General features: G+C 38.5%; 3 protein-coding genes across 10 annotated transcripts; 2 read left to right on the forward strand and 1 right to left on the reverse strand.

Annotated features, from left to right (window-relative positions):
- Positions 1-13,940: 13,940 nt before the first annotated feature.
- On the reverse strand, positions 13,941-101,862 carry prima1 (proline rich membrane anchor 1). Of its 3 annotated transcripts, none has more exons than XM_084090789.1 (4): positions 101,060-101,634; positions 99,990-100,140; positions 82,073-82,205; positions 13,941-14,298 (listed from the first exon to the last, which is right to left on the reverse strand). In XM_084090789.1, the coding sequence occupies exons 1-4, from the start codon at positions 101,150-101,152 to the stop codon at positions 14,280-14,282; spliced, it is 396 nt and encodes a 131-aa protein (XP_083946915.1). In that variant the 5' UTR covers positions 101,153-101,634; the 3' UTR covers positions 13,941-14,279. The 3 variants fall into 3 exon arrangements, with proteins under 3 accessions (XP_083946915.1, XP_083946913.1, XP_083946914.1); XM_084090787.1 differs by lacking the exon at positions 13,941-14,298 and adding an exon at positions 57,530-59,880 and having other exon boundaries at positions 101,060-101,862; XM_084090788.1 differs by lacking the exon at positions 13,941-14,298 and adding an exon at positions 57,536-59,880 and having other exon boundaries at positions 101,241-101,453.
- Positions 15,333-20,596, forward strand: asb2a.2 (ankyrin repeat and SOCS box containing 2a, tandem duplicate 2). Of its 2 annotated transcripts, XM_084090786.1 has the most exons (11): positions 15,379-15,437; positions 15,707-15,768; positions 15,855-15,937; positions 16,059-16,163; positions 16,591-16,760; positions 16,844-16,999; positions 17,086-17,331; positions 17,425-17,596; positions 18,184-18,754; positions 18,959-19,112; positions 19,215-20,363. In XM_084090786.1, exons 5-11 carry the CDS (start codon positions 16,634-16,636, stop codon positions 19,340-19,342), a joined length of 1,554 nt encoding a protein of 517 aa, XP_083946912.1. In that variant the 5' UTR covers positions 15,379-15,437; positions 15,707-15,768; positions 15,855-15,937; positions 16,059-16,163; positions 16,591-16,633; the 3' UTR covers positions 19,343-20,363. The 2 variants fall into 2 exon arrangements, with proteins under 2 accessions (XP_083946911.1, XP_083946912.1); XM_084090785.1 differs by having other exon boundaries at positions 15,333-15,437; positions 15,707-15,937; positions 19,215-20,596.
- On the forward strand, positions 27,913-46,697 carry asb2a.1 (ankyrin repeat and SOCS box containing 2a, tandem duplicate 1). 5 transcript variants are annotated; one of them, XM_084090780.1, is made up of 12 exons: positions 27,939-28,084; positions 35,057-35,336; positions 37,237-37,356; positions 39,630-39,761; positions 40,703-40,872; positions 40,970-41,125; positions 41,399-41,644; positions 41,726-41,897; positions 42,067-42,108; positions 45,081-45,642; positions 45,726-45,879; positions 45,969-46,697. In XM_084090780.1, exons 2-12 carry the CDS (start codon positions 35,065-35,067, stop codon positions 46,112-46,114), a joined length of 2,172 nt encoding a protein of 723 aa, XP_083946906.1. In that variant the 5' UTR covers positions 27,939-28,084; positions 35,057-35,064; the 3' UTR covers positions 46,115-46,697. The 5 variants fall into 5 exon arrangements, with proteins under 5 accessions (XP_083946909.1, XP_083946910.1, XP_083946906.1 ...); XM_084090781.1 differs by lacking the exon at positions 42,067-42,108; XM_084090782.1 differs by lacking the exon at positions 39,630-39,761.
- Positions 101,863-123,358: the final 21,496 nt, after the last annotated feature.

Consider the following 123,358-nt stretch of genomic DNA (forward strand, 5'->3'; position numbering starts at 1 on the left):
CTATAAAATGTTGTGTCCTAATTTTTTTACAGTTACACTACAGTGGACTTAAAGTACGCTTTATTGAAATAGATGCAATGCATACAACATTAGAACTACAGTACCAAAGCATTTTAGCAATTTTTTATTGTGTAGCATCATATTTACGTTGGCCCAATAGTGCATAACACAACGAAATTTATAAAGCAAACATAAGTTCACAACACAACAAAATTAAGCCACAACACAACGAAATCAAGAAATCAAGCCACAACACGAGTTACTATAGGTGAAATTTTGCCAATACCTGCCTTAATGTATGTACAGTAAACAATTATTTTTATAAAAAATAACTTTCACCAAAACGGTTTCAAAGGTTGTAGTATGCTCCTAGTGACCAGCCTGATTTATTACAGATGAATAATGCAAAATCTCACCTGTACTCAGTCAGTCTGTCTGGTCACTAGGAATGTACTACAACCATTTGAACATGGAAAAAACCCTTTAGGTGAATTACTGTATTTTTTCTAAAAATAATTCTGTACTATACATACATTATTATTTTATTGTTTCAAAATTTGAACAATTTCACCAGTAGTAAGTCAGTCTTACCAGAGGGTCTTACCCATAGAAACCTACTACAGGCTTTGAGGATGAAAAATTACGGTAATTTTGTTTTAAAAAAATTCTAATAATAATATCAAATAATTGTTTACTGTACATACATTAAGGCAGGTATTGGCAAAATTCCAGCTGTAGTAAGTCAGTCTGGTCACTAGGAATGTATACAACCTTAGGAACATGGAAAAACTTTTGGTGAATATATGTCGAACGTCCCATGACCAAACTGGAACTCTGGTCTCATCGCATCCGCAATTAAAGTGTTAACATCAGTATGAACTGATGCCGATATCTATTGACTTTTAAGGTAATCAGCTAACCTACCTAGTTCACTTTGTTATTGGTGTTTCATTCTATTTAAATATCTAAACGTTAGTGTGAAGAAGAAAAATTTAAAAAATGTTTAGATATCAATCTGCATATGCGAGGGACATTGGTTATGCTCATTTGTCCTCGCTCCTTTTAAATTATCTTGAGTAAAACAGCAATTTTTTTCACAAAGGACATACAAAGACCTGAACCGGAAGCGATGTGATCTGTTTTGCAGAATACGGAAGTTAAAGCTGCAGTTTGTAGTTTTTCCTCTTTGTCGCCATCTCTGTTCGAAATCTGCAATTGCAGTTATTTGCGGAATTATCAACTTTACATGGGTTGTGCCTCAGCACGGCACAGTGCGGATAAATCCAATGCTTTGAGTGTTCTGAGGAGAATGTGCGGCTGTCAGTAACCACGCCGTGTGGATACTGTCATTCAGAATCACAGATTCTACTTTTTGGAATATGACCAACATAAGAATTTTCACTGGAAAATGTAATCTGAACAAGTAAGTAACATCCACTTTTGTTCTGACCAACTAAGGGGAAAAAAGCATTGCAGTAAATCATTAAATCTAACGATCGCTTATCATATCACGTCTAACCTTGCAAATTATACTTTGTTCTCAAATTGTTAATGTTAACAACATCAGAAGTGCGTGACTACATTTAAAGGGACAATGTGTAGGTTTTTAGGTATTTTATTATCTAAAATCAATATTTTTATTCATAAATATGTCCTCAATGGTATACAAATATCTCTGCTAATTGTCTGACTTATCCTCGTAAATGAAGAATTTATTATCTTTATATACATGGGACGGGTAGGTCCACAGAGGCTTCCATGTAGTTCCGCCATCTTGAAAAACTATAATAGCAGAGAGGGACAAAAAGTACTAAGCCAACGCGTTTCCACAACGCGTTTTCGTTCAGAGCCAGCGTCACGTGACTGAAGCCAGCAGAAGTGGAGGAGCAGAGCAGTGAGAGGCGCTTGTCACTGCACCGGCAAGTTTAAAAGGCTGCACTGCACGGTTATTTATAATGGAGGACCATACATATGCTGAGTCACAGGATAAGGAGTCCTCGTCGTCGAAAAAGTCCAAAATAGACCGTAAAAGGAAACGTGACCGGAGATTACAAAAAACAAGGGTTAATGTCGGGATAGCTAATGCAGGAGAAAGCTTTCAAAAGAGATGCTGAAGTTGCCAGCTTTCTTCTCGACAGGTAAGTCAATGTTACGGTCTTAACACTAGAAGTGCCAGAATTCCATAACTACTAGAACTGCCGCAAGCGGTCACATAGATTCCAAACTCTATATCTTTAATGATAAATACCCAATTGAGAGATTAATGCATTTATTGTATTAGGATATATTTTAAAAACAAAACAACACCAAACTGTACATTTAAACAAGTTTAATTATACATTTATAAATAAATAATATCCGTAGATGTCCTGAACAAAATGACAGAGTAGCCTATGTTTTCATGTTTCCACTGTTCGATCGCGCCCGCGCCCGCCTACACACACACACACACACACACACACACACACCATATAGCATTGCAATCTTGACATTGCAGCCTGTTCATTATAGCCATAATAAAATAGTCAACCTAACATATAAAAATTCCACTGCTCTGTTTATATAGTCAGTAGCCTAGTACAATTCGTACATTTTTGGGCGTGTGAAGAGGATGATTTTTTCCGTCGATATTGGAACGTGAGTAAAGTACAAAGCCTATAATAAAGAATAGTTTACCATCCAAATACATCGCAAAGTTGAAACATTTTGATTCTAATTAGAGAGCTACGTGAGCCTAACGCCGCTTAGGCTACTTTCGCTTATAAAGTATTTCATTTTGGCTTGTTTATAGTTACTTTTTCATTCTTGTTCTGTTCTGAATATCATTACATTTAAATGATTTGTTGTTGAATATGTTTTGTGTATTTCTTACCACATTTTATTCTTGTGTATTGATATAGCCTATAATGATACCGCGAAATTCAGTGTGGTCAATATGACCGTCTATGGCCGAAATAGGTAAATATGTTCATTTGTTTTTTTGCCTTATGTGTAATTTATATGAAAAACATTTTAAATGAAAATACAGACACTTTTAGGAAAAGTCAGGTACTGGCAGGATTTTATTTATTTTTTCAACAAAGTTATTGCAGATATAAAATTCAAAACGGTCAAAATGACCGCCATGGCACTTCCAGTGTTAATTGCAAGCTTTTTTCATTGCTTGGTTTTGAACTTTATTATATAGACAGTAGAACATTTATAGTTAAAAGTTAAACAGGCTCTTTGATGAATAGCAACTATTGAGTAAAGTAGAGAAGGCCCTAAAAACAAGGTTGTAAGTTTTGTTTGTTCAAACCTGTAACATTCGTTTGTTCGTTGTGTCAAGTTGCAGTTCGTTTGAAATAACAAACCAGTTCACCCGAAGGAAAACTCGATGAAGTGCTATTATAAGACATCCTGTCATAGCTTTTTGGTACATAAGGGCTACCCTAGATGCAACATGCATTTGAAAATGCGAGGCGCTGGAGAGCACTATTTGTTTGAATGCAAAATACAATTTCACCGCTAGATGGGAGAAATTCCTACACAATGTCCCTTTAATGTGTATTAGGGCTACCTGTAGTTCAGTTTCCATTTCTGTGCAGTCTAATTTCTAATTGTCATACCAACAAACTAATGTTCCTTAGAACTGGTTCTTACCATTTTGAACCCCTTCAAAACACGGAATTCACGCCACCTTTCAAAAGCCATTCCGATATTTATAACCCAATAAATATATTTAATATATATAAATATAAATATATAACCCAAAAAAGTTATGGACTGCAGCTTTAAGTTGCACATAGCTTCCCTTACAGTATTTTTCAAATAACTGTTTATTGTACAAACATTAAGGGTGGTATTGGCACAATTTAAACTGTAGGAAGTCATTTTGGTCAGTATTACAACCTTTGGAACATGAAAAAAAAGAAAGAAAAAAAAGCATGTATTATAGTATTTTTTTCCTGAAAATAGTTGTTTACTGTAAATACATGAAGGGAGGTATTGGCAAAATGTCACCAGTAGTAAGTCAGTCTTACCAATACAATCAAGTTTTGGAATTAGAACATGTCCATTTTTAAAATTTTAAAAGTCATTTGAATTAATACAAATTATACCTTGTATTATATTCCACTTGGTGGAATTTGCAGACGTTCCCTTAGGCATCATGCGCCTTTAGAAACTCTATAGAAAAGTGGCACGGAAACTAACTTTACAGCTCTCCGAGAGGCCCCTAGTGGTCGGGAGCATTTATGTGTTGTGTTGTGGCTTGATTTCATTGTGTTGAGGCTTGATTTCATTGTGTTGTGGCTTGTTTTCGTTGTGTTGTGAACTTGTGAACTGTTTGCTTTGCTACTGGGCCACCGTACATATTACGACACAAAACGTCTCGGTTATGTATGTAACCCTTGTTCCCTGAGGAGGGAACAGAGACGTTACGTCAGTGAATGACGAAATGGGGGTTACGCTTAGAAGTAGGGTTGGGTATCGTTTGAATTTGAACGATTCCGATTCCGATTCCAATTCCTTGTTTCGATTCCGGTTCTTAACGATTCTCGATTCCGATTCTTTTAAGAGGTAGGGTCAAAAAAGTTTAGATCAATTTTAATTCTATGAATTTTTTACTTTTTATGAACTTTACTATGAATTTCTCACAGGGCTGTTTTCAACTACAGTACAATATAAATATCAAATCTATTTTAAACAATTTTTTTAGGATATTTTAAATGAGCTAGCTAACCAACGGTCTTTCTGAAGGAAATAGTCTGACCTAAATGGGCTATCAGGTAAAATAGGCTAAATAAGGTTGTTTACACTCATGTGTAAATGTGTTTTCATCATTTATTTATTTATTTATTTTACGTTCGCCGGCATCGCGCGCAGTTTTCAAACGAACGAGCAGAGGACGAGAGAATATGGTTGTAACTTGCAAGATACCAAAGAATAAGAAAACATCATATAAGTACGTTTTTAAAGTTTAACGTCAGGGTTGTTTGCTCTGAATACATTTTATGAGGCACTGTGAGTTAATAGGGGAACGTGAGTAAAATGAATCCGATCGCTCAAACCACTTCAGGAGGTGGCCTGGGCCGCATTCCAGACGAAACTGGACAAGTGTAAATGCATCTGGTTGTTGAAACCACATATGTAAATTGTCCTCCTCCCAAAAATGCAAAAAAAATAAATAAATAAACGTGTGAGAGCGTGTTATAGGCTATGTAATGTAATAGCCAGATACGACGATACTGGAACACGCGCGTCACCGCAGATGAGAAGCTGAGCATCTGTTCATTAAGCCAACGTGCAAACTATCGCAAAGTAAAGTGAAAGTAAGTCGCAGACGCTTAACACATAATCATCATCATTAAAAGTAAAGAAAGAAATGATCTTACCAGGGCTGTTGTCACTCTCTCTTATTGCGGTCTTTGATTTTGAAATTAGCTGATGATCAATAAAATGCAGCTCATATCTGTTGCTTTCAGTGACGTGCACAATCTGCATATAGCGCGGGAATTGAAGATCGGATTTAAATCCGTTTTGCAAAAACACATTTATGTGACCAGGTGTAAATGGAATCGTTTTGATTAATCAGATAGCTATCCAATCTGAGAAAACGCATGAAGTGACCAGGTGTAAACAGCCCCTAACAGCGGTGTCTTCTTCCGGTCGGCAGACTGGGAATCGAAACTAGGAATCGAAATTTAAACTTTTGAACGATTCCGGGAAAATCGCAAAGCTAGTCCCGGTTCCAATCGATACTCGATACTCGATACCCAAGCCTACTTAGAAGCCTATCACCTTCGAGAATGGCAATTGGCTTCGAAAACGAGCCAATGGCATGAAAATGCCTTGGGTCTGCGGAATTTGCATGCCGCGATTCCGCCCCACCGCGTGGGTATAAAAGGAGGAGCGGTGGCAATCTTGCATTATGTTTCCTCGCTGTGGAGCTGAGACTGAACTCCAGGCAATTCCAGCGGTACAGCGGTTGTGGCAGAGGGACGTAATCGAGACTTTCCCTTTCGTTCAGTCACTACGAGTTACATCAGTGAATGACGAAATGGGGTCCCAATTCAATCATGCCACATCGGCTGTCTTCCAGTGCCCTGCGCAAGACTGAGCTCCCTGTCGTGAGACTAGCATGGACGAAGGGCTAGGCTTAACGCAAGGTACACTGGGTAACATATCCGGGAGGAACGTGTAACACAATGCCTACCCGTAGGAAGGACTTAGAAAACACATATGACCCGTGTACGGGATGCATATGGAAGACTCAGAGGTATCCAGCCCGCAGGGTGGAATGTTTCAACCTCGAGAGAGAGGGAAAACACGAGCTCAAAGGAGACTTAGCGTGGAATGTGTGGGTCACCCAACGGGGGAACCATGCACATGGAACACCTAGCCAATCACGAGGGCTGAGCAACCGGGCAGCACTCTGGTGACGGCATCATAAGTGTAGGAGGAACTCAGGGTCTTGGAGGAAGAACTCATCTGAGTGAAATAGCGCACGCATCCAGTCCATGGAGTGGAATGGCGCAGCAAGCGATGACACCGAGCGGGTCCTATTACCGGCCACTAGTGGCGAGTACATGAGAGGACACTGGCTCCACTCAAAGATTATAGAATCTCGCGGTTGGGTGTCACCCAGCCTGCAGCTCTGCAGATGTCTGTCTGCGAGGCGCCATGTGCGAGAGCCCAAGAGGAAGCCACACTCCTAGTGGAGTGAGCCTTCACACCAAGGGGGCATGGTCGACCTTGCGCCTGGTAAGCCAAGACAATGGCGTCCACTATCCAGTGAGACAACCTTTGCTTGGAGAGAGTCTTTCCCTTCAGCTTCCCACCATAACAGACAAAGAGCTGGTCTGAGGTCCTGAAACACTGCATTCTGTCTACGTAAGCACGGAGGGAGCAGTGCCAAGGCTGGGTCTGCCTCCTCCGAGGGCAGCGCTTGCAGGTTCACCACCTGATCTCTGAACGGAGTGGTGGGAACCTTGGGTACGTATCCAGGCCGGGGTCTCAGGATCACGTGAGAGTTGGCCGGCCCGAATTCCAGGCACGCTTCATCAACTGAAAATGCCTGCAGGTCCCCTACCCTCTTGATCGAGGCCAAAGCGGTCATGAGTGCTGTCTTCATGGACAGGAACTTAAGCTCCACTGACGCAAAGGCTCAAAGGGAGCTCTCTGCAGGGCAGATAAGACCACTGCGAGGTCCCAAGAGGGTACAAGAGGAGAGCGAGGAGGATTTAGTCTCCTCACTCCTCTAAGGAACCTGATGACCAGGTCATGCTTCCCCAAGGACTTACCTTCAAATGCATCGTGATGTGTGGCGATAGCGGCAACATACACTTTGAGGGTGGAGGGAGACAGCCTTCGCTCCAACCCCTCTTACAGGAAGGAAAGCACCACATTGATCGGGCATTTTCTGGGGTCTTCTCAGCGAGAAGAGCACCAGGTGACGAAGAGGTTTCACTTCAACGCATAGGCATGTCTCGTGGACAAGGCTCTAGCGGAAGTGATGGTAGCCATCACTGGAGGTGGTAGGGTACTCAAACCTGCCTCGTCCCGTCCAGAAGCCACACATGTAGGTTCCATAGATCGGGATGAGGGTGCCATAGGGTGCCCCATCTCTGGGAAAGGAGGTCCTTCCTCAGAGGAATTGGCCAGGGAGGTGCTGTCGCGAGGAGTACTAGTTTGGAGAACCAGGTCCGGGTGGGCCAATGAGGCGCAACCAATATGACCTGCTCCTCGTCCTCCCTGATCTTGCACAGAGTCCATGCAAGAAGGCTCACTGGGTGAAACGCATACTTGTGGATGCCCCGTGGCCAGTGCATCCGTGCCGAGCGTGCCCTTGGTCAGGGAGTAAAACAGGCTGCATTGGGAAGAGTCATGGGAGGCAAACAGATCTACCTGTGCGTCGCCGAACTGTTCCCAAATCAGCTGAACTGACTAGGGATGGAGTTTCCATTCCCCAGGAAGTGGCTGAAACCGTGAGAGCTCGTCGGTTGCACGGTTCAACTCTCCTGGGATGTGAATGGCTTGAAGTGACCTCAGATGCTTCTGACTCCATAGGAGGAGGTGGCGGGCAAGTTGCGACATACGGCGAGTGCGTAGACCACCTTGTCGGTTGATGTACGCTACTGTCGGGGTATTGTCTGAGCGGACTAGTATGTGTTGGTCCTTGAGCAACGCACAGAAGTGGTACAGAGCCAAATGTACCGCCAGCAATTCGAGGCAATTGACATGCCAAAGGTGCTGGGGTCCTGTCCAGGAGGACAGTTTGCGAAGCCAGTGCTGAAGCGGTCTCATATGAAGCAATCTGAGCTGCGTGGCTACAGCTGCGGATGCCATATGCCCCAGGAGCCTCTGAAATAACAGTGGAATCGCACTCTTGCCCTTGAACTGTCTCAGGCAGGTCAGCAGAGACTGCGCGAGTTCGCTCGTAAGCCGCGCACACATGGCGACCGAGTTGATTTCCATACTGAGAAAAGAGATCCTCTGCACTGGGGAAAGTTTGCTCTTTTCCCAGTTGACCCGAAGGCCCAGACGGGCAAGGTGCCGGAGCATCAGGTCCCTGTGTTCGCAAACCTGGTCTCGAGAGAGAGACAGAATCAGCTAGTCGTCGAGATAGTTCAGGATGTAAACCCTGTGTTGCCAGAGTGGCACAAGGGCTGCCTTAACGAGTTTTGTGAAGACGCGAGGAGACAGGGCTAACCCGAATGGGAGAACCGTGTACTGGTATGCCTGCCCCTCGAAAGCAAACCGTAGAAACGGTCTGTGTCGAGGAAGAATGGAGACATGAAAGTACGCATCCTTCAGGTCGATCGCTGCAAACCAATCCAGTGGACGAATGCATTCGAAAATGCGTTTCGCTGTCAACATCTTGAATGGAAGCCTGTGAAGGGATCGGTTCAAGATGCGCAGGTCCAGGATTGGCCTTAACCCACTGGTCTTCTTGGGTACAATGAAGTAGGGGCTGTAGAAGCCGGACTTCATTTCAGCTGGAGGGACAGTCTCGATCGCACCCTTCGCCAGTAGGTTGGCGACCTCCGCACGCATGACAGGGGCATTGCCACCGACCATGGTGTAACGGACTCCCCAGAAGCGGGGAGGAGACCGTGCGAATTGGATCACATAGCCGAGCTTGATGGTTCTCATGACCCAGTGGGACAGGTTGGGAAGCTCTAACCAAGCTCCCAAGAACTGAACCAGCGGGGTCATGCAAACCACAGAGGTACCCTCGATGGGGCAGCGAAGCGGAATGACCAGCCCAGATGTGGGAGGCATAGCGTCCCAGTGTGGGGGTGCGGTCATTTGCCGCGTCCTGACAGAGGAGGCCAGGGAACGACCAGCGTTCCACGGGGGCCTGCTCTGCCAGGGGTCTGGCGTCAGAGGAGGACAAGAGTGGTGAGTCATCCGAAACCTCTGGGGGCTCAGAGATGGGTGTGTCAGTTCTTTCTTTAACCACAATAAGGTGCTGCCCGCTGAGGGGCAAGCAGCGGGGGGTGGAGAACAAAAGATTCTCCCCCAGCCCTCCACCGGGGGAAGGAGTGGTCCTGCTACCATCTCCTGAAAAGAACTGATTGTCATCACTGAGCAGCCCGTCTCAGGAGCGTCGTTTGGCCTGGCGTTTGGCAGGCTGCGGGGCTGGAGTGGGCTGGGGAGCCTTCCTGTGGTCACCTCCATGGCGCGGCCCGGGGCGCCTTCCTGCATGTCCCTGAGCATCTGTGCCTGATAAACCTGCAGGATGGCGAAGGCGGCAGAGGGAAAACTCTGCAGAGTGCTGAAGCGCCCAGGGAGAAACACACGACTGGAAGATCACTGCACAGATCAGCAGGCAGTGTGAAATCGCTGGAATTCGCCATCACACCAACACCTGGAGAGTAGCTCGTCTTGAAGAGTGAAGAACTCAGAATGGCTTGTAGGAGTGAAGAGAACTCTTGGCTCTGAAGCAAAAACATAATGTGAGATTGCCACCGATCCTCCTTCTATACCCACTCGGTGGGGCGGAGTCGCGGCATGCTCGTTTTCTAAAACTCGAAGGTGATAGGCTTCTAAGCGAAACCCCCATTTCGTCATTCACTGATGTAACTCGTAGTGACTGAACGAAAGGGAACTACACATTTAACCGTATGGATTAAAGTAATGCAAAATCATTTCAATTCGTTGTTGCAAAGGATGGAAAGTTTGCTGTTAGGCTCAAAATTGAGTCTGTAAAATGTCTACTGAATTATCATTGTAGAACTCATGCAGGAGTCTGGTTATTTAAAGTCTCCCTGTAGTCAATAATTTTATCCTTATCTTTGATCACCAAAATTACATATTTAAACGTTTTTTTGTTTTTTTCTGTAAAAAAAAGAAAATAATTATTCATGCCTTAAATTAGCTTTAATGTAACTCTACACCCTTGCTTCCTTTTGTAAATGCAGATTTATTAATATGCAAATTAGCCCCGCCTCCACTCATTCACTCCAGCTCAGAGATCCACTCGTCAACAAACGGTGGTGGAAACACATTGGTATTTCTAATAATTAATATGATTAGCCTTTTGCTTAGCTACATTATCAAACAGCTAATAATGTGTTACAAACCATGTTCCTATTCGTCATCTCATAGTCAGACAGCTGCCTTCTAAAAAATCTGCATCTTAGAAACGATTTGAACAACTCAGAACATCAGTGGAGAAAGGCATAGTTCCTCATAACGTCGTAATATACATCATATACAAATTCAGTTGCTAACTGTACCCGATTTTTCATACAAACAAAAATATATAACCATGGGGTCTTCCCCTGCTTCGCAGTTAATGCACGTTGACATGAGTTCCAAGGTAGTTTGTGACATCAGAAACACCAGTGATTTCAAACCGTGTTTTTGAGACTGTCTGTAGTTCATTGCAGTTTTAAGAAGAAAATACTCAGCAGTGGCGTTGACTTATGAATTTGCACATGGTTTGTCTTAAAGTATATAAAAAACACTATAGACATGTAAAGTACTTGATTTTCACCACAGGGGGCCTTTAACAGACCTATTTATAAGCACATGTTGCTGCAAGCAAATGTGAAGGAAATAAATGTTACTTTGACCTCCAGTGATCTTCACTATCCTTAATATCCCTCTTGGATAACAGGTCATATCAGGCCAGCTGGAAAGGGTAAGTCTCCCTACCTTTGGGATCCCAAAGAATCCAGGCATCCCTCCCCCTGACCTAAGTTTCTCATATCACTGCTAGACTGGCAAGTCAACTGTACATAATCCTCTCAACATGTGCTGTCTCAGATATCTGAATGTCTCTCTGAATATATCAAATTAAATGTCCAGTCATGACTTCACGATATGTCTGGGCTTCTCTTACGTCTAGCAAAGGAAGGTCCTCACTGATAATCAGTGACTCGAATTATTCATCCAAGATTAATAAAATGTTATTGTAAATGAAAAATGCATGACAAACATTATTTTACTGCATAACCTATATTGTAAATAGTGTAAATGTGGAGTTGTTGTTAAGGAGCTATTTCTACCTGAATTACTTTAGTCGGTTGATTCTCTCAGGTTGATTTTGTCTTTTTAAATATATTTTTGACTTCAATAAATCCAATATTTAGTTTAGTTTAGTTATATATGAAAAAGCTTGCTTATTATACGAGGAGTTCTGTAATGATTTGTACTGCTAGTTATTTTTTAATTTATAATCAGAATAATGAGGGTGAATAAAAAATAAAATATCTTAAAGGTATAGTTCACCCAAAAAATTTAAATTCTGTCATAATTTACTCACCCATAGTTCGAATTACAGGGGGTACTGGGGGGTACTATACCCCCCAAAGGGACAGAAATATCAGTTTTGGGGGGGGTCAGATAATTTTTCTGATATTGTGAAAAAATATATAATTACAGTTACAATACAAGTCAACTCCTATTTTCACTGTAGGAACATTTTAATGTAAAGCAATTTCAGACACCCCTATTGTGGACCGTACCATTTTTAACCACCGTGGCTAGAAGCAACGAAGATAGAGAACGACTTCAACTTCTCAAGCAAGTGTCAATGTTGAATGACAAAACGCTAGTTTCATAAAGTATCATTCTTTTCAACATTCCTTATTTGTATATTCAAAAATATTTAAAATAATCTAATTTAATACAGTTATAATTTTTCAATGTAAATTATTTAATTTTATTGGTAACAGCCTAGTGTCTAATTATTTTAATTGAATATATTTATCAAATTTAAGAATTTGAAATGAAAGATGGAGCATACATTTAATAAAATTAGGGGAAAATGCCCTTTATAAAGGTACAAAAAATTATTCTGAGTGTTTTCAAACAGTGATGTAATGAAACATTGTCAATTTAAGCTTGAAGGGAGTAAAGCCTCTGTTTAGGCTATTAAGGAAATGTAATTTTGCCAAAAGAAGAACTATTATTTTAAATAAATGTTCATTTTAAATCAGCCTACTTCAGTGTGATATGTTACCATATGCTTAATACTGAGAATTTGAATAATTGTAATGTGATGATCAGATGCAGATAGCTAAATCAAAGAATATAGGCGGTTTGTGGGTGGATTATTTATTTTTAATAGTGGATTCGGGTGACTCAAAGTGCACCAGATTAATGAATTTATTTTTAAAATTTACAAAATTTTCTTCCCCCGGACCCCCCTAGAGATACCGAGCTCCACCAACAAAAAAATGTGGGCATTAGGCTTTATGATGATCTACAAAAAAATACACATTTAATTATCTTATTATTAAAATACATTATTATGATTTTACCACCTCCGCCTCATTTTGAGCCAGGAAAAACCCTGAAATAGGCAATAGGCTGTAAAGGTATTACTTTTACTAGTAATTAGAATGGTATTTCAGTGCACTTAACTTCTAACTTTTGGGAGTTGATCAAAACAGTTTTCTTTTGGATATATAATAACAATGAGATATTCTGTAGCCTACTGATTATCAGTTTGTCGCATGTTTAGACCTTGTATGTGTGTTACACAACACATGTTGCACTTGACGATCACGGTGGGGATTGATATGGTAGTGAACCATGATGGTCATAGAAGAAGTGAAGGAGCAGTACCCCCCAATTATGGTGGGGTAATTCGCACTCTGTACTCACCCTCATGTTGTTCCACACCTGTATGAGTTTCTTTAAATCTGTTGAACACAAAAGAAGATATTTTGAAGAATGTTGATAACCAAACATTTGACGGTAGCCATTGACTTCCATAGTAGGAAAAAATGTATATGGCTACCGTCAACTGTCTGGTTACCAAAAATTTTCAGAATATCTTCTTTCGTGTTCAACAGAAGAAAGAAACTTATAGAGGTTTTGAACAACATGAGTGTGTAAATGATGACAGCATTTTGGGTGAACTATCACTTTAAAGATTTGGATGTTAGACATATTTTAACCACATGGTGGTGCCAATGTACTGATTTTATTCATTAGAAACCAGCAGGAGTCTGTACAATTAAAGGTATAGCGGAGGATTTTTTTACTTCCGGGTGGAATGCCTATACTATTGGTCCTCCTAATTGTCAATCATTCTGGTGAATCAATCAAACTTTTCAAAAAGTGGAGAGGTCTTATCTAAAATTCGGAAAGATCCTCCGCTATACCTTTAATTTCATGCATTGAAGCTTAAATTGTGTAACATGTTTACTATCATTTCAACCTGCAAATCAAACAACAACAACAAGCTGATGCTAAAATGCTGGGTTGTTTCAACCCATGTTTGGGTCAAATATGGACAAATCCAAACTTTGGTTTAAATTTTTAAATTACATTTTTAAACCAAACGATTGGGTTTGTCCAAATAATGGGTTGAAACAACCCAGCATTTTTTAGAGTGAATACATTTATTTCAATAATTTATAAATTCAAAATAGTCATCCTATTTTGAACGAATAAATTAATTATCGAATTAATAATAATGCGCTTTTCACAATACATATCGTTTCAAAGCAGCTTTAAAGAAAATGCATCTGTCTACATTACAATTTAGAGTGATATGTTACAAGAGGTGGCTGTAATTTCAGAAATGTATAGGCCTACATATACAAATCAGCTAACAATGTATAATTTAAGGCAGAAACAATGAGCTCTTTGAAGGAATTATTACGAGTTGTGGACATTATGATTACAAATAAGGAAAATTTAGCATTGGTGCATGTTGATTCAGAGTTTGCGTCATCTAAAGTTCTCGCAAGAGTTGGCGCCGTCTCTTCACGGGTGTTGGGTCATCTGAAGTTTTCGTAAGAGGCTGGATCCAAACAAGCTGACGCACACTCTAGTTACCTCGGGATGGGCATCCTGAGATAAAAAAGAAAAGCAAATGGAAAATAATTAGCATATAGCTGCTGTTCATAACATTAAGCAAAGATAATCATGTGCATTTGAAACTGGAGTACTAGGTTACACAGTAAACAAATACTGAATGTGTTAACCTCACAGGTCTACTGAGTTAAAAGATAAAACTTTGAGACATAATACATTGAAAAGCACTTGCATACATGCAGACTATTCTTGCTGCCTTAAGTAATGGCTTAACATCAATAATTTTTAATTCCACCAATATACAGACAGAACTGCATGTTTGGGTCAAAAGATGATCAGAAATATGGTTTAGAAGCATTCTATCTACCTTGAGATTTCATTACTTGCACTGTTTTGAAGCTGATCCCTTCATTGCCACACCACTACAGATTAAAACGCATGAGTCATGTAATAAAACAGGAGGTGAGTGTCCATCTGAGATGTTTACAGAGTCACAGAGAGGTTTCCTGCACATTCAAGCGTTCAGAGACAGCTGTCTCTGAAAATAGGGTCACTCAAGCATAGAGCACATACTGATATCTACGCATGAAGAAATGTGACAGTACATTTGTAATTAATGCATGTAGAAAGCTGTATAGTGGTCATCATAGGACACAATGTAAATCTTTACAGCACAGTTTACTATAGATTATAATGTTCAAATACAATGTACAAATAAAAACAGCCATTATTTCACATAAGCAGGAAACACATTTATATATAATTAGTCATATTATATTCCTGTTTTTGCACATTTAACTAGGCTACTAAATGAAGTCCAGTGCTGCAAAGTTTGATTTAAAGCAAATTTATTCAATTTGTGGTTAAATGTTATTTTCTAGTTCAGGGAAAAGGTGATTTTACCAGTTTCAAATCAAAGTAAACCAATCCGATACTAGTTCTTCTGCTCTTCCTGTTTCTTGGCCCATAAGCAAAGAAGATCATGTCACATCTAGGCCAGATATGATATAATGAATCACATGCAAGCCAGGCAGATATATTTATAAGATTTTCAGTTTTGTTTACATCGTGACGTAAAATCGGACTCTTCATAAAGCAAGCAGCAGCAACTGCCGTACAGAAGAAGGAGGAGAACCACATGCACACATTAATAATTGTTGATATTCTGCAGAAAGGTAGGTGGACTTCTTAATGATAATAGTAATGAATTATAATGTTGATGTTAGGACTTATGAAACCTAAGATGTAAGGGAACTTGTGTGCATTTTTTTAATGTTTATTATAATTTTTTATGTTTATGAGAATTTAAAAAAAAAAAAAATAATTTTTTATTAACCAGGTATTTTGAAGCTAATTTGTCTTGACAGTTTGATTGATTAGAACTAGGCCTACAATATTTGAATGTTTTTCGGGGTTAAAATTTCTGAGCATTTTACTATCACAGGTGCAAAATGGCAGCAGCCATGGCTGTTCCAAGGGCAAGAAATGAAGACCTAGAGGACTACAGTGCGTATGCACACTTGTCTGAAGAACAGCTGCTACAGTTAGCTATTGAACGAAGTCTAGCTGATATAAATTTAACTCCACGGCAGAATCGACAACTGCATGCCCACACAGAGCCAGCTGTCCCTACACAACAACCACAATTTCACCCTAACTCAGCAAACCCACCCAGGTGATTTTTTATTTTATTTTTCATCTTGTTATGCACAACTATGCTTCAAGTAAACAATCACATAAAAAAAATCACTTTTACGTCTCTATATAATGAAACTTTATTGCTGCCCTCCTTTCAGTGAGAGTACTTGTACACAAGATCGTTTCTTCAGTAAGGACAAAGACAAGGTGATTGCCTGGACAAGGCACAATGGACACCTGCAGGTCACTGTGGAGAATGTGAAGTGAGTGGCAGGAAAGATCTCATTCAATTTGTGTGTGTCCTGTTGTTCCGATTAGCAGCGACCTATTACTGATATTAAGACCAACAGCACAATTGCGAGTGCAATACTGCTTTTGTACAACCGTTCAGTTAGCAGGTTAATATTGAGTAACTTACATTTCAGACACAATATTTCCCATTAATTTGTTCATCATTGCTTTTCCAAAATGCATAAATGAATGGCACACTGTATTGTTTCCTTCATGAATTAATCATTGTTTTTGAACTAATTGTTTGAATGAATGACTCATTTGTCGCCACCTACTGGCTTAACATTGTAACTTACAAAAATAGGTCAATAGTGACAATAGCAATATCATGCTCATGGATTAATCTCATCCATTGAGATAACAGTCCTATTCTTAAGATTCTCTTATTTGTTCTTTCAGTGATATAGACCCTTTTCTCACAGCCATTTGGAGAGGAGATGCAATGGCTGTTCAAGAAATCATTAATTCCAAATCTAAAAATATCAATGAACCCAATCTAGACGGCTGGATACCGCTTCATGAGTCTGCATACTATGGCCATATCGAGTGCCTCAAGATTTTGCTCAAAGGTGATGAATGAATCAATTCAGATTCATGTCCAGTCCAGATTCGCATTCTTCAAAATCACAGTTGTATCCCATCTCTCCCACAGCCAGACCAGATACAATCAACAAACAAACAAACACAAGACAGACACCACTCATGCTGGCAGTGGGTCGCAAACATGTTTCTTGTGTATCGCACCTCTTAGAGCAAGGAGCTGATCCTAACATTGCAGATAACCAGTGGGAGACACCACTGCACAAAGGTAAACATATGTTTAGCATGATATCTCTCAACAACTGCACAAATGACCAGAAAGAGTTCTGAACCATCACTGTTGTTTCTTTACAGCATGTGAGAGACCTAATGAAGAGATTGTGGAGCTTCTTTTGAGATTTGGAGCTTCACCAACCAAAACCTGTATTCAAGGTGGTACTCCACTACATGAAGCAGTGAGGAACAAGAAGTTAGAGATTTGTAAGATATTGGTACAAGCAGGGGCAAAGCTGTTGGCCAAAAATGTTTATGGCATTGACAGCCTGTTTACAGCTGCTCAGTGTGATGCTGTCGACGTGCTTAACTTCCTAATTTGTAAAGGTACGAATTTTTGTAAGGTAAGACAAGAGAAAAAAATATATTAGCCTACTTTACTTTAATCTAGTAGCATTAATCAAGTTACCTATTCTTTAGGAGGTAATATTAATACCCAGGCAAATGATGATGCAACTGCATTGTTTGAGGCTTCTAAGAATGGTCATGATGAAGTTGTTGAGATCCTCTTGAAGAAAAGAGCTGATGTTAACAAAGCCAACAAAGCTGGATTACTTCCTATTCATATTGCAGCAAAGAATGGTCATGAGAGGTTAGTAAGCCTACTACACTACATCCCATATTTATCTTTATTACACATAGCTCTTGAGATTACGTAAATTTGATTGGTTCTGATTGAAAGCTCCAAATTTGACTGAAATCTGATTGGTGGAGCTTTCTTTGCAGAATCATGCTATGTTCAATGTTCAGTCAATTTAGTTTTTCACCAGGAATTCCACTGCTGAACATGGCTGTTTGACAAAAATAAGTTGAAATTATGTGAACTGATGACTTTAACAAAAGCATATACCATTGATTAATAGCCTTGGAGCTCATAGTAGGTCTGTCTTTCAAAATGTATAATTCTTCATTAAAAATCTAAAGTCCCCTATATGAAGAAAATAAATGGGATTTTTACTTCTGAAACCCGACTGCACTCTATAGTATACTCACCATTGTCCGCAGCAATATAAAAGTCCACTCATCAGTAACTGGCTCTACTTCCGTGTCTCTCCTATCAAGCCACAGACTCATTTCATACAAACGTAACTGGCATCTCAGTTATTGATTATATTGAAAATGACCTTGAATAATTTTATTCATGAAGAAATAAATACCTCTCTTTCTCATCTTCCTCAGCATTGTTGCCATACTAATCCCAAGAACTAACATGGCCAAAGTGAAATACTCCGGCATCAGTCCTCTTCATCTTGCTGCAGAAAGTAACAGAGATGATGTTCTAGAAACGTTGATTGAGGGTGGATATGACGTCAATGCCACGCTGTCAGATGACTGGTCAAAAATGCATGAAGATCGTCGCAGCACGGCTCTGTACTCAGCTGTGGCAAACAGGAACATTGAGGCAGCTACTATGCTGTTAGAAGCAGGTGCTAACCCCAACCTGGACATTTTCAACACCCTGCTAGTGGCTGTGAGGAAGGGAAGTATGGAAATGGTGGCCTTACTGGTACAGCATGGTGCTAATGTCAATGCCCTACTGCCAACTCATCCCACCAACTTCCCAGTAGTTTTTGGTTACTGTATGAGGCACATGTTGATGATGAAGTATCTACTGGACAATGGCTGCGATGCACTATCATGTTTTAACTGTAAATATGGCAGTAATCCTCATCCCCCCATAAAACTAAGACGGAATGGACATGAAAGAATATATTGTTTGAATGACGAACCATCAGAATACTGTGTACAGGTGCAGATTTTTTATGAGATGATTTCATTGTATTTTTAAAACATTTAGAATAAAACTGTAAGTTTATATAATTGTTTCATTATATTTTATAAAATAAAATATAGAATTTAATCTTATTATTATATTTATTACACTCTATATTCAATTGTATAATTTTACTATTTTCTGTAAAATCAAATTAATTTTATTTAAATTTTTTTACAGTTTTGTGAGATAATCTCTCCTCCCTCAGACAGCGAATTGGCGGGACCCATCATAAACATGTTTCTTGACTATGTGGGTCATGTTAAACTCTGCTCTAGAATAACTGAGTACCTAGACAGCTACAAAGAATGGGCCCATATTAAAGAAAAATCAGGTAAGAAAGTCTTTCTAAAGTCTAAAATTATTGATGTGCAATTAAATAATTTTTTCAAATAATTGGAACTAAAAATGAAAAACTGAAACCTCTCTATTTCAGTTCTTCCTTGCTCACTGATGCATCTGTGTAGACTCAAGATTCGTCAGCGAATGGGAATCACCAGACTGAGGCGAATCAATTCTCTTCCTCTACCAGGGAGACTAATCAAGTTTTTGAGTTATGAATGAGAATCATTTGAGGATATCCTGTGATGAACGTCATACCAATCTGAATTGTTTACAGAACTTGCTGATTTGAATTCTTTTGTTACAGACATAGGGTAATCACAGATTTAAAAACTTGAGAAAATAAAGAGAAAATATTTTTTTCTGAAAATAGACACCATTTGGCATAATTACTTTATTTGTACGGAATTCTCAATACATGTTTGTACATGTAAATAGAATAATATTAAAATGTAAATAGGATACACACAGTATAAAAGTCAGAACTAGCACAAGCAAAGGCAGTATATGAAGGGCTGGCTTTCTAGCAATATGTAATTTTATTTGCATAACCAAATTTACTTGCACTTTAAGGCTTTTTATAATGTGACTATAAGTGGATATTTCTGGCCTTTAATCTGCTGTAAACACAATGAAATATTATGTAATGTTTTCTTATTCTGCTGTAATATCATAAAGCTTTACTGTACACAGTGTAGGTATTGTACATTTGTTTTGTAAATTAGTTAACATTGATGTAACCTGTCATATTATAGAGCTTTGTGTAACTAGGAAGTATTCCTGTAAGTTTGTGGTGTTCCCTTTCAATATTGGTCTCTCAACATTGCGTCAGATCTGACGCTATAGGGAAACACATTTCTCCAAGAAATACTGAAGCCTGATTGGAACAACGCTGTTGCATTGCAATGGCCAATGGCGTTCAAGAGCACAAATCAGGGGTGGGATCACTCCCTATATAAGATGGTGCAGAATGACATCTCCTTAGAGTCATTCTCCTCCACACAACGCAAGTCAGAAGCCTTTCTTTTTTGCCGTTAAAACATTGATTCAAATGGATGATGCTTCTTCACCGTTCCCTATTCAGCGTTTCAGCGAGAACTCAAAAAGATTTGCAACGCCTGTGTGGGATCCATCGAGCTCCCGGGCCGACAAGAGCTGTCGTATACAAACAGCCGAGCATGCAGCCTCAGCCTCCATGGGATCATGATGCATTACTGTATAAACACTAAGCCACTGTTTTCAGTAATGTATTGTAGTGCTGTCTATACTAACCGGCCAGCCCTCCCACCACTCAATGACTTCATATGGTATACATCGACTGTGCCGTTATATTGATTAGGACATGTAGTGTTGCTTACATTCCCATTATGAATGCTGATGCTGCTGCCATTCAATTGCTTTTTATGATCAATCCCCGGCTGTACCGCTGCTTTTTTAAGGTGTATGGTGTTGTTTACACTAATTACTGTATAGGTCAGTGTTGCCTCCGTTCATTGCCTTGCTATGATATTCACCAGCTGTGCCGCTGTTCTCATGAGAGGGTATTTGTGCTGCTTGTGCTATCTGCTATATACGTCGGCATTGCCGTCATTCATAATGTTTTCATGATAAAGCACTGCACATACACAGCCGCTCAAAAAAACTAAAATTGCGCACATAGACAGATGCAAAAATTAGTAGGGAAAGACATTTGATTGTATGCTCAGGCAAACCACTATAAAGTTAGAACCAAGTGGCAACCTTCCTGTTTCTCTCTTGAAACGGAAGAGACTTAACTTGGGAAATCTGAGGGTGACAGTGAGGACCGGTTCCGCGGGGCCACCACCCCCGGGACCCCCTCCCTCCCCTGTTCCGCAACCAGCTGGGCCGTCGGAGGAACGGGCTGGGCCACCTTTGAGGTCTGCAGTCGTATCCTTCGGCGCCCTGCCTGACGATCAGATGTCGATCGCAGCATCGGAGGGTGAGCTCTCTCTCTCCCTGGGGATGATGACTCAGCTGTGCTACCCCCTTCAGGTGTGGCAGTGTTGCCCGAGTCGGACCCAGAGATGATGGCTATGCTATCTCGGGCCGCCGAGAGTGTCGGGCTCGTGTGGAACCCTCCACCATGTCCCGAACCCTCTCGGTTGGATGATTGGTTTCTCGGGGCAGCTCGCGCTGGTTCTCAGCATCCTGCCCCGGTGCCATTCTTCCCCGAGGTGCATGAGGAGATCACTAGGTCATGGACGGCACCTTTTACTGCCAGAAGTGGTCCTAGGGTCCACTACCCTCGATGACGGGGCAGCCAAGGGTTATGCGTGTATCCCCCCCCGTGGAGCGGGCAGTTGCCATGCAACTTTCCCCTAACTCCACACTAAGGGAGGAACCGTGTCTCCCATCCCGGGCCTGTTAAAACTGACAAGGCTTACAGAGCTTGTGGAGAGGCTGCCTCTGCTTTACACACCATGGCGTTACTGCAGGTCCATCAGGCCAAAGCCCTGAGGGACCTGCACGAGGGTAGTCGTGACCCAGGGGTTCTTCAGGAACTTCATGCCGCAATGGACCTTGCGCTACGAGCGACAAAGGTTACCGTGCGGTCACTGGGTCGAGCGATGTCCACCCTGGTGGTCCAGGAGACCAGACCGGTCTCTTCGGTGAGGCTGTCGAGAGCTGCGCCCAACAGTTCTCGGCGGCACAGAAGCAGACGGAGGCCATTAAACATATCCTGCCCTGGCGGTCGGCTCCAAGTAAGAGGCCGTCGGAGCCAGCGACCTCGTCTGCTCCTCGCAGAGGGTGCGTCCGTTCCTCCGCAGCAACCACCAGCAAAGCAGCGCAGAGGAGCTGGACGCGGCTGCGGCGCCCCGCCCGTGGCGCCCCGCCCGTCCAGGCCTCCGCCAAACCAGGAGGGAAGAAAAAGGGTAAGAGGCCCTGAGACGGGCGACCCAGAGGTGGAGAGGATTGCTCCTTGGGAGATGGCAACAGGGCCACTCCCTCCCCCGGAGGAGTACCGGTGGGAGAATCTTTTGTTCCAGTTTTCTTTTGTTCTGCCGCTGGCCCAACAGCCAGCAGTACACAAATTTTCAATAAAAGAGCAGTTTCTCTCCTCTCTGTGTCCCAAGAGGACTCGGGGAGCGGTTCATGGTACACTACCCAGACACACTCCCCTTCCTCTATCGCCAGAGGGCAGCATCGGATGGGTTCAGGACACATTCAAGCATCCTCACGTCCCATCTGCCCTACCACGGAACCAGGAAAGCGACTCACAACACGCTCAGACCCCGCCTTCGGCCGCCTCGACAGAAAGAGAGCCCCACGGGCCGGGTCCCTGTGTTCCACTTCACTGCCCCACCCTGGGTATGCCTGTGGTTCCTTTGGTCCCGCTTGTACTGTCTCTGCGAGCCTGGCTAGCACTCCCCAGGCCGTCTCGCTGGCTCATTCGGACCATCAGGCTCGGCTATGCGATTCAATTCGCCCGGCGTCCCCCCAGGTTCAGGGGTATTCAATTCACATCAGTAACCTCAGACAATGCCCCTGTCCTGAGAACGGAAATCGTGGTCCTACTGGCGAAGGATGCAATAGAGTCGGTTCCTCCAGCCGATATGAAGACAGGGTTCTACAACCCTTACTTCATTGTATCCAAGAAAGGCAGTGGGTTACGGCCGATCTTGGACCTGCGAGTTTTGAATCGGGCCTTACACAAGTTACCGTTCAAAATGCTGATGCAGAAACGCATTTTCGAATGCATCCATCCCCAAGATTGGTTTGCAGCAATAGACCTGAAGGACGCGTACTTCCATGTCTCCATCCTCCCGCGACACAGAATATTTCAAATCAAATCAAATCAAGTATATTTGTATAGCGCTTTTCACAATACAGATTGTATCAAAGCAGCTTCACAGTATTAAAATAAAATAATACAACAAAGTTTGTTTCTAGTGGAATTTATTGATTGATAGAATAAAATTAAATATCCCAAAATATCCCCAAGTATCCCCAAATATGACCCTTCTGCATTTCGCGTTCGAGGGTCGTGCATACCAGTACAAGGTCCTACCCTTCGGGCTGTCCCTGTCGCCTCGTGTCTTCACCAAGGTCACAGAGGCGGCCCTTGTTCCTCTGAGAGAGCAGGGCATTCACATCCTCAACTACCTCGACGACTGGCTCATACTAGCACAGTCCTGAGCTCAGTTGTGCGAACACAGGGACCTGGTGCTGGTCCAAGTTACTCCAGAGTGTCGCAAACACTTCAGCCCGTGGTCGGACCCGATGTTTCTGCGGGCAGGAGTCCCCCTGAAACAAGTGTCCCGACATGCAGTGGTATTCACAGATGCCTCTGCCACCGGCTGGGGTGCCACGTACAACGGGCATGCAGTCTTAGGGGTTTGGACGGGACCCCATCTGCATTGGCATGTCAACTGCCTAGAGTTGCTAGCAGTACGTCTTGCTCTGAGCCGCCTCAAATGGTGCCTACAGGGGAAAGACGTGCTGGTCCGCACAGACAACACTGCGACTGTTGCGTACATCAACCATCAAGGTGGTCTGCGCTCTCGCCACATGTCGCAACTCGCCCGCCACCTCAGTCAGAAGCATCTGAGGTCGCTTCATGTCATTCACATTCCTGGTGCATTCAACACCATAGCCGACGAGCTATCACGTGCAGCACTTCCAGGAGAATGGAGACTCCTTCCCCAAGCGGTTCAGCTGATTTGGCGTCGTTTCGGAGAGGCACATATAGACCTGTTTGCCTCCCCAGAGACCACCCACTGCCAGTGGTTCTATTCCCTGACCGAGGCAACTCTCGGCACGGACGCTCTGGCACACAGCTGGCCCCGGGGCCTGTGCAAATATGCGTTTCCCCCAGTGAGCCTTCTCGCACAGACATTGTGCAAGGTCAGGGAGGACGAGGAGCTGGTCCTGCTAGTAGCTCCATACTGGCCCAGCAGGACCTGGTTCCCAGAAGTAATGCTCCTCGCGACAGCCCCTCCTTGGCCGATTCCTCTGAGGAAGGACCTGCTTTCTCAGAGACGGGGCACCCTCTGGCACCCGCGCCCAGACCTCTGGAAACTTCATGTCTGGCCCCTGGATGGGACACGGAGGTTCTAGGTGACTTTAACACCATCACTTCGGCCCGAGCACCGTCTACGAGACGAGCTTACGCGCTGAAGTGCAACCTGTTCTTCGAGTGGTGTTCTTCTCACCAAGAAGACCCCCTGGAAATGTTCGGTCAGAGCCGTGCTTTCCTTCCTGCAGCAAGGGTTGGAGCGGAGGCTGTCCCCCTCCACCCTCAAAGTTTATGTTGCTGCAATATCTGCATACCATGACCCCAAACTGAGTAAATCGATAATTGGCCTCCATCAAGAGGGTATCATTTTCGGTTGACGAATCATGCCTGGATATGGATATGTGCCCAAGGTTCCCACCACTCCTTTCAGGGACCAGGTGGTGAACCTGCAAGCGCTGCCCCCAGAGGAGGCAGACCCAGCCCAAGCTTTGCTTTGTCCCGTCCGAGCGTATATAGACTGGACACAAAGCTTCAGGACCTCAGACCAGCTCTTTGTCTGTTTCGGAGGCCAGCAGAAGGGGAAGGCTGTCTCCAAGCAGAGGATGGCCCACTGGATAGTGGATGCCATCACCTTGGCTTACCAAGCACAAGGTCTGCCCTGTCCTCTCAGGTTGCGAGCTCACTCTACCAGAAGTGTTGCATCCTCCTGGGCTCTAGCACAGGGCGCCTCGCTGACCGACATCTGTAGAGCTGCGGGCTGGGCAACACCCAACACGTTCACTAGGTTTTATAGCCTTCGTGTGGAGCCAGTCGCCTCCCGTGTTCTCGCCTCAAACGGTCAGAGACACGAGGTGGCCCCGGGTTAGTGTTGGCTTGCTGCGCCCACAAGTGTGCTAGAATTCTCCAGAGAGTCCTCTTAGTAGACCCTGTGAGTCCTCCGATCATCCCTATGGCGTCCGGACGTTGTGGAGCGTCCGGTGCCAGGCCTATAACTGATGTATATGTGCCATATGTGCGACCTTCAGCAGGTTTCCATATGCGTGTTCCACGGCAAGCTCTTAATGAAGCCTGTGTCTCCCCTGGCAGAGTCCGCGCTGCCGTCCCTGCCAGTGTTGTTATCCTCTGGATGGTGAGAGCCACTCAGGGACTCCGTATTGCACAGCCTTCACAAGGTTAGTCCATATGGTATCTTCCACTAGACATCTAGTAGGATGTGGATTCCGCAGCGTTCCCTCCTTTGTAAAAGAAGGGGGGCACGCTTTCCCAGCGTTATCCAATATTTGTCACTATAAAGGGGTTATTCAGAACAGTTACGTGACGGACACTGTCTGGGTAAGCCCTGTCTCATCGCCAAGAAGGGTAAGAGGGTTTAGGAGGCTTGCCCAGGGCGCTGGAAGCGGCCAGCGCCCATGGCGCTTTGGTAGGGATCCCAAAATCGTCGGTCACGACGAGACGTCGAGAGTGACCGAACAATAGGTAACTTCTCGGTTATATGTAACCCTAGTTCCCTGAGAGAAGGAACGGAGACGTCTCGTCCTGTCGCCACGGGCGCTGTACCGTCGCTGGGGCCTGGGTCACCAACTCGGCTCAACTCCTCAGCGAAAAACTGATTGCATCATGCACCAGCTACTCATTTATACCCGCGCTGACGAGGCAGAGCAGCTGAATGCAATGATTGCATGCCAATGTGAAATTGGCTCGTTTAGTTACACTCGAAGTAGATCGGTCCTCTGAGCGAGATCCCAAAATCGTTGGTCACGTCGAGACGTCTCCTTTCCCTCTCTCAGGGAACGAGGGTTACATATGTAACCGAGACGTTCTCTCTCTCCCGTGTATGCACATGGTTGGTTGTAGATTGAGGCCTGCCGGCACCCTGGAGAGGCCACGCAGAACAGCACACAGAAGATGTAGAGAAGAGGGAAGAGAGCGGGCGGTCACTCTGACAGAGCTTTTTAACTCTGTGTGGAGGTCCTACTTCCATGGGTCAGTGAGCCAATGTTAGCCTAAGCTTTCGGAAGGAAACGTTTTACAATCATTTGCCTTAAGCAGATTGTTTGCATATGTAACTGGATTGGGTGCTGATGAAGAAACTATTAAATATTCTTGAACAAAATACAATACAAGAGACAATATACAGTAATAATAGATACCTGTCCTTTGGATATGCATGTTCATTTATAGAAAGAATTGTCTATAAATTAATGCAGGAAAGTCTGTTTAAGGGCTATGTGTCTTTCCTTGCTTTTCACATTTTTCCAAGCAATAAAACAGTCTTATCTGATGGAAGCCCTGGTGACTGAGGCCTTCTCTGCTCTAGTGGCTCTTTTCGGGTGATGGTTCATTACTAATAGGCTTTAAAGCTTATTTGTTACATGTAACAAATAATAATGTGTCTGATTTGTCGCAGTCACTGCATCAATATATTGGATGCAATATATTGCATTTGGTCTTAATGTGATAGCAGCCTAATATAGCCTACCTGCTGCTGTCTGTGTCATTGAAGTTAATCAAAGAACAAAAGAAAAAAAAATCACTCACTGATCTTGAGTGAATAACTTTTGTTGCTTTAACAAGGATTAATCGATATTTAATTTATACAGTGAAGATTATGCAATGCTATTTTACGTGTGATTATTCAATTTCTGTACCTGAATTACTGTTTCACCTGAAAAACTTCAAGCACTTAATTCTTAGCACTGTTTATTATTTTATTATTATTATTTTATTACTGCCGGGTCACTTTTCTACAATAATGTTTTAAATTTATATTAGTTAGGCTTGTAGTTTTTGCTGTGGTTGGAACCAAGAATTGTGAAATCGTGAAATTTTACTGTTATCTAAAATTTTGGCAGCTTATTTATTAGAATACGTTACATGGATCAAAACAATGAAAATAAGTAATTATTACACATCATATTCTTTCAAGCTCTGTGGACCCCCTGAAGTAGCCTTGGCCACCCCTTTGCCAGCCTATGCATAAAAGTCTAGTTTTTAATGGTCTCTGTATTGTTCTTTCTCCCATCTGGTTACCTCGTAAATCAGTTCAGCAATTGTGCCATTTTCCACAGGGAACGGGACACACTCTCGACTCCTCAGCACAAACCTGAATGAGTGGATGCCTGCTTCTTTTAGTGTGACCACTATTGTCAGCATTCAACAACACGTCTCATTCCCTCCGTCAGGGAACGGAGATTGCAATAGTAACCAAGAACTTTCTAGCCCATTAAAGGCCTTGTAATAAAACAAGGGGACACAAATTCAAAAGTGCAAATCTGCAGACTGACCATGGATGTTACCGTGGATGTAGTGGATGTTACTCAAACTTCTTGCTTTTTGATAATGTTTGTCAAATTATTCATCCATTATCCAAAATGGCAACTCAGCCCAAACAAAAGTATGATGTGAGTTTATAACCTTGATTATGTGTGCTTGACATTAACATAACAGCTTTACCTATAAATAAGGAATAAGGTATTCACACAATGCAATCCCATGTCCCTTTTGTCTCGTAGCCTTGACGCACTTGTAACCTAACACAGCAAAAACAGCCTTACAATTTAACCCAGTTAGGCACTAAAGGCTTCATTAGACAAAGCCATTGTATGAAGGTAAGTTCATTATTCACTAAGTTCACTATCATACAGAGAAATTTGTTTTATTATCTATTATTCTGGAAGCAAATTTCTGCTGTAGTCAGAGAAGAGCCCACAGACTTCTTTTTTTGTAATCTACTGCAGGTCTGCTACTCCTCAAGATCAGTATTAGCTAAGAGGTTGATAATCTTAGCATACATGTCACGTGTCCTCTCCATTACATTCTCTAAACAGTCTGGTGTGGGGTGACAGTCAAAGGCCTCTCTGCAGAGAACTAAAGTCCCAGTGCAAGCGTCGAGTGCGACACTGGGGAACAACAACAACAGCAAAAAAAACCTTCTCTGTTTGGAAATCCGACTGAGTTAAGGAAGGGGAAAAACATTTTTCAAGGGGGTAAGATTTTTTATTTGTTGTTTGCTTTGGATTGTTATATATCTTATAGTGTTAAGATATATAAACTTAACATGGTGAGTTCACCCAAAAATGAAAATTCTTTCATCATTTGCTCATCCTCATGTCTTTCCAAACCTGTATGACTTTCTTTCTTCTATAAAAGATGATATTTTGAGAAATCTATTAAGTTTGAATGTGTGTACAAATGAAAGGTTTTCTCATGTCCACAATGCTTTGTTGCTGTATTCTCACAGCAACTACATAAATGCTTGCTGCTGCTGTATAAACATGATAATGTAATTGCTGCTGCTTAGCCTAAATGCTTTGTAATTTATTTCTGCATGGAATGCAAAACTGTAAAACACGACGCTTGGTTTTAATACTTGTATTATACAGTTACATTCATTTCAATGCTATAAAAACACTCTGCTAATTAGTTTACGGCATTAGCGGTAATGAATGTGCCATGCATGACTCTGAACTGGTGCACAGCAAAGTCCCTTTAAGACAAGTCATTTTTTTTCGACAGCCAACTTTGAAATGCCTCTCAGGCAGAAGTTATGCAAGGACAGCTCCTATCTCTTTGAATGGGGAAACATCAAATTCTCCAAAGCTGTTCAAAAAGCTTACAATTAAATTTCATATTTAAAAGGTCTCATAAATTCAGTTGCTTAGCAAATATTCGCAAATAGACAAATCTGACATTCTCTGGAGTGCAAACACAAATATGCATAAATATGTTTTCTACAAATCTTTTTCACTAATATGATATTATTACAGTATTAACTGAGGGTGCTCTTGCTTTCATTTGAGGAAACCTGGAAAACTGCCTTGACACTATTAATTATCGTTCTTGATATAGTGCCCACAGCAATTTTTCTCTGGCCCAACTCCTGTCCACACAACCAGCTTTTGCTCGGCCCACATACAGCAATGAATTATGGTCCTTGGGTGGCCCAGATCTCAATACAAGGCAAGATCAATGCTTTAACTAGCCCTGGACTGGGCCAGAACAAGTTTTAATATTGGTACCGATTCACAATCTTTAACCAGAAACCCCAAAACTGAGCCACACCTGTGCCTTATCTAGCCCAATATAACAGAATCTAAAAACATTTTATTTTTATATATAAAATCAAGCCTGGAGGAGGAGGCTCAGGTGGAGGACGAGAGTCCGGGAGAGGGATCAAACGGAAAGTCCAGGGTGGTGCAGGTGGTGTGATCCAGGGAATGGCCTTGAGCAGGGACGGATGGGAAGCGAGCCAGGCCACAGCCAGAACTGTGATCCATGGCGGTGTCGCTGGAGGGAGGAGCCGTAGTGGAGAGAGTTCTGACGCCACCTTAGGAACGAGCAGAGGTGACTGTGACATTGGAGAAGAAGTCCACCACGCAGACGAAGATGCCAAAGACCTTGGCGCCAGTGACGGAGCCGCAGTGATTACACAAATGTTCATTAAGTCCAGTAGATGCTCACTCTCAGTGGCGGGAGGGTTGGGGGTGCTCACTTCCATACACTCGTATTCCAAAAGGACTCCCACGGCAATGGATGGTGCAGTCGGGTCACACACCTGACCTGGTCAGACACACGCAGCCAAGGTGATGTTCTGCTCAGTCGCTTCCATTGGCGCTGGCTCACACATCACGGCTGAGGCGGACTCGGACTCGTTGTCTGTGGTGGGCTTGTGTTGCTGCTCCTCGCAGTGGGATGGTATCTGACTGGGCACTGAATCTGGAGTGGGGCTGGTGTCGTCAGCTGGTCCGACGGTCAGTGATAATCCACAAGATACCAGCACCAAATCCAATTCTCAATGAAGCTCCCTCGAGGACCCTCCCCGGACAACTGAGCCTTTGTCACAATGTTGAGTCCCATGAAAAGGAAAGAACAAAGGCAGTTGTCAGGGAAGTTCAACTGATGAGTAAGGTCGAGGAAGTCATCCATATGTGCCTCGAGGGAGGGATCTCCATGCTCAAGGCACAATAACTGAAATGAGGGAGAATCCATGATGAGAGGGGAAAAAACTCAAAATCCACAAAAACACACAAGGTGAGGGGAAAATATTATTTAAACAGATATCACCACGTAAATCACTTCTAGGTCGTGTCTTCTGTCACGGTTGTGTAGTAGCAAGCATACGAAGAAGAAGGTTCAAATTCAAAACAGTGTTTAATAACATCCACAACTAAATCCAAAGGAGAACACACAAGAACTTATATACAGCTGAAAACAATAATGATTAAACACGCACACCTGACCTGAGTGATGAAATCAAATCTGTAACTATGACAACAAACAAGGCAGGGAGAAATGGTGCAAATGAAAACGCATGCTGCATCTCAATTCGCCTATTTATACTACTCCCTAAAAGTATGTACTCTTTTTGTGAAGAAAAAGTGCATACTTTTGAGTGTGTAGCAGAAGAGTAGACAAGCTTTAGGACATACTATCACGTCATAAAATCTTTAACGGTTGCTCTCTGTCACTTAGTTACACGCATCTCGTCACGCAAACTGACCTGTCAATCATCTTGTCAAAGATAAAATCCTTCACATTTCATTTCCTTCCATATCGGAGAGAAATGCAGAAGCACTTTGATCTGCAAGTCACGAGTCTTTCATGCAGCGAACTCTCCTCATATTAATGCAGAATGATGAATTTAAAAGTTAATGGCCAAACGGATCTTTATAAAAGTCCACATTGTTATTGCAAATGAAATGTAACACAGATAACAATAAATAAATGTTTTTCTATCAGGTTAAACTTTGATTAGTCACCCAAACCTTCATCTAAACCTCTCACCTTTGGTCGCGCATATCCGCCATGTTTTGTAGTTTTTTAACACTTTTCACTTGCGTTTGTAGCTCCTCCTCCAAAGCGCTATGAGTTGTGGGCAATGTTAGCCTTTAGTGTGTGCACGGATCCACACTTCGAAAATCCACCGGAAATAGTAGACCATCCAGGGACTTCTGGTATACTCTTTTCAACACACTATGCTTTGGGACACACTTTTAATCTCACATACTGTTTAGGATGGATAGTATGGACATTGAGACGCAGGGAAAGTCCAAACTGAGGTGACTTATGACAGGAGAGGCTTCACTACGCTGAATAGACCGCTCACTCGTTTTCATTCACTCCCTCAAGTGTACTACATTAGTGGACTAATGTAGGGAATAGGGATTGAGAGTATATGGGGCGATTTCAGACACAGCCCGTGAAGGCACGCATTTAATTTGTCAAAACGCTCCCTGAGGTAACAAATTTTTTACTTTTAATGAGTGCTGGATTTGACTGTTATCGCTACTGAATAGTTGATAGATAGATAGATGGATAGATAGATAGATAGATAGATAGATAGATAGATAGATAGATAGATAGATAGATAGATAGATAAATTTGGGTCCATTTCTCACACAAAGCAATTACATTGATTCCGAAGATTTGGATTACAGCGCACAAATACAATTTTGCAGTGTATTGTATGGTCATTTTTGGGCCACAGCAAATTCTTATATGTCCCACAAAATAAATATTGTATAACATTAAATGATTAAATGATTACATCAATTTTATTAATTTTAAGATTTTAAAGTGTAGTCTGAGTTATTTGAATGAAATTATATAATTTCAAATTAAGTAAATCAGTCATCTGCCTTAAACTGCAATTATTCATTCTGTTTTTCAATTATGCATTTAATTATGAATTATTCTCAGTATGTTTTGCTAAAATATGTCTCTTTCTCATAAGAAATCAACCAGTGACACATCTTCAACCAGTGTTGCCAAGTCCATGGTTTTCCCACGGTATCAGGCTACTTTTAAGTTGTTGCCGCGGGTAAAAAATAAAAATCTTAATTAAGAGTTAATTTCCACCTCTGTAGGTACGATTTCGCTAATCCAACACCCCCAAAACACCCCCCCCCCCATTGGGCTATTTTTGGGGTAGTCTCGCGTAGCCAGACTTTCAGACTGACGACAGAAGGTCTGGACTCTATCGCAGCTTTTCTTGGCCAAGGACCACCCAAGAGGACGTTTGACTGACATGCAACCAATCACAGTTTGTTTTGTTCCGTGTCATGTTTAGGGGTGTGACAATATAATGTTGATGTCCCTACAATAACAGACCAATGTGCATCTAATAAATTATTTATTCAATAATGTTATGCAAGTTTACTGCAACAATGGAGCCGCAAACTTTACAAACTTTGAAAATTCAGCGTTTAGTTGAGCCTGGTAAGCGCTCATTGTCACAGTTGTAAACACAACGGCTTTCTTCTCCCACGAGGGGTTTTGGCGTCACGGCATTTGTTTCTGGGCGGACCGATAAAGAACCCGACACACACGTCTCCCGGACATCCTGTAGAATTCAACCAATCAGATCGCGACTTCGAAACTCCTGAAGTGTTTCCAGAAAAGTGTGCCATATGCAAAGCTGCAAAGCAGACATTCAGACAATGGTCCGTGGGTGTGACGTCTGAGTCTGAGACTATTTTTGGGCTACTTTTGACTGGTCATTGGGCTACTTTGTTGCCTCCCACCAACAATCGGCCCTCATGTTGTTTGTTGTTATCCATGCTGTGCCGTCATTGCCATACTTGGACCAGCTTTGGCTGACAGGACACATGCCGCTGCCAACAGGAGCAGTGCCAGCATGAGGCCGCATTCAAGCCAAGACTGTTTGCTATGTGGGTGGATGATCTACTTACCTTTAGCCTACTAATGTTGACGATGGAAGTATCCAACAAGTTTGTCCTGTAGTTGTGAGATTGTATATTTGGCCAAAATCTAATTCTGATGGAAATGCAGCTGATTGCATACTTCCGTATTGTAATTAAAGTGAATATTTGTTCACATATTGAAATGATAAATGTTCACATTGCATGATCAACTTGTTAGCCAACACATGACTCATCTCACTCAATTAAGCAAGACACAGCAGTGTTTTTATACTTCACCACAACATCTGCTAGCGTGCTATTGCTGTTGATAATATTTGCTTGCAATCTGAATTTGCTATAGGCTACATGCTGCTGCTGATCAAACGAAAAAAATATTCATAGCAATGATTTCCTTATAGCAAATACTAGCTGTTAATATGCTTAGTAATTCACTCGAAGCATTAAAACAGGACTGTTAACATGACACATGATTTTAAACCTTGTGTATGAACTTCATGAAGAATTAATAAGGCAGACCACGCAATAATGCATAGTGATAAAGCACGAGAATGACCGTTCACTTATCTTAGATGTTGAATTTCAGAGTAATTTTGAAAGTGCGCTGCACTGCTACAGCATATGCTAACCAAGTATTTGAAGGTTTAGCAGCAAGCTCATTGGCTAATGATACAGCATGAACCAATCAGCTGTACATGATACAGCAAGAACCAATCAGATGTGCCCTAGAGAGAATGATGTGATTGCTAAAGGCCCCGATTTACTCAAGGCAAAGTTATTTTTTGTTCTTCATTTAGGGGTAAAACGAAGTTCGTAATACGTGAGCAGCAATATACTGTTATCGAACATCTGACGCCGCCCACACTGCTGAGAGCGACGGTTAGATGAATATGTAAATATGTGCTGCACGCTTTCCTCACAATAACAAAATAAACACAATCTCAAACAAAATTGAGAAAACAGAAGTACAACTTAATTTTCTACTATAAAGCAGCTCTCCAGTGTGTTCATGTTTTCAATCATGGGTCACGTCTAATCTCAACTGACTCGTGAGGAGAAATGAACTGGAAAAGACATGTGAAAGAAGGCGGAGCATCAGCGCACACAGCACGGACCAATGGTAGTACAAAGCGTACCAGCTGTAGCAAACTTTTCAAACTTTTTTTGACAAGATGTTTTGAACTCCCAAAACGAACTCCACACAAAGTTCGTTTTGGCCTGATTTTGTTTGAAATGACTTCATAGCAGTTCGTTCTTCGATTTCGCTTGAAGTATATCGGGGCCTTTAGAACCTATCAGCCTGCGCCATCTACAGAACTGTGTATTTGTTTATTCTTTGTTCATTACTTCACAGTGCATTAACAAATAAAACTTTAGATTTTAAAAATGTGTTAATAAATGTTGAAATTACCATTGACTGAGATTAATAAATGCAGTAGAAGTATTGTTCATTGTTAGGCAATGTTAACAAGTGAAACCTTATTGTAAAGTGTTACCTAAAAAAAAAAAAAAAAAATCTGACAGATTTAAAGCTACAATATGTAATTTTTCCACCGCTAGGGTTCGCTAACCTCTTACAATAACAAAGGCGTAGGTTTATGACGCAGTGATAAGCGGAATGATGGGACTTGCTATCATGCTGAATGTTATTCTATGTGTTAGTTTATCTGTATGAGACTAGCAGTAAGCTAGATCAACATTAGAATAATATACTGATCATATTCTAACATTTCATCATGTTGAGCTATATAACACTGATTAGTTTTATGTACATTTGCGCGTCTCTGTCAAGTCGAAGTTTGTCGCAAACGTGGAGCTCTCGGCATCTCGAAAACGCCACGCTGATATTGATCCTCGTTTTAGTTCTCCTTTTGTCCCAAAGTCTGCTTGCCATGGTCCATAATGTTTGAACGAAACAACAACAGCGTGAGCGTGCTGCTAGATGTAGCGCAGTTGTCCACGTCTGTCGCCATGGTTACTGTGGCAGAAAAAAAACGTAAACGTGGATATTACGTCATTGACAGGCAACAAGTGGGACAGGGCGACAGGGACGAGCCATTATTTAAAATTGGAATTTCTCTGAAATTAAAAATCTTTGGGAACTTTTGGGATATTTTAAGTACACAACTGCAGGAAATATATCACACTGTGCAAGTGATTTTTTGATAATTTATTACAAAAATCTTACATATTGTAGCTTTAAATCCTTTAGTTGCATCTCCTAATCAAGCAAATGAAATATGCAATAATACACGTTAGTCCAGTTTCATTACATAATGAATGTTTTGGTTGTCTTAGGGTCCATCATGGCAGTCGCCCATGTGTCTATGCCAAGTACCACAGGAACCAACCTGGAATTTGCTGACTACAGTCTCTATAGCAACCTGTCCGATAATGAGCTCATGCAGCTGGCAATCGAGCGGAGCCTTTCTGATGCCCAGAGATCTGGGCCGGGGTCAGAAAACTATAATAACCCTGCTGCTCTGAACATGCCAGCATCACCATGCCAAGCTCCACCATCACATCGTCGTCCCCAGCAGCAACTAGAACCAACTGCGTGTCCTGCCAATCCACCCAGGTACAGTGTGATGTGCTTCAAGTTGAAATGAGGTACCATCATAAATCAACTCTCACTGCCAGTATAAAAATAACCAGCGCTTAGAACATCTTACTCACACTGACCTTTAGTGTGTGGCCTATATTTTCAAATTGGCTTCAAGCTAAAATTCTTTAGAGATTAGATATCAGATAAATATAATACACTATATTGCCAAATGTTTTAGGACGTCTGCCTTCACATGCACATGAACTTTAGTGACATCCCATCCCTGATCCGTAGGGTTAAAAATGGTTTGCCCACCCTTTGCAGCAATAACAGCTTCAACTCTTCTGGGAAGGCTTTCCACAAGGTTTAGGAGTGTGTTTATGGGAATTTTTGACCATTCTTCTAGAAGTGCATTTGTGAGGTCAGGCACTGATGTTGGACGAGAAGGCCTGGCTCGCAGTCTCCGCTCTAATTCATCCCAAAGGTGTTCCATCGGGTTGAGGTCAGGACTCTGTGCAGGCCAGTCAAGTTCCTACACACCAAACTTGCTCATCCATGTCTTTATGGACCTTGCTTTGTGCACTGATTCGCAGTCATGTTGGAACAGGAAGGGGCCGTCCCCAAACTGTTCCCACAAAGTTGGGAGCATGAAATTGTCCAAAATGTCTTGGTATGCTGAAGCATTAAGATTTCCTTTCACTAAAACTAAGGGGCCAAGGCCAACCTCTTAGAAACAACCCCACACCATAATCCCCCCTCCACCAAACTGTACACTTTGCACAATGCAGTCAGGCAAGTACCGTTCTCCTGGCAACCGCCTAACCCAGTCTCATCCATCGGATTGCCAGACAGAGAAGCGTGATTCGTCAATCCAGAGAACACATATCCACTACTCTAGAGTCCAGTGGCGGCGCTGCATCCGATGCTTTGCACTGCACTTGATGTAAGGCTTGGATGCAGCTGCTCGGCCATAGAAACCCATTCCATGAAGCTCTCTACACACTGTTCTTGAGCTAATCTGAAGGCCACACGAAGTTTGGAGGTCTGTAGCTATTGACTGCAGAAAGTTGGCGACTTCTGCGCACTGTGTGCCTCAGCATGCGCTGAGACCGCTCTGTTATTTTACATGGCCTACCAGTTCGTGGCTGAGTTAATGTTGTTCCCAATTGCTTCCACCTTGTTTTAATACCATTTGACTGTGGAATATTTAGTAGTGAGGAAATTTCACGAATGGACTTATTGCACTGGTGACAACCTATCACGGTACCACGCTTGAATTCACTGAGCTCCTGAGAGCGACCCAGTCTTTCACAAATGTTTGTAGAAGCAGTCTGCATGCCTAGGTGCTGGATGTTATACAACTGTGGCCATCAAAGTGATTGGAACAACTGAATTCAATGATTTGGAGGAGTGTCCCAATTCTTTTGGCAATATAGTGTAGATTAGATATTTCAGTATGTGATTTATGCAATACATGAACTTAACAACTAGACTACATTTAAATGTAAAAGAGAGAGACACATGTTGCTTCATGAAATTTCTAGTCATGTTTTGATGATGCAGCTCATGGCGAGAGTAACAAGATCACTTACAGATGCCAACTGCAGCTTCTTCAATGGCTGACACAACTGCTTCACACCTGTTCCTCTTCATTTAAAGACAAACTTTATAAAGTGCAATCATAGTTCAAGTTCACATGCCACCATGCATAAAAATAGACACTATCCTTTGCTGTGCCCCAATCTACTTGTTTGGATCCACCTCTAGGCTTCCAGTTGTGGATTTTGATTTAATTTCAAAGATAACATGTACTGTAAAGGTAATTTAATTTGAAAATTATTATGAAAATGGGATTGTGCAATAGGTAGAGATTTAAGGAGATTTAATTAAATTAACCTTACCCATCTGAATGCAATTCTTTTTTCTCCAAAAGCGAAACAATAAAACCACAGGGTGTGTGTTCGGTGAGTCACTTTGTGACTGGTTCTGGCAAGCGAATGGTGGCGTATCGAAGATATGATGGAACTATGCAAATCGCACCTGAGCCTGAAGAGTGAGTGAACCTAATTACCCACATGACAGTATGATCTCATTATAATGTTTGTAAAGAAAAGTGTGATTATTTGTACGTTTTCATAGAAGCTGATAAATATATTATAGCCTATATGGCCACCTTATTAGGTACACCTGTTCAACTGCTCATTAACGCAACTATCTAATCAGCAAATCACATGGCAGCAACTCAATGCATTTAGGCATGTAGACATGGTCAAGGCGATCTGCTGGAAAAGCAGTGATTAGAAAGAAAGGTATGAGAATATGGCAGAAATGGTGTATGGAAGTAAAATAATGACAAATGTTTTTGAAACAAAAAAACTTGTTGAATTGCACTAATATTGAATATACAGCGGGGGAAATAAGTATTGAACACGTCATCATTTTTCTCAGTAAATATATTTCCAAAGGTGCTATTGACATGACATTTTCACCAGATGTTGGTAACAACCCAAGTAAGCCATACATACAAAGAAACAAACAAAAATAAGTTCAGAAATTAAGTTATGTGTAATAATGTGAAATGACACAGGGAAAAAGTATTGAACACATGAAGAAAGGGAGGCGCAAAAAGGCATGGAAAGCCAAGACAACTGCTGAAAACTTACAGTAATTAAAAAGCAATCCAGCCCCCTGTCAGTGGAAATTACTAACAGCTGGTTCAGTCCCAAATGATGGCCTACAAAAAGGTCTCATTGCCAAGGTGTCACACAAGACACATCTCATGATGGGTAAAAGCAAAGAGCTGTCTCAAGACCTTCGCAACCTAATTGTTGCAAAACATAATGATGGCATTGGTTATAGGCGCCATTCTAAGCTTCTGAATGGTCCAGTGAGCACTTTTGGGGCCATAATACGGAAGTGGAAAGACAATAATTTCACCATAAATTTGCCTCGACCAGTGCTCCTCGCAAGATTTCTGATAGAGGAGTGAAAAGAATAATCAGAAGAGTTGTCCAAGAGCCAAGGATCACTTGTGGTGAGCTTCAAACACATTTTCATTTTAAAAAATTCAATAATCCATATTCACCTTTCAGATTTCACTTCCAAAATGTTCATTCTGTTTAAAATACAACCTATAATATTCGACAGGCAATTTTCAGTCCACTTCCACAAATTCAGTGGTTCAAATTCGACAGCAAATTTGACATTTGACATCTGGGAACGTTACGTTCATATTCTGAGTCTACTTGCCTGCAGATATCCCCAATAAGGTGCAAGTTTGGTCTTTTATATCACTTTGGAGATTATTAGTCGGTAATCTACTGCTATTCCTGCCGTTCCCAGATGTCAAATGTCGAATTTGCTGTTGAATTTAAACCACTGAATTTGAGAAAGCGAACTTGAAAGGTGAAATAAAATGGACTGAAAATTGCCTGTCGAATATTATAGGTTGTATTTTAAACAGAATGAACATTTTGGAAGTGAAAGGTGAATATGAAATATTGAATTTTTAATAATTTTGAATTTAAATATTCACAGCTTAAATATTCAACCATGTTGAATTTCAGCCCATAAAAATGCAAGCCCTAAAAATACAATGCATTAAAATGCAAGCACGGTTAATGCAATGCCCATTTTTTTTCCAATTAGTGCAATTCAACAAGCTTTTTTGTTTCAAAAACATTTGTCATTATTTTACTTCCATAATGGTGGGAAGAAGACATGAAAGGAAGGGGATATCATAAAATACAAATCTGTCAGTATTAAAAATTATAAGGAAAGGACTAGGCGGGAGGAGATTATAATGGCAAGACTGAGAGTGGATCACACAGGATTGAATGACACCTTGTTTTTAATGGGGAAAAGGAATAGTGAATACTGTGAAAACTGTGGGGTTAAAGAAAATGCTGAACATGTCAAATTGCACTATATATTATATGAGCTGGAAAGACAGGCGTTTCAAGATTGGGTTCAGGAAGCAGGACGGGAGTGGAATCTGATGGGGATACTGGGAACAGAAGGAGAGGGAGAAGGGAGAAGAATCACCAGAATGGCACTTTTTAAATTTCTTAAAGACACAGGGTTGATGGGTAGAATATGAGAACACTTAAAATAGCATGATGTTACACACTCCTGTACAGTAGGTGGCGGTATGCACCTTAAAGTTTCCGCCATTAATCAAGAGAAGAAGAAGAAGATCTGCTGAAGTTCAAACTGAGCATCAGAATGAGAAAGAAAGGTGATTTTGAAAGTGGAATGGTTGTTGGTGCCAGATGGGCTGGTCTGAGTATTTCAGAAACTGCTGATCTACTGGGATTTTTACTCTAGGGTTTACAGAGAATGGTCCGAAAAAAAGAGAAAATATCCAGTGAGCGGCAGTTCTGTGGGCGAAAATGCCTTGTTGGTGCCAGAGGTCAGAGGAGAATGGCCAGACTGGTTCGACCTGATAGAAAGGCAACAGTAAATTTTTTAAAACAATCATTCGTTACAACTGAGGTATGCAGAATATGTTGTACCTTGAAGCAGATAGGCTACAACAGCAGAAGACATATTATATATAATATTTATGATATTAAATATAAAGGATTCATAAAAGATTTTACGTTTCTAGAGCTAATAGTTTTACATTTTAGATTTTGTGGTCAGAATGTCCTTAATTGTATGTTTCAGTGTACGGTATATCCAAATGTACAAAAATGTAAACTACCGTTCAAAAGTTTGGTCAGTATAATTTTTTTTTTATGTTTTTGAAAGAAGTCTCTTATGCTCACTGAGACTGCATTTATTTGATCAAACGTACAGTAAAAACAGTAACGAATTCAGGGTGAGTGGGACACTTTTTGCCATTGAGATGACTTGGAAAAAAGTGTCCTAATCAACCTGAATTCACCCTAATATTGTGAAATATTATTACAATTTAAAATAACTGTTTTCTATTTTAATATAATTAAAAAGTGATTTATTCCTCTGATGGCATAGCTGAATTTTCAGCAGACATTACTCCAGTCTTCAGAGTCACATCCTTCAGAAATCATTTGAATATCATATAATATTTCTTATTATTATCAGTGTTGAAAGCAGTTGTGCTGCTTAATATTTTTGTGGAAACCTAAATTAATGAATTGAAAGTTCTATACAACATTATTTATTTGAAATAGAGAACTTTTGTTTTAAGCATTAAAAAACATTACTTTCACTTGTGATCATTTTAATACATCCTTGCTGAATAAAAAATTTTACTGACTCCAAACTTGTTAACGGTATAACTAATGACATCAGGCTGCACATGGAACAGTCAATATGTTATATACATTTTAATATTTACATGTGCAAGAGCCACAATGAATATCATCTCACCTGCAGCACTTCATGCATCAAAATAAAAGCGGTGTCTTCTCTAGGGAGCTTGAGCCTATTGTTAAGGCCATTTTGGACGGTGATGTAGGAACAGTGAGGCTATTGGTTAAGCAACCTAGTTGCAACCTTCTTACAGCAAATAAAGATGGATGGATTCCTTTACACGAGGCGGCATATTGTGGACAAGATCAATGCATTAAAATTCTCCTGAGAGGTAGAGTGCGCTCATTTGAAAATGACACAGTTTAACTTTTTTTTAGCCAAGCTCTAACTGATTGTTCTGGCTTTTATCATGAACACTATTCTCACAGCTCAACCTGGCATGGTTAACCAGCGCACTTTGAAATGGAAGACTGCTTTAATGTTAGCTGTGACCATGGACCACCTTGCATGTGTGGAGAGTCTTCTGGAGTATGGGGCTGATCCTGATATTGCCAATGTGGAGAGAGAGACTCCTCTTTACAAAGGTATCCAATCCATCCATCCATCCATGGCCTTTGACCCTTCAAAGTTCAAGTTTTTGTCCTCCCCAAAACATTTTGTTAAATCTTGATGTTGCTTTTTTGTTAAAAAATAGTTATTTGAATTCTTGTTAATTCTAGTTCCTTACATTGATTTTTTTTTTTAGGTTTAAAAGCATGGCATACCAGCCCAGATCCACAAAAATATATTTTGTTTTACATTGAATAAGACCTTCAGTGGTGTGATGGAAATTGTATCATTTCTATACATGTCCGTAGCTTGTGAGAAGGAGAACCCAGCAATGGTTGCCATGTTACTGAATTACGGCGCCTCTGTGAATAAGAACTGTATTCAAGGCTGGACCGCTCTCCATGAGAGTGTTTGCAGAAACAATGTGGAAATCTGTGAGATGCTAGTGAAAGCTGGAGCCAAAGTCAACATGCCCAACATGTATGGAATTACTCCTATCTTTGTTGCTGCCCAAAGTGGAAAAGTGGATGCACTTCGCATGCTTTTAAAAAATGGTAACATCTTTCACTTCACTGTCATTTTCCTTTCTATTTCATTGTTGCTTTGTGATGTAATGCATCTCAAATGTAATGCAGGTGCAGATCTCAACAGCCAGGCCGCAGATGGAGCCACAGCGCTGTATGAGGCCTGTAAGAATGGTCATGAGGACGTTGTAGAGTTCCTTCTATCTCAAAATGCAGACGCCAACAAGCCGGGCAAAACAGGACTGATGCCAATCCATATTGCTGCCCAGCGTGGCAATGATGGGTATGAATTAAGAATTCACTTAATAAGGAATTTGTATGAATGAATGAATTTGCTTTGGCAGAAATGTTCTCAGGTCACAGTTTATCTAAACTACTTATTTGTATGCGAAGGCCATTGGTTCTTAAGAGTTTAGGTTTAGTATATCTCATGATCTTGCATTAATTTTCAGCAAAGTCCTCGGGTGTACCTACAAAAATGCCAGGGAAACTAAGTAAGTCTCAATGGGTTCTTTACAGCAATGCTGTGGCAAGAGGGTGCTAATCCTGTAACCTATCACCTGAAAACTCAAGCTAACTCAAGTAGTAAATGGTTTTATTTGCAAAATACCATTTAAGATAATTTCTTAATGTCTTGTTAACTCTTCTAGTTTATTGTGTGTAGGGTCTTTTTCTCACCTAACAGTTAAACTAATCATCCCATAGCATAATTCCTGATAGCATGAGATGTTTAGGGATGGGAATCGTAAAGAATTGAATGATCCCGGGTTCTGGTTCCTCTTAACAATTTAAATTCCTTAACAACTCCATTAACAAATATTTTAGTATTTTTAAGGAATATATATATGAAAAAAGAAATGCATTTTACTGTCAAATGATTATATAATTTTCACAATAAATACATGTTAAACAATTCTTGCGAGTGAAAGTGAAAAAAGTGAAATTGACATCTGAAGGCCCATAACCCATACTTGGAATTTGTCCTCTACATGTAACCCATCCAAGTTAGGGCACATAAATCAGGAGCAGTCAGAGAGTAGTGAACACACACACTGCAAACCAAGGACACACACCTGGAGCAGTGGGCAGTCATTTTGCCGTGGCACCCGGGGAGTGATTGAGGGTCAGGTGTGTTGCTCAATGGCACCTCAGTCATTTCCTGCCACTATTCAGAACCGAACCCACAACCTTCAGGTTACCAGTCTGACTCTCTAACCATTAGGCCAAGACTGCCCAATAAGAGTCATTCGTTTAGGAATTGGACTACACTGCACTGTAGAAAGAGCCAACTCATATGAATCATACTACTCTAATCACTATTTGCCCTGTAGATTCAGTAGAGGTGTGCGGCGCCGTTGCATATGTAGTGAAGGAAACTATTAAGTAGTGAAGTAACCTATATTGGTATTTCAGTGAAAGAATGAACGTCTAGCCATTCACACACAGAATGTGTTTTTGCATTTCCACTGCACTGCTTTTCTGTTGTTTTTTTATGTAAACATGCGCTAGACTGACATCTTTGACCGTCTTGTGTCTTTTGCAGAGTCTAGTGTGAGACGTGTTTTTAAAGTCGCCATGAAAAGGAAGTTGCGATAATCTATTCTTCCCTATTGTAATGTATATCCGAGTTAAACAGCTTCTCGAACTTGGTTTTGTCCATCAGGAATTGATTGAATTGTTGGATCGTTGTGGTTTGCTATTGCTGTGATCTCATTGTCACGGTTCATGTTTCTGTGTGTTAATTTTTGGCATATTTTTTGTGTTTCTGTCTCTGGCCTGGTTGGCTGTCAGCGTTGCCGGCAACTCATTGCGCTGACAGGCCAACCACACCTGGTATTCATTTCGTTCTCCCCTATATCTACCCTTGTGTTTGCAGTCATTCTTTGTCAGATCTTTGTTGCTCATGTCCTGCCGTTTCTTTTGCCGTCTAGTGTTCCCTGTTCTTGTGTTCTTGTTTCTTGTTTGGATTACCTGTTGTCATCACTGTTCCTGGATTTCTCTTTGGCTCTACTGGTCAGCAGTCTGCTTCTCCATCCCATTGCAGTTTGATCTGCGCTGCCAAAGCCTGTTACTTCATCATCGCGGCTCTACAACACCTGACCATCTACGTTCTGTTCTCTGTATTTATTTTATGTTTAATAAACACCCTATTTGACTGCATTTGCTACTGGATCCAGTTGTTATTTCCCTTGAAGTAACGATCTGACCAAGATGGATCCAGCGAGTGCTTTGAGCTGAGAGACATTTTGGACAGCAACAACGCTCGTATGGAACGTCAAGAGGATCAGATCATGGCGACGAGTTGAACGGTTCAGGCTTTGGTAGCACAGGTTGCAGAGTTGTCTGCCCAGTTCCAGCAACTGAAGACAGAGGCAGCTAACCCGTTCACTGCGCCTAACCTAATGTCAGTTCCCCCCATCGGAGATCTTACTGCCCGCCACAGCAAACCTCGACTACCGCCATCATCTGCCTATTATGGTGATCCAAAATCGTGTCATTCATTTCTGGCTAAGTGCTCTCTGTTTTTTGCTCTCCAGCCTTCTGCCTTCCTATCAGAGGGTTCTAGAGTGGTTTTGGTGAACACGCTGCTGACTGGCCGAGCAGCTCAATGGGGATGACCTGTTCCGCGATGAGCTGAAGAAGGTGTTTGACCGTGCTGTCTCTGGAAGCGGTACAGGTGTTGGCAGAGCTGCAACAAGGTAATCAATCTGTGATCTGTGTTTCGCAAGCTGGCTGCTCAATGCAACTGGAACGAGGAGGCACCGTGGGACGTTCCTGAATGGGTTGGCTGACCGTAAACAGAATGAAAGCTATGCTCTGGAAATAGCATCTGCCTTGGATGATCTGACTGAGTTGTCCCATCCTCGTGCCAGTTGACACGTCATCAGAAAGCACAAGAGACATCGTTGCAAGAGGGAGCAGAAGTTATTTTGATTAAAGATATGCACGAATAAATCATTTATAATAAATAGAAATTGTCCATTTTGATTTCATGGGGATTTTAAGTTGAATTTCTAACCTTGAACTCGAACACTGTTTTTAGAACGCACGAGACATTGCAAAAGATGCAAGATGGGAGCGCAACAGTCAGACACGTCCATCTTGTGCATGAATGTTTACATTAAAAAACAATGGAAATGCAGCGCAGTGGAATTAAAAACTGTGTGAACGGCCCCTAATAAGCCCTAATGTCGTCCACTTCTGCATTTTTTTTATTTTTTTTTACACAAATTCTCGGTTCCCAACCCTAGAACTGGTTCTCTAAACTTTCATTATTGCTAATCACTATACATACAAGCTTTTTTAAAAGGTTTACATGTATTTCATAGTCTTCTTATGAAATAATTTTCCCATTTTATAATGATCATTTCACCCTAATGTTGTCAAATTGTAACATGACATTCAATTGTATTTTGGTGCACACTAGCAAGGCAACACTCAAGAACACAAAACGTCTCGTTTTCAGCATTGTAGCCATGCTGATCCCAGCCACAAGTAAGGCCAGAGTGAGACGTACAGGTATCAGCCCTATCCATTTAGCAGCGGAGCGCAACAGAAATGATATTCTCGAGTTACTGATCGAGGCCGGCTTTGATGTCAATGCCACATTGTCTGAGGATCATTCTATGATGTATGAAGATCGACGCAGCTCAGCTCTCTACTTCGCCGTCATGAACAACAACATCGATGCTACCACCATGCTTCTGGAGGCTGGTGCTAACCCAAACCTGGACACGTTCAACCCGCTCCTGGTGGCCCTGAGGCAGGGTTGCATACAGACAGTGACTTTGCTGGTGCAACATGGTGCTAATGTCAATGCCTACATCCGAACTCACCCAACTACCTTTCCAGCTGCTGTTATGTTCTGTTTGAAGTATCTGACCTTACTGAAGTATCTGATGGATAATGGCTGTGATGCGTTGTCATGTTTCAATTGTGTTTATGGCAGCAATCCTCATCCTCCTATAAAGACTAGGCGTAACGTAAGATATGATGTAGACGAAACTATGGAAAATACCTGTGTTCAGGTGAGTGGCCTGAAGCCAATACATACAGTATAATTTTTATTCTGAATTGTGTATAGTACCACATTTTATACACTTTTTACTAGTTCTGTGAGGTGATCTCCACCGAAACCTACTCCCGCTGGGCAGGACCGATTATAGATGTGCTGCTTGACTATGTTGGGCATGTGAAACTCTGTGCACGACTCATTGAACATCTGGACAGTTATCACGAGTGGCAAGGCATCAAAGAGAAATCAAGTATGCGCACCCATATCTTTTGCTTAAATTATTCATATATGCTAATTATTTTAGTCACCTGTGTATTCATTTGCTGGTTCTGATTGCAGTGCCTCCACGCCCACTCATGCAGCTCTGCAGACTGAAAATCCGCAAACTGCTTGGTATCAATAGACTGAAGAAAATTTGCAAGCTTCCACTTCCTCCAAGGTTGATCAAATTCATAAATCATCAAGAACGAGAGCGAGAATTTTAAGCCTGCTTTTGAGTGTTATCTCTTACACAGAGTAGGCTACAGAGAGAACAATGACATTAGAAAATCATAAACTTCTGTTTACAGAACTTGCACTGAGCTAAATTTATAGAATAAATGGCATTTACATTCTGAGTAAATTTTTGCACAAGTATAACAAACAAATGTGCTGCTTAATAGTGTAAAAAGGCCATGTTTTTATCAGACATAAACAGAATTTTACGGAACATTTATTAAATAAATTTAGGGGTTACATAGTACTTTGTCTATATATGTATGCTTAGAAAAAACAATTATATGGGGTGTTATTGGTGCCAAAAATGACAGATTTGCAATGTATTAGAAATGTATTGAACGTATTAAGAAATATCAAAAATGGTAGGTGGATCCTGTTGTAAAACAAGAAAATCCACGTCCAGGCACTAGATACGCCTGTGACTATACATTTCAGGACCTGACCACTAGATGTCTCTTGAGAGTTAAAACTGTCAGATCCTGAACATCTATAGTCACAGGCAGTGTTTGAAATGAACTTTTTCACTCACCGGCCAATTTGGCTACTAATTGTTTAGGTTACCGACCACCCAAAAAAAAGACACCAAATTAACTACATCACAGCTTTATATATATATATATATATATATATATATAATTAGGATTTCATACATTCATTTCTTATTCAAACAAAATCCTGTCATCCAGCAATCTCCTCCCTTCCTCTTTCATCCTCATCCTTTTCACCAAAAACGTGTTTTGAGAACATCCCAAAGAACATAAAAAATTTCCAAAGGACTTTGGAAAATAACAGTGTCTTTTCTTTTAACCAAATGCTTTTTAATCTTCGCTATTTCTTCAATGCAAATGAACAAGTGCGCCGGTATTTGACAGCATTACTCGCCACAGTTGATTTTTGTTTAACTCGTTTTGCCACGGGTGTTAATTTGAAACCCTGATCACAGGTGTATCTATTTAGCTACTTCTTACTCTCTAGTGTCTAGCACCCTGACGAAGGCCTGTTTGGGCTGATACGCATTGGTGTTTTTTAAGATGTAGCCATATCTTACAATAAAGGCCTTTCTAACTATGTGAGTGCCTGGACGTGGATTTTCTTCTTTTTTTTTTTACAACAGGATCCATCTACCATTTTTGATATTTTGTTCCCCTTCTGGAGCACCCATAGTTTTGTTAGCGAGTACCAGATGCGCCCCTGGTTGAGATATTTTCTTTGTATTAAGAAATATACTTGATGTTTGTGTATAGTTTTGTATTTTTACTTTTGACTAGTTTTCTTAGTCGGGTGTACATTTTTTTCTAGTATTTTAATGTTTTGTTTGCTTGCAAAACGAACCAGTACTCACTCAATAATGCATCACACTCTTCAAACTATAAATTCTATATACAGTACATTTTAAATGGGATAAATTTCCCTGATTCAGTCAGTGCTTTATTAGTTGTGACAATGCATATGTTTGAACAACTTCCAACCATATGATTAATGATAGCATTAGAGTTTCATTTTTCTCTACCTTTTTGGGCAAAGTATAAAAAATACATATAGTATTTTTTGGTCTTCACTAGCCGCTATTGTGTTCCGGCGAGAACGTACAAGAAGCTGAGCTCGTGAGACGCTGTCAAAACAGCTCATTGCAGCCACTGATTATATTGTTCATACAAAGCATCACTGCAGTATTTAAATTTTTTGTTTATTTAAATTAAAAGTTGTGTTCTGATCTATTATTTTCTCTTGCTGTTATATTTTTCAATGTTTCTGTTACGTGTAGGCAGCAGGGACAAAGAGAGGTGAGAATACAGTTGTGGCAGTATTTATTGAAACCAAAAAAGGTCAAAACCAGGAGCAGGAACTCAACAGCTTCACACCACATGCATATGACAAACCAAGACTGAAACACTGGGGAATATATACACAGGATAACAACAGGTTAACAAGGCACACCTAAAACTGTGGAACTGAATCAATGGAATGAATCACTATGGTAACAAACAAGACAAAAGTAAACAGGAACTAAACAGGAAAGGGGAAGTAATGATATAAGTAGAACAGAAAATGCATTTCAAAATAAGAGTCCACAACAAGGAACCATGATACAGGGATCGTGACAGTTTAAATGGCATTGCAAAGTGAAATTGCAGGTGTTTTATATTTTTTTGTGAAAATATTTGGTAGTCAGAGGTGGGGTACTTCCTTGAAAATAAATTCCAGTACAGCACTACTGGCACAACCCATAATGAAATAACCCTTCACAATAGAATATATAATACTTTACAATGAACACTGTTTACAAAAAAAGATTACAGAAATGTTATATCTAGATGAACTATTCCTTTACAATTAAAAGATCCAAAGAGAAAACTAGTTGGTTCTTCTAATCTCAAAGCTGTGGGGCATGTGGAGCTTTATTAATAATCGAAAAAATTATCAAGGATAAACACTGGAGAGCTATATATGACAGTTTATCTGTTCAATGGAATTCCTTACTCACCCGTTGAGTAAAAAAAACACCATCTCCGTGACACTTTTCAAATCCCTCAGTTCTCGCTATCTCCAAAAAGCCAAGCCAATGCTGATTCTTGTTTTATTAGGGGAGACCGGGGACAGTTGCAACACTTTTTGCATTTCTCTCAGTTACTCAGAGACTATTTGGACTAGACCAACCAAATTTGTATATATTAAACTTGCATCTGTCTGCTAATTACCCATACCATTTAAAGATGATTATATATGACATATCGTTCACAGTATTTATTTGAATGGAAGAAGTCAGTTGTTGCAACTGACCCCGACCCAGGGGACAGTTGCAACACAACCATGGGACGGTTGCAACACGTTAAAAATACCTTAAATTTCTCTAATTAATTTGAGCTTTTTGTCTCAATGAGCATATAATTCTGAAAATATTAACTGTTTTAGGCCTACTATAATATTATAGTATTATTTATTTCAATAATATTATTGTAGCCTATAATTTATTTATTTAGTCATATTTATCAAATAACAGTTATTGAGTTTTGTTTGTTTATGTGTAGAACATAGGCCTACATAGATTCAGTGTGCAGGTGTTACAGATGCTATTCAATCTCTCCATATTTCAGTGTCAGACAGGAAGAATTGAACAATTTGCAATGCAACAAACCTTTATTAAACATGCAATTTATAACTTGTTGCAACCGTCCCCAACACTATCAGCCATGACAGAACATAATATTCCTGCTAGACACACTGACTTTGACACATGCTAACCATGTCACTTAGAAGTCAACAAAACAATAATTCAAACTAATGATTAATTCATACAAAATGTCTGGACAGTATGACAAAAAATGTATCTCATGAAAAATTTACTTTCATACCTCCAAAACAAGTTTTGTTCAATAAATGCAGCAGCAAATGTTGAATATGTCTACTGTCTTCTTGGTGGGGGGAGGGTCTAACTGTGCATGTACAGTGTGAGTGTCATCACTCTAGCTTGTTTCTGATTGGAGAAAAATGACATGTTGCAACTATCCCCTGTTGCAACTGTCCCCGGTCTCCCCTACTAGCTCTGTGACTGCCGCGTTCTTTTTTTGCCAGTAGACTCTCCTCTATTAGGCGTTTTTTTAAAAACAAAAACAACGTGTGATTCCCCGAAGGTTCGATATTTAGCGTGCTATTCTCTGTCATTGTGAATGTGACAAAGAAACTGTATTAACAATTAAGTGGCATGGCATCTTACACACAGAAACCACTGGCGCATACAGCTATGCTTAGTGACACATTCAGTGGCACATCCGGTTGTCATTGGCATGTGCCAGTGGATAAAACTGGTGACGTGCCGATGGATTGCGTAATGTGCCACTGACATTATTACGGAGCATGTCACCATATGTTGTGGCACCTCTCAATAATCTAGTGACCCATGCCGCTGTTTGCCGGAGCATTATGTAGATTGCGTAACATACGCACTTAACGGCAGTACGACATTTCATTAATAATATGTTGCTTGTTTATATATATATTTACATAGTACATTTATATTATTATTTTTTTAAATCACTAAATTTGGCTATTTAGGATTTAGTATCACAAATAGATCAGTATAACTGCTCTTCTGTCAGTCACTACTGGAGGAGGATACAATCCTCCATCAGCACGTCACAAGTTTTAGTGGCACATGCCACAATCCACTGGCACATGTACAAGTATCACATGATGCAATCCATCGGCACGTCGCAAGTTTCAGTGGCACATGCCACAATCCACTGGCACGTCACATGATTTAGTGGCACAAGAGCATCTTTTGACGTTCCACTGGCACAAGCCAATAAAATCCAGACGTGCCACAAAGCACAGCAGCATTTGCCAATGGCTTCTGTGCGTAAGATGCTATACCATACACGCATCCAAGTGGCCCGGAGCAACGTTTCTTTATTTACGGATCTGACGGTACACCATCCCACTAGGTCTGAATTATAAACACTTATAATAGGCTTACCACAGAGAATGAGGGTAAGAAAAAAAGTTAGCCTACATGGTGTACCTTTAAACTACAAGTTAAAGCATAGGCTACTGTTTGCATAACTGCTTTCACATTATTGACACAAAATCACAGGTTCTCATGTAAATGAATGATAAAATATTCATTTTTGGGAGATATCACCAGAACAGAAATATTACCCTTTACTCATCAAGTTGAGAAAAGCTAGGCTACAGCTTTTTCTTCCAGTTCTTTTACTCAAACTACAAACCTAATTGAATACCCCTGCATTTTACATACCTTTTTCGAAATATAATTAATAATAAATTAAATATAGAGTAACTTTTTTTAATAACTAATTTGTGTTAATTAATGTATGGCGACGAAAAGAAAACATGTTAGTTAAAAACGTTAAAAAAAACGTGTTCGTTAAAAACTCAAACGACTCAGAGTAGGATATAACGTCACATATGGGAAATCATCATTTTCATTCATTCATACATTCATTCATTCATTCATTCATTGCTTCATGTGACTTCAGAAATCCAGCATCCAAACTGCTATTTATTTATGTATTTACTGCTGGAACCTGATGTGAGATGATCCACCAATCAGAGCCTCCTTAATCTCAATCAATATTTTTGATTGGTTAAAATGATTGGAGACGTGTTTTTCCCGTGGGTGCTATGATATTAAAATAAATAGTAAATAGTACTAATATATATTTTTTTTTTTACTAGTTACTAATTTACATAATGTTGTCAGTAATAGTAACACCGAAGCTGTCTGTATGCCCTTGAAGGTGGGTGCTACCCCGACCTGACCTTTTTCAGGTCAGTTTTGATGTCAGCCAGAAAAGGCTCTTTCCAGATGGCTAGACTGCTTGTTGAGAGCAGAACTGATGGCATTGCCCAGATTCCCAGTATGTCTACTCCTTTTCCAGCCAATGCTATGCTCTGCTTGAAGTTCCTCCTGAAGTATCTCATGTACATCAACATTCTGTCCTGACTTTTCGTATTGTTTAAATGTATCATATTTATTTATTTATTTTATTATTTGTATTCATTTATGTATTTATTATTATCGTGTTTGTGTATATATATGAGGTTTTTAGACCTCGTATATACATCTAATTTTAAGTATTAAATTAAATATTACATAAAATTCAGATATATTATATAAAACAAAACAAAAAATTGTACTTGGCACATCTAACATTGTCTTTTACAAAAGGGCAAAATGGAAAAACAAACTCTGTGGGACTTTTCCCTGTGTTTGTTGCTATGTTTTCTTCCTCAGGCAAAGGCTAAAAAAGGCAGTTTTCGATGTATGCTTTATTTTTATATGTTTGCCGCTTCTTTTTAATCTGATCTAGTACAATAATGTCACCACAATGAATGAATTGACATTGCTAGATAAAATTTTGAATGTAGTTTTCAGCTGTTAACAAACTTGTTCTATTATATTTGATTGCAATTAAAAGATATGTGTGACAGAAATTGTGCCTTAATAATTTAGTTTAAATCACATATGTTGGACCAGGCTCAATGACTATTAAAAAAAAAGTCTATTTTAGAAATATATTCAAGCCAAAGTGAACACTATTCACAGGTTTTGTTTTTGGTAATTATTTAATGTCTTTATAAAATAACCACAGGGTGGCAATGTAACTCCATAGCTAATAAATTGAGAAAACTAGAGGGTCCAGATAAGACAATTGGTGTTGCTGACACTGATGCATGAGTGAAGACATTTGTTGTGTATTATATGCTTATAATTTAGTAGTAGTATTTGAATATATTAGATATTGAACATTGTATAGCCTATAGTGTAATATTTATTTGTATATTAATAGAAATGCATATGTCAGTTTAACCTAGAAGAAATATGAAACTAACACAAAGCACATATGATTTCATCACTGATTTATAGGTATTTTCTCTCTTTTTCTCTCCATTTCAGAGCCCAGGAACCTGTCATCACTCTATCCCACAACTGTCCACTATCATTCAAATTTGTGAGATGGACCAAACCACAACACTCGGTCTTGAGCTTTGTTTTTGTTCATCAGTTTTCCATTCCTTAGAAAGGTCAACGCTGAACATTGATTACACACCTCGCTGTCAGAGGGGCATGGGGGAGAGGGGTAAGTGGCCATTTGTTTTGTGCAAACTCTTTTAAATGGCCAGAAATCTTCAAAAAGTGCTGGCAGAAGAGGCAGGAGCATTGTAGGGCTCTCCATCACACTCTGGCACCGGTTGACACTAGAGCTGCTCAGTGTGCATGCGGCTGACTTTTCCCCAGGCATCCAAAACTGCAGAGTGTGACTGCGGTTTTATTTCATGCAGTCAAATGGTACCTCAAAACATACACTGTAGAAAAAAACCTGTTGTTTTTTGTTTTGTTTTGTTGTTGTTTTTTTCCACAAAAAAAAAAGAAAGAAAAAAGGGAGCTGTGGTTGCCAGAATAATTCTGTAAAAATACAGTACAATATACAATATACAGTACAATTTTACAATATAAAACTGTAATTTACAAAAAGAAATACTTAATAATTGTTCAAATTAAAAAGCATCAAATATGAGCTGTCTTACAGGGAATTCTGGGAATGACAATTATTTGATTGTGTTCTTTTTTATTTCCCAAAATGGCACATTTAACAGTGCTTTACTGTAAAAATACGTAAAGTTAGATCTGTAAGGGAACTTACTGTTAACCAATTAACATGTTTTTACTGTAGCATTTTTACAGTCTTTTAAAGTTAAAATTACAGTAATTTTTTACAGTGTACATTTTTACAGGGCTGCTCTCGTCAAATTTTTTAGTGTCTCATGGAACATTTTAACTGTCTATCCAGATTGAGACGGCTATTGCTTTTATTCAACAGTTCAATAAACAAGAAGATATATTTAGTATTTCACATTGTAGCAAATTTTGCCCACTATATTTTTGCTCCGCTAATGAAAATAGCTCCAAACTAAACCAAAGCAAATGCGTTCCTGAGCAACACGAGGTGTTTTTCATTCCTGAATGAATCGCTGAAGTGCATGATTCAAAGACTTGCTTATAAAGACAGTCCAATTGTTTAATTCTTAAATGAATCAGTGGTGTTGAAAATAATCAGTTAAGAGGACTCCTTGACTCACTCAGGTTGTTTCATTCCTCTGAATCAGTAATTTTGAACGAATAGTTTGAATGAATGATTCAATGATTAGCTCATAAACACAGTTCACTTGTTTCATTCTTAAAAGTCCCCCTGTAGTCAATGATTTTATCCACTCATCTTTGATCACAAAAATGACACATTTAAATGTTTTTAATGCCTTGAAATAGCTTGAATGTACTCTACACCTTTGCCTCATTTAGTATACGCGGTTCTATGAATATGCAAATTAGCCCCGGCTCCACTCACTCACGCTGGCTCAGAGATCAACTCGTTGACGATCACACGTTGACTTGATTGGTTCCAAGGTAGTTTGTGACGTCAGAAACGTTTTAGACTGTCTCAGTCATACTCAGACATACTCAGCAATGGTGTTGACATGAATTTGCACATGGTTTGTCTTAAAGCATATTAAAAACACCACATAGACATATAAACAACATTAAAAGCTTGATTTTCACCACAGGGTGACTTTAAATTAATCGTTATTGAACAAATCAGTCAAGTGGATGATTCCTTGACTTAACCACTTAACTGGTAGTGGAATAAAAAAAAATGCGTTTTTTAAATGTTGAATGTCTTTTAATGTTGTGATTTTTGAAAGGCGTGTCACTCGCGACACTTAAAAACGCAATACGCAAGTGCAATGCTCAAACACGTCCGTCTAGTGCATGTTTACATGAGGTGCATCACAATTTGCGTACTTGTGCACTATTCTATGTTGTTTTGTATTCCCAAAAGAAATAGAGCACTTTAAATATGCAGATGATTAATTAACCAGGAAATGTTGGACACTTCATGCACTTTCGCAGCTTTAATTTATGTAGCGGAGAGGGAGGGGCTGTCAGACTCTGTTGAATGACAAAATAATAACCTTATAAAAGTCATACAATACATGGTTAAGTACTGTATATGAAGACCTCCAATGCAAAAGCCTCTAAAAGCCACCTCTGAGATAATAATATTGAGTATACGTTCATCAAATACTTTCACTACTAAATCCCAGCCTCAGCCCATTCAGAAATGCCGGTTCTTGGGTAGAAACCTATACATAGGAGCCTGATAAAAATGTTAATATAAAACAAAAATTTTAGAAGGACTTAGAGGCTTTTGCTTCTGAAGTCTTCATATAGTGTATAAGTGCATAGTGTAGTGTGTCATTTGGGACACAACTAAAGAAAAACAATGGACAATGTTATATCAGCTTATACAGTCAAATTTGTGTAATAGAACTAACTGTAATGTATGCTGTAATGCACAATATAGTTACATCCCGGATCTGGGTGGAAAAAGACTGAACTGAAACCAATAACTGACGGTAACCTTGTTGAGGTTTCTCACCATTGAACCAAGTCTGAAAACATCTCTTCAAAGAACAGCCTGTACAACAGAGAGGTGCATTTTTCACAGATGTTGTTGTTGTTGATTCTGAGGCTTGGACCAATGAGATGCAAATGGGTGCAGCCACATTAGCAGTGGTGCATTGGTTTTGTTTATGGGGACAGCAGAAGGATTATCCCCTCCAGTCCATTTCATTTGATCCATATGGCCCAAAAGGCCTTAGCTTCAGCTGTGCCACAGCTTTGGAGCCACGGTTGAGTTTGTTATTGTCCCAACTCAGGCTGAATGCAGTGCTACAAATCCTGACAATATAATATGCGCAGTCAGTGCTCTCTCTACAATGACACGGACAGAAAAGCAAAGCTTCTTTAGTGTTCTGTTTACTTATTACAAATGTTGTGCATGCACACTGAGCAAAGTTTAATTCAATCTATCATTTTCATATGATTTCTCGGTGGAATCATCGATTACAGGGCTGTCATGATGAAGTCATATATCTATAGATTTGTGTCATCGTCTAAAAGTGGACCCCTTTCTCTCTATCTCTCTCTCTTCCCATGAGCAGGAGCTGAGTAGAGCGATTTACAGGCTGTCGGGTTGGCTTTGTTCCCGTGTAAGTCAAGTCTCGGTGGAGAAGAGACGCATCAGTGCTCCAAATGGCCCCAGCCGTCTCATTGCATTATCTTCAAATGGCACGTCTGATGGAGAAGTTAGAGAACAGCTCTCCTAGCTTCTCTCATTTAGAGATGCCTCCCTTATTAACATGTACTGCACCTAGATAGTTGTGTATATGTTCGTGTGACGAGATATTTGTGGGTATTCATGGGTTTGTGCTATGTTATATGTCCTCTCAATCTCAAGGAACGGCTTGAGATCAGCACTGCATTAATACTGGGTCACCTATTATAAAGGGCGATTATGAGGAAGCTTAGAAAGGTGAGAGAATCAACTCCTCATTCCGCCAGCGGCAAATGCATGATTGCCTGGAGGAAAAGGAGCTATGCACATGAAAACTTGTTGATGAATTCATGAATGCCTGCACTGAAACACTTATTTATTTAATAAATAATTATTATAATATATATGTATAATAATATAAGGTATCGTTGTTAAGGCAATTTCATAAATATTTGTATTTATTTATGAGCTATTTAGGCTATTTATTGTTATTCATTTGTATGTATACAGAATGTAAGATTTTTTTTTTTAATGCAAGTCTTTTATGCTCACCAAGGCTGGATGTATTTTATCAAAAAAGCGTAAATTATTATAGTAATATTGTGAAATATTAAGATATTTGAATAATTTAAAATTTAAATTAAAAATCATGCTACTTTTTTCAGGATTCATAGAAAGTTAAAAAAAAACAGCATTTATTTGAAATAGAAATCTTCTCTAACATTGTAAATGTTTTTACTGTCACTTTTGATCAATTTAGTTACTCAACTTTTGAACAGTAGTGTATATAGTAGTAGTATATATGAAAATGGCTTATAACCTGAACAATATCTTAACTATTTATTTCTGAGTTTCAGTGTTTTACATACATTTCAGAGACCTGTGATGTACAATGAGAGCATTGGGTCTGAATAATATGAAGCCGCTGACCAATAACTTTGACTGACTAGAAGCCGCACTGGAGCCTGACTAATTGACAGTGTAAACATTGTAAAGCATCAGCTTTTTCACGTGAAACTGACTGACAGACAGCAGACTCGGCCTTCAGGTTCTCCAAGCAATTTATCATCCTTATCCACACTGGGGTAATTTATCTGGCAGCACAGAGAAAATATCTTTACACTGTGGTTCTTATTGGAAAGACATCTTGATATTCCACTTTTCTAAACTACCTGTCAAGCAAGGTGTGTCGGCAGACAGAGGTGAGCCGACAACATTTTCTCCCCACGGTTTCTCTCATTTAACTCCATCAACGGATTCACCCTTGCCTGACATGGAGGTTTTACTAACTGTCTTGGCTGAACTTTAACTTGAATAAAATGAAAAACAAATATTATGCACCCAAATATTATATTAAAAGAAAGTTTTCGTAAATAGAAAAAGAATAAAAGAAAACGTTTTATGCGCGTGAGAGAAATCTCTCTTTTATAAAGAGTCCAACAAGGCCTTGTTGTTGCTAGGTATAGGATATTTTTAGGACAATAATTATATAGAGATGATTATATCTCAGATAGCAATTAATGGAATATAATTATCCACTACATAAAACCACAAAGCGTTCCAAGGTTGACAGATATCAGGCATCAACAGTGTAATGAAATCAGATATTTATAAGCATACACTGTTTACATATTATATCTGCTATTTTCAGACTGGAAAGATGCACATGTACAGAATTACGGAATTACTCTTCCAGTTTAAATTATGACAGACCAATTTAGAGACCAAATTATTTTTGCAGACAAATAAGCACAAGATACAATTCAGTAGTACAATTTTATTTAAAACTAAAAAAAGTCAGCAAGTTGCAATTAAATTAGTTCAATGCACAATATATAATTGTTTTACATTTTGGTATGTGATGCATACATTGTGCAACAACCTCTGATTACTCAAATATACATTAATGGCTTGTTCCAGACAAACAATAACACTTATTCTGTTCTGACGACACATCGATTTATACTTACCCCTATAAACATTTTCTCTTACTCTGTACACACGATAGACTGTCAAGAAGGCAAATATTGATATGTACATTCATGCAATACAATTCTGAGTATCTTTGTACAGTATAATACACATATATCTTCAGTACGTATATCTTGTTGAACGGGTGAATGACTGTACAGTAGAGTGTGAGAATGTTTTACAGGATATGAAGAGGGATGTTTGTTTACATAAGCTTGTATTTTATGTAAACATCATTGCTCAGTTGTATATGGTTTTATATTATGATTCATAGATCAGTGTTACTGTATGCATGAACATTGCATCACTGTTTTCTAAATACAACAAGCTCCTGTCTATAAAACAGATATTTAGATACACTGGATATACAGTTCTAATAAAAATAAACGAAACAATAGAGAGGGTCTGATTGAGAGTGACATTACAAGCTAAATTTAGGGTTAAGCTTGTTTGATGAATCACCTTGATACATCTTTGAAGCATCCACTAACCCACATGAAATCACAGTATTAACCACTTCAAAAATAGCTATAAACCATCTTAGTAAAAGTATGATAAGTACCATCCTAGATTTTAAGAGTTGCCAGAGGGGTCAAGAAGGGACTTGATGTGAATCTAGAATGATTTGCAAGCATTCCCAAGACTCGAGATGGACAACAGGCCACAAATGATGACATGATTATCAAATCCAGTTACACTAGAGCACTGTTTTCTGTTATATTAACCTCACTGATTTCAGTTAGAGGAAATGACTAATGTAAAAATGTATATATTCCTCATTGCTTTAAGTTCTAGAAAAAACATATAATTTAAAGTTGAAATTGAACATTTAGTAAAAAGTGTTTAATTTCATTTTACCATTTTATTTCTTGCTTCCCATTTGTATCAGTTCAATATATCTAATTGGTGCAAAATTATGGACCACTTTCATATACAAATGTTAAATATTTGAGAACGGGAATGTGTGGCTACTGAAAGGTAAACTGATTCTGGACATCCATCATATTGTGTCCATTACATAAATATATAACACAGAAAGCCAAACTTCTATATTATAAAAAAAGTTAGAGAGGTCACCTATGTTATGACTTTTAAAATCTCAACTACTCAAACAATTATTCATCTCAAAATTAATAGTTAATCCATATTTCATACTGTACATAATGTTGTCTAAGCAGCCAGACATTGCTTGGACATTCACAAAAACTATACATTTCAGTTTTTGGTGTCTTTTATCTTTATAATTAGACAAAAAAAGTATAGATTTTAATATCAGCTATTTATCAGCCATAACATGAAACATGATTGATATTTTTCACATGTAGGCTACATCAGCCATATTTAGCTTGTTTAAAATGTATACATATCTATAGAATGATCAAACTTCAATCAGCTAACTAATAGCAATGCTAACGCTAGCATTGTGTTTTTGTATTATCAGCATGCACCTCAAAAACTCTATCCTTTCCAATTGCATAGTAACACAAACCGCAACAAATTTCTGGATGTTTTCTTGTTCTCTATTGTATATTTGGTACACAAGTGCAGGATGAACTAATCCATTTGGACGCTCTAACAGACTCTATTAAAACAATGGGGCCAATGCGTAATTTATCCATTCAACACATTTACACAATCTACACGAGGTGAGAGAACCCTTAATGTTCAATGAGGGACACTGCAGAGACAGAGTTAAAGACAAAAGAAGACAAGAATTTAAAAACATCATTGCATTCAACAGAAAGTGCATGCGTTTATTTTATTTGTTGGTGTTGTATATTGTCATCAGGTTGAGTCTTGTGATACTCGTGCAGCTGCCAACATTGCTAGGAGTTTCCAAGTCTCCTCAAAGCCTGCTTATACTTGCCTATACAGTCTTTTCTTTAAACATCGTTCTATGTCCCAAGAAGGGCAGCCATGCGGTTTACAGTTCTTAAATTCATAATATACCTTGCGTCCTTCTCATAAACCCAAACAGAGAGACGGTGGTGCTGTAGCGAACAGAATGTTCAGCTGTACATGCCTTGCTGTAACATGGCCACTATACTCCAGTGTTATTGGTTTCCACTACCTGCTGTTTACAGCGTGAGCTCATGGCATACTCCCCTCGGCTTGTGCCATTCTCTTCTTTTCGGAGGGGTTTCCTGGAAAAGAGAACAAAAAGAGGACACTTCAAACAACTATTTTTGCTCAGAGTGAGGATGCTATTGATCGGTGGTAGAGGCCTGAGCTAAGTCAAATGACATACAATGTCTCAAAGGCAAACAGGCAAAATGGAAAACTAGGAATAGAAAATGCAAATAGTAGGGTTAAGATGGCCCCTTAAAGATCAATGTGCATTTACTTTCATATTTAGACGTAATTTTAACATGTGCAGGAGGTTGATGCATCAGCCAGTGAGTTAAGGAAAATGAATGGAAGCATTTGCTAAGTCAGTGTTTCTCAAACTCGGTCCTGGAGGGCCACTGTCCTGCACAGTTTAGCTCCAACCCTGATCAAACACACCTGAGCAAGCTAATCAATGTCTTCAGGATCACTAGAAACTCACAGCTAGGTGTGTTTGATCAGGGTTGGAGCTAAACTGTGCAGGACAGTGGCCCTCCAGGACCGAGTTTGAGAAACCCTGTGCTAAGTAGTCACAGCACAAAATATGAATTATATTAAGCATTTGTTTTTACTAACATGTATATATATTTTAAAGTGTCATTAATGTTATATACTAAATCGACTATTCTGTTTAAAATTGTTTTGACAATTTAGTTAAATAATTGAATAACCGATGTCAAACAAAACAAAATCCCAATAAAAGAGGTTAATCTGAAATGGAAATGTATTCTGACTTATACAGTGGGGAGAACAAGTATTTGATACACTGCCGATTTTGCAGGTTTTCCTACTTACAAAGCATGTAGAGGTCTGTAATTTTTATCATAGGTACACTTCAACTGTGAGAGACGGAATCTAAAAAATCCAGAAAATCACATTGTATGATTTTTAAATAATTAATTTGCATTTTATTGCATGACATAAGTATTTGATCACCTACCAACCAGTAAGAATTCCGGCTCTCACAGACCTGTTAGTTTTTCTTTAAGAAGCCCTCCTGTTCTCCACTCATTACCTGTATTAACTGCACCTGTTTGAACTCGTTACCTGTATAAAAGACACCTGTCCACACACTCAATCAAACAGACTCCAACCTCTCCACTAGGGGTGGAGCCGAACCCGAATACGGTATTCGGAAAGGCACAAATAATGTGTTTTTTACGAATACTTATTTCGAACAAATACTTTAAAAATATTTGTATTCGGGAACAAGAAAAACTTTATTTCAAAAAGCTGCGTTTCCTGACCGGCGGTGCTGCTGATGTGGTGGCTGTAAATCCACTTGTTGATAAGAAAGGAGGAAAGAGCCACATATGGAAATATTTTGGATTAGGCTAATGTCACGTTTTCATACGGGGCCGTTCACATAGCGCGTTTTTTGCGCGTGCAGATTTCAAATGAGCGGCGCGGTTGCATAGCAACGACAGACGCCACCAGAGAGCAAGCGCTTGTGGAAAGGAGAAAGCGGTGCGAACTGCGCTCTCCATGATGACGAGGAAGTATCAGCAAATAATTAATTGATTTCTAGCCCTTGCATTAGCTTTATATTTATGGAGATGAGAAATGAAATAAAAAGCCGTCATTATGTTATTAATATCAGTCCGTCAGAAAAGCAGTTCGGCTTATTCTTGGCTGGATAACTCTTAACAGGTTTAAAAAGCCCTTTTAAAATGAAATATGAATGCAGTTTTTGGATTAAATAAAAGTACAGTCAAGTCAAATAAAACACGTTTTATCTCCTGTATAGTTTGGTAACACTACAATAAGATACCATTCATTAACATTACATAATGCGTTGTCTAACATCAACACATTGAGTGAACAATATATTTTTACAACATTAATTAATGTTTTGAATGTTATTTAATACAAACACTTGATTGGTCATGTTTGTTCACTTCATTCATTGTGCATTAAATAATGTTAACATAAATAATGTTAACTTTTGATTTTAAAAATGTATTTTTAAATTAACCCCAAGGAGAATAATTACGACATTATATAGGCCTAACTATTGTTTATTGTTAGGTCATTTTATCTAATGTTATCTAACAAATGGAATCTTATTGTAAAGTGTTTTTAATACTACAGTTTCCATCTTTGTAACCGATACACTTTAATATATGTAAACTTAATCTAAATTAAGCTTTGGTACCAAAATTGGTACCGAGAACCGTGGATTTTCACTGGTATTGGTACCAAATACTAAAATTTTGGTACCGTGACAACACTAGTAGCTCTGTTAGCTCGGTAATTTAGACAAGGCTGTTGACAGAGTAACGTTAACGTAGGTAATGGCTGTTATGTTATTATTATTTTTTTCAATGACATTCGTTGTTACATGTTCATTGCTGGATTTAAGGAAAAACATCAACCAATATTGCATATCCATAATTATTATAATTAAAGAATACTTACACTATAACGTAAATTAGAAGTGTAACGCAAAAAAATGGATTTTTACACCTATTTAGAATTTTACTCAAATACAAATACAAATACAAATACAAATACTTTTCCCCCCTCAACAAATACAAATACAGATACAAATACCGGCTGCTTTGCACATCCCTACTCTCCACAATGGCCAAGACCAGAGAGCTGTGTAAGGACATCAGGGATAAAATTGTAGACCTGCACAAGGCTGGGATGGGCTACAGGACAATAGGCAAGCAGCTTGGTGAGAAGGCAACAACTGTTGGCGCAATTATTAGAAAATGGAAGAAGTTCAAGATGACGGTCAATCTCCCTCGGTCTGGGGCACCATGCAAGATCTCACCTCGTGGGGCATCAATGATCATGAGGAAGGTGAGGGATCAGCCCAGAACTACACGGCAGGACCTGGTCAATGACCTGAAGAGAGCTGGGACCACAGTCTCAAAGAAAACCATTAGTAACACACTACGCCGTCGTGGATTAAAATCCTGCAGTGCATGCAAGGTCCCCCTGCTCAAGCCAGCACATGTCCAGGCCCGTCTGAAGTTTGCCAATGACCATCTGGATGATCCAGAGGAGGAATGGGAGAAGGTCATGTGATCTGATGAGACAAAAATAGAGCTTTTTGGTCTAAACTCCACTCGCCGTGTTTGGAGGAAGAAGAAGGATGAGTACACCCCAAAAACACCATCCTAACCGTGAAGCATGGAGGTGGAAACATCATTCTTTGGGGATGCTTTTCTGCAAAGGGGACAGGACGACTGCACCGTATTGAGGGGAGGATGGATGGGGCCATGTATCGCGAGATCTTGGCCAACAACCTCCTTCCCTCAGTAAGAGCATTGAAGATGGGTTGTGGTTTGGTCTTCCAGCATGACAACGACCCGAAACGCACAGCCAGGGCAACAAAGGAGTGGCTCTGTAAGAAGCATCTCAAGGTCCTGGAGTGGCTTAGCCATTCTCCAGACCTGAACCCAATAGAAAATCTTTGGAGGGAGTTGAAAGTCCGTATTGCCCAGCGACAGCCCCGAAACCTGAAGGATCTGGAGAAGGTCTGTATGGAGGAGTGGGCCAAAATCCCTGCTGCAGTGTGTGCAAACCTGGTCAAGAACTACAGGAAACGTATGATCTCTGTAATTGCAAACAAAGGTTTCTGTGCCAAATATTAAGTTTTGCTTTTCTGATGTATCAAATACTTATGTCATGCAATAAAATGCAAATTAATTACTTAAAAATCATACAATGCGATTTTCTGGATTTTTGTTTTAGATTCCGTCACTCACAGTTGAAGAGTACCTATGATAAAAATTACAGACTTCTACATGCTTTGTAAGTGGGAAAACCTGCAAAATCGGCAGTGTATCAAATAGGCTACTTGTTCTCCCCACTGTATACAGGCATGCAGTGTTTCCCCAATAATTTTTTTCAGGGACCCCTGTAGACCCCTGAAACTACTCGTGTCGTGGAGCAGGCATACGTGGTGTTGTCATAGCCTTCAGAAGCTGAGTAATAAAGCTCTCTGCCAGACCTGTTTTACACCATAAATATTTCAGTAATCAAAAAGCATGCCTAATTAATTGAAATCATTAACCTTATACAATTATTAAACTTATTCAACATTTGCATGTGAATATTTACATATTTAATTGCCAATTTTAAACAAAGATATGTCATGATAGCAACAATTCAAATTGAATAATTAGCCTATAGTTTTTAAAGCAAAGATGTCTGAAATATACACCATTACTGAATAATAACCCCATGAATTACATTAACTATTATATTTAAAAAGTGTTGAGATGAGATTTTGTGCCATCTATGATCAAGGGAATAAATTAAGGTTCATCATGCCCCATTTTTACCTGACCTAAAGCAGGTTAAATTTGAATCACAATGTTTTCTGTGTACTATATTTGTTCTATTTTTCTGCAAGCCTAAGTGCATGTGGCACTTTTGGACCCTCCTTGAGACACTAACAAAGTCTGGGTTGATAAACAGCAGCACAGGTTATCAAAGTGAGTTATTCTGCAGTTTAAATGACTTCCCGCAAGCCGTAATGGCTGCTAGACTTAAAAAGCTGCGGTATGCACCCGGCCTGTCCATTCTTTATTACAATTTGAAATATACAACCTGCCTGCAGCCAATTGCCTTCATAACTGCATTAAAACCCAGAGCTGCCCAAACAGCAGAGCATGCAGATCCAATCTGTTGAGATTTTGTTAAATCATGTTACATAGAGACTTATTGGTAGAGAGGGCCTGAGATAAAAGCTGGTTATGTCGAGAGATGGATGCTAGGGATACATATTTTGTAAAATACCAACATGAATATAAGTAAAGGTTTAGAATAGTTGTGGCATATGCTTCAGCATTCACAAAGTCAGGATGAATTGATGGAACAGATGTACGAAAAGCAGACATGAATGCAGCAATCAACAATGTTCAATAAGCTAATGGAGTACACTGATGCCAAGCAACCACGTCACCTCTAGAAAGACACGTCCGTACAATAGGGCTCAACGGCTGGCTTCCAGAAGTGAAAAGATGCCAGTCAGAATCTCCATTGTGAAAATGATTTTCAACAATACCTAATAAATATTTCAAGACACCCCTAATATAACTCAGAGGTTAAGTGCTAGCATGTGCCTATATAGAAGCCATTAGTCTGATTCCTTTTTTTAGAAAATCTGAATTAGTTTAAGTGAAATCCACTAAAAAGCCTTTTACCATGGAAACAACAGTAAAGTTGACAATGCAGTGACAATGTGAATCTCACTAAATTCACAAACTATTGAAATTTCTATCAAACTTCTAACTAGGAAATAACACAGCACAACAATGCAATAAATACTACGATATACACTACTGTGTATTGCTTAATATGTGGAAATTGTATAATTAGCAAGTTCAAAAGAACAGCGTTTATTTGAAACAGCAATCTTCTGTAATATGTAACCCTGGACCACAAAACCAGTCACAAGTAGCATGGGTATATTTGTGGCAATAGCCAACAATACATTGTATGGGTCAAAATTTTCGTAAATTCGTAATTAAGTAAAGATCATGTTCCATGAAGATATTTTGTAAATGACCGTAAATATATAAAACATTTATTTTTGTGAGTGAATGCAGCACAATCGCGAACATAAATGGACAACTTTAAAGGCGATTTTCTCAATGTTTTGATTTTTTGGCACCCTCAGATTCCAGATTTTCAAATAGTTGTATCCCGGCCAAATATTGTCCTATCCTAACAAACCATACATCAATGGAAAGCTTATTTATTCGGCTTTCATGTGATGCATAAATCTCAATTTGTGACTTGTTTTGTGGTCCAGGGTCACATATTGTCTTTACTGTCACTTTTGATCAATTCAATGATCAAAATTTTATTAATTTCTTAAAAAATAAAAATAAAAAAAATGTTTTGAACAAAATGTAAATTACAAAAAACTAAGTATTTACATAAAACATTATTTTTTAATGTTCTATGGGAAGACATGCATGATTGCATCTGAAGTCACAATTATTAACATACAGTACATATGGTATTCAAAGATCCTCCCATTTATTAAAGTGTTGTTAAACACATATAATTTCATTTTTATTTTCCACCAGAGATGGCTGGGTTTCAAGGCTTAGAACTTTGTGGAGATAATAAATGTGAATTAGATGAAAACGCTTCCAAAACCCAGTGTCGGCCAAGTTACTAAGTTACTAAAACTAATTAATTACTAGCTACTAATTACATCTTCAACTGTGTAATTCGATTATTGTACTAATAAATCTCTCTAAAAAGTATTACATTACTCCAGACAAACATATACTTTCTATATACTATCCCATATCAACCTTGACCAGTTTAACAATACAATGATAGACATGAAACTGCTCTTTTAATTCTTTCAAATAAATAATATAAAATGGCATAAATTATTCTTGAACTGACCAAAATATTTAAAGGGAGAAGGTTAAATTAAAAACATACAGTACATTTTAATGTTAGATGTTAAATATTGATGTTAAATTCACTATTGTTTTATATAGAATTGTTCTATAGAGTATAAAGTATTTAATGCAATTTCATCAGAAGTATACTGTAATTAAATTACAGTAAATTTAAGAGTAATCCCTTACTTTACTTTTTCAGAGGAAAAGTAATTAAATGACAGTAAATAATGACTTGGTAATGCATTACACCCAACAATGCCAAAACCCATAAAGTGTGCGGCTAGTAATTTCAACAGTAAACTCGCCAAAAACTTGAACAATAATGAACAAAAATTTGAAATACCAATACGAGAGATTCCACATCACATCAACGATTAGGTCAGGAAAAAATGAAAATGATCATGAGAAAGAAAACAACCTGACCTTTACAAAGCCCATCTCTACTGTCTGCAGATCTCTGGGGTCTGTCTAGAGGACAAGTCTAATTTCATAAACAGAGCTTGAGCTCATTAAAATTGACCTGTTTCTTCCAGAGAAATACACATATGAGATCGCAACTTGTTGAAGGCAGGCTGCTTTTGCAGACAGAATAAGATTTTCATCTGACTCATATTAAATGTCATTTGAGTGTGGAGCTGAGCTACGGCTTCAACATCCATCCCTTGATTGTGATAAATTGTGTGTTCTATCGATATGACAAGGCCATGCCTGAGCTATATTGTACATACATAGTGAACTGTCTCTGTGAAATTTAAATCAAAGAGACAGAATGACTGTAAACCTATTAATTATGATCTAAGGGGTGTTCATTTTCATCAGGAGTTGACAATTTTGTCAACTTGATTAATGCAAAAAAGCAATGATGCAACCACATCCACTGATGGACCCCTGGATGTGCACTACTGTTCAAAAGTTTGGGGTCAGAAATGAATTATTTTATTCAGGAAAGGGGGGCATTACATGGATCAAAAGTGACGGTAAAGACTTTTATAATTATAATAAAAGTTTTATAAAAATAATAGTTTCAAATAAATGCTGTTCTTTCAAACTTATCAACATGCATCAAATAACCCTGAAAAAAATAAATTAAGAGGCACAACTGGTTTCAACATTGATAAGAAATGTTTCTCAAGGATCACGTGACATTGACAGTAAAGCTGAATTTTCAACATACTACAATATGGAAACAGATATTTTAAATTAACAATATTACTGTGTTTTTGATTAAATAAATGTAGCCTTGGTGAGCAAAAGAGACTTTTCCAAAACATAAAAAAACTTTTGAATGTATAGTATATAGAATGTAATGTAATGCAATGTATAGTATAACAATTTGAAAGGGATAGTTTAAAAACACCAAAATTGTAATTTCTGTCTAAAAGTTTTTTCTCCCTAGTCCAGAGGGCCCATGGCAAAAAGTTGAAACATTCTTTAAAATATCTTCTTTTATGTTCTGCAGAAGAAGAAAAAGCCATACACTCTGGAACAACAAGAGGGTGAGTAAATGACAGAATATACATTTTTGTGAGAACAATCCCTTTAAATAATAATTAGGCTATTTGCTATGTTGATGGATTGAACATAGACCTAGTTTCATCCTCTTCAGCTTCTAGAAAAGATCTAGTAAAGGGCTCCAGATTGCAACCACCTTTTTTCTTGCCGGTGCGACTGAATTTTTTAAAATGTTGCACTGTTGCGACCACCACACTGCCCAGAGCTGCTATTTCTGTTGCATATGAAAAACATCAAACGCCAAACAAAACGAAAGCGGAATGAAACCACTTCTCATTTGAGCTGCGCAACATGGACAGTTTATCAGCTCGGACCAATATTAGACAGCGTAACGCGAGCTCAGAACAGGTTTACTCGCCAGTCGATCTCGATCACATGACACAGTTACTACACAGCGCTGGCTGGGAGATCCAGTGAAAAGCGTTTGAATTAAGCGCATTATTAATAACATTGCTGCAAGATCTAGTGAAAAGCATTCAAATTGCGGCAGAGAATTCTCTATTATAAACATCTCAACTCATGCTCAGTGCTTTACTGTCAAATGTGCATTTCCAAAAAATAAACGTAATATTATTAGTTACTGCACTTATTAGTGCAAAATAGTCATTTTATGATTAAATTACCTTTATGATTAAAAATCCCTTATCATTAAATTAGTCTGGAGCCCTGTAGTATTTCAAACCTTGAGCAACAAATACAGCTATACCTTCAAATGAATTCCACCAAGTCTTTTCAAGATTGATTAAATGTTTAGAGGTAGCTTGCGCTCATCTGTTGTGATAAACACAGTCTCTGTCTCTTGGGCAGGACTGATGAGACAATCCCGTAGCTCTGCAGGGGCCATCTGTCACAAGATGCCCCAGGCTGCAGGGCTTTCCTATAAAGACATCCTCTCGCTTTGCATGATTTACACATGGGAAAAACTCTGCCTCATCTGATTTTTGAGGGGTGGAGTGGGGAAGAGGGAGATGGGAAGAAAACAAGATATTGCTTCCCTCTGTCTTTCAGAGATAAACACTCGGGGAGAAATAAAACAGTCACATAATCCTTGGGTGCATATCGAGGTCACTTAAGGACTGGTCTTCGTCTATTCGACGCTTGACCGCTAGACAACTGATGAACAATTCGATGGAAATGGAAAATGTAGACTCGATAATGAACAGTCAAGAATCTCCAGGCAAAAATGCATATGACAGGTAAAAAAAGACTCTTTGGATTGATCACATCATGCAAGTCTTCTTAATTCACATACACTCTGTCTGGAAGTCTACTGCATACAATTACTGTTGATGCCTTTTCAGCTCAACAGTAATTTTCCACTGAGAGCTTGTTTCTGTCCCCCCTCCAACCTGCTAAAGGCTCATGGCAACTCCAGCAGTCGTGTGGATGTCCCTCGAGTCGTGTTGCTCTACTGCACCATGTGCAGATGCCCTGACAGTCGCCCAGTTTCTCTGTGGACCACTTATGTAACGTGCCAGGACGGGAAGCTGAAACTCTTTTATCTTTCCCCTGAATCAGCACTGAGCGTACTCACTCGCACACCCTCTCTCGCTCTGTTTCTGCTCTCTTTACCACCTTTTCTCACTGATGAACAGCAGCACCTGAGAGGTCCTCGTGGCCATTCCCCAGACATTTCAGTACACTGTTCGGTTGCCTGGATCTTACGTGACCTCTCCTCTGAGGTCGACAAATAAATCCTGTGGGAAAACGTGGGCCGAAAATGTCTCTCGGCCTGAAATAAATGCTGATCTGGATGGAAGTTAGAAAAACAAGTGATATCTTATAGAGCCATTCTCTTCCTGTGTACAGTAGATGCTGTAGATTATTTATACTGCAGTGACAGAGATTAAGCAATTATTGATTCAGCCTTTCCTATTTGATTTGGAAGAATTTAAAGTTTGGTAAGAGACATGCTGTGATGAGATGAAAATTAAATGTAAAATGTCAACAAATTATGTTGTAAATATTTCTATAATGTGAAATAAAAATGAGAAGAAATCTGTGCAACTTCCTTTTTTTTAGGTTTGGATGCAAGGTAGGCAAAAAAAAAAAAACATTTCTTTGAATACAAAGAAAAATTATTATACACTCAAAGGTTTCCTGTTTGGTGAGCAAATTTGTCCTTTCTTGTTGAAAATATGCCCAAAAATATCACTGCAGTACCAAAAACAGCCACATCCTCACCTCCAAATGTGGAACTGGGTCCTCAATAATACATGATGTGTACTACACACATGGCGAAGAGCTACACAAAACATTACAGGTAGAGGTAAATATTTTATAACCTTTCTCTTTGGAATATGCATCAGAATGTATTCATTTCCTCTGAAAATAAACAGAGCGGGCTGAGATTGTTGCCAATGGATAATGTACTGTAAATGATCTGTTATGCAGTACATGGTAATGTCCTCATCATATCTTAATAAAGTGGACATAATATGTAACCATTTTTTTCAAGATGTCATTAATCATATTAATCAGTAATTTATCACAATATCACAATTCATCTGTTGGCACGACTGATCCCCGTTCATAAACCCAACGTAATTTTCTTTACCTTTTGTTTACAATCACTATCTAGACAACTGTCCACAAATGCTACGAATGTTCACAAATTTGACATCTTTTGAAATGTCTAGGGGTTTAGCTTCAGTATACGGTCTCTGTTTTATGATAGACATGCTTATGCAACAGTAATATAGTAATTCCTTCAAAACATACAACAACTGTGCACATATTCCAAAGAGAGCAGAGAAGATTTGAGTTTGAGTTCAGGTATGTCATGATTGTGGCTTAAAGGGGGGCGGTGGGTGGGTCTCACATGGGTTAAGCAAATGTAGAAGTTAATAATAAAAAACAAAACATTTGATTGAACTGATGTTTCCATTTTTCTCTTCTAACATGACAATCAGGCAAATGTATTAAAAAAATTAGAACCGTGGTAATATTTTGTTTGTTTTAAACATTTAAGCATGTTTTCACCAGTATTGTTAATTGGTGATCATGATAAAATCTGTAATGTTTTGTGGTATTAGTTGGAATGTCTATCTTTAAAAAAGTTCCATATTTTTTAATAAAATTACAGAAATCACTATATCATAAAAATTTCACAAGATGGTTAAAAAAATATATCAAAATTAACATCAAGCTGGTACCCTCATGTAAAATAACTGTCAATCCCTCACAGAGCGATTATTTTAGGTCTTTATATCCATCCTGTTAGGAATCTGGTTAAGTTTCTTGTAATTTCTTGTAAAATGTAAGTGCCTGAGCTTAACCAAAGCATTTTTATGAAAGTCTTGTACACTCTTTGAAATTACAAGTTTTTTTTTCAAAAGTTAGAAAGTTCAAAAGGTACTGCATAACAGAAGTTGCCCAATAGTACAACATTTAGAAATGCCTAGAAACGTTTATCATTCTAAACTAATACACTCAAATATTAAATATTAATAAGAAAAGTCATCCATGGTGTATGTGCACATTTTTACCCTGGGGATAAAAAAAACAAAGGCTGATAGTTCATCATTTTGCAAATACATTTTACACATTATCATAGCACTATTGTTATGAACGTTAATATTACAAAGGCAATTTTAGCCTTCTTAGCCCCAGTGTCTCTTAGAGCACTTTAAATCCAAGCCTGAGTCTAATTAGCATTTCAAATGTGACTTAAGTTCACCCAAAAAGTTATTTTAGGATGTATTGACTGTAACTATGCATGACAGCATTTAACAGTGCTGCATGTTCAGCAGAGCAAAGAGAAGAAAAAAGACAGCTTGAAGTTGTGTTTACACATCCTATCCAGACTGAGGGTTCTGAATGTCCATTTGTTTAGAGTCTTCGTTATCATAATTGCACTAAAGTTCAATGACCGGGATGCTTTATCATTCGTTTACAGCAGTCAAAAATTCACGAAGCACCCCATTTCTCTCCTCTAAGATCTATTCTTCACTATATGCACTGAGCAACTGTTCAACAAAACTGCTTTAGCTTTCCCCTCCAGTGCCTCTAATTCCATTAAACTCATTACAATAAGTGAGCCGCACCGGTCTTCAGCATGCAGAAGCCATAAAGCAATGATTGGGGTAATAATCCGAGCCTTCACTGGGACATTTTACCGAGTGTTTGAAGCAGCACCATTCGCGGTGCATCGGTCATTGGGCATAGCTAAATGATGTGTTCACATGCATATAAAGGAAGGCATTAAACATGTCTCTCTCTCTTCATTTTGGCAGACTGGGCAAGCTCATTAGCGGAGAAATAGCTGCCAGCTGGGTTTTCCTTTGGGAGTTGGCTTCCTTATACCAAGTTCTCAGGCAAAAAAGAGGCAATGTGTAACAAACGAATTTACCAAGTGAAATGATTCCAAAACAGAGAGCTCATAACAAGTCCCCATTTAATAGCCAGGAGGGGATGTTCCACAGCTTTCATAAATAAAAGATTAATTTCCAGAAGACTGGAATGTTTTAACATTAACAGCTTGGATTTCACCTCCACTTAGTTTCACTTGAAAATCTGAATAGTATCAATTTAATGAGAGTAGCTTCAGGATGACATGAACCAGGCCAAATATAGTCCAGCGACAGTTACCACATGGATTCTGGTTGTTGTTGTTGTTGTTGTTGTTTGGGGTGAAGCAATCAGTTCTGGCCCTGGATGCCAAATGGTCAATAATTAATGCAGTAATTTCTCTCCCTTTTGGTCATGAGAATAACCTGTTTATCACGTGCATGAGACTCACATGAGTTGTGATGTTTTATATATGATATCTGTTGGTTGCCTCCTGTGTTGACCCACCAAATACAGAGTGTTGTGGTTAAGGGTCAAAACCTCTAAACTTATAAATGGCTGGATTGCTCATGACATCATAAAAAGTGAAGCCACTGCACCATTATTGGTATTCCAAAGTATTTCCTTACATTCTATCCTAGTAATTAATAGGAAACCATCTGAACTGAATGAAAACATTACCTAGCAAGTCAGCGTTTTTATATCTGAAGTCTCCCTGTACATTCTTACAAATCAGGAATTTCCCCTACTTATTAAAAGATGAGTCTTCATTATAGCAGCGGATATCAGATCAGCTGACAGATGAGATACCTAATTTGTTAACAAATTTTAAAATGATTCTTCTGAAATTTGCAGATTTATGCTTTGTAAGGCATGCACATACTTAAATCGCCATGTACATTTATTTATTGTTGTTATGTAATTATGTTATACAATATTGATTTTATTCATACAGCAACTGTAAATCATTCAACAGTGTTTTCATTAACAGCATGTATTTCAAAGCAGTAAAGATAACGACTTAAACATTAGTTAAATTATAATTAGATCATCAATATATGTGACCCTGGACCACAAAACCAGTCACATGGGTCAATTTTTTGAAATTGAGATTTATATATCACCTGAGAGTTGAATAAATAAGCGTTCAATTGATGTATGATTTGTTAGGATAGGACAATATTTGGCCGAGATACAACTATTTATCTAAAAAATCGAGACATTGAGAAAATCGCCTTTAAAGTTGTCCATCTATGTTCGCGATTGTGCTGCATTCACTCACAAAAATAAATGTTTTATACACTCTAAAAAGTTTTACTATGATTTACTCAATTTTTTTGTTGAAACATTTTTACACTTAAAAATATTGATTAAATTTTAAAGCAGTGAAATCAATTACAATACACTGTATGAACTGAGTAAATGTAAGTAAAAAATTAAGTAGATTTGAGTAACTGCATCTGGTACATTAACAAATAAAATTGAGTAGAAAAAATTGGGGAAAAACATAAAAAAACCCCTATATTTATGAGTAATATTAACTTATTTATTTTCTCTAAACCTTTGTAAAATAGTATTCCATACAACCGGTATACATGACATTGGCCTTTATTGTCGATGAGTAACGTTACATCAATACAGCATATTTTACACTGTTTTAACATATATACAATATTGCCTACATTTAAACTCATGTAACAAACATTTTAGAAGTAAAAATGAAGGATTTAAACATTCAGGTAGCCTAATTCATGTGTAATCAACCGGTCAGTTATGCAATTTCCACCGGATCAGCGCTGGTTCTCGTGCCGGAGATGGACTTGCGCTCTGCGGGTGAACTTCGAACTTCAGACCACCGCCCTGCGTTTCACTCATATCCGAAAGATGCTGCGACTCCATAACCTGCCAATAAACAAAGAGTGCACAGTTCTGAGAACATTTTATCATTCAAATTAGTTATATTCATTATCTTTAGGAATAAAGTTGTGTGTTTTATGCAAGCTATCAGGCATCAGCGAAAAGACAGACACTCGTTTAGGTGACTCACATTGCCTCCCATTATGTTGTTTTGCATTAAATAAAATGATTTAAAGCACAGTAATGATTTTATAAAATAAAACAAAATAAAACATACACACACCTGAATTTCACAGAGGAAATGCATCAGTTCTGCGACGCTGAGAAGAGAAGAGAGAACTGTTCTGGAGTCTGGAGAGAGTTCAAACAGCCCGTGGCCCCGCGCTCACTCAACCGATGAGTTGTCCTCACATCAGAGGGTGGGGGAGGGGTGCATTGTTTTAATTGAGTAAACTTACTCAATTTCTTAAGAGTGTGTTAAATATATTAATAATATTGAAATATAGATAGAAATTATAGATAGAAATTTCACAAATATATTAAGTGTATTATAAATAAATAATTGGTTAGTCAAATACTAAATTCTTTTAGTGAAAAAAAATTAAATATAACGGCAAATTTTAGATGAAATTAACTGTTGGATTTTTAGTCAATTATTTTGGTATGTTTAACTCAAACAATCAAGTAAATGATGTTCAGAGATTTTATTAAGTTAATAAAGTTAAATATTACTGTGATATTTACTAAGCCTCAGAATTATTTTTTAGAGTGTATATTTACCATTGGAAATTTACAAAATATCTTCATGGAACATGATCTTTACTTAATATCCTAATGATTTTTGGCATAAAAGAAAAATCGATAATTTTGATCCATATAATGTATTGTTGGCTATTGCCACAAATATACCCGTGCTACTTGTGACTGGTCCAGGGTCACATATACGCTTAATTCAAACTGTCATGCTAATAAAAAGCTGAATTTGAGAATTTGACAGATTCCAAAATCTCCAAGAGTCTGAAGTGGATGTTGGCCAACAACAAAATAGGAAATAATACACACTTCACAACTTATTCAGAGAAATAAAGAACTGAATATGGATTTAAAGATATGAAGCTTTATTTCCAAGCATTTACACTGTCACTCCGAGCAAGATGATGCAGGGTAAACCTTGGATTTGAATGCAATTTAGTGAAATATAACAATCAGCCTTTTATTAATTGTAATATTTATTGTATATTCAAATCAATTTATGCTAATAATCCCAGATATACGTTCATGCTTAATATTTCCTGCATACAGAAATCTATTTTGTGTTAGGTCGGTTACCTGTGTCAGTAGTGTGCCCATAGGTGGAGCGTATGTAAGGCTGGGCAAGGTTTTATCCTTCCCCTGGCCACGGACTTGAGACTAGCATGGAATTTTCTCACTCAGACCGCTGACTGCTGCTGCTTCTGATTGTATTTAGAGGCAAAATCTGTCCATAACTACTGGTCTAAGATCAGTTTTCTCCATAATAATAGCATATTGGCAAAAGAGATTTGGGGTTTGTGCTCTTGAGAACGTCAAGGGTTTCTATTTACAACGTGTTTTTGCAGCATTGAGCAATGCTGATGATATCAACTCCAACAGTCAGCAAGGATGAAACATCTAACGATTTATTATGAACCTGAGCCAACTCACTTTTGCAAATTGCTGTTAATCCTTAGTATATTTTACAATCAGCACCCACAAACTAGAACGGTTAAAACAAATATAAGGAGGAGGAATGTTTGGTTGCTGTTAGAGCTGCACGATTAATCGTTAAAAGATCGCTATCTCGATTCAACCCCCCACGCGATCTTAATCCTGCATTTCTACGATTCTGCCAATGATATTCAACGAGATAACGCGCTGGGGTGGAACGGATCACACTAGATTCGGTTCGGCACGCATGTGATTCGCGGATTAACTGCTAAATTTAACCATCATTACACGAGGCGCGTGCCAGAAAGCGCTCGAATGCAGAATTGATTCCTCTTTTGCGTTTCATTGGACACATAAACACAAAATTGTCAAAATACCGGTCTAAATTGACGTCTCGACAAGTATTCTCTCGTTTATGTCATATGTGAACAGCTGAGAAAGAAACGGGTATTTGTCAGGTTTTTTCGGTCTGTGCAGTCGGTCTTAACGTGACAGCACACACTTTTTAATGTAGTAGCTATCGAAAAACTTCAAGTGAGCTGTAAATAATAAATGAAAAGTAAAGTTACTATAAACTTATCTCAATTAAATCTCATCTTAAACTGCAATATGAGATGGTTAAAAACAAAACTGCTCAATCACAAAGTACCAGCGGCCAGACGAAACAAACGTCTATAAAAGCAACGCTATTCAACGCAACACCATACCCAAAAATGTTGATAGTGTTTCTTGCTAAGAATCTTTAATAGGTCTAGCCTGGCATAATACCTTTGAATGTTGTCAATGTTTAATTGTCATTTTTTATTTATTTAAATATTACATTCTTTTTGTTTACTGCATTTATTTAAATTTGACTGATGCAAGAGTATTATGTCTTATTTTGTTTCTATCTTGTTTGGTGATGGTAATGTTCAAGATTTGTAGATCTTTAAAATAATAAAGCTTTTCAGAATCGTGAGAGAATCGTGATCTTTATTCCAAGCAAAAAATTTGTGATTCTCATTTTAGCCAGAATCGTGCAGCTCTAGTTGCTGTAACACCTGTAGCAATAAATCCTAATAATAAATGGTCAAAAGTTCCAATGACATGCTGTACTACTGCAAATAAAACTCCATGATATAGCTCAGTGGCTCTCTTGTGTCTAACTTCTCATTATGGCCAGGCTTGACATCTTATGAGATTTTATTACATCTCATCTCATTGACAGGTTTTCACAATTTGATGTAGCCAAAATTGTTTTGAGTTAACACTACAGCTCATAAAAAAATAGACAAAAAAGTGTTGAAGCTACTGCAGAAAGTGATATAGTGATATATATTAAAGGTCCATTTTTTCCCATAAAAAATGCTGTGACACTAACCTGACAGCTTTTATGATTACCTAAAAGAAAAAGAGATATGATACATCACAATGTAAAATAACAATAAATCTGTGAAATCTATGTGTTATTGTAGTATTGCCCTGGGTGTTTCAAAGAGAGTCTGGGAGCCTCTTTCCTTTTTTGCTGTGTGAGTGATTTGGGCTGTCTGAGGCCATTTCCCTGTCTGCAGCTGATTTGACAGGCCTCTCAGGTTTCCCTTGACAGCATGTCACTGGTACCAGACCAAAAGAGCAGCTTAAGTCTGACACACCACGCAATGCTTTCTACTGCGCCATCAGTGCAAAACACATTAGGGTTGTTGCGATAACCGCAATATCGTAATACCGCCATACTGAGAAACCAACTGCAGAGGAGTGCAAGCAACCGCAGCAACTGCGATGTTTTGAAACAAGGTAATAAGGTTATGAAAAAAGAAAACACATGAACATCGCATATAAATAAGCAAATAATTATAACAATAGTGAAGAATGTATTTTTTCTGCCAACTGGCTCATTTTTACTTAACACTCCGTGTATAATTTTGATTTGCACAGAGGCTCCGTAGATTTGCATTAAAGGGATACTCCACTTTTTTTGGAAATAGGCTCATTTTACAACTCCCTCAGAGTTAAACAGTTGAGTTTTACCGTTTTCGAATCCATTCAGCCGATCACCGGGTCTGGCGGTACCGCTTTTAGCATAGCTTAGCATAGATCATTGAATCGGACAGGACCATTAGCATCTCTCTCAAAAAAATGACCAAAGAGTTTCGATATTTTTCCTATTTGAAAAAAAACTTGACTCTTCTGTAGTTACATCGTGTACTAAGACCGACAGAAAATGTAAAGTTGCGATTTTCTAGGCTGATATGGCTAGGAACTATACTCTCATTCCTGCGTAATAATCAAGAAACTTTGCTGCCGTACCATGAGTGTCAGCAGGCGTAATGATATGACGCAGCGCCTGAAAATCTAAAATTTTGAGAGAGATGCTAATGGTCCTGTCCGATTCAATGATCTATGCTAAGCTATGCTAAAAGTGGTACCGCCAGACCCGGAGTTCGGCTGAATGGATTCGAAACGGACAGCGAATGAGAGAGAAAGCTCAACTGAGCAAGTGTGATTACCAGAGCATGTGAGCGGAGTGGAGCGGTGAGAATCTCCGCTCATCGCTCACGGAACTGTTCACCCCTCCGCTCCCCCGCTCAAAGCTACATCAGGCCGCTCCGCTCATTATCGCTCAGCGCTCAACGAGGTTTGCTTCGCGCTCCACTCAAATCGCCCCCCGCTCGCTCCAAAAAAGGAAAAAAATCTACATGTATATCACTTTTAGCTTAGACCACAGCCTTACCTCCTAAAGAACTAATGAGTAACAACAACATTTTTCAAATAGAAATGTTTTATTTCAAATTACAGGCCTATGTAAGAAGGAATATAGCCTACACAAAAAGTCCTGTAAAATTAAACGAATAAATGGGCCTAATAATCTAAATAAAAATTATATAAACAAAAATATGATACATTTTTTAAAAGTAAATTAACTATAAGGCCAGAATTTTGATAAGTGAACTTTTGCGCAACGCGCACGATTAAAATTTAAATTGGCTTCCATACACACAAACTGCTGTAAAATTAAACGAATAAATGGGCCTAATAATATAAATATTATTACGGACGACACAAATTCGGCTAAATAAAACGAACCATTAGGTCTACTTGAATGAAAAAACGAATTTGTTTGAATATTACGCTATATTTAATTTATACTTTGTTACAAGTTACCGTATTCAATTTGCTAACCTTTTGTTTTCTTCCCAGCGTGTTCGCGTAGCTCACGTTCATGTTTTCGAGAGATGTGTCTTTTGAGATTCCAAAATGAATCTTTGCTGACTGAAACGATGTCTCCACATTCGTTTTCTTGTACCACATTATCATTGTTAGTTAGTTATATTAATAGTACACCTGACCTGTATGACTTCTCATTTTCCTTTTTGAAGTAGCCTACTTTTTGAACTCCATTATTGAGCCGAGTTTTGACTGAAAATAGTCTACTGTTGATGACTGTGCAAGACAGATGGATCCTGGTTTAGGTTTGACTGAGCATGCTTCAGACTCGTGGTGTGAGCGGAGCGAAATTGGAGCGAAAATTGGAGCGGGAAATAAGGCGACGCTCCGTCCTTTTAAAAATGCCGCTCTGCGCTCTGTCCAAGATCCGCCCGCTCCCGCTCCCCGCTCGCTCCCGCTCCACTCCGCTCACATGCTCTGGTGATTACCTACAGTGAGGAAAATAAGTATTTGAACACCCTGCTATTTTGCAAGTTCTCCCACTTAGAAATCATGGAGGGGGCTGAAATTGTCATCGTAGGTGCATGTCCACTGTGAGGGACATAATCTAAAAAAAAAATCCAGAAATCACAATGTATGATTTTTTAACTATTTATTTGTATGATACAGCTGCAAGTAAGTATTTGAACACCTAAGAAAATCAATGTTAATATTTGGTACAGTAGTGCAGAGGTCAAACGTTTCCTGTAGTTTTTCACCAGGTTTGCACACACTGCAGGAGGGATTTTGGCCCACTCCTCCACACAGATCTTCTCTAGATTAGTCAGGTTTCTGGGCTGTCGCTGAGAAACACGGAATTTGAGCTCCCTCCAAAGATTCTCTATTGGGTTTAGTTCTGGAGACTGGCTAGGCCACGCCAGAACCTTGATATGCTTCTTACAGAGCCACTCCTTGGTTATCCTGGCTGTGTGCTTCGGGTCATTGTCATGTTGGTAGACCCAGCCTCGACCCATCTTCAATGCTCTAACTGAGGGAAGGAGGTTGTTCCCCAAAATCTCGCAATACATGGCCCCGGTCATCCTCTCCTTAATACAGTGCAGTCGCCCTGTCCCATGTGCAGAAAAACACGCCCAAAGCATGATGCTACCACCCCCATGCTTCACAGTAGGGATGGTGTTCTTGGGATGGTACTCATCATTCTTCTTCCTCCAAACACGTTTATTGGAATTATGACCAAAAAGTTATATTTTGGTCTCATCTGACCACATGACTTTCTCCCATGACTCCTCTGGATCATCCAAATGGTCATTGGCAAACTTAAGACGGGCCTTGACATGTGCTGGTTTAAGCAGGGGAACCTTCCGTGCCATGCATGATTTCAAACCATGACGTCTTAGTGTATTACCAACAGTAACCTTGGAAACGGTGGTCCCAGCTCTTTTCAGGTCATTGACCAGCTCCTCCCGTGTAGTTCTGGGCTGATTTCTCACCTTTCTTAGGATCATTGAGACCCCACGAGGTGAGATCTTGCATGGAGCCCCAGTCCGAGGGAGATTGACAGTCATGTTTAGCTTCTTCCATTTTCTAATGATTGCTCCAACAGTGGACCTTTTTTCACCAAGCTGCTTGGCAATTTCCCCGTAGCCCTTTCCAGCCTTGTGGAGGTGTACAATTTTGTCTCTAGTGTCTTTGGACAGCTCTTTGGTCTTGGCCATGTTAGTAGTTGGATTCTTACTGATTGTATGGGGTGGACAGGTGTCTTTATGCAGCTAACAACCTCAAACAGGTGCATCTAATTTAGGATAATAAATGGAGTGGAGGTGGACATTTTAAAGGCAGACTAACAGGTCTTTGAAGGTCAGAATTCTAGCTGATAGATAGGTGTTCAAATACTTATTTGCAGCTGTATCATACAAATAAATAGTTAAAAAATCATATATTGTGATTTCTGGATTTTTTTTTTTAGATTATGTCTCTCACAGTGGACATGCACCTACGATGACAATTTCAGACCCCTCCATGATTTCCAAGTGGGAGAACTTGCAAAATAGCAGGGTGTTCAAATACTTATTTTCCTCACTGTACGTCTGTCCTTCTTCAGGTCAAGTCATATATTTGTGAAAAAAAGTTTGCCATTTCCGAAGAGAAAAGCAAAATCTTTGTCATAGCATCATGTCAACGTTTTGGGCATTTCCCATGAATTGCGTCAGTGCTGGTCAATAATTGAAGGATCAGCTTCAGCGTTAATCTGGCGATGCATTGCTGGTCGGTTGAGCCTTAAAATAATTTCAACACATAGTTTCATTAATGAATGAATCAGCATTTTTGAACGTATTAGTTGAATGAATGGTTTAATGGACTCACTCACCTAGTATGTAACCTGCACTGACTGACGGCCTAGAAAGCGGAGAGACAAGCAGTGCTGATACTGGTGAAATATCAGCAGTTTTACAAAGACTTTCGTCCAGTCAGAGTCGATGATTGGAACTGTTATACATATAGCCCAACAAGCTTATTGTCAGGTTTATGTTCTGTTATGTGGACCCTTGTTTAGACATTCTGTTCGGTTTCCATTAGTTCCTGTTTCGCCGATCTGTTTAGTTTCAGTGTCATTGGTTACTGATTATATCCTCGTTTGTTTCTATAGTTATAGGTCTAGTTTACTTTCTTTTGTACAACCCATGTTTACATAGTCCTGTGTTTCAGATGTTCTTGGTCAGTTCTCGTTTATGCATTGTGTGGTTTGCGTTATTCTCCTGCGGGTTCATTCAGAGTGTTTAGATTATTAATAAAGCCTGTTTTGTTTATGAATCTCATTTGTCCTCCTGCATGCTGATCACATTGTAATACTCATTGATATAGTAAAAAAACAATATATTTTTAAATGTTGATAATATCGCATATTGCAATATATGATATTAATAAAGGTATCTGAATCTGAATCTGAATATTGAGCAACTCAAAATCACAGCAAGGGAAATTCCTTCACCATTACAGAGGTGAATAAATCATTGTCATTGTTTTTCCTAATGTAGGAAGACAACAGCTTCATGTCAGTTCAACTAAAACAACATTCACAATTCATGTTTCAGATAAGAAGATATCATCTTCTCAGCCTTCTTATCTTGTTACATTAAGGAAGCATGAAGCTGACACAGATAAAACGTTAATGGAATCTTCTTTGTTTACCTGTAGGCTTTAAAAACGTAATTGTCCATACTATGAAAGTCAATGTTTTATATTGACCCAATTATCACATTTGACTCATTTTTTACATGTTTCTGAGAACAATGACAAGTAAAATCAACTAAATTAACACATTTGTCATAAAATATCTAAAACTATTGAGTCTTACCTCTTGATGGCCTTGTAGCAAATGATGACAGTCAGGAGGAGAAAGACCACAGATGCACAGCTTACTGTCCCCAGTACTAAGATCTCCATCTCTCTCCTCCAGGGTATTATGGGGGATACAGTGGAGGGAGCCACTAGAAGAGAGACAAAGTGTTAAAAAATAGGGCTGGGTTAAAAAAATTGATTTCTCGATTATAATCAATTCTCATTTTGAAGAACCGATATTGATTCTTAAATCCCAAGAATATTTCAGTCTCTGCTGTTTTCAGCTGATGAATTAAAGATTTGTATCGTACCTCCCCTCCCATCCAATAAATCGCAATAAGCTTTGTGATTTGTCAATTCTGATATGAAACAAAGGATCAGATTTTAAATTCATGGCATGACAGATCACGCCTCAGTTCAAGCAAAGTATAAAATAAATAAACATGAATGAAAATCAGAAGGTATGTTGAAAGACGTCAATAAAACAGCATGAAAACAATGTCACGCAAGCCATACAAAACTCATTAGCCAGCTGGTAAAATGATCTAGAGCATTTTGCTAAATATATGCACTACATTGCATATTAATTGTATTTTTACTTAACCTGTTCTTCAATATTTATTTCTGAATAAATTCGACATGATTTTATGACAGCACCATTTAAATATTTATTTAAAAAAAAAAAAAAAACAGAAACTAAGAAAATGTATTTTATAATGTTATTATAAAAACTCCCTTATGTGCAATTTAAATACAAGTAGCCAACAAATCAGTTAATTTTAACCTTTAACATTATAGTGATGTACCAACTAGGGTTCCCTGTTTACACCATTAGTTCATCACGGTTTTGTTAAAATGAGATGAAAATGTTCAAGAAGAACTGATACGCACACTGAAAACATTTCAACAAGTTTTATATTTGGAAATCAACAAACAACAATTAAAATTAGCATCTCTATGCATCTCTTTTTTTAAGCATACACAATCAATTATATGACCGTCGTCAATAGCAACGCATTATAACACAGCGCACATCTCTTCTATCACCACAGACGCGCTCTCTCGTTTCATTAAAATGCCATTATAAATGAGGTTAGTGGATAATTCAGCAGCAAATGTTATTATAGTGAAAAAAAAAAAAAAAACATTTAGTTTGGAACAAATAAAAGGTAAAATGTTCCACATTGCTCTTTGTATTGTTATAAAATACATTGATGAAAAACAAATGTATTTACATATAAATGAAAAGAAATGAACTTTTTCATGAGGCAACAACATTTGATAGACAGGACAGAACAAGAAAGACCATTAATAATATTAATATTTTATTGGGCAAAAGTATTATAGGCCTAATATGAAAGGCTTCAATAGAGTGCCAGAGCGCATCCCGTGCGCAGAATGATGTGCTTGAAGCAACATTGAGTCAGTTCGCATTGAAAAGTTCAGAAAACAATCATTAAATTTTGAACGATAATACTAATCATCAGGACATTTTATCGTGGTTTATCGTGAAACCGGTAATCGTTCCATCCCTAATCGATATTGAATTAAATTTAATCTTATCGAATTGCAAGCTTGTGAATTAAAATTAAATTGAATTGTGAAATTTGTGTCAATGCCCAGCCCCATTTAAAATTTGCATTGGAAAGCTGTTGCTGTGAACCTACATCATGCTGTCAAGAGCTCTCCATGCAAGTCAAGCAAGCCATCATTAAGCTTCAAAAACAAAATAAATCAATCAGAGATATAGCAGGAACATTAGGAGTGGCCAAACCAACAGTTTGTGTGGTAGATGATTGCAGGATCCTTTCCATGGTTAAAAAAACCCCAAACAAAATGAACAAAAAAAAACACCTTCACAACATCCAGACAAGTGAATAACACTCTCCAGGAGGTCGGTGTGTTATTGTCAAAGTCTACAATCAAGAAAAGACTTCACAAGAGCAAATACAGAGGGTTCACCACAAGGTGCAAACCATTAATAAGCCTCAAGAATAGGAAAAAAAACATTTAAAAAAGCCAGACCAGTTCTGCAAAATAATTCTTTGGACTATGAAACTAAGATCATCCTGTGCCAGATTGACAGGTATGGAGTATGGAGAAGGAAAAAAAGTATGGAGAAGGCTTGGAACAGCTCATGATCCAAAGCATACAACATCATCCGTAAATACGGTGGAGGCATTGTGACACCATGGGCATGCATGGCAATTCCAATGGCACTGGGCCACTGATGTTTTTTGATGTTGTGACAGAAGAAAGAAGCAGCCGGATGAATCCTAAGTGTATAGGGATATACTTTCTGCCCAGATTCAGCCAAATGCAGCAAAGTTCATTCAAGAACGGTGCTTCACAGTACAGATGGACAATGACCCAAAACACGCTGCAAATGCAAAGGAGGAAACCAAGTCTTTGGTGATGTCCATGGGTTCCAGACTTCAGGCTTTGGATTAGGGATGTGCACGATTAGTCGACTAGTCAACTAAACGGTACAGCTGCTACTAGTCGACACTGAAAACAATAGGTGATTACACAGAAAAAAATACACAATATTTTATCGTTCAAATTACTGCCGGGCGCGTACCGTAGAAAAGGATTGAGGCCGGTGGCACGAGTGTTAATGAACGTCACTGCGCACCAGTCTGGAGTCCCAGGAGCTCCGAAGGATAAGAGGAGGAGTAACGACAGTGGAAGACGAGAGAAGACCAGGCCTGGGACATTTAAATTGAGTTTCGTCTATGTATGGGCGGCAGTCGGCCAAGAAGCACACGCCGTTTACTTTTGTTTTATTTATTTTAAAACTTCCATTTACAGTTCACTGGTTCCCCATTCTCCCCTGCACCTTGAACTGTGTTACATTTATATTTAAAAGCATTTTAAATAGCACATTAAAATATAACACTTGGAAAAATAATACCTTAAGAGGTAGGGCCTAATCATTTTACCTCAGATCCCATGCGTTTTTTGTGTGTCAGTCACAGAGAGCACAGAAATGACCGCTCAAAAGACAAACAAGGTGCGGGAGTATTTTGAATTAGAAATAAAACAGAAAAGTTTTATGTAAGCTGTGCCATTTCAAATAACCATATTCAGCACATGCACGTAGATGTGATAGCCGAAGCAAGTAAATGCCCATCGCGTATTCACTTCAACTCAGAAAAAATAACTGAGCTTCAGAATCTCAATCAGAATGAGCTTTATTCGCCAAGTGTGCTGCGTTTGGCGGCATTTATTATATTGATTCATTGATTAAATGTTTCAAATGGATCATATATACACACACCAGTCTTTAGAGGGTAGGGCTGGGCGATATGGCCAAAAAATCATATCTCTGTATTTTTTGGTTAAATGGCGATATACAATATATATCTCGGTACTTTCTACGTTTTTCTATTTGGATAAAGAAAATCTGTATTTATTTAAAAAAAATGTTATTTCACATCCTGCCCAACAACAAATATTTTAGCAATATGTATATTTTAGTCAGAATTATTGCGCTACTATTCAATTGTGCTCCGTCTGTTTGGCGCGCATGCGCGTAGCGGCGCACATTCACAGAAGCTTTAATTTTAGCGGAAATTCACTTGCAGAAGGTTCATCCTCTCCTGACAGTGAAATGGACATATTTGTTTGATTCTCTAACATTTACAGATGGAGAATATACCTGTGAAATGTAAGTTAAGCACTGAGGAAAGCACCACATCTCAAACGCATTAAACAGTGCAAGTATTTATCTGTCAGTCAGCAACAGTATCTGTCAGAGCATCTGACAGGGCAAGCTGCTTTAAATTTGTTAACTATATCTTACCAGTTATTTTGAAGCCCTTAATATAAGCTTGTCTCATGTTTAGGACAAATTGTAAAATGTACTTTCACTGCAGCAGCTCACACTGCGTCCTCCGCTATTTTTCAGATGTGCTTGTATCAAACTACTGTATCGATATAAACAGAATTGCCTCATTCCATATCGTATAAATAAATAAATAAATAAATAAATAAATATAAATAAACAATCGATATATCATACAAACTCGATATACCGCCCAGCCCTATTAGAGGGGTTCTTACTTTTAGACTTATCGGGTTACAAAACTTTTGTTTAAACAACTGTCAAATAAGTCGATCCGCACAGCCCTACTTTGGATCAGCAATGTATCTTAGCTATTTTCGATCATCCCACCCATCCCTAATGTAGAGAACAGTACTTTTACTATTATCACTCTCAAACTGGTCTCTCACACCAATACAGCTTGATGGCCCAATCACAAGGCTGCAGCATTCTGCTCTACTCCATTTATCATTCCATATCCAAGAGACGCTTTATTTGGACCATTACGCAGCCGTTTCATCCAGAAACATATTAGTGCTTCAGGCTGCTCTACCTTCCCCACCACTTTAAAGTTCAGATGAGTTTTCTCTGGTTGAGAACTGATAGTGGCACCCTGCTTTACTGAGCAGTTTAAATGGTACTTATAAAAATCCACAGGAGAATGCTAATTAACAAGTTCATTGCCCTCATGAGCACACAGGGCTTCTGCCTCTTCTCTCTCACTCTTCCTTCCTCTACCTCTTCGTCTTTCACTTTCCACCACTGTATACCTCCCTCTCTGCCTCTTTTTGCCTTTCTGTATAAATACTTTTGAGAATTAAGCCTCAGATTCAGATGTATTTGTTCTTAAACCAAGGTTTTTGAAAGTGTTTGGGATTGACAACCAAATTTACTAGTAAGTTCATACAATAGCTTTCAGTAACTCAAATACTGTCTGTATGATAGCGACTGGAATGAAAACACCAGTCTTTTTACCCCTTTTGCATTGGCATTATTATATACTTAAAATATATAAAAATATATAAAAAATATATTTTTATATATTTTATATATAAAAATATACTTGATATTACATTATGCTTACCAAGGCTCCATTTATTTGATCAAAAATACAGTAAAAACAATAATATAGTGAAATATTGTCTGTTTTACATCTTAATATATTTTAAAATGTAATTTATTCCTGGTGGCAAAGCTGAATTTTCAGCAGCAAAAAGTTGTGCTGCTTAATGATTTTGTGGAATCTGTGACACTTGTTTTTCAGGATTCTTTGATGAATATAAACTTTGAAACCGGTTGAAACTTTTAAATGGTAGTGTAGGCTATATGTGAACTGATTACAGTATTATAAATTCTAACCCGTTGCATCAAAACCAGCTTGTAACTACAAACTAGGACTGCCACCTAATAGTCGATTAAACGTTGACGAGAAGAGGCTTAGTTGACCAAAATTTTATTAGTCGTTATTTATAGTAATTTTTTGTCATTTAAATATAGTAATTACAGTATGTTGGGCAGTAAATCCAAAAATCATCCATCGATCTCAAATATGGCTTACCATTTGAAACATGAAAGTAGTAGCCACTTTAAATGGCCAATTAGCCTAGATAAATGTGTGCTATTAGAAGGCGTATATCCAAGTGTTTGTGCGGAGTGTGGAAGCTAAAGTATTAGCGCGCTTACTTCATGACGTGGATTCGCGACACAATCACTTGCATTTCTTCCTGATAACAGTGGAAACAACTTAAAATACTCTGTCATTTTTGATCATACAGATAAGATAATAATTTTAAACTGTAAACTTTTATTTGTGTAAACTCACAATAATAACAAAACTTTGTGCTTTTGTAAAATAAAGAAAACAAACAGGACGCGTTTTCTGCTGTCTCGGTCTCCGTGAACTGGAGCACATCACAAAAACTTGAAATGTCTACTTTTAAACAAACCAATTCGAATTGAAAACATACTCTCTGATTACGTAATCCGTATGAAAGTTGCATTTCTCTCTAAAGGGGTGTCCACTATATTGCGGAGTTGGTGAGTTAGCATCGTCAACTTTATCTTTGCAGTCGACACCGACTAAGAAATCACTAGTTTATTAGTGAATAATTGCAATGTCTCCTTTTCTTTGCCACAAATGTATTCCGACACCGGCATTGTACTTTCGGCTGTGCTTCGCAGCAAGCTTTAAGCATGCACTTGAGCGTGGAACAGGCTATATATTACGCCTATATATATATTAAAGGCTCATAACTTGATGTAGTAGATGTTCTCAAATCCTATAAACAAACCATGATGCAGCTTGCTTTTTTGTGGGCAGGTTACGTAGTAACAATAAGTTACGTCATTGTTAAGCAAGTTAATGAAAACTACCATATGTCCAAATGAGTCGTAAAACATTTCAGTCTTTACTTGTTTAATTATTATATCTGAAAATAAATAGCAGTTGAATATAACAGTTTGGGTTCTGTTGTTAAATTTAACCTATAATGTTACTGTAATCTACCAAATGAGAGGGTTCCCTGTATAGTTTACCGCATTAGTTGGGAGAGATTTTGTTTTCCTTAAGAAAACCAAACTATTGGTATACTAACAAAAACAGCAAGTCATATTATACAAGATTTTTTCAATTAACATATGATAAAAAATCCAAAACCATTTCAGGCACAGCCTAATCTTACTAATTAAGTCCTTAAGTGAGGTAACTTCATAAAGAGCATTCTACTTGTATTAAGTCCAGGACAATCTCATAAAATATGTTTAACAGATAGGGGAATCTTACAAACATGCATAAAGTTGGGTCTTCACCTTTAAGCAAAAAAGCATACAACATCTGGTGTAGACCACTTGATCAAGTCTAGTTTTAAGAGTGATAAAAAGTCTGTTTGTAATTTCCGGATGAGTTTCATATAGCTTATTATTCTAGCACATATTCCTCTCTTCTTGCCACTTATTTAATATGTATCGATAATAATCGGTCTGATATCTGGGGGAAGAATTCGACATTCATTAACTTCCTGATTAAGAAGTATCGGTGCATCTCTAGTTTAGAGTTCTTACCAGCTGAGCACAGTCTTTAGCACGGGAATCAGCATTATTTCAATGGAAAAGAGCACTGGTACACCGTGACACTGTTACACAGGAGAAATACTAGAAACATCGCTCTGTTATTCCTCATTCTCTCAAACCTCCCATTAAATAAAAGGCTGTGAGGTATTATCCAGCAGCTTTGGAGTATAAATCACTGAATAATTCTCCCTTGGGTCGAGACCAATGCATCAGCAACTTCAGATTGGCTTCTCTCTTGCGGTTTATCATCCTGATCGATGACCCCAAACGGACAGAAAAACGCAAACATATAACTATGAAAATAATTCAACAGAGCAGAAAGTAACTCTTATATTGATCACCAAGTCAGATTCTTTACTGATGAACCACGACACAGCCGGAAATCAAAATACATTATAAAGAAGGCAGAAAGAAAGGCCTCAGTGACCTCATTTAAATATCAAAGTGTATTCGCCCATTTGTTTGCCCAAGTCCCCCTGTAGTCAATAATTGTATCCCTTAAAACTCATCTTTGATCACCAAAATTACATTTTTTTTAAAAAATTCTTCATGCCTTAAAATAGCTTGGATGTAACTCTACACCCTTGTATCATTTAGTATACGCGGATCTATGAATATGAAAATTAGCCCCACCACCTCCACTCACTCACACCGTCTCAGAGATTCACTTGGCCAACTTACTGAGGTAAACGCTGCACAATGGTGTTGGTCTTTACAATGTCGGACACATAACGGCATTTAATATGATTAGCCTTTTGCTTGACTATGTTATCAAACAGCTAATAATGTGTTGCTAATGTTACACAAACCATGTTCACATTCCATATCTCAGAGTCAGGCAGCTGCGTTCCAACAATCATCAGAAACCCTTTGAACAACTCAGAACGTCAGTGGAGAAAGGCATATAGTTGATCATAACATGATAATATACATCATACACCCACTATATTGCTAAAACTACAATTTTTCATATTAACAGAAAAATATACCAGGATAACCTGGCTTCTCTTGAGACTCCCCTGCTTCTCAGCATAATGATGACATGCTAAAGCCCACCGGCACGTTGACATGATTGGTTCCAAGGTAGTTTGTGATGTCAGAAACACCAGTGATTTCAAACCGTTTTGAGACTGTCTGTAGTTCATTGCAGTTTTAAAGAGAAAATACTCAGCAATGGTGTTGACTTATGAATTTGCACATGGTTTGTCTTAAAGCATATTAAAAACACCACATAGACATATAAACAACTTTAAAAACTTGATTTTCACCACAGGGTGACTTTAAAACATCTACATAAGAATGTATACTGGTTGATTACACAACTTTAATGCCAATACATTAAGACTCCAAAGATCAAGCACATTTTCCAGCAGTGATTTTATTTCCTCTTATATCAACGAAAGATCTGTCTGCTTCTAGGCCCTCAGTGTCTTTCTGCACATGCTCTCAGTCTGATAACTTACAGCAAAGAGTGAAATGACTAATATTCGGTAATGAGTATAGTGGCTGCCTGGAAGACAAGGCCTGTCTTCCAAAGACTCCTTAGTCTCAAATGGCCCAACACAAACTATGTTCTTACCGAGAAAAGATGGCTGCCCGAAAGATATGACCTCCAGTGGAAATGAGTGTCTAGCTTTGATGAACTCAGTAATTGGATCCTTGTGCATTTGTAGGTAATGTAGTGGACAAGCATGGGAAAAGGGACACTGTGATCCGATAGGAGCCTTTTAGACTCTTAAACAGATCACCCAAAAATGAATATTCTGTCATCATTTACTCGTCCTCATGTCAAACCAAAAGATCCAAATATCTCTGTGTTCATACAATGAAAGTCAATTCAGTCCCATTATATGGACAAAAGGAAAAATATTCTTCAAAATATCTTCTTTTTATAGTAAGCCATACTGGTTTGGATCAACATGAGGATAAGTTTTCATTTTTGGGTGAACTACCCCTTTAAACTTCGATAAAATGCCAGCAAATGCATCATTGTCTATAAAATTAGATTGCATGTTCAATTGACATCCGTTTCCATGTACTTCACACTGCGTAAAATTTAATATTTACTAATGTGTGTAAACATACACTACCATTTAAAAGTTTGAGGTAGGTACAAATTTTTTTATGTTTTTGAAATAAGTTTCTTATTCTGCATTTGTTTGATCAATCCATGTTTCAACAGCTACACTAAAACTTAAACTTAATGCCTTATAAGCAAAACCACAAATGAAAACAATTTTGTAATTCAATGTTAATGCATGTGAAATTTTGATGCAACGTGCACACTGTGAATAGTAGCATCTCCTGTCGATGATAAAGGAGCAGAAGACATATCAGAGGGTTGGTCTTATGAAGACCGAGAGAACCAGGCCTATTAGATTAGGCTATTTTTGTACCTGCTCTCCTGTTTAATGGAGTTACATGGCTCTGGATTGCCTGGGCAAAACTGATTTTAAAATAAGAGGACTGACAGGCTTCCAGATATAAAAACAAACAATAACTCCATCTGAGTTGAGCTCTGCACATTTTTCTGGTAGACTGCCAAACAAGGAGCAGTGTCAGGGACTTTTAAGTAATTTACAAGAATTTTCAACTCCAGACGAATTCTTAATGCTCAGTTAGAGTATGGGCTCACATTTTTTTACTCTCACTCTCTCTTTGGTTGCAGTACCATCTGCTTGTACTTGAATGGTCTCAGATATTCCACAAGCAAGAAGTGGATATCACTGGCTTTGATTTTGCATATATTCAGATGCCGAGACCTTCGTTCTGCACCCGAGCCACAGACCTCTTGCGTTTGATCACAAGCGCAGGTAGAGAGGGCCTCTGCTCTGCTTGTACAATGGGAAAGTCTGCAGGCGGAGGGAAGGAGCAATCGTGGGCCTCCATCCCTGTGGGTGGCTCATCCACACTCATGACAAAGTGCATCCGAGCAAAGGTCAGTGCAGAGCCTGCAGGCAACTGCTGCTTCCCCCATCCTACCTAGTTAGTCATCAACGGGAAAACATCACTCCATCATCCAATGACGATGAGTGGAGAAATGAAAAAATAAAAAAGATGTACAAAGATGATTCAAAAGCTGTGGGGGTGTGGAAAGCTAGATGAGACGGTGAGGGTGATCGATGAAGGCGACACTCCAAAGTCTTTGGCACACATCCTAAAGCACTCTTTAATTAAAGCTAGGAGCCTGGTGCAAGGCCAGATCGGCGAGCACGTCCCGTCCCCGTTCATTTGAGGGGATGTGGTTGAGCCAGACCGTGACTCTTGACATTCCACCACAACTCCTGACATTTTCAGCGGCATTGGGCAAGAGGAAGAACAAGAGCAAGAAAGAGATATTGCGTGACTTCAATGTTTCCTGCTCATGTATTTACACGTGTACATACTAGAATTTTACAGATTTTAAAAAAAATATATTTTCAAAACAACGAAAATAATGTTTCTCACAGTAACTTAATTATTGTCAAGTTTTGAGTTAAATATTATTTTACATAATTTGCTTGCTAAATGTTTCAAACATCTCAGACTACAGTACTGAAATCTAATCCCACCCAGATAGAAATGTCTGTGACTGGATTTTTTTTCTAATTTATTTTGACCTCTGGTGAATACCGTAAGCTAATTTTCTCGTTGTGCTGCCTGGTGCATTTTCATTATTGATTTAGACCTTTTGCCAAGTTTCTGAGTGAAATAACAGTTGGTCGTTCAACTGCCTGCTGGCATCCTTTCCAACATAAAAAGCTAATTAAATCAATAAGGAAAGCCCGATCCCGGAAACAGCTCAGAATAGCCACTTTAGTAGAAGGTAACGATTCTCGTCTAAATTGAGTCCTTCTCTTAATTATATACTAACATTATAAATAAATGTAACACCCACATCCAAACAACAGACCAATCAGCCTTATGGTAGTAGCGACAGAGATCCCACTCCCAACTGAATCAGATATCCTCTGTTAATAATTTTAACATAATTAAAAAAATATTTTACTCTATCAGTACTTTGTGATTATGGCTGCAACATGCTTCTAGTTCTCTTTAACAAATTTTATTTATTTATTATTTAAGGTTTGATTATTGATATTCTTTTGGGCATTCTTTCTTGAGTGGGTGTCCACGGTTTGCAGTGTGTGTCTGTCTGTGTGTGTGTGTGTGTGTGTGTGTGTGTGTGTGTGTGTGTGTGTGTGTGTGTGTGTGTGTGTGTGTGTGTGTGTGTGTGTGTGTGTGTGTGTGTGTGTGTGTTTTCACCACTCACTGCTCCTGATGTGTGTGCATTAGGGCTGGGCGATTTTTCAGATTTTTTCTATTAATTAGATTTTAAAATGTCATGAAATCGAAATCATGAATCGGAAATCTATCTGGGGAAAAAAAATTTTTTTTGCCATATCGCCTAGCCCTACTGTGCCCTAACTTGGATGGGTTAAATGCAGAGGACAAATTCTGAGTATGGGTTGCCATACTTGGGTGTACTATGGGTGTACATCCAAGTGAAACGACTAATTGGAAAAAAAGTTGAGCAAGGACTTCTATCCATCGGGTGTTGATTGGATTTTGGGGACATAGAAGCAGATCTGAATGCAAGCTTAAGGTCGATAGTAAGAAAGGGTGGAGATTAAGCAGACTAAATGATTCACACAGGTGGCAAAACAACTCAGCCAAGACATGACACAATGTACAAAGTTCACAACATTAAATCTTGATTCTAAAAAGGGCAGCAATTCATTTTATCTGCAAAGATATGTGCCTATCCCAGATAGCACTGTTGAAAGCAACGGTTTTAAAATCCCATTATGTTTCTCCTAGGGCTTTATCTGCTCTACACTATAAGGATCTGCACACCTGTATCATAAATTGTATTGTATTGCGAAGTATAGTTGGCAACACGCAGCCCTAAATATGACACTTAAAATTGATTCTTCATTGCAGAAAATAATCTGAAAGTTGATGAAACACCTTATTATGATTTATATTACATTCTCAAATAGCATTTTTAAGTACAGGTAAAGGCACACTACAAATAAAACAGTCAAACTAAATGCAAACTGCTGCATCATGAGAATCGTGATTAGCTTCTCTACTATGTAATTAACCTAAACTGGAAAGCATTCATCAGCAGTACATAAAAAAGCTTTATGGCCTCGAAGCTGAGACTATTCGAGGGTCTTGAACTTATTTGCAGCTTAGCATTCCATCTTGTGCATACAACAACTGCTTGGCTTTCAGCCAATGATTGTCAATCTACTAATGCTCCTCAAATTACCAATGTCCAATGTAACATTAGCAGATAAGCTTGACAACACATTGGACAGAAGGGAAGGTGAATGTACGAGTGTGTGAGTAGAGGTGAATGGCTCCTTAATCATCAGATTCTCTACTCTATGCCAGGTGAATTTCTCAATTTCACAGTCAGCGAAAAAATAAGTGGGAGTTACACCCCTCATCCTCCTGCACTATGGTCCAGTACTCATACAGCGGACACGATCTTGTGTCTATGAAGAGAGGTAGCTTTGAAATTTCCTCTGTTTGAAAAGATTTCTGAACAACCCTAGAATGAAACATCTGAAACCCAAAATTGAAATTAAATCAAAAAGTGTAAAATAAGCCTGGCTCACCAGCATCTGCATTGCAGTCCACACTTTGACATAGTAAAACATATACAATAAGTGGCTTTATTCGAAAGTATACTGGTCAAAAACAGAAGGTTAATCTATGAACTAAGAGCAGCAACAGGAATCGGAGCTAGCCAAAATGTAGTGATGTAAAATGTAGGCAACATACATGACCATTTCTACATCTTGGAAAACACTGTAAATACACACACACACACTTTCAGCTGCAAACACTACACATTCACTGAGAAATAAAACAAAATGGCACTAAAATAGTTTACTGTGAGTGAAGGGGTCCTATTATGCCCTTTTACAAAGTCTTGATTTTGTTTTTGGGGTGTACTAGAATATGTTTTCATGATTAATTGTGGTGTTAAAAACACAGTAAACCATCTTACAAAAGCGATAGCTTACAAAAGCAACAGAAAACAAGCTGTTCTCCATAAAATCTGCAGTGCACAGATAAACGTTGGGGTTATAAATGTTCCTGAACAGTGTTTAAAAAATATTTTAACCACTCTAAGGGCCCTATCATAAACTCGGCACAATGCAGTGTGTTGTAAAGTGTTTTTTGCTATTTTCAGTCTGACGCAGTTATCATTTTCACGTCCTGCGCCACGTTGTTTAAATGGCAAAATGCATTTGCGCCCATTTGTGCGCCCATGGGCGTCTGGTCTGAGAACGTGATGTGTTCAGGCGCATTGTTGGTGCGTTGCTGTTTTGAGGCAACTGAAATTGACTGCGCCATTGACCAACAAATACCTGGTCCAAAATCAATGGTGCATTTTTTTTTTTTTTTTAAAGGGCGCATTTGTAATATGCGCCTATAGGCGGGTCCACAACGCGCGTACACTCCGCTTATTACACACACAGGGACAGCAGCACACAAACTAGCCAAATATTAAAAATAAAAGGATTACAATGTAAAAGATATTGTGTCCATAAAGATATGGTGGAATCCGGCTTGTCCCGTAGATGATCTGCTTGCGCACTTTGCGAGAGGCACGAGCAGGTCTGTTTCCTCTCTGGAAAAGCGTTCAGTCTTTCCGCTTGCAAACTCCACCATGTAAATAGCGACTCCGCCATGGCGCGAGTACAACTGGCTTTTAAAGGGAATGGGAGATGAGACTCCGATTGTTTTTTTGCATGTTAAGCCCAAAACACACCTATAAGTCATTTAGAAAATAGGGACAACCATGTGCCGGTTAGGCCAACCATTTTTCCCGTCATTAAACTAGCAAAAGTGGATTTGGACACGCCCTAAGTGCACTTGTGCCATGCCATGCACTTTAGACCATGCTCTTAGATCGTTAAAATAGGGTCCTAAGTTTATCAGCCATAGAAAGTAAAAACAGGGCCCTAAGTTCATTAGCCTTAGAAAGGACAAACAAACAAAGGACAAACAAAAAGTTTTGGAAACGTTGTGGGAAAAAATAGTGTCTTCTCTAATGCAGCTCAACCAGACCTAACAGCCTTTTTTTGCGTATTCCGTGGGGGCAGATTATTTAAATTAGGAACATTGTGACTTCATAAGAGCCGGAAAAACTATGTTGTAGTCAAAACAAGTCATAGTTTTTGAAAAGGGGATTCTGTTAAATAAAATATCTCCCTTTGGACTGGACTTTGAGCTTTGCAACCTTGCAGATGTTTTTTATACAAACTAACTAAAGTTGAAAAAGTCGAAAAGCATAGTAAGGCCCATTTAAGTATGCCAATCTTCAACTGTACACCTATTCTTTTACATTGTTATGTATTGTAGCACTTCACAGAAGCAGAGCCACTGACTGCCTTCTCACTGTGTAGAACAATTTTACATTTCTGACACAGCAATTTTCCCTATAGCAAGCTATCCTACTTCCACACATTTGAATAATTCAGAATTGTGATACGCGGGAGAATTTTCTGCAATCCGTCATGCTGTACAAGCAAAAACATTGCCTGGTTATCTCAGAAATGTGCTGTCACCTGCCATGATTTCAGATGAGAAGATACAGACAGATGAATTTGTTTCGCTTTATTTGTGTTTTGTGTCACAATGTGTTTTTGATTTGGCTACACTTAATTAATTCCAAAGATACTGAAACGCTTAACTAATGTTGACATGCTTTGAATTAGCATAAACAGGCAGATACACTTGCAAGACAAAACAGCCCTCCGGACAGGGAGACATAGGCTTTGCTTTTTCTCTCCCTTACTTTGATTGTCAGGAGGGGGAGTCAAGTCGACAGGCCCGGAGGGAGAGCGGCTGACAAGAGCAAAGAAGTACTGGCCATTTCAAAGCTCTCTGTGTTATCCAGTTGTTTTTAGGCAGCAACTTTTTGTAAAAAATTAATAAATAAACAAAAAACACAAAATCTAAAATCACTTGTTTTAAATGCTATAAGTGAATTTAGACATCACAACATTGTAATGTACAATTTGAGATTTGCTAAAGATTATTAACATTTAAAAGTGTTATTATTATTATTAAAGTTTTTAAAGATTAACCTTAAGTTAGTGCGTGTTAGATGATGGAAAAGGTCAAAAAGAGGAAATCCTACTTCCTTTTTTGCGACCACTACTGCCACTGCAAACCACATCTTGACTGACACAAAGGTTAGCACCATAAAAATAATATCAAATTCTTCACAGCTTAAGGTAAAAGCCTGTGAAGACGGGCTCTTCGGGCTTTTAGGCTACTATAATTTGCCACAACGACAATCCTAGTGTCTCTGAGCAACTCTGTAAGGTTAGCCGAGTTTGCCATGTGTTTCTGACTGCCACACATGCCCTTTTCTGGGCTTAAAAGAGTGTGTTCTTTTCCAAGAGCCCAGGAGCAATTCCATCTAATCTACTTCCCCCTCATCTACATCCTCAGCAGTTCTGTTAAAAATAGATTCAGACTAATCTTGAGATAAAAATGTGTACAATTTGGCAATATTCTGGGTTCAATTAGTACTATGTGTCTGCTCCAAAAGGATTATTATGAAGACAATACAATATAGAGCAATACAGCGTTGCATTATCCATTGTGGACTATTATTGGACTAACTGGTTAAGACGATGTGTGATAAATGGTGACTTAAAAAAACCATCTTGTTATTTTTTTTTGCCACCAATATTCATTCAAAGTCAAATTGACATTTAATCCTACTATTAGGTTTAGGGCGGTAACACTTCTTATTGCCATTGGGCCCTCTGAAGCTGCCTTTCCTTTTGCACAAATATAATACATTGCTCAGTTTAAACCTTTTATCACTGCTTCAATAACGACAGGTGTGGGAGTCCTCATTAAATGCAACTTCCTCATGAATAATTTTAATAAGCTAATGTTAAAGTCATTTCGCCCCTAAAGGCAAAGCCTGTCACCAGCCTTCAACTGGTTACTTATCAAAACCGCCTTTTACAGTTAAATCCTCAGCCCTTGCACGGTTGTTAATAGCTATGTTGCATTTCGCCCTCAAACATTTCATGTCACAGACTGAAAACATAAAAGTCTTTCAGGCTGCTCATGGTAAACATTGATTTTGTTCGCTTCAGATCTGAAGATGTATCAAGCATGTATGCATGAGGCAGGTATCGATGCAAGGCCCATACTAATTTATTTTTCATAAATTCTTATGAAAATTCTCTTTCCCAAAGAGCTTGCCGTTGTTGTGGGAGTACATTACTCAGGCTTAAACAAGAAGGCTAAAACTCTAGAGGCAGATTGATTTCACAACCCTTTCAATGCTAAGGCCTCATTGATCTGGCTTTCCTGAGCGCCTGACAGGGAACCCTGATGACAAATCTAAAATTTCCTCCCCCTGTAATAAAGCGGATTGAGCTTTGTGTCAATTGCGCCCAGCAACGTACTTTCCGGCCATGTCCATTTCTCAAAACGGGAAATGTCAGGAAATGAAAATTGTTTCAGCAAGAAGAGCAATCTATTAAACTGCTTATAAGCTACCTTCAAAAGGAAGGCGAAAAAATATGATTAAATGAACTCGCCCGTCTTTCTGGCAAAGCGTGCAGCCACAGCCAATTTCATTCATTTTGGGGATTTAACTCACTGCAGATTCTGACAACATGACAACTGAGATAAAAATCACACTTGTTAGAGGAAATCCTAGATTGCAAGATTTATTTGAGAGACACAGAAAGCTACCTTTCAGAGGTGATGCAGAGAAATGTGTTTGAGCTTACAAACTGTGTTCTAGGGCTGCCCCTGGCCAAAGACTAGTAGTCATTAATTCAAGCCATTGGTCGACTAATCGCATGTTTACATTCATTTAATAACTTAAACATATTCTGAGGGGTTGGGATACTAAACCATGAGCCTTTAATATTCTATATATAGGCATAATATAATAGCCTATTCCGCGCTCAAGCGCACACATAAAGGTTGCCGCAAAGCACGGCCAAAAGTAATGATTATGAATGTGAATAACAAGGAGACATTTTAATCATTTATTAATAAACTAGTGTTTTCTTAGTCAGTGTCGACTGCAAAGATAAAGTTGACGATGCTGACTCACCAACTCAGCAATATAGTGGACACTCAGTATAGAGGAAATGCAACTTTCATACGGATTCCATAACCAGAGAGTATGTTTTCGATTCGAATTCGTTCGTTTAAAAGTAGACATTTCAATCTCTCTATAGATATCATGTGTATTTTCATGTGTGTGAGGCAAGTACCCTATATGTTGAATTGCGGTTAATTTTTGTGACGAGCTCCAGTTGACAGAGACTGAGACGGCAGAAAGCGCATCTTGTTTGTTTTCTTTCTTTTAAAAAAAGCACAAAGTTTTGTTGTTGATGTGAGTTTACACAAATAAAAGTACACAAATGATTGCACGCCGCCTCCACGTCGTGCAAGCACGCTAATACTTTAGCTTCAACACTCCCCACAAACACTTGGATATGCATCAAATAATAGCGCACATTTATCTAGGTTAACTAGGGCCCTATTAAATCCATTTATCTAGGCAAAATTTTACAGGCAAAAAATATCTATTGTCCGTTGTCTATAGCATAGCGATGTATGAAGTCACTTTCAAACCAAGCATCTTTCTATTTGTCATGCAGCAAAATCTCATGACCAACTTGAACATGAATGTTCACAAAATTCCCCCTCCCGCTGGATTTCACCAGTGAAATTTCACCAGGCAAAGGTAGATGTGACTGCACCTTTAGTAAATTAAGTCACGTTAAGCGTTTAAGAACTTTGCGCTGTTTTTAGTGATTGAAATACTGCGGCGGGTACTGTATGTGGACAAAACTTGCAGTTTGTTCACATATCTTTATTTTCCTTCTTTAGAGAGGTTATCTAAATATTCATAGCTTGAAACATATGTAGAATTAACAGGCCTGAGCAGCAGTTCTATGGATGTTTAGCCCTCCAGGTCTCATGTTAGTGAAAACTATGAATCAGGACTGCAGAGACGTAATTACAGGGCAGAGCTACTCACCAGTTGGTGCCAGGAGCCTTGGGGGTGGTGGAGGAGGGGGTGGAGGCGGTAACGGTGGGTAGGGCCTACACTGGCATGGCAACTGGCAGCTTCCTTCCAGCAGTGCCACTGTGGTTCGAGAGCATGACTTCTGGAGCTCCCCTCTTGCAAACTAGGGTGAAGAAAACAGCACAAATTAGATTAGGGTTTTTGTCACTTTCATCACCATGCCATGTATAGTGCAGCAAAAACTTGCATAGTAAAAAGAGATTTTTCGCAATAGTACTTAGAATTTACAATGAAGAGAACACCACAAGCACTCTCTTTTTTCTCTCAGCATGCTGGCGAATGGGAGCTCCCTCCCACTAAAGTGGAGAATGAAGGGTGTGTGGAGGCTGAGGTCTCTCAAAGAGAGCACCCACCCACACCGCAGAGCCTCGGACCCCCAGAGGAGTGGGAGTATTGAGGGGTGAACCCTGACACTGCCTCCCCCTAATAGGCCATCCTGGAAACACTTTTGCTAGTCTTGTGAGCATTGTTGTCACAGGGGACAGTAGTAAAGGACCAAAAGCCAAGTCTCCAGAAAACAGTTCAATTTCAATGACTTTAACCAGTGCTGGAACTGAGAGGAGAGTAGAATAAAAAGTATTCTAGTAGTAAATACAACTATTAGATGAGTAAAATCAAAATATTACAAGTGCATTCAAGTGAAATCTTCAAACACTATTCCCCAAAGCATACTGATTGAACTGTCGTAGGCTAATGACTTTAACTATATAATATAAATTTTATATATCTATATCTATATCTATATATATATATATATATATATATATATTTAAATGTAAATGTATAAGATAATAGTTATATATATATCTATATATATATATATATATATATATATATATATATATATATATATATATATATTTATTTATTTATTTATAAATCTGATCAATCTCAGCGCAGTAACGTTAGATAATCCAAAACTGTGACCGCGTTATGCACGTGCATTTTCGCGACGGTTCGTTATTGTACTTCACTGTGAATTATCATCAACGACTGAACTGCTAACGTTAATTCCAACTTACCTGCAATAACGGAAGAAATACCGAGAGAAAACAGTGACTGAACAAAAGCGGCAAAAAACCCAAACTAAGCGGCAATGAATTTCGGATAAACATTCCTCTTCTGTCTCTTCACAGTCCACCTGGTGAGGACGCGAGTCTGAGGCGCATAAAAGTCATTTATTATCCGCTTCTCAAGGCTTACCAACGATGTTTTCCCCGAGTTTGAGCAGATATGGTGTCTGAAACATGCTCGTCCAATTAGAGCGACAATAATTGGTGACATGGAAGGGTTTGAAGCGACATAGGAAGGACGCTAGCGCTGTTTCTGAGGAAAGTTGTTGATCCTCCGCGCGCTGCCGTGGCGCGTGCCGTATCCACACAAGAGTTGCGAAGCAAAGTTCTCTCCGCGCGCGATTCTATGTGAGTCGAGCGTTGAATCAGGATTCATTTCTTGCCAGGCATGATGAAATGATGTCAGTACACGGCACAGAAGTTACGGACACTCAAAACAGCACGGAGAACACACGTTGACTCGGTGAATCGCGCGGACGCCGGTGCTCAAATAGGTCCCTAGACTGTGGATTCACCTCTTCATTACTTCTATAGCACCAGCTGACGTGAAGGCGTCCAGTGAGAGACGCGCGCCAAGATAACGCACTATTGTTAATGTGATAGCCATTTACATTAGCGACGAAATCACACGTTTTCTATCGCTTCTGGATTGAGCTAAAGAGATTTATTTAACGAGGACCCTAAGGGTTACGTTTGGTTAGGTCACGGCGTTAGACAGTGAGCATGTATTCGGGGCGAGTTGAATGTACTCTGCAGAGTAGACAGACACAGAGCACATGAGGCAGTAAGGGAGAAAGCCGAGGGGGAGGGGGGCAGTTTGCCATCCACAGCTTTTGTTTAGGTGGCAGAATTTTAATTTTAGCTTGGCTTGCGTGGTAAATTAAATGACGTAGCTAGTGTGTGTGTGTGTGTGTGTGTCCATACTATGTATTAGCCTACCATCCAAATGGGATTTGATTAACAGCAGAAACAAAGTTCTAATTAGAAGACTTCAGTAAATTAAAAATGACATGAAAGCCAAAATAAATAAATCGTAAATGGCAGTAAAAGTGGCAAAGTATTGGAGCAAAGTAGTAAAGTCACGAACAGGAGGTGCAGGTTTCAGTAGTCTAAATAAACACTTCTAGTTTAATTAGGCTTGTGTCTGAATCATGATTTTTGGTTGATGGAACAAACGCATTGGTCCTTTCTAATTAGGCTACTGTATGATACAATCTAATTTACATAATGCATTGGTGCTAAAACTAGTTTAGACCAGTGCAAAACATGTGTGCTTTGTGATATTACATAAGTTTATGTCTTTGAATTATTAGGTCATGGAGGCAACATAGCATACTATTTGAACATTGATATTACATTCTGTTCATTTATGTGAACATTTTCATTTATGTATAACTTTGTACCAGAAATGGCAACCTTAAATGTAAATGTACAGAGGTGCAGTCTGTTTAGTATGGCTGTACTGTTTTGTATCTGGATGTCAATCATTTAGCTTGCACAACATCAATAATACTTCTTAAAATCAAAGATGTTTCTTTATATGTATATATACATGTTTATATATAAGCTATACATAACAGTATATTATATATATATATAGCCTATATAGCCTATATATATAATATATATACAGTCAAACCAAAATTTATTCAGACACCTTCAACATTTCTCACATTATCACAATTTATTCGCTATAGTTTAGAAAATGGTAATAAAATATGACAAGAACTCAGAGTTATCAAATCAGTTGATATTTCACTGGTTTTGGCCATCCTTCTGTTAGACTGTCTGACAAATGAATCAGGTTGAAAAGCTGTCAGCTGTTAAATTTAAGTACACATTTAGGTCAACCAGTATGTGGTGTAAAAAGGTCACATAAGCAATTAAAGAAAAAACACTTTAAAAAACATGGTCAGGTCATAGTGTATGAATAATTTTAGGTCCCAAATTTTAATAAATTTTACGGTTAGTCCACTGTATGAAGAAGTTTTGGGTATGATATGTCACAGTTTACTTTATTTTGCTATCCTCACTTACATAAATGAACTAAAGTTGTCCTGCACCCACTAAAAATATCAAAAATTATATCTGGTATCTGAATACATTTTGGTTTGACTATATATAACAGTATATTGTCTACCTGTCTATATGCCTAATAAGGATTTACCGTAAATTGAATTGAAAAAAAACAGAAAGAAAAAATGACCAATAATTTTGTTTATATATCTTTGTAGTTATTGACAAATTATTGAGAGGATCTTTTTTGTTAATTAATTAATTCTCCCACCTCTTCTTCTAGCAAACTGCAGTGTGTGGTGACAGCTTACACTTTTGCACTAAACCCCCTCCTTCATCGGATTTAATTAGACTGAGGAGCCCTCTGATGTGATCATCCTAAATGAGGTTGCTCCAGTAAATCACCAAAGCAATAAATTCTACCCAGAATAAATTGAATCTTAATTTATAGGTCTTGTTTTATGGACTGAGTCAGAGTCTGCCAGCACCTCAGACACCGTGTCTCCAATGTGTTGCTTCTGTTTAATCACAGCGATCATTCATTGGCTCTTAAAAATGAACTGGCTGATATTTCGATTTATTCACTTGGTAAACACCACCAGGATTATTTACTGCAGTTTAAACTCACCTTTAACTAATGATCTGAAAGTAATTACAGTAATTTACAGTATTATTTAGTCTATATTTCATTTAAAAATCTTCCTGCCTGGGTATACTTCTCATAAAAGAATCAGAAAACCAGTGCGATGCTATTAGAAATGCAGGCACCATATGCGTTCTCCTAAGTACTGGACAAACGTAGTCGATAGGAATCAATGTGAGTGCTTGGTTTTAGTGATAGGCTCTAGTCCAAGTTAATGCCATTTCATTAGTTGAGACATGGCATCCTGAAGAGTAGATTAGTAGGAATAGGGGTCGCATAACAGGGAGGGATGTATTCAGACAATAGCTGATCCTACAGCTTGATGCCAGGAAGTCCTGCTTGGTCTGCAGCGGCCCTCTCCCCTGCCTGCTGACAACCCTAAAAGGTGCTGTAATCTAGTTAAAAAAGAGATTGATGGCTCTTTGTACATTGAGGTAGATCTGTCCGATTGTTCATTAAATTGAGTACAGGCCATTAGGGCTGTGTTCAATCAAGATGAGCTCACGCTGATTATTTTCCTTCCTCTCTGTGTTTTCGATGTCCCTTATCTCCCGGTCTTGAATTCTTTATTTGTTCTTCCTCACCTAAAGAAACCCTCAGTCTATTCTGGGCTTTTTTCTGCTGAAGATTAAATTGAATTGTGAATCAAACTGGCTGTAGTGGGTATTCACTTGGCAGATTCAGTATGGTTTGAGGGAGCCTTGGACCTTAACAAACCCATGGTTCTGTCTCAAGTTGGCACCAGCGTCATGGCAATAAAGTAGTTTTGCAGGCCATCAGAGTGCTCTCAGTAGACAATATGTCAATGGTGTTGTTATAAAAAAGATCAAAGAGACCTCTGGGAATTTGTACTTAGGAAACTTTATAGGTGTACTCAAGAAAGATGATAGCATAACAATCTAAAATGATCATAAACAAAATACTTAAGCACTCACTCAGTCTTCAGCCTATTTTTGGTACCTTTACTGCATGAAGACAAAAGGCACCACAAGAGACAATTATATCTGTGTTGATCTGATATATTTAAATTTCATTGATCCTGAGAGAACAATCTGAAATTAGTCTTTCGGTCACTTAGTGCATAAACTGGTTGTTTTGCCGTGTTAAATAATTTATCTGCTAATGTTTGTTTCTGACAAATATTCATTGATGAATATGCAGTCACGATAAGATAATCTATGGCTCAATGCAATTAATTTGAGTTAGTCTAATTAGTGCTTTTACTATTTTTAATGTAGCCAGATATTGCTTTTGAGTACAATGTCTCTCAGTCAATAAACTAATAATTTTTTATCCGTTTGGGACAGCCAGATTTGTTGTCGAGGACAAAATGTTAATGTTCAATTTTAAGAAATAATGTGGCTTCATCCATTTTCTGAAAAGTAATTAAAATGAGGACCATCTTGCATGTCATTCATAATAAGCACATTTGCAATTATCTTCATTTCTAAATTGAATCGGTCACTCATGTGGAAATACTACATATATTTTTATGACTGAGGAATTAAGCAATTCAAAAGTGTGCTTGAAAACACTATTGATGATAAGCCACATGACGTTGTCCTCTAATCATACTCAATTCTAACATTGAACTCAATGAAAAGTTTTTAGACATTGACCAGACTTGCTATGAACCTCATTTATGTGTTTGCCATAAATGTTATATTGAATATGACAAGGACATATGCTAAAATTAAGCCCTGCATTGATTTCTAATTTGATATTCTGTTTCACTCAGAAATATGTCACAATATACTGAAATCAAGTCAGCTGAAACTTCCACTACACGCTGACTTTAAACCGGATATTTAGGTAACTTGCTATAAACATATTGACTAATTTGATCAGCAATATCAAACTGTTGCTTCACCTTAACAGCAGTTGAGTTGTAGGATTGCAGTTTAAAATAAAAGAGCACCTCTTCATCAAGTCATTGCTTTTCTCTGAAACAGGTGCATTGCAAGAATGCTATCCTTGATTCCCGTTCTAATTGATAAATTGTATATATAAGTTAGGAAATCAAGACTTTGATACATTCGTATACAGCATATGTGTGTGGGTAACTTGTCAGTCCATCTTAATGGATGAATCCCGTGACGCCATGAATCCCGGAACATAAACAAATGCACTCTGACCATTTAGAGGACCATTTTATTCACATTTGATTTGCATAAACACATTTTCTCTGAAATGTTGCCTTGTGAAAGCCAACCGAACTAAGGAGAAAATGCTAAATTGTAACATTTTAAGTCCCGTTTCAGAACAAAGCAAATGATCTACAGGAGTGAAAATGCCTTAAAAGTACAGTTCGCCCAAAAATAATGTTAACATTTACTCACCCTCAATCCATGTAAGGCTGAATAACATAGTGAGAAAAAGATTGTGGCCTTTTAGATGAATCAAACAACAACAGCCTACCTCTTACTCTTGTCTTTCAGATGAGACTTCCACACCACTGCATTACTCCATGTCAGCTCTAATAACATGTTGCAAATCATTTCTTTGTGCTTGCATGGTCTCTTCATGATGTAATGCTCTATTGAAGCCTGTGGAGAGCACTTGGATATAATGCAGCTGAAGCACAGTGCCCAAGTCCTGGGGGGGTTGCATGGGTAGACTGTGTCCTGAGATGGAGGGGGCAGTGGTGATAGATGATGTTGTGACAGCCATTCGTTTCTTGCTGAGTTTTTTCCGCCCCAGGTCAAGGAGTGAAGTGCAGTGGAGTCAGCACAGCCATGGCACTGTGATTTAAGGCCTGTGCTTCAACAGTAAATCGATCTGAGTGGAAGAGACTGAGTGGCCAGCAGCAGAGAAGCGAATCCAGCAAGGTATCCCTCAGCTCCCAAAGAGCACATTGCACTTTCTGACAGTGTAGACGTAGCACTGCCAAAAGCCTCTGCAAGCCCATGCAATCCTTGGTGTAAATCGCTACAGAGCATGTCTACAGGAGAGTCTGTTCTGCGATACAGTAGATAAAAATGATCAGCTTTCTTGTGCAACATTTGCCAGAATCACTGTTTCCTAGTCAGCCATTATTTGTTGTACCGGAGCCATTTAAAGACTTTAAATATTGCTTAGAAGTCTTTTAAATAAATTTTTTATAAATATTGCATAATATTAACCGCTTTAAAGCAATTTATAATGTATCATTTCTAATTTTTTATGGGATTCACTGTGAGCAGCATCACTTTGCAGTGTATATCTCGAGCAGCAGTGTCAAGTTCCAAAAAAGCACTATAAACGTAGTCGATGCAACTTGGGTAATATAGAGGCAATACAACTTGTGTGCTATACAAACTTTTATGGTGCCTTTTTGTCAAATGAAATACTTCTGTGAGAGTAGTAGCCTACATTTTCATTGTCTCAGACACAGAATATTTGCTCTGTGATTAATGGTCTTTTACTTTTTTTCATCTCTCTTCTAACTGTCAAGGTAACTTTTAAATCTAAGCTGAGAACAGCTTTAAGTGCCAGTGCTGAAGTATGCTTCACCCACTACTGCGAAAGATAGTTAATGGCACTTTACAGATAACAAGTGATCTATGGGAGCTTTTAGCATTATCATTAAGAGGTATTGCATCATATGTCTTTGCATTCACCTCTTCCGTTGATCTCTGCATTCAATCCAATGAATTTAAGTATTTCTAAACATGGTGAAGTCCAGGTCTTGTAATAGCCATAAGTAGTACTTTAGATGCCCATGGATTAGATCTTGCGGCATGAGCAGAAATAAACTGTAGGTATTCTGAGTTGAACTGATGTGAAAATTACAGAGTCATTTACTTTTATACAGTAATGAAATACTTGACTGGACTATTGACACCTCATGACTTAAACTAAAGCACTTAATGTTTATAGAATGATGTAAATGTGCAATTAAATTGGGCTTTTCTTATGTCCACAAATGTCAAAGCCAAGAAGCATCCCAAAAAGTCCTTTCAAAAAAATTGGTCGTCGGTACAACAATAAGTGTAATATCATGAAATTTATCTATGTGTAGCTTGAAAGAAATGATTGCGCCAGAATACAAGGTTCATACTGAATGGTTGTCACTGGAGAAAAAAAATAAACACTTTTTGGAACTTGATGATGTATAGTTATGGCATCGGAGCCATACACTGAAAAAAATGATTAGTTGAATTTACTAAAAAAATTTATGGTAAGTGGTTCCACACAATTGATTTTAGCTACATTTAAACAAATGCATTAAGTTGAACTAAAATTTAACAAGTTCAACTTAATGCATTTGTTTAAATGCAGCTAAAATCAATTGTGTGGAACCACTTACCATAAAAAAATTGAGTAAATTCAACGAATCATTTTTTTCAGTGTATTAACCAGAAAATATTTTACCCAAATTTATACAAAATAATTTTCACGTCTAAATAGGCAGCTGTCTGATCTTCACCAGCATGTAAAAGATCTGTAGGTTTATATACTCTGTATTGGCACTTAAGTCCATTTTGTCCAAAAACATTACACATGTTTGGTTGTTTGAAAGATGGCTAACTAATATTTGTTATAAGCTCTTTCTTTAACTATGTTAACTGTGTTTCCTGATCAGTGATATGTGATCTTTTTCATTTCAGATCAGTGCATGTCAGACTCATTTCTCACATTAAGGCAATTAGCATTTATACTTACAACATGTTTACATTACATCCCAGTGCTGGTTCTGTGATTACACTTCAAATTGAACCATTTAGGCCACAGTTACATTGTTTATCGTTGTTACTGAACAATAAAATAGCATAGAAATTAAAGTATGATACTGTTCAAAAGGTTAGGGTCAGCATTTTTTTTGTGAAATTTGACTTTTATTCAACAAGGACACATTAACTCGATCAAAAGTGACAGTAAACAGGGTTTCTAAAACACCCAAATGTGACACATCATCAGTGATAAAACAAACTGTTTTCAACATGATAATAATTAAAGAAGTTTCTTGAGCACTAAATCAGCATATTAGAACGATTTCTGAAGGATCTGGGGACTGGAGTTACGACTGCTGAAAATACAGCTTTGACATAACAGGAATAAATTACATTTTAAAATATATTCAAATAGAAAAAAAAAAATTAAAAATTTTTTTTTTCTTTCAAAATCATTAAGAATTCTTTCTGACCCCAAACTTTTGATCGCTTTTGCAGTATATATTTTTAAAGCCATTTATTTGGAAAGTATTGGCTTTGTTTTTAACATAATAGGTGCTAAATTAATTGTTAGACTGAAGGAATTGAATAAAACATGAGCAGAAAATGTTGTTTTAGTCTTATTTTTACTTGTGCTATTATGGAGTAGTGCCAGGGATGATGGAGTCTGGTGTGATGAATTGCTGACCTGACCTTTGTCCTTGCCATTCTGATGCATCATCGCCTGGCTCAACAGCACAGGTCAGTACAGAGAACAAATGGAAAGATTATAGGGGAGAGCAGGAGGTGAGTTGTCAGAAAAATACAATGAACTTAAATGTCAGAATGTAAAATAACTCACTGTAATGAACACACACACATTATGGGGGCCTCATATCCTTTTGTTTCTTTTTGCTTTCTTTTTATCTGGCTTTCCCAAAATAATGATGTCTATTTACAGCGATAGTTCACCCAAAAATATCAATTCTATTATCGTTCATTTTCATTTGAAACAATTCTATGCCAAGACAACTTTAAGCCAAATGATACCTAGCTAATATCTGACAGACAAAAGGTGAAACGAGGCGCTCTTGCATAAATTATGACAGAATTTTCATTGAGTAGACTATCCCTTTAAAGAGGACTCAAGTGTGACAATTGCCTCAGTTAAATCTATTTTTTCTTTGAAAAATGTCACAGTATCAAAATGTCAGACCATGGCAAAAGATCAAACATGGCTTAACTCCAGAGACCTTCCAGAGATGTTGTGTGTGGTATCGCAGGTCTGCAGAGGGGAGATGTTTAATTTCCTGAAAACTAGCCGCCTAACATCAATAGCAAAAAATTAACATGAACAATGTGATGCAACCTTCTGTATTAGTGTCATCACACAGTGTTTCTAAAACATCAATTGGTGCCTGAGATATCAGTGTCTGTCCTTGTGTTCTTTTGAATGGATTAATGACTTCTTTTCATTTATTATCTACAGGTAAGGGCCTTTGAAAAGATGGATGCATTGTTAGCCCAACCATTATTAACACCCAGGCTCCAGCTTGGCCTTCGTGATGAAAGAGAGCAAACTGAATGTGATGGTAATAGACATAGATCCACAGCTGTGGGATTGAGGGCCTCTCTTTGTAACCAAGCTTCTCTTTCAGTTTGAATTATATTGAACTTCGATAGCCAAGAGCATCTTTTGTCTGTCAGACAGTATCATTTAGACATAGATTAGAATTGTGTTTTGAATTAAATTCCAGCACAAAAATAAGTTCATTCCTAAATATTATTCTAACTTTTATGTCATAAAATCTCTTGGTTACCACCCTAAATACTAAAAAGTCTTAGGGTTCGTTTACAAAACTTTTTATGCATTTTTGCCGTTCATTTACACGACAACTGTGTTTTGGGGGCCTGAAAATGCTAACTTTTGAAAACGGCTCTCGAAGTGCAAGTTTTTAAAAATGATACTGTTATCATCTCCGTGTAAACTACAAAAATGCGAATTTGTGAAAACGGTGACGTCATGCGCATGCGTATTACGTGTTTCGTCTATAGGCACGTAGTGATTCTTTACAAAGTGACATTGCCAACTACTGGCCTGGCATGCATAATATAGAGTTTTTAGTCGTTTTCGCAGATCCGTGAGAACAGGGATAATTTTTAATAATTTTAGTACATTGTTGTCGTGTAAACATACCCTAGTGTATTGGCATGTCAAAAGGTTCATTAAGGATGTGTCTATGGAACACAAAAGCAGATATTTTGAAATGTTGTGCAGATTTTGTCCATTCAATGAAAGTCAATGTTGTCCAATGTTGTTTTGGACCACATTGATTTTAACTGAATGGGCAAGAAAAACACACAATGTTTCAGATATCTTCTTTTGTGTTCCACATAAGGAAGAAAGTCATCAACATCAGGCTGTTACAGATTACAGTACATTACATAGTTAATATTGTGTTGTGTATGTTTATTTATAGAATGAGCTACAAAAATTATTTGACAGCAATTATTTGAGTGTGTATCACAGATCCGCGGTTCTATTTTTAAAGCCTTTATTATTTTCTTTGTGACTGGCAGGATGGATATCACCACCCCAAGGCCTGTGTCTACGGATCTAATCTGACAGGCAGCATCTCAAAGCCTCCTCACTCCCCATAGTGGATCATGGATTGTGACCAGATTTGGTCATATATAGCAACATTTAATGTGGGGGGATCAGTGCCATTCATATTCACTGGAACAATAAAAATTATTTAAAATGTATTTGAAAAGATTTGACCATAAAACTTTCAACCATGATAGGATGTTGCTGGGTTGTTAATTAAAACTAAAACCATTTAAAAAAAAACATATACTTGAAACAAAACATACATTAACTGAAATAAAATATAAAACTTTTAGTTAGTTGCCAAGGCAACATTTCTCATAGAGCTGCACAATTTATCGTTAAAAATCGTTAACTCGCAATCTCAATTCAAATACCCACGTGATCTTATTTCCAAATGACAACGATTCAGCTAATGTCTATCAAGCCTTTGACAAGTACGATCACAACGGAACATTCAAATCTGCGTTTGAGCTAATTCTAATTATCACAGAAGTACTGGTCTGATGTCTACGGTAGCGATCAAAATAAAGTAAATAACCTTTTGAAAGTAACTTGACACTTCAGATAAAGATTGTATCAATTAGATTGTTAAGCCAGAACGTGGCGACAAGTAACTGTTAAACAATTACGGTGTCTAAAAGCTTAAAAACACTGCTTTCGGAAGATGCATTCCAAGATATGAAGCCAGGCATCAAGGCATGTCTGAATTCAATGTTAGCTTCACTTCCTGTCTCCTGAGATCCCTTCATCTGATCGATTTTTTAATGCAGCATGTATCCTTCGCTGCCTTTGATATCACACAATCCTGTGCGTTCCATTCTGAGACAGTTGAGCTAAAAAATAAAGATGCCATCTTAAAGTTGTGGTTGGTGGTCAGTTTGTGTGTAAATGTAAGTTTTTGACCAACGTTTTCCACTTTTGACGTCATTTCTAGTGAGAAATGAGTATTGTAGAAATTAAATATATTTACTTAGTTTTCACCAAAGCTCTCTCTATTTTGTTGTATATCATTAAACCATTGTGTTGCCTCCAAAGTCAATTTTGTGAGTTACCTTTGTGCGCAAACACTGCCTGCAAAGTCATTGCCTGATTGCCACTGCATTGAGGCAACAAGTCAAGTGCCTTATAGCTTTTGGACGCAGCCAATGTATTTCCCATTGAATCATTCATTCAAGAGATTTGTTCAAACATGTTGATTCACAACATATTAACAAAAACTAATAAAAATTATGAAACCACAACAAAATTACCAAAAAGTTTACTAAAATTACAGTGAAAACAGAAAATAAAATAAAATCTAATTCTAAATATTAAAGCAACACTATGTAACATTTTTTACCTTAAAATAATGTTTCCAAAATCGTTTCAGTGGTTCATCAAGTCGTAACAGGGTGAAAGGCACTTATGCCTCCGCTTTATCTGCTATAACCATACTATGTAAGATTGCCAGATCGGGTCGTGTTTCTGTAGTTCTAGTGAGACATAAGAAAACTACAAATTTGACTTGCTTTACGGCAAGCGTTACAATAGTCATTATTTTGTTTTTCTTATACTTTCATATTTTGTTCATACTTTCATAAAATCATTCATCATACTCAACCTGTAGGGCGACCGCAGAGGAAAAGTTCCATAGTGTTGCTTTAACAAAAAACATAATAGTATATCGAAAAATAACACTGGAGTGTCGGTATGTGGTTGCTAGGACGTTTTGAATGTTTTTTAGACATTTTATTTTACCAATTTTTATAAGAAATTGTAATGTCCAATAACATCAGTTTTGCTAAAAGAAGCAGGAGCATACCTCTCCTTAAGAAGCTGCATTCATGTCTGTATAGCACAAATGATGCTTGATAAGTTACACACTGAATGCTTAAGGTTTTGGGGTTTGTTAGCAAATTAGCATCATCAGGGAAGTTGTGCATTTTTCCCAGCAATCTTAATGTTGTACATTTTACAAATGCAGCTATTCTAGCCTATCATCATTCGGTCTAAGAAATCCTTTCACTGCACTGTTATAGGTTAGCACCAATGATAATTTCTTCAAGATGAGAGAAACTGACAAAAAACACTTTTTCCGAGAGTCATAATGTAATAGTTTCTGAGAACTGAGACCCAGCTGTGAGAGGAGTCGGGAAGCCTGGGGAGGACAGAGAGCATTCGTGATTGTGGTATAAAGGAAGACAGCGAGTGGGTTTATGCTGCCAGGTGCATCTGGCAGGGTCAATTATGTGACTGATTTACCTCGTCACAGCGGTACACTTGGCTGTGGATAACAGGGCATGAATCACTGTCCTCCAGAGGGGGTCATCACTTTGAATATAAACCTGTGTCCACTCTGCATCCCAAGTTTGTGATTGGTAAGATTTTTTTTTTAAGTTTCTGTCTTTTGTATAGACCCCTTTTGCGCCTACGTCACAATTACGTCACTGTTAGCACGCGTTAGCTGGAGGCAAAACAAAGGGAAAACCGGAGGCAGCCAAAACAAACCAGCACAGATTCGGCTACATAATAAGAAGCTTAAAATAGTAATTAAATGTCATCTTGTTGTGTTGTTGGGTGCAAGAATCGACGGAGTACATGCTCCAATTTGAAATTTTATCGCATAATGTTTTCTAAACTATTGTGATTATTTGTGAATCATCCATGATTGTATAGCCTACATTGTTGTGTTTGATTGTGACTAGACTTTTTGAAGAACCTGGTAAGAAAGAATAATCAAATACATAATTAAAAAATGAATATGCTGTATTTGGAATTTTTATTTCTAGAAAATATTCACATCATTAAAATTGCACATCATTAAAAGTCTTGTACGTGACTTGTACGTACGTGATCAGCACATAGTTATAGGCATCTAATGATTTATTTGCCCTCAGTTTCTCTTTATGCTTGGTTTCTCTATCAGGAAGGTGTAGATGTCAGGCCACTGTACACTGGATAGTACACTGAGGTAGTGTTAACGTTAATCCTGTCAGATCGTCCATCCATTGAGTGTGCGCGTACGGGTCGGCCAATCTGGTTCCGTCCGTTAAAATTAACTTTTGCAAATAACAATCGCAGTCCTGGACAGTGAGTGACCTTACACATTAAGATAAAATCTGATTTTCTCCAGTCATTGTTAAAAAACAAGCTAACAAAACTTGCAAACTAGCATTAGTGAAGCGGCCAGGGGAATCGTTCTGCCCTCCACCTATGAATATATTTTAAAATAAATGTAATTTATTCATGTGATGGAAAAGCTGAATTCAGTCTCCAGTCTTCAGTGTCACATGACCCTTCAAAAATCATTCTAATATGCTGATTTGCTGCTCAAGAAACTACTCGTTATGATCAATGTTGAAAACAGTTGTGCTGCTTAGCCCAATATTTTTGTGAAAACTGGTCTTTGAATATAAAGTTAAAAATAACAGTGTTAATTTAAAATATAAATCTTTTAATATTTTAATTGTTTTGTCACATTTGATCAGTTTAACACATTCTTGGTGAATAAAAGTATTAATTTCTTTATAATAAAAAAAAGAAAATATATATATATATATATATATATATATACATACATATGTGATGGACTCTGGCAAATGCCACTATAGATGTTTGCATTCACTTTGTGCATATGGACCTACTATGTGAGAGTGTGAGAAAGAATGAGAGATAGATCCAGCTGTTTACATACTTGCTCAAACTTTGAATCATGTTGTCCTTAAGGTTAAGTAATTTTCTGGCAGCACTGTCAAGCTCAATGTGCACAAGGGCTGTTTGTTCCCATACAAAATGAGATCTTCCAAAAAACAGGCACTAGTATTAGACACAAGGACATGCACTGGATAAAAATATTGTTAGCTATTATGCTGCAATTTAAATAAATCATTGAAAATGTATAACAGCATGGACACAATAAGTCTTGGAAAGTGAGGGCTTGATGTTTATGCACTAAATCTGGCAGTCACAAACAAATAAACACCAGTAGATGTTTCGAATCTGAGCTTGAGTTAATGGGATGCTGCAAAGCCTAAACCTTAAAATAGTTTGATTACAAAGCTGATTGATTTTACAAATAAATGGACATGCTGTTAAACCACACATGAATGCTGACAGGCTAATTAAATATTGCAGTAATGTGTAAGCTGACCACAGATTTTATCCAGTCTAACTGAATCAGTCACAGATCTGGTAGCAGTCAGTTTCTCTGCTAATATGAAGGACACTTCTTTGTCCTAGTCATGCTTTTGTCCTGATCTCACTCATCTCATCCATTAAATCACTGATCATCTCTAGTAGTGCCATCAGCACATAAATGATGTTGGAGGTTGAAAGACTAATTACACATTAAGGTATATATATATATATATATATATATATATATATACCTTAATGTGTAATGTAATATATATATATATATATATATATATATATATATATATATATATATATATATATATAGGGTTTCAAATGCCCTGTACATAGCTGTGCTTCAAATTACTTGCATGGTTGGTTGGAATATTAATGAAATATCCACACTTTCACACAGAGAATATCCAAAATTTAACAACCAAATGCATCCAAAGCTACAATTGAAATAAGAATATGACTGAAATTTCAGATAATCTTCTGTTTCCAACAATGCAACCACAACCCCACTTATTCAGCACCTATTCAGCCTTTTCTTAGTTACTTATGCATGCAGAAATCTGACATTTCCAAACAGTAAAAATTGCGAATGCATAAAATCCCCAGCTGTCTTTGATCTAATTAAGCTGAGTTTTCATTCCTCGTTTGTCATTTTGATTCAGTCTATAGCACGCCAGTCAGGCAGAACCATTGACTGATCTCCGCCTTGAAATCAGATGTACCAAACGTTATTGCACACATGTGAGTGATGTGTGAACATAAGCCCATCAGCCATGAAGCATTATACAATAGTTAGTTCTACCAGAAAGACTCGGGAGAATAAATACTGTGACAATTAAACATTTATTAACAGCCCAGCAAGCAATCAAGTTCTTTGGCGTAGGCCCCGTCCGTAGCTTGCAATCTGAGGGTCCGGACTCTGCATATCCTGCCTGAAGACGAAGGCACGGGCGCAGCCGACCCCCTGCGAGGTATAGGAAGGGATCATCCTGGTGGTGGTGGGGTGGATGGAGGGAAAGACCCGTCTTGGAGGTGGTGGGGAGGATGGAGGTGAATGGAAGCGTCAGCATCTGCGAACTCAGACGTGTGTAAGTACCAATCTTTTATACCACAAGTATAGGAATATGATTGGATAGATGAGAAGGTAATAAGTGACGTAACAATTGAGTCTTCCCGGCAGAACTTATGCTAGAGCTTCATTTCTGGTGTTATACCAAATTCTGTGAACGTAATAGGCACTGTTGTCATCCTATCCCTAAACCTTCCATCACTACAGCACCTACTAAGGTCACATAATTCGGTGCAACATTTGTCCTCAAATCTGATTGGTCAAACAGCGTTCCAACAGTTCCAAACATAATAGTCTAACAGCACTGGGACTTTTCACTGTTTGTATCACTCTGCTTGTCGGTGTTTGCGTGTCCCTTGACTTTATCTGTGTTTTGTTCAAAAACAAAAACGTATTTTGTTTTATTTAGATCAGTGGTTCCCAAACCTGTCCTGGAGTACCCATAGACAGTAAAAGAAATGGACACAGCGACCCCATTGGATTCAACAGAGAAAAGTGAAGTCAATTAGAAGCACTCACTTCTTGATGGCTGAGCGCACTGCGCAGACTCAAACTGAGCTTGACGACGTAGATGTGACGTGAGCAACCCGTCTGTCTTCTAGTAGCTGTGCCAAGAGAAATCTGAACCATTCTCTTCCGAAACATGCAGAGACGGAGAGTGTGAGTAGGAGGTGTCCATGAGCTAGGAGCAGGAGAAACTTTTGCTAAGTATTCTGATTAATTATTTAGTCATTTTGCCTCCACGTCCCCCCGATTGCCCGCAAGCTTCTCCTCCTGTCCATACGGTAATTTCTCTACTGTGCGACAGAGAGTCACGTGGTTATGACGCAATCGTTAGCCTATTTTTACAAAAACTGCTTCTACGGGGCCATAGTGTAAGATACAAGGTAATGGAGCTTTTATACATTTTCGTGTTTCTTTAGAAATAAATAATGGACAAATGGAGTCTTTAAATGCCTCAGATGTAAAGTTATTCACTGTCAAAATGACGCCAAAATGAATGGGAGTCAATGGAATGCTAACAGCAGGTGATGGTCTGCTAATCAATGGCGGCCCCTGGGGAAGCTTCAGTTTTTTCTGAAAGATTACCCCCCTGGGAGTACCCCCAACACTGCACGTTTTCTTTGTCTCCCTAATCAAACACACCTGATTCAACTCATCAGCTCATTAACCCATGTGATAATGAGCTGATGAGTTGAATCAGGTGTGTTTGATTAGGGAGACAAAGAAAACGTGCAGTGTTGGGGGTACTCCAGGACAGGTTTGGGAACCACTGATTTAGATGTTAAGAGCGAGTCATTGAATACTTTACATAACCGATTTGATTTAAAAAAAAAAACTGATTCATTCAGAAACAAAACTTTACATTTATGCTACATTTAGTCATTTAGCAGACGCATTTTTCCATTTTTCCAAAGCAACAAAGCAACTAACGAGGAACACAACAAGCGATTCTTGTCTTTGCGAGTGAATCCAATTTATTCAAAACCACTGTCTGTATCTGAAATCATCCCCTTCACTCCTTACCATGACGGCAGACAGAGCCAGTTGCTTACTACATTACTCCACTAAATAGTCCACTGAATAAGTGAATGAAATGAGTGAGTGAATTTGGACACTGTGGAGTGTGCCGTGGAAGTGCTACTGCTGATGCCATATTCTGGCGAGGCCTCATTCATGACACACGAGCAGAACAAAATTTTAATCGTTCGTAAAGTCTTTCTGAAGTAAATTTTCAGATTCATGAAAATGTTCATATTATCAAAATGTTAGTTGGTATGAAAGAAATGTACTCCCTGCCATCTGTAAATGGTGCGTAAAACATTAGAACATTCTGTGTTCTTTCAGGCAAACAAATGACACTGCATTTGATGCATATGTAGCATAATAATATTTCACAAGTTCGTTTGCCTTGTCTTTTTGGGGGGTTTTTTAGCTGAGAGTTGAAAACTGTTCAACTTTGGGTAAAATGCAGCGCTCGTCACTGTCACTTTTTACCCAGCCATCAAATCACAGAAGAGGGGCGGGACAAATACTACATACCAACCATTCTTCTTGTAGAATGACTGAACAACAATGGAGAATATAATATTGCTGGCTACTGCATTTTTATATTCAGTAATATTCTTCAAAATGTGATAATAGTAACACAATACTGCCATAGATATTCCAAATAATAGCAACCAAAGCATCTCAGCTGGAAAAACGTTCTGCCTCCAAAGCACTCTCAAGCACCACCAGCTGGCTGTTTTTCATAAGAGAACCAGGCATTTTTTCAGCTTGATAAAATGCTTTGGTGGATGCATGTTGATCGAACATTTATTGTTAGGCATATGGCATATTACTCTCTTTTGCATTTATGCAATATAATGGAGCCAACCCTGAGAAAGGAGTCCAGAAGATTCTACAGCGTTCCTGGACACGTCATTTGCATAATTGTAATTCAAAGGCTGGAATTATGCTCTTTACGAACGATTGGAATTCATTAACATACACACGTTTAACTATCAAATCTGATGTTTAAGAAGCGTTTGTGAATCTGGAGTTGAATTTTTGGGAAGGTCCGTTTTAATGCGCAAATTACTCCAAATTTACTCATATATTTACGAAAGTTTCATGAATAAAGCCCATTGTGAGGGAATCCTTGAATCATTCACACAACAGATTCTCTAAAAAAGAAGATTAATTCAGAAATGAAACACCGACACTGTGTTGCTCAGGGATTCAACGACTAATTATTTTTTTACACTATTTAGACTTTAGTTTCATTGCCATTGTAAAAATACAAAAAATATTAACTAGGCCTACATTATTGGGTCTAAAATATTAACTTCTTGTTTACTGAACTGTTGTAAAAAAAAATATATAAAAAAACACGGACAGTGTTGCAGTTGTGTTATTGGTCTGAATATCAGTAAATGTTAATGTTGCCCTTTATTTGCTGATCTGAGCCGCAATTCATTCTAAATTCATTCTCAGAAAAGGGACGATACCGTTTTGTTTCTGCAAGTCACAGGGTCACTGTTAAATGCAGCCTTGGCAAAAATGTAGCACAAGGTGCTCTTTAACAGATGTTCTCATCAAGCAGAAAATAATTGCCAACAAAAGGCTCTTGATCCAAAAATAACACACCATCCTGTAGTGACATTGTGGTTAAGGCTTGAACAAGTTAGAGAAATGGGACTGCTGTCTTTTACACAAAGGCTCCATCTGCTGGGGGCATTGAAACACCAAGTGATCTGGATGATCTTGGTACCCTTAAAATGACACACTTTTGCTGTCTTTATGCTGATTTATGTTGACCACCATGGCTGTTACTAACAAAAAGAACATGTGTCTTTGCAACATATGTTTAATTTCGAAGCCTCTTTGAATGGATTTGATTTGTCAGCTTTTTCATATCACAAAGCTACGTGTAGCCTTTAGCAAACCCAGCAGTGAGTTCAGTGAAATGTTGATAATAGCATTTATCTCTCTTGTGAAGCTGTGATAATGGCAATGCAGTTTCAGCAATGATTTTTTCCCCCCCTTTCCAAGTCTTCATGCTGACTCTAAATTATAAGAAACAAAAGTAGGCTTATGTAAGAGACTTACTTATTTTTATACTGGTCATAACTGAGATTTGTGTCTATATTTATGAAACTTTTAGATGACTATTTTTAGTTTGAAAGTAGAGACCTACAATGAAAAAATGGCTTGATGCCTTATTCATTTGGCTAAATTTAGAGGGGCTGTATTAAAACAGGGCACTCAGCTACGGTCTGATGCTGCTGTGTTCTGGGTTGGACAGGATTCCATTCTATTTATTCTGTGCCCCGTGTGCTATTAATAATCTGCCACTCGGATGTGATAGTGACTTGTTTGGGGAATGACCCTAAATATGGATGTGGTTCATTTAGGGCTATGCCTGTCTGTGCGTTTGGGTGTGTGTTACATAAATTCTTAATAATGCTACACTGTCTTGACTTGACAGAGTAAAAAAAAAAAAAAGGTTTATTTCAAGACATGCCCAAGATATTCTTAAACATTTATTAAAATATCTAATTAAATAGCTATTCTTGAAAAAGAAACTAATATATCTTTATAATCTAACTGGTGATATACATTTCATCACATTCTAGCTAAACTTCCTAATAGGTTTAGATTCAGCATAAAAATAATTAAGTTTGGACAAAGAATAGGACAAATTCAACACCCTTTTACATTTATTAAATTATTGTTTGTTTGTCTGTCTGTCTGTCTGTCTGTCATCTGGGGGGAAATCTTAGACCAATGCAACCACATTGCATGTTACTGAATTTATTGTTCTTAAATGGGTCATGACATGGATTATTTTATTATTTTAATATGTTCCTTGATTTTCACTTACAATGTTAATAAAGTTTTTGCACAAATACTCACACACACACACACTATAGGGCACCATCAACGCCCTGAAAATATTATCCATAAAAGCCAATGATGGTTACTTACACAGTACCGGTTAAAGGTTGGAAACAGTACTATTTGTAATGCTTGTAAAAGAAGTATCTTATGCTCATCAAGCCTGCATTTATTTGATCAAAACATACAGAAAAAAATGCAAAATTGCGAAATATTATTACAAATTAAAATAGCAGTTTTCTATTTGAATATACTTTAAAGGATTAGTTCACTTCAGAATTAAAATTTCCTGATAATTTACTCACCCCCATGTCATCCAAGATGTTTATGTCTTTCTTTCTTCAGTCAAAAAGAAATTAAGGTTTTTGAGGAGAACATTCCAGGATTTTTGCCCATAATAGTGGACTTTAATGGGATACAACAGTTTGAAGGTCCAAATTTAAGTTTCAATGCAGCTTCAAACGTAATCACGTTGAAAGCTCACGTGTTCTGGTTCAAAAAGCTAGGGTAGGGTGAAAAATTCCAGCTCATTTTCTCCTCCAACTTCAAAATCGTCCGAAATTTTTGTTTTACCTTTTTATGTAAAGGGTTTTTGACTTAAGTCTTTGCACGTTCGCTTTGTAAACACTGGATCGGTACTTCCGCCTACGTCACGCGTGACCTTTCCAACGTGATAACGTAATGTGTGGCGCATCGCAGAGCTATTGCAAGACGAGCATTTGTGGTTAAAAAGTAAATAAATTAATTTCATTTTTTTAAATGGCCGATCGTTTCACTAGACAAGACTCTTATTCCTCGGCTGGGATCGTAGAGCCCTTTGAAGCTGCACTGAAACTGCAATTTGGACCTTCAACCCGTTGGTTCCCGTTGAAGTCCCCTAGGCCTATATGGAGAAAAATCCTGGAATGTTTTCCTCAAAAACCTCAATTTCTTTTCAACCGAAAAAAGAAAGACATAAACATCTTTGATAACATGGGAGTGAGTAAATTGTCAGGAAATTTTAACTGTGACGTGAACTAATCCTTTAAAATATAATTTATTTCTGTGACGCAAAGCTGAATTTTTATCAGTTACTCCAGTCTTCAGTGTCACATGATCCTTCAGGAGGTTCCATATCATTCTAATATGCTGATTTATTATCAATGTTGGAAACAGTTGTGCTGTTAAAATATTTTTTTATAATCTGTGATACTTTTTCAGGATTCTTTGATTAATAAAAAGTTTTTATAAAAAACACAGCATTTAATTAAAATAGAAATCTTTTGTAACAATATAAACTACAGTTCAAAAGTTTGTGGTCAGTATTTTTTTCTTTCTTTTTTTTATATTTACATTTACATTTGTTCATTTAGCAGACACTTTTATCCAAAGCGACTTACAAATAAGAACAATAGAAGCAGTTAAACTAACAGTAGGACAAGTGCTATGACCCTTCTCAGTTTAATCTAACACAGTACATGTTAAAAATTATTATTTATTTATTTATTTATTTTTATAAATAGAGCATTTAAATTAGAAATCTTTTGTAACAATATAAACTACCGTTAAAAAGTTTGGGGTCAGTATTTTTTTCTTTCTTTTTTTGAAATAAATTAATTTAATAGCCTACCTATATTTAGCAAGGATGCTTTAAATTGATAAAAAGTTATATAAAGATGAGCATAAGAGACTTCTTTTAAAACCTTAAAAATAGTAATGTTTCCAAGTGTTTATATTGACTCATACTATATATGGGTAAAAAGGATAACTATAATGTATGGCGGAATAGCACTTGGGACTTGGGAGCACTTCGACTCGGCGCAGTAAAAAGTCACGTTGGTTCTAATGACAGAAGTGAGAGGGAGAGGATTTTTCAGGAGTGATGATATTACTGCACCGAGTCGAAGTGCTCCCAAGTGCTATTCCGCCATACATTATAGTTATCCTTTTTACCCGCTTAGAAAAGCGCCACGTTTTATTTTGTGTCACCATACTTGGTCGTGTAACTGTATTTAAATAGGGAAAACGTGGAGGTGTTTGGTCGCTTCTAGCTTCATCTCTGTTTGGATCCTAATGAATGAACTGGGCTAAGCTAAGTGCTATCAAAGTGTCGCCGCGCGCCAGAGCGATTGAGTGCACGCACTGAGACGAGAGAGGTATGTATCAACTCGTCTTAGTTATGGGAATAACATAGTTTAAAGGTTGTATCAGCGATTTCAGGCCCAAAAAAGGCCCAAACATAAATGATCACATTCATCTAATCTTTCCTAACGATCCGCTAGCTGCCCGCCCCATAAGCATGCCGTCAAAAAACGCGTCTCTGTAGGCAGCCTAGGCTCTGAGATCTGCACACAAAAACAATTGGTTTCACCAACCACTCAAAACCAAAATAAATAGTGTTCCAACCAATCACTGACAGGGGGTGGGTGTTGTGAGGTTTTGCGCTCGTGTTCTCCGACTTTGCGTGCAGCCGTTCAAGTGCCCAAAACCTCACAACACCCACCCCCTGTCGGTGATTGGTCCAACCTTTAATATGAAAAAACAGTGGAGTGTTCCTTTAAGGCATGTCCTTAAACGGCCACTGTCTAACCTCATTGCACAGGAAGTAGGAACAGGTCATCAACGCCCTGAAAATATTATCCATAAAAGCCAATGATGGTTACTTACAGTTTGCGGATTATCTGGATCTCAGATCCAATACATTCGGCTGCTTCATCTGTCAACAAAAGATTTTTTGCGAACTCTCCATTTCATTGCGCCTCGTTTACAAAACAATCTGCAGTCAAAT

The sequence above is a fragment of the Abramis brama genome (genome assembly GCF_963993115.1).
Source record: "Abramis brama genome assembly, chromosome: 18".
Lineage (NCBI taxonomy): Eukaryota > Metazoa > Chordata > Actinopteri > Cypriniformes > Leuciscidae > Abramis > Abramis brama.

Coding starts and splice junctions, on each gene's coding strand:
- asb2a.2 (XM_084090785.1), top strand. CDS start 15,714: ATGGCAGCAGCCATGGCTGTTCCAAGGGCAAGAAATGAAGACCTAGAG. Junction 15,938..16,058: donor AACTCAGCAAACCCACCCAG/GTGATTTTTTAT, acceptor CCCTCCTTTCAG/TGAGAGTACTTGTACACAAG. Junction 19,113..19,214: donor CCATATTAAAGAAAAATCAG/GTAAGAAAGTCT, acceptor TCTCTATTTCAG/TTCTTCCTTGCTCACTGATG.
- asb2a.1 (XM_084090780.1), top strand. CDS start 35,065: ATGGCAGTCGCCCATGTGTCTATGCCAAGTACCACAGGAACCAACCTG. Junction 35,337..37,236: donor TGTCCTGCCAATCCACCCAG/GTACAGTGTGAT, acceptor TTTCTCCAAAAG/CGAAACAATAAAACCACAGG. Junction 39,762..40,702: donor GACCTGATAGAAAGGCAACA/GTAAATTTTTTA, acceptor TGTCTTCTCTAG/GGAGCTTGAGCCTATTGTTA.
- prima1 (XM_084090787.1), bottom strand. CDS start 101,152: ATGTTTATCCGAAATTCATTGCCGCTTAGTTTGGGTTTTTTGCCGCTT. Junction 100,141..101,059: donor TATTTCTTCCGTTATTGCAG/GTAAGTTGGAAT, acceptor TCTTCACCCTAG/TTTGCAAGAGGGGAGCTCCA. Junction 82,206..99,989: donor AAGGCTCCTGGCACCAACTG/GTGAGTAGCTCT, acceptor TCTCTCTTCTAG/TGGCTCCCTCCACTGTATCC.